The sequence below is a fragment of the Tachysurus fulvidraco genome, chromosome 10, assembly GCF_022655615.1.
Source record: "Tachysurus fulvidraco isolate hzauxx_2018 chromosome 10, HZAU_PFXX_2.0, whole genome shotgun sequence".
In the NCBI taxonomy this organism is placed as follows: Eukaryota; Metazoa; Chordata; class Actinopteri; order Siluriformes; family Bagridae; genus Tachysurus; species Tachysurus fulvidraco.
Genome location: NC_062527.1, coordinates 22,935,306 through 23,079,484, shown reverse-complemented (window position 1 = coordinate 23,079,484; position 144,179 = coordinate 22,935,306). Strand labels below are relative to the sequence as shown.

At 38.5% G+C, this 144,179-nt stretch overlaps 7 protein-coding genes and 3 long non-coding RNA genes across 19 annotated transcripts; 6 read left to right on the top strand and 4 right to left on the bottom strand.

Annotated features, from left to right (window-relative positions):
• The first annotated feature begins 8,688 nt into the window (after nucleotides 1–8,688).
• Nucleotides 8,689–14,039, top strand: LOC113647088. The gene is made up of 6 exons (XM_047819990.1): nucleotides 8,689–9,005; nucleotides 10,708–11,058; nucleotides 11,841–12,005; nucleotides 12,132–12,190; nucleotides 13,428–13,563; nucleotides 13,895–14,039. The coding sequence occupies exons 1-5, from the start codon at nucleotides 8,936–8,938 to the stop codon at nucleotides 13,551–13,553; spliced, it is 771 nt and encodes a 256-aa protein (XP_047675946.1). The 5' UTR covers nucleotides 8,689–8,935; the 3' UTR covers nucleotides 13,554–13,563; nucleotides 13,895–14,039.
• A 16,825-nt stretch (nucleotides 14,040–30,864) lies between these two features.
• Nucleotides 30,865–35,708, top strand: LOC125145774 (programmed cell death 1 ligand 1-like). Of its 4 annotated transcripts, none has more exons than XM_047820015.1 (5): nucleotides 30,865–31,248; nucleotides 32,879–32,948; nucleotides 33,040–33,336; nucleotides 34,082–34,108; nucleotides 34,621–35,708. In XM_047820015.1, exons 2-5 carry the CDS (start codon nucleotides 32,882–32,884, stop codon nucleotides 34,731–34,733), a joined length of 504 nt encoding a protein of 167 aa, XP_047675971.1. In that variant the 5' UTR covers nucleotides 30,865–31,248; nucleotides 32,879–32,881; the 3' UTR covers nucleotides 34,734–35,708. The 4 variants fall into 4 exon arrangements, with proteins under 4 accessions (XP_047675971.1, XP_047675972.1, XP_047675973.1 ...); XM_047820017.1 differs by having other exon boundaries at nucleotides 30,868–31,248; nucleotides 33,114–33,336; XM_047820016.1 differs by lacking the exon at nucleotides 34,082–34,108 and having other exon boundaries at nucleotides 30,866–31,248; nucleotides 34,621–35,707.
• A 233-nt stretch (nucleotides 35,709–35,941) lies between these two features.
• On the top strand, nucleotides 35,942–43,758 carry LOC113634393. Of its 6 annotated transcripts, none has more exons than XM_047820000.1 (6): nucleotides 37,435–37,469; nucleotides 37,718–37,778; nucleotides 40,783–40,850; nucleotides 40,927–41,310; nucleotides 41,763–41,807; nucleotides 42,150–43,758. In XM_047820000.1, the coding sequence occupies exons 1-6, from the start codon at nucleotides 37,451–37,453 to the stop codon at nucleotides 42,224–42,226; spliced, it is 654 nt and encodes a 217-aa protein (XP_047675956.1). In that variant the 5' UTR covers nucleotides 37,435–37,450; the 3' UTR covers nucleotides 42,227–43,758. The 6 variants fall into 6 exon arrangements, with proteins under 6 accessions (XP_047675959.1, XP_047675960.1, XP_047675961.1 ...); XM_047820002.1 differs by having other exon boundaries at nucleotides 37,436–37,469; nucleotides 40,999–41,310; XM_027133320.2 differs by having other exon boundaries at nucleotides 37,436–37,469; nucleotides 40,948–41,310.
• Nucleotides 43,759–48,771: 5,013 nt separating this feature from the next.
• LOC113638735 (programmed cell death 1 ligand 1-like) lies at nucleotides 48,772–52,089 on the bottom strand. Its single transcript, XM_027140189.2, has 6 exons — nucleotides 51,972–52,089; nucleotides 50,822–50,906; nucleotides 50,370–50,714; nucleotides 49,821–49,862; nucleotides 49,603–49,638; nucleotides 48,772–49,499 (listed from the first exon to the last, which is right to left on the bottom strand). The coding sequence occupies exons 1-6, from the start codon at nucleotides 51,984–51,986 to the stop codon at nucleotides 49,420–49,422; spliced, it is 603 nt and encodes a 200-aa protein (XP_026995990.2). The 5' UTR covers nucleotides 51,987–52,089; the 3' UTR covers nucleotides 48,772–49,419.
• A 1,261-nt stretch (nucleotides 52,090–53,350) lies between these two features.
• On the top strand, nucleotides 53,351–58,028 carry LOC125145780. Its single transcript, XR_007144215.1, has 3 exons — nucleotides 53,351–53,492; nucleotides 55,366–55,688; nucleotides 56,393–58,028. It is a non-coding gene; the product is annotated as an uncharacterized LOC125145780 (long non-coding RNA).
• A 15,851-nt stretch (nucleotides 58,029–73,879) lies between these two features.
• On the bottom strand, nucleotides 73,880–78,618 carry LOC125145767. The gene is made up of 8 exons (XM_047819957.1): nucleotides 78,267–78,618; nucleotides 77,431–77,514; nucleotides 76,973–77,311; nucleotides 76,233–76,544; nucleotides 75,278–75,430; nucleotides 75,089–75,120; nucleotides 74,148–74,250; nucleotides 73,880–74,022 (listed from the first exon to the last, which is right to left on the bottom strand). Exons 2-7 carry the CDS (start codon nucleotides 77,474–77,476, stop codon nucleotides 74,161–74,163), a joined length of 972 nt encoding a protein of 323 aa, XP_047675913.1. The 5' UTR covers nucleotides 77,477–77,514; nucleotides 78,267–78,618; the 3' UTR covers nucleotides 73,880–74,022; nucleotides 74,148–74,160.
• Nucleotides 78,619–90,032: 11,414 nt separating this feature from the next.
• On the bottom strand, nucleotides 90,033–94,365 carry LOC125145777. The gene is made up of 6 exons (XR_007144208.1): nucleotides 94,098–94,365; nucleotides 93,443–93,784; nucleotides 92,564–92,728; nucleotides 92,379–92,437; nucleotides 90,761–90,911; nucleotides 90,033–90,412 (listed from the first exon to the last, which is right to left on the bottom strand). It is a non-coding gene; the product is annotated as an uncharacterized LOC125145777 (long non-coding RNA).
• A 16,314-nt stretch (nucleotides 94,366–110,679) lies between these two features.
• On the top strand, nucleotides 110,680–111,382 carry LOC113634388. The gene is made up of 3 exons (XR_007144213.1): nucleotides 110,680–110,820; nucleotides 111,021–111,052; nucleotides 111,182–111,382. It is a non-coding gene; the product is annotated as an uncharacterized LOC113634388 (long non-coding RNA).
• A 5,973-nt stretch (nucleotides 111,383–117,355) lies between these two features.
• LOC125145768 lies at nucleotides 117,356–122,457 on the top strand. Of its 2 annotated transcripts, none has more exons than XR_007144205.1 (7): nucleotides 117,356–118,162; nucleotides 118,562–118,980; nucleotides 119,225–119,627; nucleotides 120,409–120,573; nucleotides 120,700–120,758; nucleotides 121,787–121,923; nucleotides 122,137–122,457. XR_007144205.1 is itself a non-coding variant. In XM_047819989.1 (7 exons), exons 2-6 carry the CDS (start codon nucleotides 118,911–118,913, stop codon nucleotides 121,913–121,915), a joined length of 774 nt encoding a protein of 257 aa, XP_047675945.1. In that variant the 5' UTR covers nucleotides 117,368–118,162; nucleotides 118,562–118,910; the 3' UTR covers nucleotides 121,916–121,923; nucleotides 122,137–122,457. The 2 variants fall into 2 exon arrangements, 1 of the variants encoding a protein (XP_047675945.1); XM_047819989.1 differs by having other exon boundaries at nucleotides 117,368–118,162; nucleotides 119,277–119,627.
• Nucleotides 122,458–139,220: 16,763 nt separating this feature from the next.
• Nucleotides 139,221–140,684, bottom strand: LOC113658031 (paraneoplastic antigen Ma1 homolog). The gene has a single exon (XM_027170193.2). It carries the CDS (start codon nucleotides 140,682–140,684, stop codon nucleotides 139,221–139,223), a length of 1,464 nt encoding a protein of 487 aa, XP_027025994.2.
• Nucleotides 140,685–144,179: the final 3,495 nt, after the last annotated feature.

Sequence of the window (144,179 nt, the reverse complement as noted above, 5' to 3'; positions counted from 1 at the left end):
ATCAGATTGAGACATCCCTGATATATATTATATATTTATATTAATCTTTATGTTGTTTAAATACTCATTAACACATGTAACCCTCTAGAGGCTCTTTAGTGAAATACACATATGTTGCATGTTTATCAGACATTTAAAATGGTGGAAAATATTTGATTCCACATTTTTATCATTTTTAGGAGAAGCCATGATCTTTGTGTAGACTAAAAGCAATCGCCTGTGCTACTGTATGTGTACAACATTCTCAGGGAGGAATTTTGTCTTGTCAATGTTACAGTGACCTGATCCTCACCCACAGACCCCCATGGCCCTGTCTCTTAACTCTTTCAGCTCTTCTACCTCTCCTTCTGCCTTGAGACCCTGGAAGAGAGAAGAGGCTTGTGTACTTAAGTGAATATGAATCCTATGTAATGAAGGAATTAATGTTCATAGAGGTGGTGAACAGACCTGGGGAGAAGTCTGGAATAGGTCTTGAGTAACTTATTATACTCTTATATTCTCTGCCCAGATAATAGTTATGGGGATCCATGGACCAAGTCTAGGGGTGTGTTCAGAGACACAGGTCTGGTGATTAGGGAACAAACCCTGATTTAAATCATAAAAAAACATCTTGGCTCACCACCATCATTGTCCTCTAAGAGAACAGACTCAATAACAGTCAGGTGACAAACATGTACATTACAGCTTTATATCTGACTGTGAAATGGTGACACTGGAGATTAAACTGTTTATGAAGATCATCCGTCATACAAGTCCCAAAGTCTAAGGGGTTGAAATATCTCACGTTTCACTTCTAATGTCTGTACATGTGTCTTATCTGGATGCATTGTATAGAAATATGTCTCTAAAGTGACAAGATGCCCTTTTCTGAAATCCTTCAAATTCACTCCATCCAGCAGGTGGCAGCAGAATCACACTGTACAAAAATTCCTGTTAGTTAAAATAAATCACGTGTGGAATTCAGGCGTAGAAAAAAACACGAGTTGATTAGTAGAAGAAGTTTGTCCCATTTTATTTCCATCAAAAGCAGACATTAGACAGCATTAATTATTTAGTACACAGCGTCTGTAATGTTGTAATCAGCTTGTAGGAGGTTCTCTGTTTGTGATCCTCATGCTCGTCCTTATCTGGGCCATCAGGAGACACTTGTGTAGGTCACAGAGGTCAAATCAGATGCTTCCAGCTCAGCTTCCTGCAGAGTGAAATGTAGGTTAAAATGAGCTTGAAATGACAACATGAGCTTTTTACTTTGCTTTAATAATGACATGATTTCAACTTTTTCTTTAAGCCACATTTCATCAGGAAGGTAGGTTTCTGGTACCTTATTGTTTGAGTCCTAGTAGAAAAACCCTCTGAAAAAAGAAACAAAAAACACATTTCAGAACACAGTTTTTCACAAACCTAATGTTTTTGTTACACACAGTCATTGTGTACGAGTGTATACAGGCTGCTGTGTGACCTGCCACAACATAGTATAATAAATACATTAAGGAACATGTGTGTGACAGGGTGAACTTTGTGAACGTTGGTCTTTAAGATGAAAGTTCTCACCCTTGGAACAGTACAGAGAGGAACAGATGACAGTTACAGAGACAGAAACTGCACACACACATGATAGGTTTATAGCAATAAGCCCACAGTGTGCAGGAAGTGCAGATTCTTGTGTGTCTGACTGATCAGTCTTATGATCATCTGAAACACAGAGAGAAACATAGATATCTGAAACTCAGAAACACCATAAAGTCAGCTCAAAAAGGTAAGTGTATCATGGTTGCTGTCTGTGCTGTAAAAAAAATTCTATATTTAAAATACAGTAGAAATGCTACAGTACAAATCTGTATGTCACAAAATAGGCAATAACTGTAGAATTTATGGGAAAAACATGTCAAATTTAAGCAAGTTATCAATTATTATCACATTAATCTTAATAGTTTCTTACGGGGAAAATGTGAATGTTTATTATCTGTACAGTGTAACTTAAATCTTGAATTTAAATCTTAATGTTATTAAATCTACAGCTAGTGTCATGAGATGATCCTGTCACAGAAAATGTTTAATGAATTTGTAATAGCTTTTTAGTAGTGTTGTAGTAGTAGTGTCGGTCTCGAGAACACTTTTTAAAGGTCTCGGTCTCGTCTCGGTCTCAGAGAAGAGGACTCGGGATTTCATTTCAAGACCGGTCAAGAACAAAACTGAGGGCATATCACGAAAATTATTTGTTAACATCGTTACTGTGATTGGACAATAAACTTCTGACCAAGAGCTCTAATTTTAAATGTTTTTAGTTTTTACTCCCCTCCCTGCTCCGCGCTGCGCTGTGCCGCACCACGCCGTCAACCCCCGACCCCCACATCAAGTATTGAAACACAGATAAGCAAATACTTTTGATGCGATCCATGATACAGATACTGACAGTGACAATGCACTCTCCTTCTGGGCCAAAAACCATGACAGATACCCTCAACTCCACAATCTGGCCATGAAGGTGCTGTTGGTCCCTGCCTCCTCTGCACCAGTGGAGAAGGTTTTTAGTAGGGGGGGCATTATAATGAGACCCCATCGTGCACGTTTGGGTCACAAAAAGTTGCAAGCTCTAATTTTTCTTAAATGTAACCAAATGCTACTTTAAACAAATTTCCCATTGATCATATTTGATTTTTTTTCCTCATTAACTACAGCTTTATGTTTATCCTTGGTGGCGAGCTTGTTAGGAGTGTTTTGCCACTGCAGTTCATTCAGGTTTGGCATATAATGTCATCAATGTTTAAGGTTTTCCCAATTACAATTTTTGTAATTTTATGGCTGAAACACCTGCATTGTGTTCAGTGGATGGCAAACCATGAAAAAGGAGTTCTGAATAAATGGTTAAGTTAATTTTAGCTCTTAAGTGTTTGTTCACATTTATTTGCTTATAGAATAAAAAGATAAATTCCCACATATCTGCAGTGCCTTTTGATTATCTTATCAAAACTTCTCTCTTACACACTCACACACATGAGAGAAGTGCCAATCGTGCATGTTCCACATTTTATCATAAGTGTGTAATGCAATGTGGGGACTTGCACTGGTCTTGGTCTTGACTTGGTCTCGACCCTTCAAAGTCTTGGTCTTGTCTTGGTCTCGGTTTAGGTGGTCTTGACTACAACACTACTCTTTAGAATAAAAAACATTGTTAACTGAATTTAACGTTTAACATGTTTTATTTCATGTTAATGGAAACTTTTAAACTTTAAATCAGACAGTTCTGAGCTGCAAAAACATGGTTATGAGCCGTAATTATTACAGTGTAAACCTTGAGGTTTGTCTGGTATAAACTATTTATAACAAAATAAACATGTAAATTAAACTGTTATAAACTGTAAAATATACAGCACATAACCAAAAACATTGGATGGTTACTAACTTCCCCCTGCTTAACTCTGACAGATAAAACTACTAGGACCTTGTACTTGTACTAGGGCCACATGAAGCCAGAAGTAAGCGTTCTGATTTCAGAGTAACTCTGGATGGTCTTTCTGTTTCATGTGCAACAGTAAAAGACTTTGGTCTGATTATTGACTCCGGTTTGTCATTTGAATCTCACATAGATAATATCACTAGAGTCGCTAGGGCAGCCTTATCAACTCTGAAATATTGCTAAGATAAGAAATATGATGTTACTAAATGATGCAGAAAAACTAGTTGATGCTTCTGTTACCTCAAGGTTAGATTGTTGTGATTAGATTAGATTAGATTAGATTAGTTTAGTTTAGATTAGATTAAACTTTATTGTCATTTCACATGTACAAGGCAATGAAATGCAGTTTGGCATCTAACCAGAAGTGCAATAAGCAGCAAGTGAAAGATGTAGAGTATTAACATTATGATTACAGTATTAACACTATGATTACAGTATTTTCAGTATGATTACAGTATTAACACTATGATTACAGTATTTACAGTATGATTACAGTATTTTCAGTATGATTACAGTATTTACAGTATGAACAGGATAATATACAGATGAATATGCTATAGATATATAAGATATGATGCCTTACTGTCTGGATGTTCCAGTAGGTGCCTGAACTTTGCACATAATGTTCTTCTTCTACTTCTTTTACCTTTGTCTTTTCCCGTTAGAGGGCCACTGTGAATCATCTGTTTCCACCTAACGCTATCATCATCATCCTCTACTCTCACACTAATTACTTTCATGCCTTCATTTAACACATCCATAAATCTCCTCTTTGTCCTTCCTCTTGACCTCTTTGTCCTTCCTCATGACCTCTTACCTGCAGCTCCATCTCCAACATCCTCCAATATAACCATCTCCCTCTTCTGTACATGTCCAAACCATCTCAATCTAGTCTCTCTGTCCCCAAAACAGCCAACCTGAGCTGTCCCGCTGATGTGCTCCTTCCTAATCCTGTCCATCCTCATCACTCCTAAAGAGAACCTCAACATACTCATCTCTGCTACCTCCATCTCTGCCTCATGTTACAGTCCTCACTGTTACAGTCTCACTGTTTCCTCACTGTTACAGTCTCTAACTGACACAGAAGAGCTGCTCTCACTACTGTCTTCTACACCTTTCCTTTCATTCTTGTTGACACTCTTCTGTCACACACACACAACACTCCTGACACTCTTCTGTCACACACACAACACTCCTGACACTCTTCTGTCACACACGACACTCCTGACACTCTTCTGTCACACACACACACAACACTCCTGACACTCTTCTGTCACACACACAACACTCCTGACACTCTTCTGTCACACACGACACTCCTGACACTCTTCTGTCACACACACACAACACTCCTGACACTCTTCTGTCACACACACACAACACTCCTGACACTCTTCTGTCACACACACACAACACTCCTGACACTCTTCTGTCACACACACACGACACTCCTGACACTCTTCTGTCACACACACACGACACTCCTGACACTCTTCTGTCACACACACACAACACTCCTGACACTCTTCTGTCACACACACACAACACTCCTGACACTCTTGTCACACACACACATGACACTCCTGACACTCTTCTGTCTCACACACACACACACAACACTCCTGACATTCTTCTGTCACACACACAACACTCCTGACACTCTTCTGTCACACACACAACACTCCTGTCACTCTTCTGTCACACACACAACACTCCTGACACTCTTCTCCACCCACTCCAACCTGCCTGCACCCACCTCTTCATCTCTTTTGTGGAATTCCCACTGACACAACACTGTCTATTTATCCAGGCTTGGGATGGAACAGAAGTCACTGGCTTACAACCCTTGTGGCTCGATTCTGGTTGGAGTCTCGACACCTGGTGGTGCTCATTGCTGCTGGATATGGCTTCATGTGGACAGCCTGGAGACCTGCAGGACTGCTGTGGATAGAACCACCTGGAGATTATGGTGCTGACTTTAAATTGCTGTTACAATGTTCTGTTTTGTGCTTGGCTCCATAACTGAACAACTGAAGCCTTTCGGCATGAAGGAATTAGTGTCATATTGATAATGATCTCAGAAATTATGCTGATTTATTAGTTGTTCAGGAGTTCTTGGTTACAAAGCCTCCTCAACTCTATACCACTGTAAAAAGAACATTATTTATAATCCCACACTCTGATGTCACCCAAATGAGGAAACGTTCCTTTTTGAATCTGGTTTCTCTCATGTTGTCTCAGGGAGTTTTTCCTTCCCACAGTTGTTCTTATTTATATATTTGTAAAGCTGCTTTGAGATAATGTCAATTTAATAGAATCTCTGCTGTAGAGACTGGAGGTGTTTATGTGGGAAATCACATCAGATGGATCTGTTATTTTCAGGCACAACACAATAAATAAATGAATAAATTAATTAATAAATTAATAAATAAATTATATCTGTGATCTCAGCTATTTTTCTTGTAGTTATTTAAGCTTTAGCATATCCTGCTTTACTGAGTATTATATATGAAAATACAAAAGTATCAGATCAGGACATCCCCTATATCTGTCAACCTTTTATATTTATCTTGGAAATTGAGCTTGAGAAAGATTGTTGTATACTTGTTAGTAGGTGTTTACTGTCCTACAGAGGCTTTAGTCACAACTGTGTAAAGTGATATCTAAATTTAGAGCCAAGGTAAAGTCTTTAGCAATACGGTTGGAAACTGTGGTCAACAAGCATGTTCACTGAGTTTATTAGTGCTGAAACCACAGGTGTTGATGAACAGGAAAAAATATCATGTTTATGAGTCACAATTCATGTTCTCAACATGAGGGTGTGTGTATCTGAGGCAAAAGCCACATTAATTATTAAGGCCTGAACACTTGCCCCCTAGGGTGAGGGGCACCAGTGGCTCTGGTACTCTAGTGTGCTGGTATGGATTTGCTCCAAACTACTTAGTGAAGTGTAACTGCAAAGCAATACACAGTTGATGAAACATTTCTGCTTCATGAGGGCAAACTGACTGGTTTGATAAGAATGAAATTAAAATAAAATCATATGATATGGACTTCACACCTAGCAGATGTCAACTGTACTGATATGTTAGACATGTCAAGTACCAAGCTGCATTGCAGCCATTTTCTATAAAGACAGATAAGGCAAAGCCACACCATTTATATATGTCATCAACAAAAATGTTCATCTTTAAATGTCCTCAATTACAAACTCTTTGTATTTTAAATTCCACTGAAACTGTTATAATTTCTTATGAATGCCAAATGATAATAACTGAAAATTTTCATAACTGAATTTTAATGCCTTGTGGTTCCACTTTATATCCTGTAGAGAGATCTGTGTGGAGTTTTCAGTTCAAATTCATTGTTTTTTATGTTGTTCTGATGGATTCCTACCGAACATGAGATAAAACACTCATATTAAAAACCAAACCAAACATGTATTAAGCTGATTTCTGCTGAGTGACACTCTAAAGCAGTGGCAAAGTGGTAGAGGTCATAGGAACAAGTGTATAAAATAAACACCAAATGGCACCATCAACTAGTGACATAACTAATTAACTGCTAAGTGAAAGTCACATGGGATTAGCAGTTTGTGGTTTATACTCATCATAGTTGGACTGCTGGCTAAATATCCAGCTATTTTATGTCATGAACAAGTATAAATAGAGAACCAGACTCATGGTTGAAACAATTTGCCCCATTTTTCAGCCTCACTCAACAGCATGATTAGATTTCTGTGATTTTTAACTAAATTTTAATACTCTGTCACACAAATACACACAGTATTATACACACAGTATTATACACACAGGTACACAGGAGACATAATTGTGAGGTCAAGAGATGGGACTATTGATTGTGCTGAACATACAGAGGATCAGAAGCTGCAAAAGGTGCTGACAGTTACGTAAAGTTTAATGATTAAAAAGTAGTCAAATTTATTTGTGTATTACATTTATATATATATATATATATATATATATATATATATATATATATATATATATATATATATATATACATGTATATATATATATATATATATATACATACATATATATATATATATACATGTATATATATATGTATGTATATATATATATATATATATATATATATATATATATATATATATATATATATATATATATATATATATATATACATACATACACTACTACAATTGCTAACTGCTACTAACACACACTTTGAGGTTAAAAACTGCCCAGTGTGTGTTTTTAACCATCTGTGTGCTGTTTCCTCTGCTGTGTCTGTGGTTTTAACAACAGCAGCATAAATAGAAAATGAAAAATGTGTCATTGTGGTTTTGGTGCTTGAACAAACTCCATCAGACCCTTTTACTAGACTTATGGTGTATAAACATAGAGCTTTTCTTAACCTTACTCTCTCTGTAACACTGGACATGTTATTAAATCCAATTTATTTATTGGATTAATGAGTGATGAAATTCTGCCTGAATGCAGCAGAGATGTGTGTGTTGTTTACACTGTAATGTGCTGAATCTGTCCATCATTTACTGATCATCAGCATCGTAACTTACCATGAAGCTGAAATGCTCCTAAACACCAGACTTTATTCATTACTGCTGTTTAAACTAATATGTTAGTGTGAAGGTGTCTGTAGAATCCTGCACTGTCCCACCTTCCTGCCTCAGTACTGACTGTATAATTAATAAAGCAGACCAGTGATCTTTATTAATAATGTAAATACCAAAACGCACACATTAACTAATCTTTAAGCAAGTGGACATTCAACACTAAACTAAAAGGGAAAATGCCATAAGATTTCTGAGAAAATATTAAGTACAATTTATATAAATTTTATTTATTCATCAAAACATGATTATATTGTAAATACAAATTTGAATTTAAAACATCTATTAGTTTGAACTGAATTATTTAAAGTGATTAATTCATATAATATTAATGTGAACCAGTTCCATTATAAAATAATCACAAAGATCACGAACATGGACAGGAAGAAATAAACGTCTCTGTCTCATGTGTTGCACAGTTGTTACAACAGCAGTGTCAGAAAACATTCAGTCACATAGAACGAACAAACACCTGAAGTAAAACCTGAGTATGATTTGATCTGTAAGTCCAACAAAGAGTTTCATGACAGCCGAGAAAACTGTTTGATAATAATGGATTTCCCTGTTTTAACTCGGCTCTGACTCTTTAATTCACTGTTATGTGTCTAAATTTACTTATTTATTCTCTATATTCATCCTTCATCTATTCATCTCAGCTCTAACAGTCAGGACAGTAGATTAAAGTAACTAATAAACTAATGAGTTATAAGAATAAATGTGAGAATATAAAATGAGATTTCAGAAGCTTATTGAACACCAGAACAGAACAGGAGACAGGATGTAGAGTCTCGTGGCTGAAGAAGTTAAACCGGAAAACAGCAGAAACACAAGACTTTTTATTCCACTGAGTGTCTGTTCACATGTTCAGTGGAGGATGTGTGTTAGACATGGCAGAGTTCCTGAGTGGGTTTAATCTACAGCTGATGATTGGTGAGTTCATTAATCAATTAATAAATTAATGAATTTTACATTTTGGACTTGATAACATTTTCTATCCACATGAGCTTTGAGAAGGGTTCAGAACATCTGCAGAGGGATCTGCATTCAGTTATCCTCTTCCACCCTAGTACTATTTTTCTGCCAGTTTTTTTGAAAACAACAAGCTCTAATTTAAATCTGTATATCTCAAAAACTGCAAAGTGTATTTGAATAATTATATATATATTACCAGATCAGAGTAAGAGAAAATGGAACACAGCAAATATGTAAAAATAAAAACTTCTGTCTGAAAAATATTACAATATTACACAGTAGATCTCTTTGAAGTCATGCAGTAAACTCCAGAAATCTCAACATTAACTGTTTCAAGATTTATTTATCTATTGTGTATCAGAGATATTAGAGGTTTTTGTAGAGGCACAATCTCCTATGCCAAGCTGGAGCATGTTGGAACACCGCTGTACAGTATCTGAGTTTTATCAGCTGCTGAACTACAAAACATAATTTAACTGATTTATAAGTCATTATAGGTGTTCAGTCCAACCAAATATAACTATTTATGGTTTGTATTGGAGTTCACCCAACACTACCTACAGTACAGAGACACGCATGACTATGAGCCATTCCAAACTAAATGAAAACAGCTAATATGGACAAAATAAACACAAATAATCTACAATAAACTCCTGGTTACATACCTTACAGACCTCAAAAAGCCACAGATTCACATATTTTAATCCAATAGTAAGGCAGTAAATTTAGTGCATCATATATTATCCATGAATGATGGTCAATGGACTTCTTGGATTTGTAAGTCTCTCACAGACACAAAAAGTAACAGAGACAATAAGTAGAAGTTTCTTGTAGTGGCAGACAGATGTCATTGTGTAATTCAACTGAATTTTTCTCTCTGAATTAGATTTTTAATCCTGAAACACCAAAGTTAGTGACATGGCTGCTCAGTTGTTTTGTGCTTTTTCCTAATTCTGTGAATATTGCCCACACAGTGGTGATCCATATACTGTTGAATTCTGTAGAATCACAGCTTTTTGCTATGTCATGTTAAAGTGGTTACAGGAGTCAAATTCGTATGTACGGCATTCTTACGAGGTTTTTCAGTCTGTCCATTTAACTGCTTGGTTTTGTAATTCTGCTATATTTCAGTGAAAATAGTGTTTCTAGTTGAACCGTTGAGTTTCTTCCCATTGCTTTGGTATGCTGTATGTGTAGATACAGATAGATTTATGTTTATGAACCTCATTAACATATTAAGCTCCTCCTCTCGGGTGGAAGAGGATTTATACCAGGAAGGTGAGCTGAAATGGATTTGGACAATTTAAATAAACAAAATAAATATAAATAAAATATTAAAATAGAAATATAACAGTTTTGTCTATGATATGTTAAATGTGGCTCCATGGATGTAATGCACTGTGATCATGTCCTGCACTGTCTTGTCTGTTTTGTCTGTCTTTTGTCTCACACTGTGTACACCAGTCCTTAGCTCTTTGCTTTTATGTAGCATCATGATTGTTGTCTCATTTCACTGTGTACTGCAACAGCTATTTATAGTTGTAATGACAATAAAATCTTCTTGACTTGACTTGACTCTGTGTGTTAGGTTCAGGTTTTTTCAGTAGTTTTCAGGTTTTGCTGATGAATCTTCTCTCTTCATGTGGTGTTGATCTTTCAGGTGTCATCAGTCTGAGTCTCCTTCAGAACATTTCAGCTGATCTGTTATCTGTTGATCCTGGAGAAAACGTCACTCTGTTCTGTAACATCACTGATTATTCAGAGATATCGTGGTATCACATAAACTCAGCAGGCGTGAGGCAGATTATATCGACCACACAAGGGAAAGTGGGCAAACACTTTTATATTGTATATAATGAGGATAAGAGTCACTTTGCTATAACAGAAAGCAGCAGTTCAGTCAGTTTAGTGATTATTGGAGTTAGAGACACAGATCTGGGATTTTATTACTGTGGAGGTCGAAACAAGGAACACAATCAGTTTGGGAAAGTCATCAGTCTGAACTTTACAGGTCAGTAACAACACTTTATTTACATTGGTTATTAATACTGAACTTTGTTTTTATATTTATTTATAGACTTTTAAAATGTATTTCATGTTATTACATATAATTATCTTGAGCATTTACTGAAATTATTATTTAGACATTAAACATGAATTTTTCCAATATTAAAACAGACAGTAAACATGAACATGGATTTATATAAAATCTGATTTTAAAATGATTAAACTAGAATTTTATTCTTTTTTGTAGGTCATTTTTGTCATTTTAAAGGTTGAAGACTAAACATGTTAATAATCGTGTAGAAGCTCTTTCACCAGGGACGCATGTCTAGCTCCAGACTCCTGTATGGTGGCATAGTCATCACTTTATCTATAAAAGTTTGCAGGTCCATTAATTTTACAGTTAAGTCCAAACAGAGATCACTGGTCAGTTTATACGTTGTTCTTTTTGTTTAATTGTTTGTTCTTTTTGTTTCACTAATCTTATGTCTTTATAGTTTAAAGCATCAGTTTAGATGTGAAATGAAGTCACTGATGTTCACATAATGCACTTTATAAACACATGATAGTCTGAATAACCAGAGAGTCACGTGTGAATTCACAGTTACACGTTTTAGTCTTATGTGTGGAATTACAGTTAAAAAAAAAACTTCTATTATTGATCAGACTTGAGACGTTTCCTGGATTTAACAATAATAATTATTATAGCTGCACAATACTGATTATTATTTAAGATATTTTCTTCCAGGACACTGTACTGATATCTCTGTGGTTCTGTGTGTATTTTAGGTGGCAGCAGAAATGAGACTCGTTCTTCATCAGAGGATTCAGATTCACAGCAGACTGGAGGAACTGAGAACATCTGGATTATACTTATGACCATAATGTGTGTGTGCTCCATCTCTGTCCTAATAAACATCATCTGCATGTGTGTGTTCTGCAGCAGGGTGGAAGGTAAAAGTGCTTTAACTTGTAGGTTAAACATTAAAGAATCAGACAGAAGTTTTGTGGTAATTATGTATTTATTGTGTCTAAATTTATTGTCTAATTTATATTAATGAACACAGAATTCTCTTTCAGGAAAATTATCATCATCATTATCATCATGCTGCAGTCACGACACCAGCTCCACTGAACAGGTATAAAAACATTCACATTAATGTTAAATAATGAGGAAGGAAAAAATATATTTTTTAAAGAAAAAAAATACTGCATTTATCAAAATAACATTTTTAGTATTGGAATTAATTTCTAGGTAAGTGATTAGAATTATTTCAGATATGAAGAAAAGGACAAAATAATGTAGACAAATTTGTTTATTTGTAGAAATATGGCAGTAAATAAAATGCATATTCACATTAAATGACAGTGTAATTAGATAAAAACTATAGTATAATTTATAAATAAAAAAAACACACAAAGGAATTTAATATTAAAGACAGAATAAAACATACAATGTTACAAACATATAAAACCTTTACAGTTATATAACATAACTGCAGACTGATGTATGTTATAAAACCTTTGAGGTTCTTCACAAATCTACTTTAGTTATATTGAGATCAGTGTTGTGGTTAAGCTTACTATTAAAAATACAAAAATAATCAAATGAATAAAATCCTGTGTTATTCACAGTAGATTCAATACTGAAACTGTGGTAAAGAAGAAACATTCATTTTTTCATGGATTGTTTTTTGATCACAAAGAATTACCTTAATGTTCAATTCAATTAAATTCAAGTTTATTTGTATAGAGCTTTAAACAATTGACATTGTCTCAAAACAGCTTTATAGAACAAACAAAGAAAAATATAACAATTAATAAAAATTAATACAAAATTTAATATTAGATATATTTAATATATATATTTAAGTGTGTATGTATTTATCCCCAATGAACCAGTCTGAGGTGACTCCGGTGACTGGGGAGTAAAAACTCCCTGTAGATTAGATAGTAAAGGAAGAAACCTTGAGAGGAACCAGACTCAAAGGGGAACCTTACCGCATCCTTGCTGACACTGGGGGTGTGATGTGATTAAATGTGATTATCTATATAATAATAATAATAATAATAATAATAATAATAATAATAATAATAATACTAATAATACTAATAATAATAATAATAATAATAATAATAATAATTAATAATAATAATAATATATATATGTATATATATATGTTGATAAATGTTGTAATGATGAGGTTGTTGTCCTCAAACACCACATGGAGTTGGCAACATGAGGAGATGGATGGAAGGGGCTCTGTGGAATTTCTGTAAATGACTGAAACGAGACAAAAAAAGTAGTTGGGGGAGGGTTTGGGAGGAGGTGTAATAAAAACTGTTAAGTGCTGGTTCATCTGAATCTCTCCACAGGACAAAAACCTTCATTATGCCAGTGTTCAGTACAAAAGGAAGACCAGAAAATCTTCTAAGAAAAACACATCAGATTTGGACAGTGTGACATACGCAACAGTCGCCTCACAACCACAGAGACACTGAACGCCACAAGGTGTCACCAATCATTTATTTATTTATTCTCTCTTATGAACATTTAACAAACATTTATCCATCTCTTTATATATGAAAAAAAGTTTTAAATGGATTTAAACAATTTACACAGTAGACACAAATTAGACTTCTATAAAAACTAAAGACTTATACTAGAAATTAAAGCATTAAAAGGTTATGAGTTTTTGTTTAGATTTGATCTTTGGCATTAATAAGATGGTATAAGGTTGTTTTTGTCACTAACATTATGTGTTCACATGTGTTTACAAACCACAACCATATGCTGATGACACTCACATTCTCCTCTCCTCTCCTCTCCTCTCCTCTCCCAGATGGTGTGCTCTGATCTCATGATGGATTTCAGATCATCTTAAACTTCATCCCTGAGCCACTGAGCTGATGTTCATCTCTGGAGCTTCATCACCATGTCAGGATCTTCTGATTTACTGCAGAACTCTCAGATCACACATCATGGACCATCAGTTACTATTCTATCTAACTTGACTTGGAAAGGTGTCAGAAACACAGTGTTTCACTGAAATCTATGTCAGAAATATTCACAAAATTCTTCCAATGAAACATTTTTGGGTTAAATTAAGAAATAAAATTGTTATACCAAGAGTATCATGTAAGTTGTAATGAAAAAAAAAAAGTTTTAAATGCCATAGATGGTAATTTGTTTAATCAAAGATCTGTCTTTGTCAATACCATAAAACATTATATTACTGTTGAATCATGGTCCTATCAATTTTAAAGACAGTAAGTGTAATACTACTTCATTGTCCTGCTGTATTGCAAAGCAAACAATACTGGAATAATATCTGAGAATATTAATTGGAAATTGGTTTGGACTTAATAAATAAAATTAGCAGGGTTAGAAATGTTTTAAAAAAAAAAAGACTATGGGCTTATGCAGCAATACCTTTCTGACTCAGCTCTATGTCTCTAGTAGACACTCAGCTACATAATGAAAAACAGAACATGTTAAGCAGTGCATCTGTGCAACAATACATTGACCACATATTACAAAGCAGTCCTAATACGTATATACAGATGGATCTGACGTACAGCAGCATCAGTCTATATCCCGCAAGCTAAAGTCATGTCAAAAAGAACTTCAGATAACATGTGTTTTTTCATCTGAGATATCAGCTATAGTGCTATAGCACTTCAGTGGATAGAGGATGTACAGCCTACTAGGTCAGTAATCTGTACAGATGTACTGTCAGTGTTAAGCAGCCTGTCCAATGGAACATCTACAGCAAGACAAGACTTTGTTGATGAAGCAATACAGAGTATATTTAGAACTAGTACAGACTTAGAGTGAACTTTCTCTGGGTCCCATCACATATAGGGGTGAAAGGAAATGAGGTGGTAGACACTCTGGCCAAGGAGGATGTGAAACACTCAAACTCATGTACATTTATCATCATTAAGCAAATATGAAGTAAGAGGGCAAAATACCTGTAAATAAGAAAGATGTGGCAGAAGGAGTGGGACACTGGAATAAAAGGAAGGCACTTACACCACATTCAAAAGAGACAGGAAACCACAGAATACTAAAAGCACCAAACTGGGAAATGGGTTAAATGAGGGCGAGAAGAGACAGAAAATAATGTGCTCATTAAATGTATTGCATACTGTATCAAAGAGAAAGATTTAATCTAATACAGGCTCTAAAGACACTGGGAGTAAACAATCTGTCCCTCCAGGTTTTGCTAGAGAACAAAGCAATCAAGAATTTCACAAACTACAAAATTATCCGTAAGAAATAAGATTGAATGACAGGATTTAGGATTGCCCCTACATTTCTCTCTCTCTCTCTTATATATGTCTGTGTGTGTGTGTGTGTGACGGAATGGTAAATGGAAAGAAAAAAATGTGCAAACCCTAAATTTATAAGTTAACAGACTACACCACCCTGGGACTTTCACCCAGGGAAATATAGATCACCTCACAACACTGCAAGGATCACAAGTTCGTTCTACCAATGTATGAATGAGCAGGAGACGTGGGTACAAAAATAAAATCTCATTTATTAATACAACAGAAAATAAATTTAATAAAATAAACAAAAAACATAAAACTCGTGCAGGGCTACAGCTGATCGGCACAAGACAGAATACACAAAACAAAACAAACAAACAAACAAACAAAAAAAAACACAATATATGCTAAACTAGCAATGCTCGAACTAAGAAAAACCGAACAAACAAAAAGAATGAAAGTTTACAAAGCTCGGAAAAAAAGGAAAATCAATCTAAGAACATATAAATTAAATGTCAAGACAGAACCAATAAATAAAGTAAAAAAAAAGATGAACTAGTTACCACTGACTTGAGCAGAAAGCTTCCTACCTCGAGGTAGGCCTTAAGGCACAATAACGTGTCAGAGAAAGGGTAACTATTGATATGACAACCAAGAAACAAATAAGAAAACAAAAAAATAAACAATTACAACAAATCAAAAGAGCAAAGCAATTTAACTTGAAACACAAATTTAAAGACGGAACAAAACAGCAGCGTTGTCCCGGGAACAGTGTGCAGCCTCAACTGCACATGCAGCAGAAATCCCCCGGAACCTAACAGAATGTCACGCACAGTGGATATATGCAATTTAAAAGATAAAATGCTATTGCATACCGGAGAACACAGCCGTCCGCCACACCAAATCACAAATGCAGTATTGGTTCGGTAATAACCCGGAGAGGGATGGACATCGGGTACGAAAGAATGCTGACAGGGGGGAATACAAAAACCAAAAACACTACACCACCTGACATTTACACTAGCATCCCATGGAAGATGGATAACAAACTCACATACCTGAAGGTAGACAGTCTGTCGCAAAAGAGTTTATTTAGACCCTTTTCTAGTTCCGTTGCAAAAAACATACGTGGCATTAGCCTATTGTATGACCACGACTAAACCGCATAGCCGTGCTGCTAACAGCCTGTTACCTCCCAGATAACCGAGTGACTGGAAACAAATCAAAACCTCCACGCCGCTAGCCGCACCAGTAACACCCAGCGCCTCTGTTGACACACGGAACTGGAAAAGCACCTCAAAATGACGCACTTCAATCACCATGAACGTGACACCCTCCTTTACACGCACCGGTGCTCTCCGATACGTTATTTTATTTGACGTCACAGCAATAACTATCCTGCCACACACACACTATTTTTATATCAGAATCAGCTTTATTGCCAGGCATGTTTTCACATGCGAGGAATTTGTTTTAATGACAATCTCAGTGTAACATAATGACATATATGGTATAGATTAAATTGTATGTACACATATACAGGTGTGAAATGTGCAATTAAAATAAACATGAAATATACATATGCAAATAAGTATACAATATATACAATTTGTATGTGCAATTGTGAAATGTGCAGTTGAAGTAAACATAACCATTCAGACAATATGTATGCATGTATGTACAGAGTGCAAGTATGAAATGTGCAAATTGAGGTATACATAGTGCAAATATTATGTGTTGTGTGTTCCATGGTGTTAATTGTTCATCAGGTGGATTGCTTGAGGGAAGAAACTGTTCCTATGTCTGGTCGTTCTGTAGCTCAGGGCTCTGTAGCGCCGACCAGATGGCAACAGTTCAAAGAGGGAGTGTGCTGGATGTGAGGGGTCCAGGGTGATTTTCTTTGCTCTTTTGCACACTCTGGAGGAGTACAGGTCTTGAAGAGTGGGGAGCGTTGTGCCAATGATTCGCTCAGCAGTCCGGACTACCCTCCGTAGTCTTCTGAGGTCGAATTTAGTGGCTGCGCTGAACCAAACTGTTATCGAGGTGCAGAGGATAGATTCGATGATGGCAGTGTAAAGCAAAATCCTGTGGCAGGTTGAACTTCTTCAGCTGACGAAGGAAGTACAACCTCTGCGGAGCCTTTTTCACAATGGAGTCAATGTGAATGGCCCACTTCAGGTCCTGGGAGATTGTGGTTCCCAGGAATCTGAATGACTCCACTGCTGTGACAATGCTGTCCATGATGGTTAGTGGGGGAAGAGCAGGGGGGTTTCTCCTGAAGTCCACTATCAACTCCACTGTCTTGAGCGTGTTCAGCTCCAGGTTGTTAAGGCTGCACCAGACAGCCAGCCGCTCAACCTCCAGTCTGTAAGCAGACTCGTCACCGTCCTGGATGAGGCCGATCGGTGTGGTGTCGTCTGCAAACTTCAGGAGCTTGACAGAGGGGTCATTAGAGGTGCAGTCATTCGTGTACAGGGAGAAGAGTAGTGGGGAGAGAACACAGCCCTGGGGGCACCAGTGCTGATGGTGCGGGTGCTTGATTTGAGTTTCCCCAGTCGCACTAGCTGCTGCCTGTCTGTCAGAAAGCTGTTGATCCACTGAGAGACAGAGAAGGGCACAGAGAGCTGGGTTAATTTGGGCTGTAAGAGTGATGGGATGATGGTGTTGAAAGCAGAGCTGAAGTCCACAAACAGGATCCTCACATAAGTCCCTGGTCTGTCCAGATGCTGCATAACATAATGCAGTCCCATATTCACTGCATCATTCACAGACCTGTTTGCTCTGTAGGCAAACTGCAGGGAGTCCAGTAAGGGTCCAGTGATGTCCTTCCGATAAGCCAAAACCAGTCTTTCAAATGATTTCATGACCACAGATGTTAGAGCCACAGGTCTGTAGTCATTAAGTCTGGTGATTTTGGGTTTCTTTGGAACGGGATGATGGTGGAGCTTTTGGAGCAAGAGGGTACTTCACACAGCTCCAGTGACGTGTGGAATATCCGCGTGAAGATGGGGGCCAGCTGATCAGCACAGGCTTTCAGACAGGCTGGTGAAACACTGTCTGGGCCTGGAGCCTTTCGTCTCTTGGTCTTCCTGAAAACCTGACACACATCATCTTCACTGAACTGGAGTGAAGGTGTGACTGCTCTGCTTCCTTGGTCCATCTTCTTACAGTCCTTGATACAGGTTTAGCTGTTTTTAGCTTCTACCTGTTGGTCGGTATCAGATGAACTAAGCATTTATCAGAGAGGTCTAAAGCTGCCTGTGGGACAGAGTGATATGCATCCTTTATTGTAGTGTAACAGTGCTCCAGTGTGTTACTGTCTCTGGTGGGACATGTAACATGCAGTCTGTATCTAGGCAATTCACGTGAGAGAATCGCTTTATTAAAGTCCCCAAGAATTATTACTACAGAGTCCGGGTGTTGTTGCTCACTCTCTGTGATCAGATCAGCGAGTGTCTGTAAGGCCGAGCTCACGTGCGCTTGCGTTGGAATGTAAACACTCACCAGAATGAACGAGCAAAACTCCCGCGGCGAGTAGAACGGTTTGCAGTTAATGAAGAGTGTTTCAAGATCTGGACAGCACATCTTCCTCAACACAGTTACATCAGAACACCACCTTTCATTGATTTCGCGATTTCCCCGTTGATTCCGCGTCGCGGGCCGCTCTGAAGAGCTGAAAGCCCGGCAGACTTAACGCGCTGTCCGGAACAGAGTCGTTCAGCCAGGTTTCCGTGAAACAGAGAGCAGCGGAGTTCGAAAAATCCTTATTTTTCCGGGTGAGCAGAAGGAGTTCGTCTGTTTTGTTGGATAGGTCAGATGGATGCTAGGCAGCGTTTCACTAGCGCGCCGACGCGCTTTCCCCGTCTGCGCGTCCTGAAACGCTTAAACAGCGCAGCCGCTCCTCCAACTACGATATTCACCAAATCGTCAGAATATTCAAAAACCGGAAAATATCTTGTGGTGTGTACTGCCGAATGCTCAGCAGTTCATCTCTGGTGAAATTGATCGGGTTTCACAGAGAACAGGAAAAACTAACAAAAGAACAAATACTGCGGAGCTAATCACTGAGGCTGCCGCCATTCGTGGTGCCAGCTTGGAGTCATATATATATATATATATATATATATATATATATATATATATATATATAATCTCCTTCCTCCACCTAACTTCACCATTACGTTGCAGTCTACACTTCAATCCAGTAGGTGGTGGTGGAGAAATGGCATAAGCACTGTTCGGACTGGACTAGTTTTACGTGGGGACGTGGGAGTAAAGTAATTATTACCAGAGCTTCTCGGTGATTTTAGTCCCGTCCGAATGTGCCATCTCGGTAATCATTACGGACAATGTCAGTAAAGATTACGGGGACTTTTACCTTCTGTAAAAAGGTCCGGAGAAATTACCTCAGGTAATACTAATCCCGTCCGCAAAGACCCGCTGTAAATATGTACGGAAAATTCAGTCATTTCCTATTTAAAAGTAGTTTTTGGCGCGTTTTGCAAGCATGGAGGCGCTTGAAACAGGAAGCAACGTCATACGCACATGACGACAAGGAGGTTACTGTTGTGCGTAAAGCGAGTGACCCCTCCCACTTCTGCTAGTTTTACTGAGATGTCTTGTCCCGTGCGAATTGGCCAATTAATATTACAGACGTCCTGAGGTAAAATTGCATTATTCCACGTCCCCACGTAAAACTAGTCCCGTCCGAATAGTGCTATAGACATACATTAGATGTCACCTTGGCTACAGCAGTTCATTGGAACGAATGCATCAATAGAGCCACCATCTTGGTACAGAGGTCCCCCTCCTCTTTAATGCATCAGCGTCAATGTAGACAAAGAAATAAAATCACCATAAATCATCATGAATGAATTTTCTAGTTTTTTTTTTGGTTCGTTCCAGCAGTCCAGCAGACATGTATTTATCATTAAGTCCAGAGAAAATTTAAGGTTTTGATATGAAGATAATCTACTTTTTCACAATATAATGCATAGTGCTAGTAGGTGTAAATGTATTACTTACATTCTTCCATCTGAGTAAACTTCAAATGAACAATCACTACTTACCTTATAAAATAATGTGACCAAAGGGATGTGTTAATTCAAGGTGTGTCCACTAATTAGCATTACAGGTGCTACAATCTTGTAATCAGCCAGTGGGCATGGTGTGTACCACACTCAACATGGACTAGAGGAAGCGAAGGAAAGAGTTGTCTCAGGAGATTAGAAAGAAAAGTATAGACAAGCATGATAAAGGTAAAGGCTAAAAGACCATCTCCAAGCAGCTAGATGTTCCTGTGACTACAGTTGCGCATTATTCACAAGCTTTGTGGCTTGTCAACATGTAGTTTGGCATATTCCAGTCTAGCTTTATGATGTGTCCTCCTTGGTCATCTCCCATGTAGTCCACTTTGGCTCAATGACAGATGGTGCAGTCTGACACTGATGTTCCTTGAGCATGAAGTTCACCTTGGATCTCTTTCTGGGCTCTTTTGTTACCGTTCGGATTATTCGTCTCTTTGACTTGTCATCAATTTTCCTCCTGTGGCCACGTCCAGGGAGGTTGGCTACAGTCCCATGGATCTTAAATTTCTGAATATGTGTAACTGTAGTCATGTGGAGATGGTTTTATAGCCTTTACCTTTCATCATGCTTGTCTATATATATATTTTTTTCTAATCTCCTGAGACAACTCTTTCCTTTGCTTCCTCTGGTCCATGTTGAGTGTGGTACACACCATGTCACCACAATATCTCACTAGGACAAGAAAGTATGACCATATAAGCCCAATTTTATCATCTCTACACTGGCTAACTTTTAAGTTTAGAATTGAATACAACCTGTTGCTACTTACATACAAGGCTCCTAATGGTTTAGCTCCCATGTATCTAACTAGTCTTCTAACACGTTACAATCCTTCATGCTCTCTGAGATCACAAAACTCAGGACTTCTGGTAGTTCCCAGAATATCTAAGTCTACTAAAGGCGGTAGAGCGTTTTCTTATTTAGCTCCCAAACTTTGGAATAGTCTTCCTGATAGTGTTCGGGGCTCAGACACACTTTCCCAGTTTAAATGTAGATTAAAAACTCATCTCTTTAGTCAGGCGTACACATAATACATCCCATAATACTGTGCACTATTATAACAGAATTGCAAATTTTATGAACAGCAGATATGTTAATCCCTCCCCAGTGCTTCTCTCTTCTACCCATCCTGAGACATCCAGAAATTATACCAGCCCTGATTGTCTTCCGTGCGATGAAGATTTTGGACCATTGAGATGAGGCCGACCCAGCGAATCCTGAGGCATCCAGAGATCTACCAGCTACACTTATATTCTGCTATACTAAAAAGATGTGAACTTCATGTGATCTTTTGCATCTATACAACATTTGTTAGACTGTATATTTATAATCACACCCTCCAGTGTCACCCATATGAGGATGGGTTCCCCTTGAGCCTGGTTCCTCTCAAGGTTTCTTCCTTAACATCTAAGGGAGTTTTTCCTTGCCACTATTCTATTAATCTTTATATTATTCTTATAATAACATTTTGTTCTATATTTATGTTCTATAAAGCTGCTTTGAGACAATGTCAAAAAACAATGTTGTAAAAATCGCTATACAAATAAACTTGAATTGAGTTGAATTAATGGATTGATTGTAGAAGACATGCTAGATTGGGGAGGATTAGTGTGTATCAATTATGGAAGCTATACAAGAGTTGATTTATCTCAAGGAAAATATTCAATAATAGACTTGACCCTAGTCTCTGAATGTTTAGCTGGAAAATGTGATTGGAAATTATTAAATCAAAGTACAGTTAGTGATCATTTCCCTATCAACAGTACAATCGGTTTAGATGTAGCACAAATTGTGGTGGAAAGAATGCCAAGTTGTAATTTAAATCAGCCAACTGGAACAAATTGACTGAGTTCAGTCAGGACTACTTCGTAAATTAAGGTTATAGCGAGCATACTGTTAGTGTTGGCGGGATGGTTCTGTTCTGGGAGAATTTTTCCCACGCCCCTGTCCGTGCGCATGCATGGCCGGGGCGGGGAGGCAGCGCTGGGGAATGAATAGACCCCCCATTGCAGCTCAGAATCAGAACCGAAATTGCGCTAGGTGCGAATTTTTACGTGAAGAATTTAATCCGCGCTGGCGACAGGATCTGGCTGGAGGAGTCGGGGACGAAGGAGGGTGTTGGTTCGCAGCAGCGCGATGCATAGGAGCGCTCAGAGGCGAGGATTTAAAGGAGGGAAATTACGGAAGTCGTGCTGGATTGGTGCGCCTTGTGGACAGCTGATTAGCAGCTGATGCAGCTTACTGCGTGGCCTGCCTGAAATAACGCGATGCTTGATTTGTGTTATAACAGAATGTCAGAAATCAGTAAGTCTATGGACGATGTAGAGGATTTTAATCATAAGATATGTGAAGTTTTTCAAAGTACTGCTATAGGTAAGAAGAATGCTGGTTCAGGAAGAAAGCCGTCCCATGGTGGAATGAGGAGTGTAGTGATGCAATTAGTAAAAGGAATAAAGCATTTAAGAGAGTTAGAAAATAATTTAATTATAATGAATTTATTAATTATAAAAAACACAGGCCATAGTGAGAAGAGTAATACAGACATCTAAGAGAAATTATTGGAGGGAATTTTGCAACAATATTGGGGAAGATATTGAAATTAATGAAGTTTGGAGTATGATAAGGAAAATGGGAGGAAAATAAAGAAATAGCAGCATTCCTGTTTTAGTATATAAAGATAAACTAGTCATATCAGACAGCGAAAAAGCGGAGGTTCTAGCAGAAACATTTACTAAAGTGCACAATAGTTCAAATTTGTCAGATAAAATGAGAAGGTATAGGGAACATATCCTGAATAAGTACCCTCAACTATTAGAAGGAAAAAGGACCATCTGGATGTACATTAGATTCAGAGTTTACTCTATATGAGCTGAAGAAAGCGCTTGCAGGAGTTAAACAAACTTCACCAGGACAAGATGATATTTGCTATGAGATGGTAAAACATCTATCAGAGACATCAAGTATAATCTTGTCTTTTTAATAAGGTGTGGGAGTCAGGGAAGTTACATGCTGACTGGAAGCATGGTGTTATAGTACCAATAGCAAAGCCAGGCAAAGAGCATGCACAACCAAATAATTACAGGCCCATTGCATTAACTTCAAACCTTTGCAAACTAATAGAACGTATGGTAATGAGCAGATTTCTTGTATATCATTGAGAAGAATAACATTTTCTCACCATATCAAAGTGGTTTTTGGAAAGGGCGAAACACAATGGACTCTGTGCTGTGTTTGAAAGCTGAAATAAGAAAGGCACAAGTAAACATGGAAGTGTTAGTAGGAGTATTTTTTGATGTTGAAAAAGCTTACGACATGATGTAGAAAGAGGGACTATTAATAAAATGATAAAAATGGAAATAAAATTAAGAATATATAATTGGATCAAGAATTTCTTGTTTAAAAGAACTATACAAGTTAGGGTGGGGTCTGAATTGTCTCAGATATATCAAATAGAGAATGGAACACCTCAAGGAAGTGTTAGCAGTCTCATTCTGTTTAAACTAATGATCAATGATATTTTTAATCAGATAGACATGAGGATAGGAAGATCTCTGTATGCAGATGATGGCGTGCTGTGGAAAAGGGGTGACAATGTGGGTCATGTGGAGAAGTGTATGCAGGACGCTGTTAAAAAAGTAGAAATTTGGGCTAATGAATGCAGTTTCCGTTTGAAGAATTGCTGGGAATATGAATATAAAAGACTATCAAGCTTTGGATGGACTGCAAATGAGGAAGCACAGAATTAGTGACATTAATATTGCTCCTTCTGTGGCAACTTCAACAATTCCTCCTTGGCTTTTCCCTATGCCAGTAGTTGACATTCAGTTATATAAAGAAATATGTTAACAAATAAAGCAGTGCAACAATACATCAAACAATCATATTATAGCATATTACAAATATACACAGATTTCCCCAAAAACCCTGAATCTGGAAGAAAAGCATCAGCAGTATATATTCCCCAAATCAAAGTCAAAATATGCAAATAAATTTCAGATCATGTATCTGTTTTTACTGCAGAGATAACAGCAATATTTCTAGTATTCCAGTGGATAGAAGATGTACAGCAAAAAAGCAGTAATTTGTACAGATTCCCTTTCAGTTTTAAACAGCTGATTAATTGAAATATCAACAGCAAGACAAAATATGATAATTGAAATGATGCAGAGTCTATTTACAATAAGACAATCTGAAAATATGGTAAATTTCCTGTGGATACCATCACATATGGGTGTGGAAGGAAATGAGGGGGTAGACCATCTGGATAAACAGGCTTTGAAGCATGCACAAATTGACATTAAAGTGTCAATGAGTAAAGCAGAAAAAAATGGTTAATTGTAAAAGAAACGAGAAAGAAATGGCAGAAGGAGTGGGATAGTGAAACAAAAGGTAGATGCTTTCATCATATTCAATAGAAAGTAGGGCTAGAAAGAAGAAAGTTTGGCAACAGAAAAGAAGATGTGTTAATGTCAAGAATGTGTCTTGGACATTGTGCATTAAATCAGGGTCTGTATAAAATGGGGAAACATGAAAATGGAAACTGTGATAATGTGGTCAAGCAGAATCAGTAGAGTACATACTTATAGAGTGTGATGCATATGAAGGAGCAAGAATTAAACTAATTCAAGCTTTAGATCGTTTAGTATAAATTATTTATCTCTTCAGGTTCTATTAGGAAATGAATCAAAACAGTCTAGGATATTCCAGGAATTAATTATTTTCTTAAAACAAACAGAACTGATCGATAGAATTTAACATGTAGTTGTATTATTTATTTATTTATTTATTTATTTATTTATTTATTTATTTATTTATCACACCTCCAGGGTTGGGGGTTCGATTCTCGCCTCCGCCTTGTGTGTGTGGAGTTTGCATGTTCCCCCCGTGCCTCGGGGGTTTCCTCCGGGTACTCCGGTTTCCTCCCCCGGTCCAAAGACATGCATGGTAGGTTGATTGGCATCTCTGGAAAATTGTCCGTAGTGTGTGTGTGTGTGAGTGAATGAGAGTGTGTGTGTGCCCTGTGATGGGTTGGCACTCCATCCAGGGTGTATCCTGCCTCGATGCCCGATGACGCCTGAGATAGGCACAGGCTCCCCGTGATAAGCGGTAGAAGATGAATGAATGAATGAATGAATGAATGAATGAACGAATGAATGACTATCTATCTATCTATCTATCTATCTATCTATCTATCTATCTATCTATCTATCTATCTATCTATCTATCTATCTATCTATCTATCTATCTATCTATCTATCTAACTAACTAACTAACTAACTAACTAAAACTTCCCAGCCATTATGCGCGTCACACTCCAGTCCAGTAGGTGGCGGTAAATACACTTTAAGTTGGTTTGCCTTCTGCCAATAAAAATCAAAAGAAGAAGAAGAGGAACACGGAAGAACACGGAAAAAGAAGAAGAAAAGTAAAGTATTTCCAGAAGCAGGAAATAATCTAATCTACACCAAACACTGTGGATTATTTACACCAACAAACGGAATCGGGACACTGAGAGGAGGAGGAAAATCAGTCATAACATTGTGTATATTATGTAGTTAGTGACTAGCTGTAATTACCAAACGTAATGAGAAACAGAAAGTAAAAGCTTCCTGCAGTCCGGGTGTTGCTGTAATATGTCACTGTTAATGACGAGGGACAAAAGCAGCTCATAAACTTTATCTACTTCACACTGAATCACAGGAAATGTTCTTCTGTCTCTGAGGTAAATCTGAGTTTTTAATTTTCTCCCTCAGCAGTTTTATTAAGAGCTGTGTGTGAAATCAGTCAGCTGTTCTGTAGCTTTTATTTATAACGTGTCTCTGTTTGTTTGTTTCAGAAAATCTGCCAACACTCCACAAGAGTCTTCCAGACATCATGTCCCTCCTTTATATTTCCATCTTATGGGTCTGTGCCTGTGTGGGTGAGTGAGCAGGTTCTACAACACCAACAAGACAGAAGTGTCCTTCTATTGAATCAAATATCACAACAATGTTTTGTCAAATGTTACAAATCCTGTAGATTGTAATGTTTCTCCCACAGACAGTGCAGAATCTCTGGTTACTGTATCAGCTCAAGTGGGTTCCACAGTCATCCTGCCGTGTAAACTGACTGAAGAGTTCAAACCAACATCATTTATTAGGTGGCAGTTCAATAAAGACATTGTGTTTGAGAGAAGCAGTGATGTTACATATTCAGGATCAGGATATGAAGGACGTGTGGATGTTCCTGTGGACGAGCTGCGTAAAGGAAACTGTTCCCTGGTGTTGAAGAACGTCAGATTTACTGATGACAAAACCTTTAAAATGGTACATACCGTCTTTATTAAGACTGGGGAAGCGAAAGAAATGAACAGTGTTAGACTCTCAGTTGATGGTGAGTAAACTGTTCAGTGTAAAATTTTGACTAATTATAGAAGTCACAGTGTCTCAGATAACAGAGCTGGAAATAAGGAACAATAACAACATCTATTATAGAGAGGAATCAATACTTTATTTAGAGTTAACAGATGATGTGTTAGAAAAATACACAAATACAGACATAAATAAGACACAGACAATATTTTATTTGTAGAAAGTTTGTCAGAAAGGTTCAGAGGTCATCTGGGTGAGTTTAGAGATGTTCATCAGGACTGAGATCCTGCAGCAACAATTAAAAAACTTTTACTTTCATGTGGACAAGAACAAGTGATCAGATATGAAGCTCACAGGACAACAAAAACAATCAGTTTCTATAAAAGAAATAAAAATATAAAGTTCCTAACATCAGATCATTTCCTAAAAGGTTTTTCTGTGTCTCTGAAGCTCTTCAGATATCAGCTCCAGTGGGTTCCACAGTTGTCCTGCCGTGTGATTGGAGTCATCTGTCCATCAAAACTCCTTACGTTCAGTGGTTTATTGATTTTGAGACTGTGTTTGAGCGAAAGGGGAAAGATTCATATGAGGGTGAAGGACATAAGGGTCGTGTGGACGTTCCTGAGGATGAGCTGCTTAAAGGAAACTGTTCCCTGGTGATGAAGAACATCAGTGTTAATGATACAGAAATCTACAGCAGCTCCATGTTAATTACAGACACACAGGAATCTGTCTTGGTCCAGAAGGTTAAACTGTCAGTTGTTGGTAAGTGGATTAATCTCAGACGATACTGAGTACGACACATATCAGTACACAAAGTTTAAAATGTCTGGAAAGTTACTGAGTGACTTGAGCAGCATGTTTCCTGTAGATGTCAGTGTTTTTCAGTCCTGGTTGAGAGAGAACTACACAGTTTAATGTTCCCACAGATCATTCTAAAGCTTTTCATGGCTGTGTTAGACTGAGTGAGGAGAACACACACCTCCTGTCCTGTATTTCACTACTGTTTCAGCACACACTCAGTCACTTCCTCTCAATAATCAACACTCAATCCTCATCTAAGAGCCTTGTGATCTGATAAAGTACTGAAATGGTTCTTAACCAATAACTCTGATCTGACATTGATAAAATATCTTCACTTTCCGTTTCCAGTTGATTAAAACATTATAAATGTAGAATAAATGAAAGTGACCCAGTGTTTGTGATCCTTTCACTCTGAACAGGGTTTCATGTGAAAAAGCAGTACATTAGGATGGAAAAAGGAACCTGGTTAGATTTTAATGACGTGACAAGGGGGTGTGTCTAAAGTACAGGGCTTTTCTTAATCTGGTGTGAGCTCCAGTTCAAAACATCTCTTATTGTTCCTGGATAAACTTTAATAAAACACTTCATATTATTATAGCAGCACAACACTGATTATTATTTAAGGATCAGTGATGACATCATCTGCATGTATGGCTGAAAAACACTGAACAATATCAGCAAATGTAGTCTGATGTTTGATAGATTTTCTTTGAGGACACGTTTTCCTCAGCACTGTACTGATATCTCTGTGTGGTTTAATGTGTATTTTAGAGGGCAGTGTTAATGAGGGAGGATCTTCATCAGAGGATTCAGACTCACACCAGACTGGAGGGAACAACTGGATTATTTTCCCTGTTGTGATTGTAATCGTCATCATCTGTGTGTCTGTGTACTACTGCTGTGTGAAAGGTAAAACTGGTTAAAATTGTAGATTTAATGTCTGAAAGAATCAGAGTGAATTTTTGTGGTAATTGTGTTTAACATGTGTCTAAATTTATTGTATAATATTATAATTTTTAAATATTTCTTATGTTTCTGGAAACGGAAAATCATCACCTATCATCAGGTTGCCGACGTGCCAGAATCTCCAATGATCAGGTACGAAAACATTTGAATAATTAAAAAAAAAGATAAATTAAATTGTAACCACTTTTTTGTTAAACAGAAGAATAAAATTGGGTTTTGGTTGTAGTTCAGGTGAGGAGTTTACAGAAACATGGCAACCCTCCCTGACTACTTTGGGTTACTGTTATTTTAAATGTACATTAGACAAAATTAGAAACTTTTGCCAGAAGAAGCATTTTTTTTAACTTTATACTTTCTAACATTTTTTACATGGTATAGAGTTGTTGTTTTTTTTCACCACCTTCTCCTCTCCTTTCAGATGGTCGTCTCTGTCACTCAGATTGACCTCGATGAATTCTTCTGATTTACTGCAGAACTCTCAGATCACACATCATGGACCATCAGTTACTCTTCTATCTAACCTGACTTGGTCTTGGTCATGTGATGTTACACTAAATAATGAACTGAGAACAGCAGGAATTTTTACATTTATATTTTTATTTGTTGTTTTATTTTGATGTGGTTTGTTGTGTTTACATTGCAGCAGTGGACACAGTATGTACAATGGCTGAAGTCATGTGTAGGAACTTTATAGTTGAGGAGGAACCTGGGTTCAGCTCCTCTCAGCATTTATTAATTTCCTACCGCTTATCTGAACTTCTCGGGTCACGGGGAGCCTCAGGCTTCATCAGGCATCGAGACAGGATACACCCTGGACGGAGTGCCAACCCATCACAGGGCACACACACGCTCTCATTCACTCACACATTCACACACTGCGGACAATTTTCCAGAGATGCCAATCAACCTACCATGCATATCTTTGGACCGGGGGAGGAAACCCCCGAGGCACGGGGGGAACATGCAAACTCCAAACACACAAGGCGGAGGAGGGAATCGAGCCACCAACCCTGGAGGTTTGAGGCGAACGTGCTAACTACTAAGCCACTGTGTCCCTCCTCCTCTCAGCAATATAAATTAATATAATGTACTGCTACTGAGGTTTTATTACAGAGGAGTTTCGTGTATGTATGCACATGTCTGTGTGTGTGCACATGTCTGTGTGTGTGCACATGTCTGTGTGTGTGCACATGTCTGTGTGTGCTGCATAGCAGATAGTATCTAACATAAATAAGATGATGCCTTTATTTCTTTATTTATTTTTGTCACATATACATTACAGCACAATGAAATTATTTCTTCATATATCACAACTTTGGAGGTTAAGATCAGAGCTCAGTGTCAGTCATGATACAGAGGCCCTGGAGCAGAGAGGGTTAAGGGCCTTACTCAGGGGCCCAACAGTGTTAGCTTGTCTGTATATATGCTTGTATTATGTACATTATATTGCCTTAAGCAGAGAATTGTGTGTGTTTTAATAACTACCTGTGTATTAAATCTTTATATTCTGTCATTATCAGACAGGGCAGAGCTCCACTGTGCCTCGTGTCTGTCTCTGTATGTCAGTCACTACACAGGGACTGAGAATAGCACCATGGGCTCGGATTATAGAGTCAATAAAGAGACAGAGGGAAGATTTCAGTGTGATTCATCTACACTGTGAACAAGTGTACAACTGTGAGGAGCAGGAGAACATTTCAGTTTAACTTCTCAGGGATTTTAATGAGATCTGGCAACACAGAAAGAGAGAAGATGATGATGTGTTTTATGCTGTATGTAGAAGTGATGACTGAAATGTTCAGTCCTTTAAATCTGGTGACTCTGTTTAGAGAGTAAGGAGAGCTACAGCTAATAACTTTAATGATAATGAACTTTAAACATGGGAACAGGTCACTGTGTGTGTGTGTGTGTGTGTGTGTGTGTGTGTGTGTGTGTGTGTGTGTGTGTGTGTGTGTGTGTGTGTGAGAGAGAGAGAGAGAGCGCAAACAGGTAAGAATAAAAGTGTGTGTGTGTGTGTGTGTGTGTGTGTGTGTGTGTGTGTGTGTGTGTGTGTGTGTGTGTGTGTGAGCAAACAGGTAAAAATAAAAATGATACCTAATTTGTGTGAGGTATAAAGCACATGGTCTTAACGGAAAGGTATATAGGGATCCGTGTTAAAGACATGTGCCCTCTAGTGGTGAATCATAAAACTGATTAAAGTAATAGACTTTGTGCTACATGGTTACTCAGGCCTTAAACCAGGACAGCACATAGAATGTGTCTATCTATCTATCTATCTATCTATCTATCTATCTATCTATCTATCTATCTATCTATCTATCTATCTATCTATCTATCTATCTGTCTGTCTGTCTGTCTGTCTGTCTGTCTGTCTGTCTGTCTGTCAACTGACCCACTGTAATATTCAGATGACCACAGTGCATGTGATCCCTGAAGGTCAGCTGTTCTTTCACAGCTATCACGTAGATGTCATGTGAGGTTTAACCGGGTTTCCAGTAGGGGGCAGTAATGTTCCTGTCATAATCAACAGAAAGCATCAAATAACAGATAAAGTAAAAGTGAATGCAGTGATACTGTGAGTCACAGCAGGTCCACTACCTAACTGAGGTGTTCAGTTGTTTACAGGAGAAACAGAGAGACTGGTGTGAGGAGATCTGATCTGTCCAAGACACGTTCACTGACAAAGCAGGATGTTTCACAGCTGCTGTTGGGGTAAGTAGGATTTACTGTAACTGTTATCCAGGGCAAAAGGGAATTCAGCTGGTCTGGAGTTTATCAGGACATGTATTAATAAACTGTGTGTTAAGTAACTGATATATTGTGTTAATGCAACTGGACAGTGGACAAAAATCAAACCCAACAGTTAATAAACTTCTGAACTTTGATTAGTTTAATATAATTTTAATAATCAAAATGTTTGTATATAATCAATATACAGTTTAGGCTAAAGAAATTTTTATCTGTAGTGTCTTTTCTTATTTGGCTTAATTATGTTTTAAAGTTTAAATATCACCATGAATGAGTTTATAATCTTGGATAGTCTGTAATTATTTTATTAGAGATTAAGACATTTATTTCCCTTGTTGTTGTGACTGTAGCATCAACTGTACAGTGTTTAGATTTTATTTTTGTACCTGTTAAGATGCACAAAGTTTAATTACTTATGGTCTAATTACATGTCTTAAAACATTCTAAATTTATTCTGCATTTCCCAGTGAACAATATTAAAGGTTCATTCTTAATAAAGAGCTTCTATTGGGTTCTATATAGAACCCTGAGGTTCTGAACTGGGCCAGTTAATATTCTTTTTTTGAAACACAAAAGGGGATTTATATTGAACCCTTAGAGAAAAATAAACCTTTTATATTAAAACTGTTCTAAAATTCAAAGAATGTGTAAAATGAAATGAATGGCATTACCTTTAGAGTTTTACCTCAATATAGATAACTCAGATGTTTTGTTCGATATAATTATGAATTAAATAATTAAGAAAATATCAAATTGTTCATTAAATTGGTGAAACAAATGAAACTGAAATGATAAACACTTCACTAAAGAGGTTTCTGTTATCAACACTATAGACAACTTAGAGCTCAGTGACTATAACTGTGACACACAGGATGCCAGCTTTACAACATATCATGTTTAGATGTGTTGAACTACTACTAGGGTTTGGAGGATGTCAGGAGAACTCAGAACCAACAGTAAAGTGTGCTGGAGGAGGTACAATGGTTTAGACAATCATGTGATTCTGTCATGTGCAGATGTTTAGGGAAGAACCGTTTCCTGTACCAGCAAAGCGATACCCCTGTGCACAAAACAGCTCCATGAAGACATTGTGTGGGATGTAGTAGCTCAGTGGTTAAGATGGTTGTGAGTTCAAATCCCAGGCCCAAGAGCTGCCACTGCTGGGGCCCTTGAGTAAGGCCCTTAAATCTCAATTGATCAGTTGTATAAAATTTAGATAAAAATGTAAGTCTGCATCTGTCAAAAGCTGCAAATATAAATATGTGGAGGTGAAGGTTGGAGTGAAGAACTGGAGTGTCCTGCACTGAGCCCTGACTGGAACTGGAGTCTCCTTAACATCCCAACATCAGAGTCTGATCTCACTGATGCTCTTGTAGCTGAATGATTCACACAAAACCCCACAGTTGTCTACATCTAGTGGAAAACCTTCCAGAAGAGAAAAGTGGAGCTGATTATAACACCAAAAGGCAGCAAATCCATTTTAATGTCCACATAAAGCACTTATTAGTGTGATAATGTGTCCTTATTCCTCGAACTCTGTAGTATAAATGTATAAACGACAGGTTTATTAACATTTAACTTTGTTTTGATGTAGAAAATGTGCAGAGACTGTTCTTCAAAACTTCTCTCCTTTCTACTCACGTCTTGGTTTGCTAACTGTGCAGGTAACGAACTTTAATAAAACATTATGAGAAATAAGAGAAAATTCCTGAAATGTTGCTAAATACTCGTTTTTTCATCTTCCTCTGTCTGCAGTTCCTCAGAATATATCTGCTAGAGAGGGATTCACTGTTGTCCTGCCATGTAAATTTAAGGTGATGTCTCTCCAGAGACTGTATGTCGGGTGGCGCACGGATCAAAAGGTGGTGTTTATGCGTCTGGATAACGACTCGTATCAGGGGGAGGGATACGAGGGTCGTGTGGACGTTCCTGAGGACGAGCTGCGTAAAGGGAACTGCTCTCTGGTGATGAAGAACATCAGTGTTACTGATGCAGGAATCTACAGGAGCTACCTGAAGAGGTTCACTCAGAGTGTAGAACTCTCAGTCGATGGTAAGCCTCCAGACAGGCATCAGAAATAAGGAACCGATAAAAACTCATTTTATTTCTTTCACAATTTATTTCTACTTATAATTTATGTTATTAAATTTCTTTATTATTTTATTAAATTTTTTACATATGACAAATTTTTTATATCATTTTTATACATCCAAGAAAGTCGCATTGTACTTTTTATCCATTCGTCATTACATTTTAATGTCCAGAAGACAAGATCTTCTCACTTACATTATAGCAGCTTGTCATGATACGTCTATAAGCCAAAAAACACACACAGCTTGTGATGTTACTGAGAAACTGAATGAAGAACTGTTTACACACACACACACACACACACACACACACACACACACACACACACACACACACACACACACACACACATTTCTCCACAAAGAAAACACCATCTCAATGATATAAAAAAAATCTGTAAGCTGTTGCTATAGAAACAATAAGGTACGAGAGCAAGTGCATTAATATAAAACAGCGCTACAGTCAGGGCTGCTGTTAGAGAGAATTAATCAACACCTTCTGACCAATCAGAGTCCAGAACTCAGCAGTGCTGTGGTTTAAAGGATTAGATTAGATTAGATTAGATTAGATTAGAACCGTCTTCACATGGCTGATGTTATCTTGGCCTGTAGACTTTATATATTTACATTACAGGGTTTAATTTCTTTTTTTTTCTTTTCTTTTCTTTTCTTTCTTTTTCTTCCTTCTATGATCTCTGCGCACAAAGAAACCCCAGAAAAGCCATCTGTCTCAGGTGAGAAGAGGAGATAATACACTGAAAACTGAAATGCTGCAGAACATTTAGCATAAAGCAGCTTTGAGTTTAAATCAACACCATGAGCTCAGTAGATTCTTATTAATCAACATTCTTTTATATTCTCCATTTAATTTAACATTTATTTTGATGGTTATTTTGTTTTACTTTTATTCAGTTGATTTTATTTTATTTTTACATTTTATTGCTTTATGTATGGCGTATTAAAAGTATTCCTTGTATGTATAGCAGTATATGTAGAATATTGTTCTGCATGTATACAGAATGCCAACATGAAGTATTTCTCTTTTTACTGTATAGAAATTAAATCACAGCACATCACAATTTTATATTTAAAATGCACAGAAATAAAATCCCATCTAATCTAAACAAATAAATAAATAATCAGTTTGGAGTGAAAACTTTTCTGGGGTCCTGTGTTTACAGTGTGGGAAAATAATTTCTTCAAACTTCTGCTTTTGAATCCCAACCATGAATTTGTCTCCTTCCAGGTGACGCAGGAGTGAACTCTCCTCATCCGCTGGTCATCATCACATCACTGCTCACCTTTTTACTCTTTCACGCCTGGAGTAAGGAGTTAAAGTCATCACAGCCTCCTGTGTAGTGAAGACTCAGATATACACTGTAAAAAACACCGTAAACTTTTCACCTGGAGGAAAATTCACCTTTCTGTTGAAAGTCTGCAGTGTTGAACCATTGTGTCATGATCTAACAAACCATCAAGATCAGGATCAGGATCAGACAGATAGCAGGAAAAACAGCTGATTTAGATATCAGAGGAAAAATCAGTGAACTATTTCTGATCCTGAAACAAATGTAAAAGTTTGGAATTGGAATTAGATTTTTAGATGCTGTAAATGTTTACATCTGTTTCTTTAGTTTATTCATATTGGATAGATTTGTTCGGCTTTATTATGTGTAAAGTTTATACTATTTACTGGTGTCATGTTTCTAGATTTTTATTGGTTCCAATATTTTTTAGGAAACATTTTAGCTTACACATTAGCTTAGAACTTTTTATGAAAAAACAAAAACAAAAAATAAACAGTACAGAATTTTTTCTGCTCCTCAAGGTTTCAGTAACGCTATAAAAAAAGATTAAAAGTTGTTTTGTGCCAAATCTAATAGGTATAAACCCACATGTGAAAAGAAAAATCACTGTAATGTCCTCTGGCCACATGTGTAACTCTGACTCACTTTCCAGCACTGAATGGGAAATGTTGCTGATTTATTATTATTATTATTGTTATTATTGTTATTATTATTATTATTATTAGTAGTAGTAGTAGTATGTTTTTTTATGTTCTACTTAAAAAAGAGAAAGAATTAGATGTTTTTGTAATTTTTTTAACATTTAGAACTTTTGTTTGCAAAAGGAAAAAAAAAGGAAAACCATCAGACCGTCACTGTGTCATTCACAACAGGTTCCTTTGAGGAAATACAGGCTTTATGAGCATGATGTTATATATTGAGCAGAATCTTCCATAATGTGAAGTTAATGGAGTTACTTGTAGCTTTTTTTTTGTAGAAGCACTCCACATTTTTTACATTGTAGTTATGTGAACAATCTGTGTAAAGATCTGTTATTTTTATTAAAGAAAATATATCATTTTAAATTGCACTTTGTGAATGTTATTTTTGATATTTAAAGTATGAAAGCCTTGTTATGAATGAAGCTTATTTAATTAACTTATTTTGTTTAAGTTATATGTTCATGAGTGTGTAACACTACGTCACCTTCAAAATTAGTTTGAAAGAGAAACACTTCGAGAGCACGGGCCCAAAAATGAAACTTCAAATCACTCAAGGTACAAAGATTTATTAAAATAGGACAGCAAATCATATACACAACAATCAAACACATAAAGACATGAAATGTTTTATGTAAATAACTCATCAAAAATTGGTCCAAGATGTTGACCGCCACCTCACAGTCTTACTATATTAGCTGGAAGACCCTTAAAGCGTAAGGAGACATCTCCTGCATCTAAATAAACAACACAATTTTCCCATAGCAAAATAAATCCCAATAAATAAACAAATTAAACAATATAAAATAACAACCACTCTGTCAACCTCATCTGGGGCAAATTCAAACACACCCAAATTAAGCAGCACTAAATCCCGCCTGCTTTTAAAACAAGGCTTACACATCGAGGCCTCTTCCCCAGCGCCTGTTTAAAAAGTCTTGGGATAATTAGCCAACCACACCCCCTACTGGTAGGCGCTTGCCTGGCTACAAGTACAAGTTTTCTAACATTAAGCCTTTCTTCTCTGTTCTGTTTAAAGACTTTATAAGAACATTTGAGAATTATTTTAGTTATTTAACTCAGTACCAACAGAAACGTTACTCTAACTGTTTAACTGTGGCAGAAGTAGAACGCGTTACTTACCGGATTGTGTAGAGCATCACGTGACAACCTGAACACCAGGAGCTCCTACACCAGCTTCTCAGCCTGGATTTCAACCATATTCTTTGTTACGGTTTTGTTTTTCGCTGAAACTTTCTATATTATTATTATGTGAAGTCACCGGAGTGTCTGTAGAATCATCAATGTGGTAGGTGTGCTGTGTTCAGGTCAAATCGTCTAATGTGTTCGGATTATAAAGTTAAAGATCTGTTGAATCTGTGCTGATGTCTGTGATCTCCAACGTTAAAAGTGGTGAACATTTAAAACCCGTCTTGTGTCTATCCAGTCTTAGTGTAGAGTAATGTGTTGAAGATCCACAGTGTTTCAGGTGATGGAGTGGGAATAAATGTAGAGCTCGTGGATTTTGGAAGATCTGCTGATTGTTTGTATTTAATGTAAATGCAGTGAGAAATGATGACAGTTCTGAGAATCTGAATTAAAGTTTTAAAGCTTTTATGAGTTCCCCCACCTATGGTGTGAGAGGAACACCCCATTCACTTCAACCAAACTAACATTTCTAGCAGAAGTAGACTTTCTGGTTCAGATCCAGTTGAAACCGATTTGTACTCAGACTACATCTATACTAATCCGGATTCATCTATTTTTGTCTAAAAAACAAACCACGCCCACATTACTGTATTCAATCATTTTCAAAAAGGTTTATCCTCCACACTGAAAAAGAATTAAAAATAAATAGCACTAGGTGTGGAATAGAAGAAATAGGCAGAAAGTAAGACAGTATGTGTAACAGAGTTAAAAAGAACATTAATACTAATTATATTCATTTTGTTGAATTACATGAAATTAGAGGATAAATTAAGTCAAATGGTGTTTTTGGCGCCCCTAGTGGTTAACACATTGTAGACCTTTATTATTTTGTCCTTGCGCGCCTGCCGTAGTTCAGCAGAAAATGGCTGACACTGCTGCGGGTACGTGTGTTTCTCCTTTCTGTTTATGGTACTTTCATAAAGGTGATAATAGCGTGTTTAATATGACTTTTTTCCAATGTAATCATTTGTAGTAATGTACAGGAGTTGAGTAATTATTGTGGTGCCTCGTGTCTCACTCGGATAAATGAATGTGCTGTGGCCGATAACTACAGATAGCTAAACGGAACACACACACAGTTGCCTTTAATGACAGCAAGTTTGTTTATTTTATGTTTTTCTTATTGCAGTGGTTTATGTCTGCAGTGGTTTATTTTCAACCAGTGTTTTACATTTTGATGTATTTCTCAGGTATGTGATTTGCATGTTTATTTTTGTTATTTTGTTAATATGGAATTGTTACAAGTTTGTATGAGTTCAGCAGAAAATGACTGACACTGCTGCGGTGGTTTGCTGTACGTCTGCAGTGTTTTCACCCAGTGTTCTACATTTTGATGTATTTCTCAGATACGATCACAAATGCTGCGGAGAATAAAAATAAAGAACAGACAACCAGAGTCTTGTGTACGTCGTGTATCTAAAGTTCGTGACGGTTGTGTGTCACACAACGGACAGCAATCGTTACATATGCAACTAGTGGTAAAAATAAATAAATAATAACTGAAAGTTTGTAAAATCTGTGTAAATAATGAGCTAAAGACAAATCAACATGACAGAGCTGTAAATAAACATGGCACCACAACAGAGTTCAAGAAAAAACTGTATGCTTCACTGAGTATTGATGAAACCTCTAACAAAGAGCTGGGAGAAAATTCTCAATGTCCTTGTTCACTTTTTGATGAGGATGAGGAGGAGAATGATGTTGGGACCAAAGCTACAATGGGACATTTATTTACTTTTGGTCCGGACCAAATGAACTGAACTATAGATGTGAAAGCACCCTTAAACTATACACAGGTCCAGTGACTTCAGAACAAAACAACCACAATACGTCGGGCTTTTGAGTTCAAAAGTCTCACCACTTCAGACACAATCACACTCTGTCTGGCCTCGAGTTCAACTACAGTAACACTCACAACTCAAACAATAACACACAACTACAACAACACTTACAAACAGTTTAAAATGTAACACTGTCGCTGTACGTTAGACAAAACCACACTATGTCTGTTTTTTTTTTTTTTTAAATATTTTAAAACGGTCTTCTCAGCCCCAGTATTTTGGACTTAAAACGTAAGTTTAAAACACACAGTACACTGACCAACAGCTTTTTGCCTAGAGCTGTAACCTTACACCTTACTCCCAGTGACTACCCACCCCTGTATATTATGTCTATAGCACCTGTATATTTGTCTATATAATATATTACACTGTATATTTCATGTCTATAGCACCAAACCTGTATATCTTTTATATCCACCATGGGTGCCGCTAGCAATTTTCGACCCTATGGCCGAAAATGAGACTGGGAACCTACCACACCCATTTCACACCAAACATACAAGCCAGCCTAGCTATCCAAATTATTTGTCTACAATTTAATAATACTGACCTATAACCTTTGCTATTGCTTTTGACCACTAGGTATCAGTATAGCGCTGTAATGTTCTTGTTGTTGTTTTTGTTGTTAATAGAATAGAACTGTAGTTTTGTGTAACTGTATTTGTGTATTTTGTATTTATTTCCCATCTCACAAAAAAATCACTCTCAGAATTTATTATTGCTTTAACTCATGTTAACATTTCCATATAAAAAATTATAGAAAATTAGAAAATTATAATATTATAATTATAAGTTGTTGTTTTTTTTTTTTTAAATGCACCGAAATATCTCCTGGTACAAAGCTATTGCCAGATCCATGGACGTTCAAGAACAATTATGTTAAACTTTTAAATTAAAACCAATTGTTCTTTTATTGTGAGCACAAATTACTTTGAACTGAATGGAGTAGGTTTTGATCATCTTCCAATTTGAAATGTTTAAATGATATGATTAAATAGTGCCCTGGTGCAATTACACCCCAAAGTTAATTAGAAAGGGTTCATCAGCCATAAAAGTCTAAATCACCCAAAAATCTGGATGAATGGATTCCTCTGTTATTGTCTGTTATTGGCTTTAACCCAGCTGAAGTCAGTCTTTGGTCACTCTGTTCTTGGTCCTTGAATATTTTACAGGATGATTTTATCTAAACAGTTCAGAATGTCCTGGATTATACCCACATAGGGCTTGTGAGTCAGTCATAGTCCTGTATGAAGCTTGCATTGATAAAATGTCTATAGTGTGTGAAGGTTTTACAGGGTTTTTCCTGGGTCAAAATTAGTCTTCGGTGGTGGCTGACCCACTTGGTCATCCACACACAGCAAAGAGTACCCTAGTACTCACATGATCCGGAAGCCCAATATTGACAATGAATTTTAAATTTAAAATAATACAAAAACAGTTTGATTTCTTTTTTCCTTTCTTTTTTCTTTTTTTTTTCCACGACTGGCTTTCATAGTTTTGAAAGATAAAATCCTTTTTTGATAGAACCTGTTAATTATTTTAGTATAATCATATCAATTAAAAAGTTGCATTAAAAACATAGCATTAAAAAGTGTAATAGTGTAATTTTTTACCATATAAAATTTATTAAAATTAGCAGCTAACTAGCAACAACTTGCTTTGTGCTTTGAACTAGTTTCATCTCACTCCAGTCTAATTAAACTAAATGGTTTTATAGGTAATTTACTACACATTGTCAAAGGCTTATACATAATGTGGGTTATTAAGGCTAAATTTTACTAAACACTCTTGCTAAATGGGGTAAACACTTACTTTCTCAGTTCAGATGTGTATGTTCTTCTAAGAAGTAATGATTTGTTATACGCCGATTCAAACACTGACGGGCAGACAAATTGCTTTAACCATTCATTATAATGAATCGTGCTCGTTTTCTCCATCAGTCCTAATAGCCTGCTTCGGTCACAAAAAAACAATTAATCAAATACAGCTTTTGCGGGACAAAAAAACGTTTTTGTGGCCACCAAAAAATTTTCAATGTAGGAAAAACCCTGTTTTATTTATTGTTTTAGGATGTGTGTGTTAAGATGAATGTGTTAAGATGAATGTGTTGATTGAAGCTGAACGTGTTGAAGCTGAACGTGTTTCTGTGACATGATTCTCCTCATGACTATTTATTTCATGCTGCTGAAGCTGATGGTGATTTACAGCGTTATACTGTATAAAACATTATACTGTATGATTAGATAAAATTTAAAATGGAACTGAAATTATTCACAGATTTAAATAAGTCTATTAACTAAGAAGTCTAATATCTAGATATATAATTTTGACACCTGACATTTGTTTGTTGTAGAACATCTGCACACATTGAGGGCATCATGACCTGGGCACTGGGTATTCTGTGCATCACTACTTTTTTGAGTAAGTAACTTTTTATTTTTTATAAAACGGACAAAACATAATGTTCTTAATAAGTTTCCTGTCTGGATTTATCTAGACTTTAAATTTCCCATCTCAGGTCCTCTGTCTGCAGCTGATATCCCTGTGTCTGGTTATGTGGGTTCTACAGCTGTCCTGCCGTGTGAACTGCAGACTGTAGACACTGAAACACCACATATTATGTGGACCATCGATACTGAGACTGTGTTTGAGCGACGGGGTAAGGAGACATATGAGGGTGAGGGATATGAGGGCCGTGTGGACGTTCCTGAGGAAGAGCTGAGGAAAGGGAACTGTTCCTTGGTGTTAAAACACCTGAAACTTAACGATACAGCTGACTACATGAGCTACGAGATGAGAGGCACCAGGAGATTAAACAGGGTAAAGAGATCTGAAACACCAAAAATAAAGCTGATCAGCAGTGTTCATCTCTCAGTCAATGGTGAGTGAGTTATTGTCAGTAGAACACACACTGATCATTACACACATCAGAAAACAAAGGAATGACTGGAAAATCTCACTATTTAACAAAAAATGTTAGACTCCATCTAATTTTAAATCACAATCATTTTCATTAAACAACCATTTATTTCCCTCAGCTGCAGGAACTGAAATGATTTTCTTGCTCATTTGCAGTTTATTTACCTTTTAATACAATTTCAGTGCTTTTAATTAAACACCATATTCATTTGGTTATTCTTAATTATCCCACACAGTGTATCTGTAAGTTAATAAAGTCTGTTCAAATCAGTAATGGAGTAAAAGTTAAAACTGGGAATTATATCAGAGACTTTGACTTACACATAACACACGCTGTAAATCTGTGAAGTAAGAAGTGCTCATACAGAGGATTTCTAAATGTACCAAGATATTAATAATGTTTATTTCTTTTAGAGCTCCCTCCTAAAGAAGACAGAAGTATTACTCCAGTTCCTTCAGGTGAGTCAATGCCAGCATTGTGTGTTAATCAGCTGTAAATCAGTTTTATTTTCTTCCCTAATAAATAGTTGTGTTATTTAGAATGAGGTGTAAGTAGCACTGTTATTTTTATGACATCTGGCACAGGCCTTCATCCAGAGTGTATATAAAAGTGCAGGGTCAGCTGTGATACAGTGATACAAGCAGATGCAGCTTCACAGTGCTGGGGTTTGATCCCCTGACCACCACAAGCTACCAAAATATCTTCTTAGGAGTAAATCAACAAATCACTGGAATTGTACATGAATAGTGTGTATGTGTGTGTGTGTGTGTGTGTGTGTGTGTGTGTGTTTCTCTCTCCAGCTGATCCAGGAATGAAGTGTCCTCATCTACTGGTCATGGTCTTGTCCTTCATCTGTTTACTCATCCAGCTCTTCTGACTAGAAGTTGTGATGCTCTCCAATCTGTCAGAAGATCACACAACAGGAGCTGACTGAGCTAAAATAGTACTTAAAAGCATTTTTGTCCGCAAAGGGGAAATTCTTTTCCACAACATTGCACTTGTTCGAAACACACAACATAAACGGTCATAATACACACATGTCAAGAAACATTCAAAATAACACACAGCGATGTCTATTGTTAAGGTACTTAATGACTGAGGGAATCAGGCTTCTTCCAAAGCGGGCCCTCCTGCTCCTCAGAGCCCTGAACCTACACCCTGAGGGCAGTGGGGTTAGATACTCATTTAGCGGATGTGTGGAATCTTGTTCTATTGAAATGGCAAAGCGTCCGATAGCTGTGTTATTGAGTTCTATAAGGTTAGGTGTTGGAAGACCGCTAACCACTAAACTAACACTTTGTTGATATGTTTTCTGTTAAAAAGGTCTTGCAAGAGGTTTTTTTTTATCCGTTTGAGAAGCATCTGCCATACAAGTCCTCTCTATCACACTCTAAAAAAAAAAAATACGCTGGCTCGAGTTAAAAAAAAATTAAGGTAACAATTTGCATGCTTCTTTTTAAGTAATTTTAACTCAGTCACTCATAAGTAGATATCATGATCCTTTTATAGTTAGACTAAAACAATTCGTTTAGTACAACCAACATGTTTTGACTTAATATGACCAAAAATTTGAAGAGGTTAGAGGTTAAGTGGTCAAATGACATAATTTAAGTTATTCTAACTTCATTTTGATTCCATTCTACTTAGACATGACCATGCAAATTGTTACCTTTTTTTTTGAGTATAAGTAACTTATTTCACTTCAATCAGAAGAAATAACACAGCAATTCCAGTTTTATGATGAAACTGGTTTATTATAAAACCAATATCAACTTATGTCCAAAAAGTTAATTATCCAGGTCTGTAAATGGAACAGTTTTAACAAATCAGATAGCTATCAGATCAGACAAAACACATGAAGTGACCAGGTGTAAAAAGTCCCTGAGTGAGTGAGTGAGTTTCTCACCAGTCACCAACCTCACTACATATCAGTAAGCACTGGTGTCTCCTTGCATTCATGTGACTGTGAAGAGTGAATGAATGGTTTCTATGGAAACAGTATTCTATTATATAGATTTTGAGAATTCAAAAGGTTTTTATCCAAACTTTTGATCAATAATTCTTGTGCACTTATGCAACTTAGCTTAAACAGAAAAATGGAAACGTTAACTTTGCTGGGAACTGTCCTTATCCTCCTTGACCTTTCAGCAACTTATGCAACTTAGCTTAAACAGAAAAATGGAAACGTTAACTTTGTTGGGAACTGTCCTTATCCTCCTTGACCTTTCAGCAACTTATGCAACTTAGCTTAAACAGAAAAATGGAAACGTTAACTTTGTTGGAAACCGTCCTTATCCTCCTTGACCTTTCAGCAGCGTTTGATACGGTCAACCATAAGACTCTCTTATCCTCCCTCAAGAGTCTTGGGATTTGCGGATCAGCTTGGGAATGGTTTGCCTCCTACCTGGAAGGACACTCATATCAAGTAACATGGAGGGGAGTGACATCTGCTCCACGCAGACTCTCCACTGGCGTCCCACAGGGCTCAGTACTTGGTCCTCTTCTTTTCTCCTTGTATACTCACTGTCCTGGTGAAGTTATTTCATCACATGGGTTCTGTTACCACTGCTATGCTGATGATACACAACTTATCTTCTCTTTCCCACCCTCAGATGCCACAGTTTCTGACCGGATCTCAGCATGTCTGGCAGAAATTTCATGAATTTCATGAATTCCAGAAACATCATGGATGACTGCTCATCAGTTTAAGCTCAATCCTAGCAAAACTGAACTGCTGATCATCAGGTGATTCATCCCCAGGTCATGATCTTGCTATATCCTTGCACAACGATCTGATCTCCCCTTCAGCCACAGCTCGCAACCTTGGGGTAACCATGGATAATCAACTGTCCTTTTCCTCTCATGTTGCAAATGTGACTCGCTCATGTCGGTTTCTTCTCTACAACATTAGAAGGATTCGGCCATTTTTGTCCACACAGACTGCTCAGGTACTTATTCAGTCTCTTGTCATTTCTAGACTGGATTACTGCAATGCACTGCTGGCAGTTCTACCTATGAAGCAATCCGTCCTCTGCAAATGATCCAAAATGCAGCTGCCCGGCTTGTTTTCAACCTGCCCAAGTTCTCGCATACCACCCCGCTGCTGCGATCCCTCCACTGGCTTCCGGTAGCTGCACGCATCAGATTCAAAACACTGATGCTGGCCTACAAAGCCAAAAATGGACCAGCTCCCTCTTACCTCAAAGCCCTCATTATTCCTCGCACTGCACCCCGCAACCTCCGATCTACCAGCACTGCTCGACTGGTTCCACCATCTCTCAGGGTAAGAGGCAAGTATACTACAAGACTCTTCTCTGTTCTGGCACCAAGGTGGTGGAATGAACTTCCCCTAGAGGACAGCTGAGTCACTGGATATTTTCAAGCGGCGGTTGAAGACCTACTTATTCAGGAAACACTTCAACTAGCACTTCTTTCCTTATCTTTTGCATTTAAAAAAAAAAAAACCTGACACTTTTTCATTGTAACTTTGAACAAATGTTTTAAACTCATGGTATCTTAAGTATGTAACCTAGTGAGCAGCATTAGTGTATTCAGTGTTAGAGATTTAAGCACTTATGTACGTCACTCTGGATAAGGGCGTCTGCTAAATGCTGTAAATGTAACTGAATATTAGATGCATTACAATGTGGATATGAATGTAACAAAGGCAGAACTGACTGGTCTTTTATACATAAGCACTTACTATCTACAGTAAGTACATTTGCACTGCCAGACATCAGTACGATATTTGTGGACTGTTTCTTATGTTTTGTATGAGAGCTGCTTACGAATCCTTTATCTGTAACATGTTGAACAGTCTTTTCTATTTTTCAGAATATATTGACAACCAAAAGCATTATTGCTGTAGGAGCGCTGCTAGTACACAATTGTACATTTTTGTAGGAAAGCTCTAAAAGATAAAAATATTTTCTTTATTTGTCTGAGGGATTTTATTCTCATAAGTGTTTGATTTTTTTATTATTTGTGCATAAAGGCAGTATTTATTTTCTACAAATACGCTGTGTATTTATGCTGTGTAAAATTCATGTGCCTTAGGAAATGTGTGAGACTAATTTATTTTGTATATAAATAATAAATTATGTAATAAAATGAAATAAACTTCTTTCAATAAACATCTGTGATGCTTCTTCTGAAGGACACAAACCTGGAGGGACACGAGAGGTAGAATAATTTTAATGTGTTTGCAATTCCATTACCACCATTACAGTACTTACCGAAATCATATTCAGAAATACAGCCACATTTTGTTCAACAAATTTATAAATAATAAAAAATTAATTTGAAGTAAATGCATGTACCATGAGTTTATATCTTTAGCTTCTTATATCTTTAGCATTCTATTTCTAATATTTAATAAATGTAATGATGTTTATTACAGTACAGTAAAATTCTTTTCCTCCAAGTGTGTTAGGATGTTGGGGTCAGAGCGCAGGGTTAGTTATGAAGTGGCCCCAGGGAGTCCACTCCCTGGGGCCACTTCATAACTTCATAACTAACCCTACAAATTCTTATTTGTTAAAAATACTGTTATTTAATGTTATTATTAAATCACATTTCACACAAAGTCAAATCTACCTACAGGAGAACAGGTTCACATTTCACTTTAATTATCTACATGCATCTGAATATTAAGCAGTGTGTTTAACGAGGTTATAAAATGATCTGAATCTCCTTCCAGATGATTCAGGAATCAACTCTCCTCACAGCCTGACAATTGAATCTCTCATCTTAACTGATATCTGATGTAGTTTATGATATTTTTCTCTATTTTTCAGTATTTTGTTAGGATATGTGAAAAAAATAATTTTACTGTGTTGTGATTTATATGTGAAAAAAAAAAAAACTCCTTCCTTCTCTGTGCTCTCTACTGAAGTTCTGTTCACTTGAAGCTCTGTGACATTATATTAAAAGGTGACTCATCTGGATTATACAGTCATGGCCAAAATTGTTGGCACCCCTGAAATTTTTCCAGAAAATGAAGTATTTCCCACAGAAAAGTATTGCAATTAAACAGGTTTTGCTATACACATGTTTTTTCCTTTGTGTGTATTGAAACAACACAAAAAATTTCACACAAATCTCCAAAAATGGGCTGGACAAAATTATTGGCACCTTTAACTTAATATTTGGTTGCACACCCTTTGGAAAAAATAACTGAAATCAATTGCTTCCTATAACCATCAATAAGCTTCTTACATCGCTCACCTGGAATTTTGGACCAATCTTCCTTTACAAACTGCTCCAGGGCTCTCGTATTGGAAGGGCGGCTTTTCCCCACAGCAATTTTAAGATCTCTCTGTGTTTTCAATGGGATTTAGATCTGGACTCATTGTTGGCCACTTCAGAACTCTCCAGCGCTTTGTTGCCATCCATGTCTGGGTGCTTTTTGAAGCATGTTTAGGGTCATTGTCCTGCTGGAAGACCAATTGCCTTAGACTTTCTGTCACTGGGCACTACATTGTGACCCAAAATCCTTTGCTAATCCTCAGATTTCATGATGCCTCGCACACAGTCGTGGCACCCAGTGCCCGAGGCACCAAAACAACCCCAAAACATCTTTGAACCTCCATCATATTTGACTGAAGGTACTGTGTTCTTTTCATTCCATTTTCAACAGTAGAATGATGTACTTTACCAAAAAGCTCTATCTTGGTCTCATCTGTCCACAAGACATTTTCCCAGAAGGATTTTGACTTATTCACGTACATTTTGGCAAACTGAAATCTTGCTTTTTTATGTCTCTGTGTCAGCAGTGGAGTCCTGCTGGGTCTCCTGCCACAGCGTTTCATTTCATTCAAACATTGACGGATAGTTTGTGCTGACACTGATACACTCTGAGCCTGCAGGACTGCTTGAATTTCTTTGGAACTCGTTTGGGGCTGATTAGCCACTATCCTGTGTCGCAACCTTTCATCAATTTTTCTCTTCCGTCCACGTCCAGGGAGATTAGCGACAGGGCCATGGGTTGCAAACTTCTTGATCATGTGGCGCACTGTGGACAAAGGAAAATCTAGATCTCTGGAGATTGTTGATATTTTTACACAATTTTTGTTCTCAAGTCCTCAGACAGTTCTCCTCCTTTTTTCTCCTGTTCTTCATGCTTAGTGTGGCACACACAGACACACAATGCAAAGACTGAGTCAACCTCTCTCCTTTTTGTCTGCTTTTGTAATGACGAGTCATAAGACTGAGGATCCATTTGCAGCTTTAATAGACAATCTCGTAAACAACAGGCAGAGTTCAGTGCCGGTAAATACGACAGTGTAGGCAAGGCAAAAACGTGGTCAGAATAACAGGCAAAAGGTCGGGGCAGGCAGAAAACAGTCATGAAGCAAAATACAGAAACAGGAATAACTAGAGAACGCTCAGCATGACAGCCGTAGCCAATCAAGACTTCTCACTGGAGTCAAGTTCAAGTTTGCCTTAAATAGGCGCTGGGTAATTGGCCGCAGGTGGCGGTGCAATCAGTCCCGGCATGTGGCTTATGGGAAATGTAGTCCGGAAGTGTTAATACCCCGGGGACGGTTCCCTCTGTTGGCGATCGGAGGATGAGACAGGTGCTTCCATCATGACAGCTTTCAGGTGTGATTATTATATTGCCCACAACTGTTACTTGCCCCAGGTGAGTTTAAAGGAGCATCACATGCTTGAAACATACTTATTTATCCACAATTTTGAAAGTGTGCCAATAATTTTGTCCGGCCCATTTTTGTAGTTGTGTGTGAAATTATGTCACATTTGCTTTTTCCTCTATTTTTTTCGTGTTGTTTCAATACACACAAAGGAAATGTACATGTGTATAGCAAAACGTGTGTAATTGCAACACTTTTCTGTGAGAAATAACATAAGATAAGCAGCAAAGAGAAAGAAATGCAAATATAATATAATAGAGACATAAAATAATATACAGTATAAACACAACACAATGTATAAATACAAAGAAGAAAAAAGAAACCACGAGTAAGTAGTTACACTAACAGACATATTGCACACAGGTAAAATTGCATGTTTTTTTTTTTTTAAAATTTCTTTTAGTGCACATATTGTTTAAAATACTTTGTTATTGTTTATTATTGCAGTTAAACAGTAATAACAGTGTGTAATTATGGTGACTGGTTCACTGGTTCATGACTGTATACACAAATGTACAGTTCTACTTATTTAATGTGTATATACTCTTTTTTTTATTTTATATATACTTGTATATTAAGTGATATCTATAAAATACAACAAAAAATCACTGACTCTTCTTAATTCATGAGAATTTGTATAGAAATCATATGATATGAGTCTCATGGTGTTGGGTAATAAAGTGTGAAGATGGATTATTAACATAAATTTTAACAGAAGATGAAAAGTAAAGTAAATATGATTATATTATTAACAAAAATGAAAAAGAGATAGAAAAAGTTTTTTAATAAATACAAATAAAATTAAACACTTTATTCATTTCATTTGTAATATGTTTTTGTCTCATTGTTTACACCACATTGCTCAGATATACTTTGTGTGTAGAACTTAAGTTCATAACTCTGTGTTTGTTCTATTTAACTCCATTATCCTGTAGAACATTGTCTCATTTCACTGTCTAGTGCAACAGAGTTCAAATGATGAACTTCTTATACTATAGCTTCGAAACTGGTGTTTTCTTTTTCTTTTCTTTTCTTTTTCTTTTTTTTTTACTTTAAACAACAGTGTTTAAAAGGAAGCATATGAGGTATTTGTTGTAGTGTATAATCATATTTTTCCATTACCCTAAATTACAGAAGCTCCAAATTCGGATAATATTTAAAAACTATATAAATTTGTATCACAGAGATAATTAAAGTGCTCATTCTTATAAATATTGTTTCTATAGTTCATTATATTTTACATTCATCTGTGTGGAAGGAGTCTCCAGTCTCCAGTGCCAGTTTACGCTCCGTTTATCATCAGTAAGCAGCAACGTTAGCTGAAATTTGTATAAAGTAATAATAAAAATGATAAATTATATTAGTTTATATAATATTAGATTTTAACTATTAATGTCCAGGTTTCTGTAAATTCTACTCAGAAGTGAAGGACACATAAACATGCAAGAAGCGAAAGGAGGATGATCTGAGGTCCAGGATGAGTCACTCCTGCATCATCTTGAGAGAGAAAAAGAAAAAGAAAAGTAATTACAGTCCATTATTGTGTATTTCCATTGGAATATCTGAGAGGTTTCTGTAGTTTTCTAAACTCAGCACTTACCAGTCATCCATGCATTTAAATCTTCCTCAGGTGTTTCTTAGGAGGAAAAGAAAACGAACGTTAAACACTGTGTCATAGATCTAATGATGCTCCACACTTAACACGTTAAACCTAGTCTAGCAGTGTGTGAGGAAGGAACTGAACATTACTGCAGAGAGCAGAACAAAATCTTTGGTTTAATCTTTCTGAATAAAATGTACTAAAATAAAGTCACTCACCTCTGGCAGATAGAGTGTGATGTACAGTCTCCTCTGGTGTTTCTATGGTTGGGAAAAGAAGGAAAAACAAATGTAAACATTCCACTGTTTAACACCATTAATCACCTTCATTAACTTGGTGTTCATCTCCTGAGTTTCACTAATGTTCTCTGTTTCTTAACTTTGGAGCTGAAACACATCACAGCAGCTATAAACCCTCGTTCATTCACCAGCCTCGCTTAATTCTCTCTCATCAATTTAATAAGACAAAAATTTTGTCGTGTTACTGAGAAACCACCAATAAGTGTAAACTCCATCGTCCTGAAGATGCTGCAGCACTTAAAGTTCCAGTTTCACCTCTGACTGGTACACAGCACTGACACTGGAGACTCCTTCACCACATTATACAGAAATATCTCCTTACACACATCTTTTATTCCGTTTCCTGTGAGTGGGCTGTTACTATGGTAACGATAACGTATCAGAGCGAGTACAATGATATAAACCTGTCAGACATCGATATAGACCAATCAGAGTCCAGAACTCTGTGGGTTTCTGATATCTACGTACCATCGACTGAGAGCTTGAGCCACTGGACTAAAACCCATTTCGTAGAGCTGGATCTCTTCATGCGCCTCACAGATAGGTAGCTCTCGTAGACGCCTGCATCTGTGAGTGTGACGTTCTTCAGCACCAGAGAACAGTTTCCTTTAAGCAGCTTGTCTTGAGGAACGTCCACACGGCCCTGATATCCCTCACCCACGTACATCTCCACACCCTTTCTCTCAAACACCGTCTCAGAAACTGTGTTCCACTGAACATGAGGTATCTGGAGATGGACATCTCTCCACTCACACGGCAGGATAACTGTGGAACCCACTCGAGCTGATATCTCAGAGTCTGCTGTGAGGAAGCCTGTGGGAACATTTTAAATACAATAACGTCATTTTAGCAACTTAAAGTTAATTTGTTCATGTTTGGAGACTTATGTTGTCTGTAATTCAACAAAAGTGGACACCTACCTATACTCACGAACCATATGATGCAATATGAAGTAGTGAGACCATGATGTTTAATAGAGATCATGGAGTTTTGTGTGAGAATTTTCTAAAATTAAAAAAAAAAACAAAAACAGACTTTAGATTATTAGTACATAGTAAGAAATTAACCAGTTTTTCACAATTCAAGAAAACAAATAGCACAGTTCTCATTTCACAGCAATGAAATAAATACAAAAAAACCCCAGTATGTTAATGCAGAAAAATAGCTGTAATTGTCTATTACAGGTTCTGTCCCAATGTGGTACTTTCCCTTTAAATACTTTCCCTTAAGATTATCTTTCACTTTCTGTTTGTGTATGTCATTTACTGTCATTTCCTCTTTACTGTAAAGAGCTAAACTTTCTGCGAACCCAAACACACACACACACACACACACACACACACACACACACACACACACACACACACACACACACACACAGACAGATAAATTCTACATATAAATTAAAGCATGATATTAATGGCCTCTCCTCCTGTCACACTAGTGTGTGTTTTACTCCCTGTATAAAAATAAAAATACTTTCACTTTCATATTAAGCAGCAATAATTTATAAGGATGCGGAGAATAAGAACCCAGTTCCAAGTGTACATGTTAAAATATCTAAACAAGTTTTATCACAAAGGGTTTAAATGCATATTAATTGAACAAAACAGTCAGTTTTAAGAGGCTAAAGATTGATTCAATGTACAGATATTTCAGATATTTTTGAATTGCTATAAATCATCAGTCTTTTTTTAAACTCTTATACAGTCTACATTAGCAACATGAAGCTGATCTCATCTCCAAAACTCAATAAAACACCCGAGCTGCAGTAATAATTATAAAACCCCCAACAACATGTAGAGAATAAACTCAGTGTGTTCAGTACTGTGAATGAGCTCCTCACACACACACACACACACACACACACACACACACACACACACACACACACACACACAGCATCAGAGGAGATGTTTAAATAAACGCTCATTCTAATAAAACCACGAATCCTTGATAAAAAATCATCACATCTTAACTGCAGCTTAAACTCTGATCATTTCTCCCTTTTTAATCCTTCCTAAAAAAGCCTTCTGAAAGTTTCTCTGAAGCAATAACATTCATACTCACTGTAACAAATGACATGATTGAGTCTTATCCTGCAGGCAGACAGAGAGAGAGAGAGAGAGAGAGAGAGAGAGAGAGCGTGTGTTTGTGCGTGCCGCATTTTATTAAAGTAACATCATTCAGTTTCGCTTTCTTTATTATTCAGGGTTTCCCCTTTTACTTCTTCGTATTTTCCCTCTTTATTTATTTACATGATCATATTTTCCCGTGAATCAGTTAGATTTATTATTGTATTTAATGAAAGGACATTTAAACCAACCCAGTCTAAATTCGTCTCCAGAACACGAATCAAACAGATTACATTTCGTGACCTCTGTCACGAACTGCCTTGAGACTGGGTTGTTTAAACAACACACACACACACACACACACACACACACACACACACACACACACACACACACACACACACACACACACACACACACACACACACACACAAACCTGAAACCAGACCACTAATGATAATGTAAAGAGAGCAAACCAAACTGGTAGTATTTCAGACAGCATGTAAAGGGAGCCACTGAACTGCCCTCTCCTGTCTCAGGTCTTATTTGCCTGATCATTATCACTTGATGGAAGAGGAAGAAAACTTGAGAGGAACCAGACTCAAAAGTTCAATTCAATTCAATTCAAGTTTATTTGTATAGCGCTTTAAACAATTGACATTGTCTCAGAGCAGCTTTACAGAACATAAACTTAGAAAAAAAAGGGTAATATAAAGAATAATATAAACATTAATAGAATACAAAATTCAAGATTAATATTTTACTTTTTAAAGCTTACATTGTGTACATTGTTTCTAGAGACAAGATCAAGTTTTCCTTCCTTAGACTTGGCTACGTTACAGTCTTTACTCTGTAAATAACTCCATAAATAAAAAATATAAATTGGTTCTCAAATCTCTTGGATTTGTTCAGTTCACTGCACGCACTGAATCGTCCATTTATTCCATTGAATATTCCATTTAGTTCAGACGAGTGCTTGCAAAAATATACGTTATTGCATTTTTAAGAAGAGAAAGTGAAAATCCTGTACTGTGTGTTCAGATGTTCAAAAGTTCCAAAGTTTCTAAGCATTTTAATGTACCTTATAACACACACACACACACACACACACACACACACACACACACACACACACACACACACACACACACAGTATGTACAGGTATACAGCATAAGAGTCACTCACCAGTTCAGTCGGTGACGTAATTACATCAGGACAAGCAGAAGGGTTTTTTTTTTTATAGCACAAACAGAAGAACTGTTTGATTGAACAATGACTCTAGAGAGTGCACAAAGTGGGGTGTGTGTGTGTGTGTGTGTGTGTGTGTGTTTGATTGAACAATGAACCTAGTGATTCTCTAGTTGTGGCTTGTGCTTCTCAGAGACAGGGGAGCTGAGAGACATCCGTTTTGAGAAATTCAGACATATATTAAATCAGTCCAGACTGGGATCAGTGAACACATGGTCATTTTACTCTGACTGGCAGTCAACATGTTGCAGATCCTCGGCCCAGGAAGTGAGTTAACTTTATTAAACTCTATAATATAAATAGAATTAACTTTAGTTAAACATGTATAGAGTGTATTCAGTATGGAGTTGCTTGAATCTTGTGCTCGGTTCTGAATCAGAGTATATAATATTTATGCACACAGGATACTGTAAGAAAATCAAAATAATCCAAACAACAAGCAAACCAAAAGAATCAATTAATGGGTGTGAAAAAGACCTTAATGAAGCTTATATATTTTATTACATGCCACTGATTAACTTCAGCAAGATTTAACATGTTTCATTATGCTTTAGATTGTAGATCTTTTTTTTTTTTTGTCTATTTAAATCCACAAGATTCAAGCAACTCCATATAGTTTATACATATGAGGAAAACTCTGGTCTGATATATTGTTTATTTCAGCAGTTCACTAATGATCTGATCCGGCAAACCGCAGCTGAATATTAAACTGTACAGTAAGTTTCTGAGGTCATGTGGTAAAGATCGAAAAGAGAAAGAGAAGAGAGCTGGATAGAGAGACAGGAGTGCACAGAGTGGTGTGTGTGTGTGTGTGTGTGTGTGTGTGTGTGTGTGTGTGTATAGAAGCAGTGAAAAGTTAAAGTAATAATAAAAGTGAGTGCTGATCATTGGCATCATCATTAGGTTTCATTACAACTCACAGCTTAGATTTCAGAAACTTTCCAGATCATTATGAACAGTACAAATTAATTTAAACTAATGTGTAGTGTTTATTACACGCTCAGATGTTCGGGAAACATGAGAATTTTCCCACAACAGAATTGCAAAAGTGTTTTATTCCTCTTCTTTTAGACCACACCAATTTGCTAAATTCAGATTTCATTTATTTATTTACCAAAGAAAAAAAAAATGACGTTAAAATGCAGGACATGTCGTCGATGGGAAAGAAAATTATTTATCAGTTTGATACAAGAGCGATTTTTTTTTTACTTTGCTTTTACACGCGTGTTGTAGTCTTTCAAAAGTGTGTCTTCAGCTGTCTGCTTTATCTGAATAGAGAAACACAGGTACTTGCAAATGAATATAAATGACTTTTGTAGTAGTTTATACATCGGCAATGTTAATCTTGAAACAAACGTGTAGCAATAATATTATAAGAAATGCCCTCTGTTTTGTTTCTTTCCCTGCAGCAAGGTTTTTTTTGGTCTTCCATACTTGGCAATATACTGTATACTGGGATAAAACATGGAAAATACTGAACAAGTTTTGTGTCAATAATAAAATTAAGGAGGTGTCTTACAAAATTCTACATATGATTTATCCTGTTAAACTTGTTTTTGGAAAGATTTAAGCTTAATATTTATTATGCTTGCAAATTTTGTGGTCAGGAGAAAGAAACAATTTTGCATTTGTTTTATCATTGTATCTACTCAAGACTTTTTTGGAAAGATATGGAAAATTATATTAGTAGAAAATTGTGTTATGTGGTAGAAATTCGATGTGTTTTTTTATTTTTATTTTGAGGGAGATAATTTGGGAAATAATGAACAATATATTACACGACTATTCATTGTATTAGGAAAGTACCATATACACAAAACAAAGTGGGCCCTTTGTAAACCAAATCTGTCCCATTTTATAAATGATTTCAAGTTATACAGTAATCTTTTGGAAAAAGTAAAAAAAAAAAAAAAAAAGCTCAGAAAACGTGTTATTTTACAAGAATTATTTTTTTTATAATTATTTTTTTCCTTTTCCTTTCTTTTCTGGTAACCTATGTGACTGATACCTCTTGTTTGTCTTCGTGTGGCATTGAACAAAATGTGTATGTTGTGTTTGTCGTTTTGCAATAAAAAAAGATGAAATCCTAGAACCGCCCCTGTACTCAACCATGTTTTTTATGTTTTCTTCCTCTGCACAGGTTCTCAGGTTGTATCTGCTCGGCTGTCCTGCTTTGTGTGTTTAATGTCACATCAATCACGTCTACAATCCCACATATTCAGTGGCTCTTTGCTAATGAGACAGTGTTCGAGAGGGTTGGGTCGCGCTTTTATGAGGGTGTGGGATATGAAGGACGTGTGGACGTTCCTGAGGGTGAGCTGAGGAAAGGAAACTGTTCTCTGGTGTTGATGAATGTCAGTATTGATGATGCAGGAACCTAAAGCAGCTACCTGTTAGTGAGCCGTAAGGCAGTCCGCTCTCCTGACTGGGCTTTGATCCGACATTGTGAACTCTCAATTAAAGGTGAGCCTGTGTCTAGAGCTGCAGCAACGATTAGTCAAAAATCATAGACAAAATCATCTCGTTTATTTTCGCCATTAATTTTAAATATTTGGAAATAAAGTAGTAGTAAATTTTGTGCAGCAATTTTATAGTTTATTTGTTTTAAAAAAAAGAAATATTTGTTGTAACATTTGTCCTCACATTATATCAAGGTTTTTTCTGTGATTAATGTAATGGATTAACTTTACACTAACTTCTCACTGGATTTCTGTAACTCATCACGATGGACAGATTAATACTAATCTTAAATAGATTAAAGTTTGTTCTTTTACAGTTCTGGGTGTGTGTTTTTCACCCGATACGAATGTACAGCTAACAAACACAAAATAAATGAGGTGTTTAATTAAAAGATGGATATTAGCTTGCTAACTTCCTCACAGCTCGCTGACTGATTAGTACTGAGATGTTTTACTTACCCTGTACTGTGCACAGTTTAATTTAATGTTTTAATGAATTTGTTCTCCATCTCAGTGCCCAATAAATCAGTAACACCGCCACCTGCCACAGGTAAACACACATTACACCTCAGACTGGTTGGTGTGTTTATGGTAGGTTTTAGAAATCCAGCAGAACTTCACTGATCTCACAATTAAACTGTTAACAGCTCACAACCCTGAGAAATGAGAAGCAGGTTTACTTACAGCCATGAATGTGTCTCCTTCTAGATGATGCAGGAAGAAACTCTCCTGTCCTGCTGACGATGTTCCTGTCCCTCCTCTGGTTGTTACATGTAACGTGTAACACACATTACAACCAGGAAGTGTCGTGTATCATGAAGTATTAGGATGTGAAACTAAGCTTACAGTCACACAACATTTAAAATCATTTATATTAGTAACAACAGCCACATTTTAAACACGACTGCTCATGCTTTACATTTCACCTTGTGTTAATATCAGTCTGTTTAAGTTTTTCAAACTTGATATAAACTCTAGGCTGATACATTTACATCATTTAGCTGAAGCCCTTATCCAGAGCGGCTTACATTTTATCTTGCTTTTATACATCTGAGCAATTGAGGGTTAAGGCCTTGCTCAGGGGCCCAGCAGTGGCAGCTTGGTGGACGAAGGAATCAAACTCACAAACTTCCGATTGGTAGCCCAACACCTTAACCTCTAGGCTACCACATCCCTGTGTTTATTCCAGCAGTTCACTAATGATCTGATCCAACAAGCCCCAGCTGGATAAGAAACTGTACAGTGTGTATTAAATGTAATGAAATGAGTCAGTTCCTGTTCTCACTTAAGTGGCTGTAAAAGGTATTTAGTTTTAGTTTCATTGTGTGTAAGAGTTCGGAAGAAGTAATGGTTGAGTCAGGAAGTGTTGGAAAATGTGGGGGAAAATATGTTTGTAGAATGAGTTTATAGGAGCTCAAGCCAAAAAGGACACACTTACTACTGAAAACATAATTAATAAACAAAAATAAATAAAGTTATTATATCTGAATACATAACATATGTAAAATGATGGCATGACGTTAAGGAAATTATTCATAAGAGAAATGATTGAAAACTCGTAATAAATTGAATGAAAACTGACGTCATTAATGATGACACATTGGTGATTGTGTGTGAGCGAGTGTAAGACTTTTTATTTATTAAGTCACCATTCATTTTTATGATGTGACTTGCATAAATAAAGTGTTGTAAAGGTAAAAGTCAAAAAAGTCTCTCTCTCTCTCCCTCTCATATCAGTAGAGGTGGAGAGAAACAAGCTTACACACTTCAGTACATTGTGTAGCAACCCGAATGCCCAGGGAACTCAGGTGCATACAAAGAAAATCCACCACAGTAAGCATAAAATAGAAAACACATTAAACTTTATTTAACAGAACATAAAAATAATTTGGGTCGTTCACCCTGACCGGACACAGTCCCCCAGAGCAGCCTCCTTCAGATGGTATACTCAGCAGACAAAAGATAATAGAGCTTCCTACAGGGAAGAGTAGTTTCACTGCAACCTGTATGAGCACAGCAATCTCCGCCCCATAAACCCACCACAAATCATTAATAATGCACCCTCAATATCAATACATCACACAATTAAGCACACAAAACCTGTTGGGGCTCTATCAATCCCCATCTCTGATTCCCCACAAATTGGTGGGAAGCTACCCAAGGGGTATACCCAAAGGGTACAGGAAGACACAGAAAATCAAATGTACTTAAAAAGAGAAAGGAAAAATAAAAATAAAAACAAAATCCCCTAGCCAACCATTAAACCAAATTACACAAACTTAATAATACGAAAAGAAACAAAACACCAGCTGGCTAGGGAATTAACATACATTCACCACAGGGAGCAGTCAATTTTACAAAAAAGAAAACCCAAAAGAGAACAGCGACTAGTCACCATCATCCAACAACCTATAACAAAATAGGCCATTTAATTATTACCAGTCACACTCAAATAAACAAACCAAATAAAAATTAAACATACCTTAACGAAACGAAACCAACCAGCCAACTGCACGGTGGTCCCGAACATCAAACCCACATTCTAAATAAATTAAATCATTTGCATACATCACTTATAACCAAACACACAAACAAAACAAACAACAAAAACATACCTTGGCAAAACAAATCCACAATGATCCTGAGTTTCAAACTATCACATGCTAAAAACAGTAAAATACTTATACCGGGGGAAATATACCGGGACTAATGGTCCCACACAGCTACAAGCCGCGCACCGGGCAATTGCTAACAGGACCCCAACCGCCCTTCGCTTTCGCCTATCCTTTAAATAGGGTTAGAGACCCCGCCCCTCTTTGTTACCTTGCTACAATCCACCCCCTGGAATTCTTGTCATTGCCCCCCAATTAAAAAAAAAAAAAAAAAAAAAAAAAAAAAAAAAAGGAAAAAACAAAAACTGTTATTCACTATTAATTGACTGCTCTGCAACCACAGAACGTGGCAATCTGTAAGGGTTAGAATGACAACCAGCAGAAGTCCTACTAGACCGCCGCAAGGGACCCGGACTCATCTAGGTGATCAACATCGTCTACCTGATCTTCCACCATTACAAGAGGCCCCCAAAATGTCTCCTCCTCATCCACTGAGGAACTCAAAGCTAAATCTCCAGTACCCGGTCCAATTGGCAAATCAGATGCATCAATACTTGATTTTTGTATAGCACTCCTCAATTCTGACCGATGCACTGTCCTAACTGGGCCCTCCCCTGATACCGGTCTTACGGAGTACACGGCCTCGTGTCCACAAGGACCTCTGACCACCCTGTAAACACATGGGTCCCAAAAATCCTGAATTTTATTCCTTCCCCTAACATGATTCCTCAGATACACAAGCTGTCCCTCTTGTAATCCCTTATCATTTACTCTCTCATTGTGTGGTTTATTCCGCTTCTCTGCTTTAACTTGCAACTGTTGCCTTACATGACTATGTGCTACCCTTAAACTCTCTTGATGACCCTGCACCCAGTCCTCAATGGTACCAAAACTATCCTCCATAACACCCTTCCCTAAAAGGAAATCCACTGGGAGTCTAGGGTCACATCCAAACATCAGATAGTAAGGAGTCATGCCAGTCACATGATGGGCGGTGGTATTATATGCATAAACAACCTGCGAAAGATGACGGGGCCAGTGTCTCTTTTGTGCTGGTGGCGGAGTCCGCAACAGATCATGGAGGGTGCGATTAAATCTTTCGCACTGCCCGTTTCCCTGAGGGTGGTAGGGAGTGGACCTACTCTTTTGGACACCATACATTTTACACAACTGCTGAATCACCATACTCTCGAAATTTCTCCCTTGGTCCGAATGAATTCGACTTGGTGGTCCGAAACGATGAAACCACTGCTGCACCAACATCTGAGCAACAGTACTAGCTCTCTGATCTCTGGTCGCAATAGCTTGAGTATACTTGGAGAAAACATATGTAAAAACCAGTATATTTTCTCGACCATCACTTGCTGGCTCCAAAACTGTGAAGTCTATTGCCAAGACCTCATGCGGACCAGAGGCCTGAAGCGTACCCTGAAATGACCGAATCTTTGGTTGGACTGCCTTACTTAAAATGCATCTTTCACATTTTTGACATCACTGTTCTACTGTTTTTGTCATACCTGGCCAAAAGCACCGACTACGAACCAGCTGGAAAGTACGATCAATGCCTTGATGCCCATGGCCATCATGCACACTTTGAAGCACCTCATCCTGCAAACATTGGGGAAGCACAACCTGGAAGGTCTCTTTACACTCTCCTGGCAGTCGTATTACACGATGCAGCGCGCCTCCTTTCTCCCTTAACCGATCCCAGTGCCGCAACAACTCCTTACTCCCTGCTGACATCACATTTTGCTCTTCTGATCTAGGCTGACACCCAGAACGAAAAAACTTTAACACTGGACCAATCACTGGATCAATTTCCTGAAGCAAAGAAAGGTCCTCAACCGTCCGCCCGGCCAAGGCAACAACTTCCCTACACTCCACCTCCCTCCATGCTTCTCTGGACGGAGACTCCCCCAAAACGGGCGGAATGTCAGTCCCGGAAGCAAACCTCTCTAAATATTGCCTCGACAGGGCATCTGCATTACCATTACTACGACCTGGGCGATATCTTAGTGAAATTAAAAGACGCCAATTGAGAAGCCCATCTCTGTTCCACCGCACCCAATTTTGCAGTCTGGAGATAACTTAGTGGATTGTAGTCAGTAAAAATAGTAAAGCTACTCCCTAACAAATATTCTCGAAACTTTTCGGTTACTGCCCTTTTCACTGCCAAAAGTTCGAGCTTCATGGAGCTATAATTATCCATGTTTTTTTCGGTGGGCCTCAGCCCCCGACTAGCATACGCAATAGGACAAAGTTTTCCATTATGCTCCTGAGAAAGTACAGCTCCCAGCCCTCCATAGCTGGCATCTACCTCCAACACAGAAGACTTAGTGAAGTCAGCATAGGCCAGGACTGGGGCAGTAATCAAACGCAATTTCAGGGATTCAAAAGCATTCTCACACACTTCATTCCACTCTGACCCTAGTGGAAGCTTTGGGGTTTTACCCTTCCGTTTGGGCCCACTCATCCGATTCACCAGCTGATGCAATGGAGCAGCTAGAGAAGGAAAACCCTTAACAAAGCGACGGTAATAACTGGCAAATCCAAGAAACGATCGTAATTCAGCCAATTGTATAGGACGTTTCCACTCCCGTACCACCCTTACCTTATCGGGATCAGTTGCCACTCCCTGAGCAGACACCACGTGTCCTAGGTACTTAACCTGTTTCTGAAAAAAATTACACTTTGACAACTTAATCTTCAATCCTTGTCGTTCAAGTCTGGAAAACACCTCTTCCAACCGTTTCAGATGCTGACTAATAGAAGAGGAAAACACAATCACGTCGTCAAGGTAGAGCAACACTGAATGGTACCGCTGATCACCAAACACGCGCTCCATCAAGCGCTGAAAGGTGCCCGGTGCATTACAGAGGCCAAATGGCATACAATTAAATTCAAATAAGCCAAAAGGTGTACAAAAAGCTGTTTTGAACTTATCTTTCTCCGCCACTGGTACCTGGTTATAGCCACTGGCCAAATCAAGATTGGAAAACCACTTCGCACCTGACAATGCATCTAGTGACTCCTCAATTCTAGGAAGTGGATAGGCATCCTTATGGGTTTTTGCATTTAGTTGCCTATAATCAACACACAACCTGATAGTTCCATCTTTCTTAGTCACTACTACAATAGGGGAAGAGTAGGGACTACTACTTTCCCTAACAACTTGACTATCCAACAGTTGTTTAATGTGTTTCTTTACTAAATCATACTGTGATGGAGGAAGGCAACGATAGGGCTGGCGAACAGGAATATCATCCTGTAACGGAATCTCATGAACAATCAGCTCAGTACACCCTATATCTCCCTCATCTTTAGAAAACAAACGAGAGTACTTAAGAAGAAGAGACTTTGCTTGCATGGCTTGTTCTTCAGTTAACCCTTCGAATGAAGGAAACTCCAAACGTTCTACAGTGTGGTCCATCAAGACCTGTTGAGTGGCTATAAAAGCCACACGCTCTGAGGCAGTCTGGCTGACTGAAAAGGCCACAGGGGCGGGGGCCTCCACTTCCACTGATGCCACCTGCACTGTACCGACCACTCTCCATGGAAAAAGCCAAACGTCCAAAGAACCAACATTCGTAATAGGAGCATATAATGTACCGTACTCTGCTTGTAGGAGTGCTGGGGAGACAAGTAACCCCTCAGGGAGGGTACCTTCTTCTGGGCCCAAAGGCTCCAACAAAAATTCTGCTAAAGGAAACTGGGGACATGTCACAGGTACCATAGAAAGAGTTCCAGCAGCGATACAAACAGGCTGATCTCCTAACACCTTTACCTTAAATGCAGTTGTTGAATTAAGAACGGCCTCAGTTTTCTCACACTGCCTAAGTGCATGCCGAAACCCCGGAGTGGCTGATTGTATTAGCGGGGTCTGGAATAACCCAGCCCCATATTGATCCAAAAGACTCTGATAACATTCCCTCAGAACATTCATCCCCAAGATACCTGGGGTGATGGTCTTACGAGTTTGTAATGCTGTATGTATAGGATCTTTTACAATCAAAATACCACGCCTTGGAATGCACTGATTTAAAACATTCACGTCTAATTCCATATAACCTATATAAGGAATATCAAGCCCATTAGCAGCTTTTAAACCAAGCCACTCACACTCTTGCTTTTTTACATGAGAAAGATACTTATTAAAGAAACTCTCGGTCACAGTCGTGACCATAGAACCCGTTTCCACTAAACATGGAACATTCACATTATCCATCTTTACACCTAAAGCAGGACATTGTCCTACTAACCGATCATAAACTGAAGAATCTGCACAGGAGCCCTCTACCGTTCCTCCCAGCGTATGGCTCAATACGCTGGGGGTCACTAGTTTTCCGACAGCCCAGAGGGTTCTCTAACCGGTTCCCCCCCATGAGTATCCAGACCAGTATCACAGTACCGAGCAATATGCCCAGGTCGGTTACATTTAATACAAATTGGTCTACCATCCGGTGCACGCTTAAATCGATTGTTCTGACCAGAAGGTTTACTAATAGCAGGAGCGAGGTGCTTTACCAACAAGTCCAACTGTGCCTGTTGTTTCAGGACTATATTCTTAAGTTCTATCAACTCTGTAGAAGACTGAACACAAAGAGCCTCACATCTAGGTGTAACATGTGTCTCGTAAGTATATGGGGTAGAGCGTACCTGCTTGTCTCTGTTAGGTTGCCCTTTGCCAACCCACTGGACAGCCTCCCGTCGTACTTCTAAGAGTGACAGTCTCTCTACTTCGTACCAACCTTTTCAGCTCCCTGCGAAGCATAGAGTCACGCACATTTTCACAAAACTGATCTCTAACAACAGTCTCGGTATTGGGTATAGCACCTGGCTTGCACTGCTCTACCCGTTCCATTAGAGCCAACAGGGCATGTGAAAACTCGTATAATGATTCCCCATCCCTCTGCTTTCGATCAAAAAACCTTTGCTGCCAATAAACATATGATTTTGAACATCCATACACTTCTTTTAAAACCTCAAATTTGTTCAGAATTTTCCCTCACTCCCTGAGGCCGATATTTAATTTCATTATGGGCCTCTCCTTCTAAATGATCCAAAAGAAAGAGAGCTTTGTCCCATTCAGACATATACCTTGACCTAATACAACTCTGAGTCTCCTCTATCCATTCTTCCACAGACAATGCCCCAACAGCTGAAAATCCAGAAAACTTTGAGCATTTACGTTCTCTGGGAAAATACACAGCTTGTTCTCTGCGTGATGAAGAAACATCCCCCCCACTAGCTTGTCCTTCCCCCACATTCCCACCTTGACTTGGCCCCAAGAGTCTTTGATTTTCCGACGTAAGCTGCTCCACTTGAGCACGTAGTCGTTGCAGCTCCTCTTCCATTTTGAAGGCTTGCCGAGCGACCAGACGGTGATGCAGAAGAGGAGGCTGATCTTTCTAGCCGCTGTTCTCTAGCTTATAAAAAAAAAAATGTAAAAAACAAAACAACTGAACTGCTCCCAAAAACACAAATCTGCAAAATAATCGCAGCCCTGCTCACAGCGCCAAAATGTAGCAACCCGAATGCCCAGGGAACTCAGGTGCATACAAAGAAAATCCACCACAGTAAGCATAAAATAGAACACATTAAACTTTATTTAACAGAACATAAAAATAATTTGGGTCGTTCACCCTGACCAGACACAGTCCCCCAGAGCAGCCTCCTTCAGATGGTATACTCAGCAGACAAAAGATAATAGAGCTTCCTACAGGGAAGAGTAGTTTCACTGCAAACTGTATGAGCACAGCAATCTCCACCCCATAAACCCACCACAAATCATTAATAATGCACCCTCAATATCAATACATCACACAATTAAGCACACAAAACCTGTTGGGGCTCTATCAATCCCCATCTCTGATTCCCCACAAATTGGTGGGAAGCTACCCAAGGGGTATACCCAAAGGGTACAGGAAGACACAGAAAATCAAATGTACTTAAAAAGAGAAAGGAAAAATAAAAATAAAAACAAAATCCCCTAGCCAACCATTAAACCAAATTACACAAACTTAATAATTCGAAAAGAAACAAAACACCAGCTGGCTAGGGATTTAACATACATTCACCACAGGGAGCAGTCAATTTTACAAAAAAGAAAACCCAAAAGAGAACAGCGACTAGTCACCAATAGGCCATTTAATTATTACCAGTCACACTCAAATAAACAAATAAAATAAAAATTAAACATACCTTAACGAAACGAAACCAACCAGCCAACTGCACGGTGGTCCCGAACATCAAACCCACATTCTAAATAAATTAAATCATTTGCATACATCACTTATAACCAAACACACAAACAAAACAAATAAAAACAACAAAACATACCTTGGCAAAACAAATCCACAATGATCCTGAGTTTCAAACTATCACATGCTAAAAACAGTAAAATACTTATACCGGGGGAAATATACCGGGACTAATGGTCCCACACAGCTACAAGCCGCGCACCGGGCAATTGCTAACAGGACCCCAGCAGCCCTTCGCTTTCGCCTGTCCTTTAAATAAGTGTGGCTTATTGGCAATCTGTAATGGGGTTAGAGACCCCGCCCCTCTTTGTTACCTTGCTACAAGTAACATTACCAGATACATAGTTTAATAACATTAAACACTGACACTGTAAAACTAGTTACCTCATATTAGCTAAACAGTTAAAGACTTACACACAGACACTGCACTGTATACGTGTGTATCTAGCACAAATGTCAACATCATGTATATTATGGCTAAACTGGGGAACGAACCGATCTCTCTTGTCTGATTAATCTGTTAATAGCGTCTAACATCAATTTATATAGCGACGTAACTTTTGAAATATTTTTCTGGAAAACTAAATCCTGATGTTTAATCTCATAACTTACCAAAATTTGTTGTTTTGGTATTAGACTGTTAAAGTATTCTTCTCTACCTCTCAACTCTTTCTTGTCATTGATTGATGGATAGCAAATAAAAATTCGGGATGGCACCTGGGGTGGCCAATCAGATGTCAGGGGTATTCAGTGCCACCCCAGACACCCCTCTGGCTCTGCCACTGTCTCTGTGAGAGTCACATTGTAACACTTTCCCTCTTAAAGTTATGCTGGGGTGCCAGACAGATAAGAGTTGATAAGATAACAGTGCACCAATTTCATCACACCACATAACACAATTAATTAGCAATAAACACCAGCATAAACAAAAATAAACAAAAATCCATTTTATCCGATTACTCCCCCCTCCTTGAACCGCCACCTTATTGTGGTGGAGGGGTTTGCGTGCCTGAATGATCCTAGGAGCTATGTTGTCTGGGGCTTTCTGCCCCTGGTAGGGTCTCCCAAGGCAAACAGGTCCTAGGTGACAGGCCAGACAAAGAGTGGTTCGAAAACCCTTTATGAAGAAAATAATAACAAGGTCCGTGACGTCGCCCGGTATGGCGCAACCGGGGCCCCACCCTGGAGCCAGGCCCGGGGTTGGGGCTCGCATGCGAGCGCCTGGTGGCCGGGTCTTACCCCACGGGGCCCGGCCGGGCTCAGCCCGAAGGAGCGACGTGGGGCCAATCTCCTGTGGGCCCACCACCTGCAGGAGAAACCGTAAGGGGCTGGTGCAATGTGGATTGGGTGGCAGTCGAAGGCGGGAGCCTCGGCGACCCAATCTCCGGACATGGAATCTGACTCTAGGGACATGGAATGTCACCTCACTGGGGGGGAAGGAGCCTGAGCTGGTGCGGGAGGTTGAGAGATACCGACTAGAGATAGTTGGGCTCGCCTCCACGCACAGCTTGGGCTCTGGAACCCAACTCCTCGAGAGAGGCTGGACTCTCTACTACTCTGGAGTTGCCCGCGGTGAGAGGCGGCGGGCTGGTGTGGGCTTGCTCATAGCCCCCCAGCTCAGCAGCCATGTGTTGGAGTTCACCCCGGTGAACGAGAGGGTCGTTTCCCTGCGCCTTCGGGTCGGGGAGAGGTCTCTCACTGTTATTTGTGCTTATGGGCCAAATGGCAGTGTAGAGTACCCGACCTTCTTGGCGTCTCTGGAAGGGGTGCTAGAAAGTGCCCCGACTGGGGACTCCGTCGTTCTACTGGGGGACTTCAACGCTCACGTGGGCAGCGACAGTGACACCTGGAGGGGCGTGATAGGGAGGAACGGCCCCCCCGAACTGAACCCGAGTGGTGTTCTGTTATTGGACTTCTGTGCTAGTCACAGTTTATCCATAACAAACACCATGTTCAAGCATAAGGGTGTCCATCAGTACACATGGCACCAGGACACCCTAGGTCGGAAGTCGATGATCGACTTTGTGGTTGTTTCATCTGACCTCCGGCCGTATGTCTTGGACACTCGGGTAAAGAGAGGGGCGGAGCTGTCAACTGATCACCACCTGGTGGTGAGTTGGGTCCGATGGCAGGGGAGGAAGTTGGACAGACTTGGCAGACCCAAACGTACTGTGAGGGTCCGTTGGGAACGTTTGGCAGAGTCTCCTGTCAGAGAGATCTTCAACTCTCACCTCCGGCAGAGCTTCAACCAGATCCCGAGGGAGGTTGGAGACATTGAGTCCGAGTGGACCATGTTCTCCACCTCCATTGTTGATGCAGCCGCACGGAGCTGTGGCCGTAAGGCCTCCGGTGCCTGTCGTGGTGGCAATCCCCGAACCCGGTGGTGGACCCCGGAAGTAAGGGATGCCGTCAAGCTGAAGAAGGAGTCCTATCGAGCCTGGTTGGCTCGGGGGACTCCGGAGGCAGCTGATAGTTACCAGAGGGCCAAGCGAGCTTCAGCCCGGGTGGTTGCAGAGGCAAAAACTCGGGTCTGGGAGGAGTTCGGTGAGGCCATGGAGAAGGACTATCGGTTGGCCTCGAAGAAATTCTGGCAAACCGTCCGGCGTCTCAGGAGGGGGAAGCAGTGCCCTGCTCACACTGTTTACAGTGGGAGTGGGAATCTGCTGACTTCGACTGGTGACATCCTCGGACGGTGGAAGGAGTACTTCGAGGATCTCCTCAACCCCACCAACATGTCTTCCATTGAGGAAGCAGAGGTGGAGGGCTCGGTTGTGGACTCGTCGATCCCCCAAGCTGAGGTCACTGAGGTAGTTGAGAAGCTCCTCAGTGGCAAGGCACCGGGGGTGGATGAGATCCGCCCTGAGTACCTTAAGTCTCTGGATGTTGTGGGGCTGTCTTGGCTGACACGCCTCTGCAACATCGCGTGGCGGTTGGGGACAGTGCCTCTGGACTGGCAGACTGGGGTGGTGGTCCCTCTGTTTAAGAAGGGGGACCGGAGGGTGTGTTCCAACTATAGGGGGATCACACTCCTCAGCCTCCCCGGAAAAGTCTATGCCAGGGTACTGGAGAGGAGAATTCGGCCGATAGTCGAACCTTGGATTCAGGAGGAACAATGCGGGTTTCGTCCTGGTCGTGGAACACTGGACCATCTCTATACCCTCACCAGGTTGCTGGAGGGTTCATGGGAGTTTGCCCAACCAGTCCACATGTGTTTTGTGGATCTGGAGAAGGCATTTGACTGTGTCCCTCGTGATGGCCTGTGGGGGGTGCTCTGGGAGTATGGGGTCCGGGGCCCTCTGTTAAGGGCTGTCCGGTCCCTATATGACCGGAGCAGGAGTTTGGTTCGCATTGCCGGGTGTAAGTCAGACTTGTTCCCGGTGCATGTTGGACTCCGGCAGGGCTGCCCTTTGTCACCGGTCCTGTTCATTATTTATAGGACAGGATTTCTAGGCGCAGTCGGGGGCCGGAGGGAGTCAGGTTTGGGGACCACAGGATTTCGTCTCTGCTTTTTGCAGATGATGTTGTCCTGTTGGCTTCTTCAAATCAGGACCTTCAGCATGCACTGGGACGGTTTGCAGCCGAGTGTGAAGCGGTGGGGATGAGAATCAGCACCTCCAAGTCCGAGGCCATGGTTCTCAGCCGGAAAAGGGTGGCTTGCCCTCTTCAGGTTGGTGGAGAGTTCCTGCCTCAAGTGGAGGAGTTTAAGTATCTTGGGGTCCTGTTCACGAGTGAGGGAAGGATGGAGCGGGAGGTCGACAGGCGGATCGGTGTATCTTCTGCAGTGATGCGGTCGATATACCGATCTGTTGTGGTGAAGAAAGAGCTGAGCCGCAAGGCGAAGCTCTCTATTTACCAGTCGATCTACGTTCCTACCCTCACCTATGGCCATGAGCTTTGGGTCATGACCGAAAGGACAAGATCCCGGATACAGGCGGCCGAAATGAGTTTCCTCCGCAGAGTGGCTGGGCGCACCCTTAGAGATAGGGTGAGGAGCTCAGTCACTCGGGAGGAGCTCAGAGTAGAGCCGCTGCTCCTCCACATTGAGAGGGGTCAGCTGAGGTGGCTCGGGCATCTGTTTCGGATGCCTCCTGGACGCCTCCCTGGGGAGGTGTTCCGGGCATGTCCAACCGGGAGGAGGCCCCGGGGAAGACCTAGGACACGCTGGAGGGACTATGTCTCTCGGCTGGCCTGGGAACGCCTCGGTATTCCCCCGGAAGAGCTGGAGGAAGTGTCTGGGGAGAGGGAAGTCTGGGCATCCCTGCTTAGACTGCTGCCCCCGCGACCCGGCCCCGGATAAGCGGTAGAAAATGGATGGATGGATGGTTTTATTAAAGTTCGTTACCTGCACAGTTAGCAAACCAAGACGTGAGTAGAAAGGAGAGAAGTTTTGAAGAACAGTCTCTGCACATTTTCTACATCAAAACAAAGATAAATGTTAATAAACCTGTCGTTTATACATTTATACTACAGGGTTAGAGGAATAAGGACACATTATCACACTAATAAGTGCTTTATGTGGACATTAAAATGGATTTGCTGCCTTTTGCTGTTATAATCAGCTCCACTTTTCTCTTCTGGAAGGTTTTAGACTAGATGTAGACAACTGTGGGGTTTTGTGTGAATCATTCAGCTACAAGAGCATCAGTGAGATCAGACTCTGATGTTGGGATGTTAAGGAGACTCCAGTTCCAGTCAGGGCTCAGTGCAGGACACTCCAGTTCTTCACTCCAACCTTCACCTCCACACATTACATTTGTAGCTTTTGACAGAAACAGAATTAAGGAGTTAAGGCCGAGTCACTGGCTATTTTCAAGCGGCGGTTGAAGACCTACTTATTCAGGAAGCACTTCAACTAGCACTTCTTTCCTTATCCTTTGCATTTAAAAAAAAAAAAAAAAAAACCTTTGACACTTTTTCATTGTAACTTTGACCAAATGTTTTAAACTCATGGTATCTTAAGTATGTAACCTAGTGAACCAGCATTAATGTATTCAGTGTTAGAGATTTAAGCACTTATGTATGTCGCTCTGGATAAGGGCGTCTGCCAAATGCTGTAAATGTAAATGTAAATGTTAAGGGCCTTACTCAAGGGCCCCAGCAGTGGCATCTCGTGAGCCTGGGATTTGAACTCACAACCATCTTAACCACTGAGCTACCACATCTCACAGAATGTCTTCATGGAGCTGCTTTGTGCACAGGGGTATCGCTTTGCTGGAACAGGAAATGGTTCTTCCCTAAACATCTGCACATGATAGAATCACATGATTGTCTAAACCATTATCTCTCCTTCAGCACACTTTACTGTTGGTTCTGAGTTCAAACCCTAGTAGTAGTTCAACTCATCTAAACATGATATGTTGTAAAGCTGGCATCCTGTGTGTCACAGTTATAGTCACTGAGCTCTTCAGCATGATCGTATACTGGACTTCATTCAGCTGTTTTTAATGAGTGATGATTAAATAGATGAACCTCATGATTAGACAGGGTTTGTCCACATACCCAGAGTGTCCAGGAAAAAACACACGACCATCAACACATACTGCTGCTGCTTCTTTAACACACGTAGAACAAAAGCTTCTCACGCTTTGTCTCACACGAGTGAAGACACTTTATTTACTTGCTTTTTAACTAAAAGTGTAGGAGACGGATATTTTTAAAATTGCACAATGAAGTTCATGCTCCTTTGACTTGATACGACTCTTATGACACTCTGTAATGTCTGTGTTCCTACTGACTTTATAAAGACTGAGGAAAAAGGTCCCTGTGTCTGTCCTTATAGCAGGGAAACAACACAAACAACAACACGGAGTTACGGGAAAATTGTCTATAGTGTTGAAACTTTGTGCATCTCAACAGGTAATGTTACAAAAATAAAATCTAAACACTGTACAGTTGATGCTACACTCACAACAACAAGGAAAATAACGTCTTCATCTCTAATAAAATAATTACAGACCACCAGTGTTTAATTTTGATTATTTAAATTATATTAAACTAATCAAAGTGCAGAAGTTTATTAAATGTTGGGTTTGATTTTTGTTCACTGTCCAGTTGCATTAACACAATAATATCAGTTACTTAACACACAGTTTATTAATACATGTCCTGATAAACTCCAGACCAGCTGTATGCCCTTTTGCCCTGGATAACAGTTACAGTAAATCCTACTTACCCCAACAGCAGCTGTGAAACATCCTGCTTTGTCAGTGAACGTGTCTTGGACAGATCAGATCTCCTCACACCAGTCTCTCTGTTTCTCCTGTAAACAACTGAACACCTCAGTTAGGTAGTGGACCTGCTGTGACTCACAGTATCACTGCATTCACTTTTACTTTATTTGTTATTTGATGCTTTCTGTTGATTATGACAGGAACATTACTGCCCCCTACTGGACACCCGGTTAAACCTCACATGACATCTGCGTGATAGCTGTGAAAGAACAGCTGACCTTCAGGGATCACATGCACTGTGGTCATCTGAATATTACAGTGGGTCAGCTGACATACGGACAGACAGAGAGACAGAGAGACAGACAGACAGACAGACAGATAGACAGATAGATAGATAGATAGATAGATAGATAGATAGATAGATAGATAGATAGATAGATAGATAGATAGATAGATAGATTCTATGTGCTGTCCTGGTTTAGGGCCTGAGTGACCATGTAGCACAAAGTCTATCCCTTTAATCACAGTTTTATGATTCAACACTAGATGGCACGTGTCTTTAACACGGACCCAGAAGCTGTCCAATCCGGACCCGGACCTACAGCCAAAACAAAGGTTCTGATTTAAAACTTGACGAAGTGCTTCTATTTTGACCGCCGCAGCTTTTGCAATCTTTACGGTAGTGATAGTTTAAACGCAAAGACCAATTGCATGCGAGTTAAGCCATTCCACGTGATACTACTCAGCCAATCAAATCTGTGCATTCCTGAAGTAAACACTGCGACACAACAGTGCAAGACAGACGAGAGAGAATTAGAGTAAAGTTACACAGTAAAGAAAGATAGCGATACATGTAGAAAACAAAGGGAGAGAAACAGACGAGTGAGACGGAGAAAGGGAGAGAAACAGACGAGTGAGACGGAGAAAGGGAGAGAAACAGACGAGTGAGACGGAGAATAAAGAACATATGACGCTCTCCAAAAAGAAAGGAAAAGTGGACAGAGAAAACATTTAATCCAGAAAGGACAGACTCATTTCTGTTCACACTTCCCACTAAACCAGTGTGTGTCATATGTACAGAAACTGTGGCACTTATTAAAAGTGACAATGTGAAACGCCATTATGGGACAAAACGTAAAGGTTTTGAACAAACATATAAACTCAAATCTGAAGACAGCGTCCCTGAGACAGCTTTCCCAGGTCTGAGGAAAGTAGCCCTAAACATCCTGACCATGTTTGGCTCTACATACAACTGCGAGGCAGCTTTCACTACAATGAACATAATCTAATCTAAATATGGTTCCAGACTCACTAATGAGCACCACCACGTCTGTATGAGAACGGCCCTGACTCCATTCAAGCCCAGGTTTAACATCCTGCCAGACAAGCTAGAGCTCAGTTCTCTCACTGAGATATAAAAGGGAAAGTTGAGCACTTTATTTAAACATACACAATTTTCACATTTTATTTATTTTCTCTTATTTTGAAGTTTTATTTATTTTCTACTTTTATTTATTTAATGAGAGAACGTAATACACATCTACAATCATACATATGTTCAGTTCTATACAGTGGTGTAGTCTAGTTTTTTGTAGTGAGTATACTGTGATTTATTTCCCCCTCCCAGCCTCATACACACCATCCTAGAGCGACACCACATAGGCACCACCACACCACTAATGCATTAAATATGCATCTACATGTAATTTAGAGCATTATTAAAGACTGCTTATGTGTTATCAACATTCCCATTTATTATAAGCAACAATCAGACAGCTGATAAAACCTGTGCTCCAGGTCCCATACTCATATAACATTTAAGACTAAATGTAACTCTTAACGGTAAAGTTCACCCAGAAATGAAAATTGTGTTATTTCCTCACCCTCAATTTGTTCCAAAACTGTATGAGTTTCTTTCTTCTGTTTAACACAAAAGATATTTTGAAAAAATGTTGGTAATCAGACAGTGTGCAGCACCCACTGACTTTCACTGTAGGAGAAAAATATAGACTATGAAAGTCAGTGTGCTGCCAACTGTCTGGCATAATACACATTAAAGTTAGTAGCTGTAACTCTCCTTGCTCTTTAAACAGAGTCACCAGATTTAAAGGACTGAACATTTCAGAGTCATAACTTCTACATACAGCATAAAACACATCATATGTAATTGTGTGTTTCCAGCTTTAAGGGCACAGTTTGAGGAATAAACACATTTTATTGTCAGGTGTAATTATGGGCTGAGGATCTTCATGTACGTTTGAAACAGATGATAAATATCATGGAATTCTGACTGGCTTCCACACTGCTTTACTTTCTTTTCCTCATCCGGTAGGATCTTCTCTCTTCTCTCTTTCTGTGATGCCAGATCTCATTAAAAATCCCTGAGAAGTTAAACTGAAATGTTCTCCTGCTCCTCACAGTTGTACACTTGTTCACAGTGTAGATGAAAAACACTGAAACCTTCCCTTTCTTTTTATTGACTCTATATGCCGAGCCCATGATGTTATTCTCAGTCCCTGTGTAATGACTGACATACAGAGACAGACACGAGGCACAGTGGAGCTCTGCCCTGTCTGGTAATGACAGAATATAAAGATTTAATACACAGGTAGTTATTAAAACACACACAATTGTCTGCTTAAGGAAATATAATGTACATAATACATGTATATATACAGACAAGCTAACACTGTTGGTCCCCTGAGTAAGGCCCTTGACCCTCTCTGCTCCAGGGGCTCTGTATCATGACTGACACTGAGCTCTGATCTTAACCTCCAAAGTTGTGATATATGAAGAAATAATTTAATTGTGCTGTAATGTATATGTGACAAAAATAAAGGTTTCGTCTTATACATCTGTTAGCTACTACCACATATCTCCTATGCAGCACACACACACACACACACACACACACACACACACACACACACACACACACACACACATTATGATATTAATTTATATTACTATAAAGTTCCTACACATGACTTCAGCCATTGTACATACTGTGTCCACTGCTGCAATGGAAAAACAACAAAACACATCAAAATAAAACAACAAATAAAAATGTAAAAATTCCGGTTGTTCTCAGTTCATTATTTAGTGTAACATGACAAAGACCAAGTCAGGTTAGATAGAAGAGTAACTGATGGTCCATGATGTGTGATCTGAGAGTTCTGCAGTAAATCAGAAGATCCTGACATGGTGATGAAGCTCCAGAGATGAACATCAGCTCAGTGGTGCAGGGACGTAGTTTAAGATGATCTGAAATCCATGATGAGATCAGAGCAGACCATCTGAGAGAGGAAAGGAGAGGAGAAGGTGGTGAAAAAACAACTTTATACCATGTAAAAAATGCCAAAGTTCATCTCTAAAGAAAAGAGATATAAAAATAAATAAATAAATAAATAATTGGTGCCACCTTGTGTTGGTCATTAACTCTGTGTTTGTGTGTTGACTGTTGTGTACGTCACACTGTCGGATGTTGTGTTGTACTGAACACTGTGATGATGTCTGTTTCCATCCTGTAGAGAGATTCAGATTCAGATGATGAAGAAACACTGAACAGTTTTTTCCTGTTTATTGTCTAAACTTTGACATTAACTGCACTGTTCTGTTTACTGAATTCTGTTCACTTACATTTATTACAATATTTCACACTTTTCTTGTCACATTTCTAATTTAATCCCCTTAAACACTTGGCTTATTATTGTGGCTTCATATTAGATTAATAACTGATAATAATTCCTATAAATAAATAATATTAGTGTAAGAGTCAGAACACTTCAGACTGAGTGTGTGATGGTGACTGAAAAAAACAGGACAATGTTTTTACTTTAATGTAAAAGTCCAGTTTTTTCTCTTTGTTCCTAACACATAGAACCTGGAAAATAGTGAATAAATAATATTGATGTAAGTCATGACCTCAACACGAGTGTATTATGTGACTGAAACAGGTTTGTTTGTGTTTGAACCTCGTCTCAGTCATTTATAGAAATCCCACAGAGCCCCTTCCCTCCATCTCAGTCTGAACTTTCACCTGCACATCAAGATCATTCTCTGTGCTAAAAAAACTGCTCCATGAAAAGGAAATAGAAATAACACAGAAAATAAAGTACCACAGAATGTCCAGAAGTATAAAGTTTAAAAAAAAACTTTGAGGCTTCTTCTGACCAAAGTTTCTGATATTGTCTAATGTTCCTTTAAAGATGACACTGACCCAAAGTAGGCAGGGAGGGTTGCCATGCTTCTGTAAACTCCCCACCTGAACTACAACCAAAATCTAAATGATGTTTTTTGCTTAACAACAAAAAAGTGGTTAAAATTTTATTTAATATATTTTTTATTTGAATGGTTTCACACCTGTTCAGTGGAGTCAGTGGCACATCTGAGACCTGATGATAGGTGATGATATTTTTGTTTTCAGAAAGATAAGAGAAATATTTAAAAATTATAATTAGACAATAAATTTAGACACATGTTAAACACAATTACTACAAAGATTACTCTGATTCTTTCAGACAATAAATTTACAAATTTAACCAGTTTTACCTTTCACACAGCAGTAGTGCACAAACACAAAAATGCAGTTGATGAAGATGATGAAGCTTATGATCCCAACAAATAAAATAATCCAGTTGTTCCCTCCAGTCTGGTGTGAGTCTGAATCCTCTGATGAAGATCCTCTCTCATTAACACTGTGGTCTAAACCACACATTAAACCACACAGAGTACAGTGCTGAGGAAAACGTGTCCTCAAAGAAAATCTATCAAACATCAGACTACATTTACTGATATTGTTCAGTGTTTTTCAGCCATACATGCAGATGATGTCATCACTGATCCTTAAATAATAATCAGTGTTGTGCTGCTATAATAATATGAAGTGTTTTATTAAAGTTTATCCAGGAACAATAAGAGATGTTTTGAACTGGAGCTCACACCAGATGAAGAAAAGCCCTGTACTTTAGACACACCCCCTTGTCATGTCATTAAAATCTAACCAGGTTCCTTTTTCCATCCTAATGTACTGCTTTTTCCACGAAACCCTGTTCAGAGTGAAAGGATCACAAACACTGGATCACTTTCATTTATTCTACATTTATAATGTTTTAATCAACTGGAAATGGAAAGTGAAGATATTTTATCAATGTCAGATCAGAGTTATTGGTTAAGAACCATTTCAGTACTTTATCAGATCACAAGGCTCTTAGATGAGGATTGAGTGTTGATTATTGAGAGGAAGTGACTGAGTGTGTGCTGAAACAGTAGTGAAATACAGGACAGGAGGTGTGTGTTCTCCTCAGTCAGTCTAACACAGCCATGAAAAGCTTCAGAATGATCTGTGGGAACATTAAACTGTGTAGTTCTCTCTCAACCAGGACTGAAAAACACTGACATCTACAGGAAACATGCTGCTCAAGTCACTCAGTAACTTTCCAGACATTTTAAACTTTGTGTACTGATATGTGTCGTACTCAGTATCGTCTGAGATTAATCCACTTACCAACTGTCAGTTTAACCTTCTGGACCAAGACAGGTTCCTGTGTGTCTGTAATTAACATGGAGCTGCTGTAGATTCCTGTATCACTAAATCTGATGTTCTTCATCACCAGGGAACATTTTCCTTTAAGCAGCTCGTCCTCAGGAACGTCCACACGACCCTCATATCCTTCACCCTGATATGAATCTTTACCCTTTCGCTCAAACACAGTCTCAAAATCAATAAACCACTGAACGTAAGGAGTTTTGATGTACAGATGACTCCAATCACACGGCAGGACAACTGTGGAACCCACTGGAGCTGATATCTGAAGAGCTTCAGAGACACAGAAAAACCTTTTAGGAAATGATCTGATGTTAGGAACTTTATATTTTTATTTCTTTTATAGAAACTGATTGTTTTTGTTGTCCTGTAAGCTTCATATCTGATCACTTGTTCTTGTCCACATGAAAGTAAAAGTTTTTTAATTGTTGCAGCAGGATCTCAGTCCTGATGAACATCTCTAATCTCACCCAGATGACCTCTGAACCTTTCTGACAAACTTTCTACAAATAAAATATTGCCTGTGTTTTATTTATGTCTGTATTTGTGTATTTTTCTAACACATCATCTGTTAACTCTAAATAAAGTATTGATTCCTCTCTATAATAGATGTTGTTATTGTTCCTTATTTCCAGCTCTGTTATCTGAGACACTGTGACTTCTATAATTAGTCAATATTTTACACTGAACAGTTTACTCACCATCAACTGAGAGATAAACTCTGTTAACTTCTTTCCATTCCATAGTCCACACATATTCCATTATAAAGGATTTGTATAAACCTTCATCAGTAAATCTGATGTTCTTCAACACCAGGGAACAGTTTCCTTTACGTAGCTCGTCCACAGGAACATCCACACGTCCTTCATATACTGAACTTGATGTCATAAAATCAAAGAAAATGTCTCTCTCAATCACAATGTCATTATTGAGCTGCCACCTAATAACTGATGTTGGTTTTAACTCTTCAGTCAGTTTACACGGCAGGATGACTGTGGAACCCACTGGAGCTGATACAGTAACCAGAGATTCTGCACTGTCTGTGGGAGAAACATTACAATCTACAGGATTTGTAACATTTGACAAAACATTGTTGTGATATTAGATTCAATAGAAGGACACTTCTGTCTTGTTGGTGTTGTAGAACCTGGTCACTCACCCACACAGGCACAGACCCATAAGATGGAAATATAAAGGAGGGACATGATGTCTGGAGGACTCTTGTGGAGTGTTGGCAGATTTTCTGAAACAAACAAACAGAGACACGTTATAAATAAAAGCTACAGAACAGCTGACTGATTTCTCTCTCACACACACACACACACACACACACACACACACACACACACACACACACACACACACACACACACACTTCCTGTGATTCAGTGTGAATTAAATAAAGTTTATGAGTTCGTTTGGTATCACAACACCTGACTGCAGAAAGCTTTTACTTTCTGGTTCTCATTAGGTTTGGTAATTACAGCTTGTTCATATCATCAATTTTAACTCACAGTAAATTCTGCTAGGAAAAAGTAACACAACAAAACACGCTCCAATACCGTAAACTTTATAATACATCCCCACCACACCCCAATACAGTACAGGGACATGTTACTGTCATCAAAAAATCGACAATAAGTTCACAAATATACTAATAACTGTAGTGTAGATGAGGACACACAAGTCAACAGTGTGGTAATTACAGCTAGTCACTAACTACACAATATACACAATGTTATGACTGATTTTCCTCCTCCTAATAATCCCAGTGTCCCGATTCCGTTTGTTGGTGTAAATAATCCACAGTGTTTGGTGTAGATTAGATTATTTCTTGCTCCTGATCCAGTCGGACTTTTTCCTGATTGTAAATTAAACTTGTTAATGTTTCTGATTATCGAGACTCGGGTTAGGGTTAGACACAATCACAACCAGAGTGAGTTTCACTAGAAGAATGTTTTCCCAAAGGAACAAAACCAGACACAAATAAAGCACCTATATTCTTCTCAGCCAAGATTTAACCCAGATTCTGTTTCTCCTTTTCTGCTTTTCGTGCTCCATATTTGTTTTCATCTTTAGTCTCGTTTCATCACTTGGATTCTGTCAAGTTTCTTGTCTGTAGAATCTCCAACAACTGGTGTGAACATTCGGAGGATTATAAAGTTATGAATATATTAAATCTGTTCTTATGTCGGTGATCGTCCAGGTTTGTAAAACTGCAGTAAATCCAGCTGTAAACACACTTTATTCACTAATACATGTTATTTATCCAGATGTCCTTTACAGAAGTTAAAGTATCGGCAGTTTATCGAGAGAAACATGATACTGTCTGGAGGGGAGGGGGGGCTGAGAGAGAAAAGTTTTGGAGAAGTGGGGAAAGGGAAAGAGGAAATAAATGTTTTTTTTTTCACTTTTCTAATTGTTTTTACTAAAACAAATGAATGAGAGATCAACACACAGATCTATTGCACACTTTATTCACTAATACATGTTATTTAATCCAGATGTTCTTTCCGGAAACACAGTTAAAGTATCAGCACTTTATTTGAGTGGGCTGCTTTTACAGACTAGACGGTAAAAATCTCTAAAGGAGGCAATGAGCGTCATACAGAACAACAGACAGGCGGTGTTTACGGCAGTGTGTTGATTTGTCCACAAAATGTCGCTATAACGGTTTGACGTACCGTAGTGTTGAGTCTTTTCTTCAGTTCGTGTTATCAGTGCTATACTGTGTGTGTGTGTGTGTGTGTGTGTGTGTGTGTGTGTGTGTGTGTGTGTGTGTGTGTGTGTGTGTGTGTGTGTGTGTGTGTGTGTGTGTGTGTGTGTGTGAGAGAGAGAGAGAGAGAGAGAGAGAGACTTTTTTTTTTACTTTTTCAGAATCTTATAAAATATTAAACTCAATAAATAAATAAATACATATTAAAATAATTTCAATAAATTAGAATAAATATAAGTAATTAGTTTATCTCTGATGAAAAGCAGTGTTCTCCTTCTGTGACCGAGCACAGAGCATTGTCACAACGCCACACTTCTTTAAACATGTTTAAGTTGTTCATACTTTTGTTAAAAAAAAAAATAGAATAAAAAAAAATAGAATCATTAAATATTCTTGATTTAATCAATCTGTTCAAAATTCTTTTGGCATCAATGTCAGTGTTTTGTGCAATCTTGTTTTTCGGCTCAGGTGTATTGCCATTTTTGCCTGACCAAAGATAAAATTGATCAGTTGGCACCTGAACCTGTTTCTCCTGACATTTAAAAGCAAGAATAAAACAATGAAAAGTAAAATAAACATTAAAAGACTTTAAAATGCTCCATAAAAACACAAAGAAGGACTGTAACCTGGAACAGTGAATACAGTATTTCACTGTTGCTAAATTTCAACAATTGCTAAAACACATTTCTTGAAACCTTCACCCATATTCTCAATACTTTATACACAAAACCCAGTCTTTAAACTACATTCACAAAACCCCTGACTCTTCTGGCAAAATCAAACACTTGCCTCAAAACCATTAGATCTGTGCTCAAAATCAAACAAAGCTTTCAAAACATAAACACAGCCAGTCAATATAGAAACACTCATCAGCAGTCATTATTCATTAGACACTACATCAAAAAATTGAGAACACAGCGTCCAGATCATGTAGTTACAGAGAAAAAATGTTGATTGCATTTATTAAACAATTTTGCCATAAATAAAAGTAAATCATTCACAAGTCAGTACAGCAAATATATTGCATACTGTAAGTACTGTGAGTAATACAGTATTGAATTTCTGTATTTTCAGCATAAAAATAAAGTAAGCCAAAGAACAAACACTACTCAAAATGAAAAGCATACTACAAAAAATATTGTGCAATTGCAAAATCAAAGTCAATGAGAGACTCATTCTGCCTCAGCGTCCCGTCTTTGTGCTGGGTCCGGCCAGAGGACTTCGTCCAAATCACATGCAAATCACATGCAATGTTGTCCCTTCCTAGGCAACAGGGGAAGAACCCTCTCGTGTGCCGGATCCAGCCTTGACACTCCACACCTATGTCATCACATGCCAATTCCGTTGCCTGTAAAAGTTTTACCATGGGTTACGGTCCATCGCCACGCAGAGAAAAACTCTTCTATTGGGTTGAGGAAAGGGCTGTATGGTGGAAGGCAAACATTCACGAATCACTGGTTGATGTTGAACCACTCACGTACAGTATTCTGACACTATGGTGAAAGCTGACATTGTCCCAAACCACAACATAGACAGGATGCACTGCCTGCTGATGATCCTGCTGCTCACGTTCAAACAAAACATCCCAAAGACCATCCAGAAATGTAAGAAATGTAAAAACATGGTCAGGGAGGAGGTGCAACAACTAACTGCCTGGTGTAGAGCCAACAACCTTTCTCTGAATGTGGATAAAACTAAAAAGATTGTTGTGGACTTCAGGAGAGCACAGAGCGACCACTCTCACTGAACATCGACGGATCATCCGTAGAGATCATCAAGAGCACCAAATTTCTTGCTGTTCATCTAGCGGAGAACCTCACCTGGTAACTCAACACCAGCGCCATCAGCAAGAAAGCCCAGCAGCGTCTCTACTTCCTACGAAGGCTGAGAAAGGCACATCTCCCTCCCCCCATCCTGACCATGTTCTACAGAGGGACCATTGAGAGCATCTTGAGCAGCTGCATCACTGTCTGGTTTGGGAACTGTACAATCTCGGATTGCAAAACCCTGAAGCGGATAGTGAGGACAGCGGAGAAGATCATTGGGGTCTCTCTTCTCTCTATCATTGACACTTACACCACACGCTACATCTACAAAGCCAACAGCATTGTGGATGACCCCACACACCCCTCACAGACACTCTTCACCCTCCTGCCGTCTGGAAAAAGGTACTGAAGCATTCGGGCCCTTACGACCAGACTGTGTAACAGTTTCTTCCCACAAGCCATCAGACTTCTCAATAACTGAACTGAACTGTACTGAGCACAACATACACACACACACACACATCATCTGTATGGACTGCACAGACCCTCACAAAACACACACACTGACACATCATACTGTTTACATGCTGCTTACAATCCAACAAACTGTTTACATGCTGTTTTGCACACCTTTCTGCTGTTTTTGCACAAACTGTCCAGCATTTCAGCTGTTTTTGCACATATTGTACAATATCTCAGCCATTTCGCACATACTATACAATATTTCAGTCATTTGCAGTTTTTTTTGCACAATTCTATATATTATCCCAATGACCTGCTGCTAAGATACTGTTTTCATTCTAAAGTTATTGCACAAAATATTGTTTGAACATACAGTATTCACATACAGTATATACACTGGTCGGTCGGCGCTGTTCTGTTACTGTTTATTGTCTTTTGTGTATTGTATTTTTTGTACTTTTTGTATTGTCTTGTAACTTTGTGTCTGCACTGTCTTTTGTCCTGCACTGTCTTTTGTCCTGCACTGTCTTTTGTTCTGCACTGTCTTTTGTTCTGCACTGTCTTGTCTGCCTTGTTTGACTTGTCCTGCACTGTTTGCACCAGGTTGCACAGTTGCACTTTATGTGGCTAAGACTACTTACATGTCCTTAGCCCTGTCTTTGTTTTATGTAGCACCACGATCCTGGAGAAACATTGTCTCATTTCACTGTGTACTGTAACAGCTATATATGGTTGTAATGACAATAAAAGCTTCTTGACTTGACTTGAGTATTATATGGCCCCAGGGTTGCATGACGGTGGAGAACCCCCCCATTGCTTATGGCTGCACATAGGGTGACATTGCCACCACGCTGGCCAGGGATTTCCACAATGGCACATTGGCCAATTATGTTCCAGCCTTCTCCTCTTCGCCAGATTGAACCCCGCTTCATATACAAAAATATATTCATGGGGCCTTTCCATGGAATCCATTTAAAACATCCTCTAAATAAATAGTTTTGTAAGTGTTACAGAAAGACATACTTCTGCAAAAGTGTATGTATATGCATTCCTGATTTACATACACTACAATATAGTGCAGTTACTGTAACAGTATAGGACAACAACTGTAGGCTACAAACTTGTACTGTAAGCATCAGTGCTGAAATTGTACACTTACTTGCACATACTCATATCGTAGATCTTTGTCCCTTTCTGAATTGCACTCAGAGGGTACTCTGAAAACTTGCTTCATGCTTACCCTGTTGCGATGGAGGACACGGGAAATGGTAGAAAGGCTGACACTGTTGATACCTTCAAAGTTTACATTGTCTTCTACAAGTCTTTGCTGTATTTCATGCAGTCGGATGACATTGTTTTGACGGATCATATGAACAATGAGAGCCTCTTGCTGTTGGGAGAACAAAGGAGTCCTTCCACCCTTATTTGGTAGTCTTGCAATTTTACAAAATGGAAAATGCTCTTACAAATGTATACAGTACATACAGAAACAGTAGTAATGGGCATCAGATTCATATGTAAAATGTATTGTAAACATTTTTTTCTTTTTTCCCCACTCCCTTTTCTATTGAGAAAGTGATGTTCTATATCAAATGTATACAGTAAACTTTCAGTCACACAAATTAGAAAAGCAATACATTTACCTGTTCTCTTTTCTGAATGTCCTGATTATGGTGGCCACAGAGAATCTGGACAAATTGGGTTGTACTCTTTGTCCTGCTTCCCTCATTGTCATTCCATGAACAAGAACATGGTCTATCACAGTTGCCCGAATTTGATCTGAAATAACTATTCTTGTTATCCTTGTACTCTTCCTCCTCTTCCTCCTCTGCCTCTCACGTTGTTTCCATCCATTGTGGTATCACTCAACATACCTGGGCCACCTGTGTACTCTGAACTGGCTTATATTCTAGACAACTGATTTGATCACATCATTAGAAACAAGTATGAATAATTTTGAGTTGTTGTGTGTAAATGATGACAGCTGTGTTGTAGTTGTGTTTAACTTTTGCCACATGTATTTACCCCAACACAGTGCAAAATGTGTTTTAGTAAGAATGTGTTTAGAGTTTTGCCAAAAGAGTGGATGAGATTTGCAAACAGTGTCTTAACTACCTGAACTTGTTTAAGGTTTTGCCTTTCAAAGTGACTGATTCGATTGTTTTAGCAATTGTGAAATGCTGTAAATTGTGAGCGGACCAGCGCTACCTGTGCTGTGATGTCTAACAGGTCATTCATTTAGGCTTTTTACTCTTGAGTATGCCCTCAATTTCCTGTGGCCTCCAAACGCCGGAGTTCAACAATTTCTATCTCCATAGCTTTCAGAGATCTTACAATGTCTCTTGTGAAATTGAGAGTGTACTGTTGACAAAAACCACTGCTGTAATGAGCTGTAATGAGCAAAAGCTGCCTTCTGAGATTTAAAACAATTCCATAAAAAAATAAAAGACTCTCTAAAATAAGCATCCTCTATTAGTGCAGTGTTAAAATGCCAGTAGGCACTCTTAGGCTTTACATTCTTTTTACTGATTGTACAGTGTACCATACTATAGTCAGAGATGCCTACTGGAACAATAAAACACTTTGTAAAAAGTTGATGCTTAAAAAAATAAAAACGATCTAATCTTGCCAGGGAGAGTGTGTTATCAATAGCATGGGCCCACGTGTACTGTCTCTGTTTTTTATTGAAAGCTCTCCATGTATCATCTAACTCATAGGCCTCCATAATCTCCAACAGGCGTTTACGGGATGCTGCATGAGGTTCTCTGTGGTTCTGATCTAAAATATCTGCAGTGCAGTTAAAATCACCAGCCAGAATTAAAATGTCAGCAGTGTTGCAGCTAGCAGTCACGTTGCCAAGCTTATCTAAAAAAACATCCTCTCCACTGCATTGGTGGGAGCATACACACAGATAAAAACTAAAACCTCATTCTCATAAAAAGTTTTCACTTTTAAAAGCCTCCCATTAAAAATCTCAACTGAATAAGAACAATTAATAAAATTGCGATTAAAAGCAAAGCAACCCCACCACTGAGTGTTGTGTTATGACTTAAAATCGCCAACCCATCCCACTCCATCACCCAATCAGCAGCATTGCTGACATCACTGTGGGTTTCCTGAAACCATGACAACATGAAATGCACTTCTGTTTTTCTGTTCTTGCTCCATTTATATTTAGACTCACAACATGGATTCCAGTCATTAAGAAAAATAAAATTGATAAAACACAATAGAGGGTAAGAACCTCTCTAGTATAAAAAACACCACACATTCTGTTAGTCATCATCAGTTTTCCCCTGGTCACTTTAGTGATCAGTTCCTTTAAACGAAAGATTTCTGCATCAGTAAAAGCTCCTTCCATTCTAAAATGTTTGAAATCATTTAGAAACTGTTTACAATCAGGGTAAAACTCCTCTATTGCTACATTCTTCTTCCAGTTAGTGTTTTTAAAAAAAATCTTTAATGTCCTCAGTGCTGTAAACAACAGATAAAAGTTCCTTTTGGGAATCAACATTTAAGACAGAGTCTGACACATGGTCATCACTATCTGATTCTCTTTGCTTTGCCTTTGTATCTTTTTTGCCTGTTTCTTTTCTTGTCCCTTAGCTTTCTTTTTCCTTTTTGTTGGTACTTTAAACGTGGACTCATCCACCATCTACACGTCTCCCCCATTCCCCTACACTGGTGTAGTGGCCAGGGTTAGGGTTAGGGTTAGGGTTATTTTGAGTATGTATGATGTTTTGCTTTTACATGTCTTCTTTGTTTGAGTTCTGTCTATAAAATCTTGATGTAATCAATGATAGCGGACCTTCCTCTCTCATGCTATATGTGGAGTGTTGGGTCCTGCTGCACAGCTGAACAGAATAAATTGTGAAACCTTTTTTACTCAGGACCAACAAACCCCAAGGGAAACCACAGGCTCAGCAGAGCGGCCCTGGGGTAAGATGTCTTTCGCCGCGACTGGGCTCGGAAGCCTCCTATACCCGCTCCCTATGTTCCGAAACGAAAGCGGCCGACCTGATGTTCGGCCTCTGGGGGTCTTCAGTCCGCATTCATGGGCACCCGTTCTACCCTCCAGGTTCACCTGTCCAAAAGACGGAGGTTCTCCTTCGGTGAGGTCAGCCCCCCCTCGCTGGCGAGGGTCATCCTTTGTTCCGCACAGGACTCACCGTTCCCCGTGTCGCCCAGAATGCGTTCCCTGGTTCCAGTGGGGACGGTCGTGGGATTGAGTGCAGAAGCAGTGTCACCAAACACCCCCCTTCACACTCCTCTCACATGTTCAATAAAGGCTACGGCCCCAGTTTTCCACAAAAAAATGATAAAGACTTCTCTGGTTTGGCCACTGGATGGTCCCGTCACGCCATCAGTGAACCAGCTCCCGGCATTCTGCCTACTCATGTGGGGCTGCTCGGGAGTCACGTGACAGCCTGGCTGTCTGTCTCGGCCCCCGATTGGGTGATTCACACAGTCACGAGGGGTTACAGACTTCAGTTTGTCCAATCACCCCCGCGGTTCAACGGAGTGGTCTGGTCCCAAACGGACCAGGGCTATGCCTACATTCTGAAAGACGAGAGCTCATCTTTTCTCGAGAAGGGAGCGATTCGAGTTGTACCCTCGCATCTAAGCAATCAGGGGTTTTATTCTCTTTATTTCCTTGTCCCGAAAAAGAATGGATCTCTCCGTCCTATTCTGGATCTCAGAGTGTTGAACAAACATTTCACAATTCAGAATGTTAACACACGGCTCTCTCATACGTTCGATAAAGCGGAACGATTGGTTTTGCTTGATCGATCTGGGCGATGCTTTTTTCCACATAAGCATCTATCCTCCACACACGAATCCGAGGACGTTCTGTCTGTGTGTGGAGTTGGGGCTTGCGCCGCTGACTTACATAGACGACTGGCTTATTATAGCCGATTCGAGAGAGAATGTGATTCAAAACTCTGCCCGTGTGCTCTCACACATCACTGCGCTCAGTTTCAGAGTCAATGTGTTAAAGCGCAATTTCATTCCCGCTCAGGAGGTCATATTCTTGGGTCTGGAGCTGAATTCCGTCACGATGCGCGTGCGCCTCACGCGGGGGCGCGTCTCTTCTTTCATGAACTGTCTATCGCGGTTCAGGGAAGGGGCGCGGATACAGAATCACACATGTCTCAGATTACAGGGTCTTATGGCTTTGGCTGTCCATGTCTTGAATCTAGGTCTTCTGAGAATGAGGGATTTCATGAAGTGAATTTTGTCCCTACTCACTGTGTTGAAAGCTCTAAAGCATTTCTTCCCCCGCCTGCGGGGACATCATGTGCTGGTACACTGCGACAATAGGACAGCTGTAGCATATATCAACCATCAAGGTGGCATGTGCTCCTCCAAGCTTCACGCTTTGGCTCACAAGCTGTTGGTGTGGAGCACGCAGCATTTCTTGTCGTTACGGGCGACCCACGTCCCGGGCCTTTTGAACAGGGGTGCAGACCTTCTGTTGAGGGGGAACCCTCTGTACAGAGAGTGGAGGCTCCACCCCCAGATAGAGGGGCTGCTTTGGGAGAGGTTCAGCCAGGCAGCCATCGATCTCTTTGCCTCACGTGAAAACACCCACTTTCCTATGTTCTTCTCGCTTCGGGACGAGGACGCCCCACTCGGCTTGGACGCTCTGGCTCATTCATGGCCGAGCATGCTGCTCTATGCTTTCCCTCCGCTCTGCCTGATATCCCTGACCCTGGCCAGGGTCGCGGTGCAGGGTTTATCTCTGATCCTCATAGCTCCCAGGTGGCCCAAGGCACCTTGGTTTGCGGAGTTAATTCCTCTTCTGTATGCGGAGCCGTGGCCCCTACCATTGCGTATGGATCTCCTGGCCCAAGCGAACGGGGAGATCTTTCATCCTCACTCGGACAGGGTGGTACTCTGGGCCTGGCCCGTGAGAGGGCGAATTTGAGCACGCTGGGGCTTACCCCCCGTGTTATCGTCACAATTCAGAATGCCAGGGCCTCTTCCTTATCCATAGATTTATGAAAGGCACGCGCCGCTCCCTGCCGGTCACCAGAAGTGTGGTCCCAGATTGGGATCTCTCCATGGTGCTGGAGGTGCTGGCCCAACAGCCTTTTGAGCCCCTGGGGGATATCTCCCTCAATCTGCTGTCCTTCAAGGTGGCGCTGCTGTTGGCTTTGGCTTCCGCTAAACGTGTCAGTGATTTGCATGTGCTCTCAGTTCATTCCTCGTGCACCAAATTCTCGCTCAGTGGGGATAAGGTTTGGCTTAGGCCTAACCCGGCCTTCGTGCCTAAGTACCTTCCGGCTTTCACTGATGGTGTGATTGAGCTCTCTGTTTTTCACCCTCCTCCTTTTTCCTCTGCGGAGGACCGGAGGTTGAATGCTTTGTGCCCTGTGCGTTCCCTACAGGCGTACATGGACAGGACGAACTCTTTTCGGGGGAGTGATCAGCTCTTCATCTCTTGGGCCCCGCTGAACACGGGAAAACCCATCTCTAAGTAACGCCTCTCTTGCTGGATTGTAGAAGCCATCTCCTTAGCGTATGAGTCTAGGGGAGGGCAGCCTCCAGGTGGCCTCAGGGCTCACTCCACTAGAGGCTTGGCTGCTTCTTGGGCTCTGTTTGGGGGAGTTCCCTTGCAGGACATTTGTGCCGCGGTGAGCTGGTCCTCTCCGAACACCTTTGTCAGACACTACCGGCTTGATGTTACCCATACCATGGTGGCTCATGCAGTGTTAAGTGTGGGCCCTTCGTAGCCACGTGCTATGAGGCCCGCATTCCTTTCAGCCCTGTCTGCCTGGCCTGGCTGTGCATGTTTCAGGCATATGGTCTTCTCCCTTCCGAACGCCCTGGTTGGTCCATTCACATGTTTATATACATGTTCTTTTTCTGCAGATGGCCCACTTGTTGAACATCAGTGGGGTTCTAACCTGCATGTTGCCACATGTTGTGTTTCTCTTTGGATGAGCTTTGTACCCCACGCAGTATGTTATGTCTGCTGCTTTGTGACATGCCGAGCACCGCCTTTTTGACCATCCTCTGGCTTACAGGGCCTCACTGTGAGTGTATTGGGCAACCAGGGAGTTGTCTATATCTCCCATAGTTGGATCTCGAACACAAGATGATAAAAGAGAACATTAGCTTACATTCGTAACCCCGGTTCTCTGAAACATCGAGTGGAGAGATCCACCAAGTTTGCCCCGCTTGCTAGGTAGGTAGCACATGCAGGTGCATTACGCACTCGGGTAAGGGGTGTTAACTTACCTGCCTTTGGCACGCGCCCCTGTCTGTCAAGCCAGACTTGGTGCAAATGGATGCTTCTGTAGAGGTGCAATTGGATGCTTCTGTGAAACATCGATCTCTCCACTCGATGTTTCAGAGAACTGGGGTTACGAAAGTAACCTAATGGCTTTCTGGCACTGATTTGATTTGATTTTCTCGAAAAGAAACAAGCTCCACAAGGTACATATGCAAAGTACAGTTCAGATGCCTATAAGCACATGCCAATACAGGAGATTCTGGTGCAGGAAACTCTGTGATCAAAATAAATAAGTTGAGTAAGATTCCAAAAATGAGTGGTAGATCCCTGAATTCAGTAGGAGCGTCTGGGATTAATGTGAAAGAAAAATTTACGGCACCCTTAAGGTGTTTTGGAAATAACCAACAATTTTCATTTCTGCTGTCTGAATGCCGCTCAATTCTGGATTTGATTTGCAAATTGGGAATAAACCTAATTAGCACCCCAAATGGATTAAAAGTGTATACAAAGCACACACACAGGACCAGATGTAGCTTATGAACAAGAGTGTAGCTTATGAACAAGAGTGGTTTGAAAAGCAGAAAGAAGCTGATGTGTTGTTGTTGAAGAATTTGTATTGGGATGATCACAGATATACTGCAGAATTGAGTCTGTCTACAATACATGTAAAGCCGGAGAAGGCCCACCGGTTCACTAAAAGTCGGTAGAAGTGTGTAGAAGTCGGTGCCCACAGTGTTGTACAGTGATAAAACTAAAGCTCATTGTATGTCCTTGAATTAGATAGCTTTGGCTAGCAGAACAGTTGAAATAATGCCACAGGCAGATACAGATGTATTGAAAACATTGTGGCAGATGACACACATTTCTGGGGAAACCCCCGATTAAAAGCAGTTCCTAGAGTTTTTAATATTTCCTCCTCAAAGTCACCATATCTGGCCATATAATTACACTATAATTGCACATTTAATCCATTATAAAATAAACATTTTAAAATGTTAGTTGATAAACCCATCTCAGATCACTTCAGCATGACCTTCTCTATGCTCACAATAAATATCAGACAAATTAACTCCAGAGTAGTGGTTTGCATTGGAAGAGACGGCACCAGAATGCACCGTGGGAAGGAGAGCTGATGGAGGTGGTGTAATGATCTGCAATGTTCTGATGGGAAATCTTGGGTCATGGAGTTAATGTGGATGTTAATTTGACCCATAATACCTACATAAACACTACTGCAGACCAACTAGACCCAATGGTATCACTACTGGCAGTGTCCTCTTTCAGCATGATAATGTTTCCTGCTACACTGCAAACAGTGTTCAGGAACTGTTTGAGGAAAGTTTGATCTCAACTGAATTAGGCATGTACTGGAGCAATATGTCTAATCTATGGAGACCCCACGTCATCTTACAGGACTTTAAGGATCTGTTGCTGTCTTAGTACCAGCAATCTGTTTTGTCAACAGAAGAAGAACCTAAAGAACATCAGGCAGGAGGTGTTTAATGTGATGGTTGGTGTATAGTTTATTGATGTAAAATAGACAAAGACAGAGATCTTTGATTAAACAAAGTACCATCTATGGAATTATTATTATTATTATTATTATTATTATTATTATTATTATTATTATTATTATTATTATTATTATTATTATTATTATTCACATGATACTCCTGGTATAATAATATTCTTTCTACCTTTAAACCCAAAATGTTTCATGTTTCAGTGGAAGAATTTTGTGAATATTTCTGACAGAGATTTCAGTGAAACCTTTTCAGCACTGTGTGTCCTGACACCTTAGGATAGACAGAAGAGTAAATGATGGTCCATGATGTGTGATCTGAGAGTTCTGCAGTAAATCAGAAGATCCTGACATGGTGATGAAGCTCCAGAGATGAACATCAGCTCAGTGGTTCAGGGATGAAGTTTAAGATGATCTGAAATCAGAGCAGACCATCTGTGAGAGGAAAGGAGAGGAGAAGGTGAGTGTCATCAGCATATGGTTGTGGTTTGTAAACACATGTGAACACAATGTTAGGGACAAAACAACCTTATACTATCTTAATAATGCCAAAGATCAAATCTAAACAAAAACTCATAACCTTTTAATGCTTTCATTTCTAGTATAAGTCTTTAGTTTTTATAGAAGTCTATATTTGTGTCTACTGTGTAAATTGTTTAAATCCATTTCAAACAATTTTTCCCTATATAAAGAGATGGATAAATGTTTGTTAAATGTTCATAAGAGAGAATAAACAAACAAACAAACAAAGAAACAAATAAATAAATAAAGGATTGGTGACACCTTGTGTTGTTCAGTGTCTCTGTGGCTGTGAGGCGACTGTTGCGTAGGTCACCCTGTCCAGATCTGATGTTGTGTTGTTCTTGTTCCTTGATGTTGAAGATTTCATATTCTTTCTTTTGTACTGAACATGGGCATAATGAAGGTTTTCATCCTGTAGAGAGATTCAGGTGATGAACCTGCACTTAATTTTTTGTTTTTCTTTTTTCCTCCTTGATAAATTTGGCTTTATTTGCACTGTTCTGTTTTTTATAAGTTTATTACACACACATTTCTTGCAGTGTTTCATGATTGTCTGGTTTCTTATTCTAGAAACATTTATAAAATCTTAACCCCAATCATCTCATTTAAGCCTGAACATTTGATTGATAATGCATCATATTAAATGAGTAAGTACAGGATTTGAACACTAGGTGGAGTTTTTGTTTTTCCTTCCCCTTTCTTGCACCAGAAAATCTTGTACAGTAGTATATAAACTGGAAAATATGTAGAACATAAGAAATAATACTGATGTAAGTCATGACCTCAACACAAGTGTATTATGTGACTGAAACAGGTTTGTTTGTGTTTGAACCTTGTCTCAGTCATTTATAGAAATCCCACGGAGCCCCTTCCCTCCATCTCAGTCTGAACTTTCACCTGCACATCAAGATCATTCTCTGTGCTAAAAAAACTGCTCCATGAAAAGGAAATAAGTGAAATGCTTCAAGAAACTTAAATACAAATAAGATTAGTTTAACCAGAAGTATAAAGTAAAAGAACCTTTAGAGACCTCTTCTCAATAAAGATTAAAACAGACATAAGATTTAAATTTAAAGTTATTCAGAAAGACATTTAAAAATATAATAATTTGTTGGTAATGAATGTTTCTTCTTTACCACAGTTTCAGTATTGAATCTACTGTGAATAACAAAGGATTTTATTCATTTGATTATTTTCATGTTACAGTGTATTTTTAATAGTAAACTTAACCACATAACACTGATCTCAATATAACTAAAGTAGATTAGTGAAGGACATGGAGAAGAGTCTGTGACGTCACAGTAAGAATGAGGAATATCTTTAAGCACACAGGTTCATTTATGCTTCATGGTAATGTAGACAATTCTGTACTACATCAACTCTACAGGAATAGAACATCAAAGGGTTTATAACATACATCAGTCTGTAGTTACTAACTCCATAAATATATAATAATAAAGCAGGTCATATAACTGTAAAGGTTTTATGTGTTTGTAACATCATATATTTTATTCTGTCTTTAATATTAAATTCCATTATGTTTGTGTTTTTTGATATTTTATTTATAAATTCCACTATAGTTTTTATCTAAAAAAAAATCTAAAAAAAAAATCTAAAAACACTGTCGTTTAATGTGAATATGCATTTTATTTACTGCCGTATTTCTACAAATAAACAAATATTTGTCACATCTGTAGTCCTCTTTTTTCATATCTGAAATAATTATCAACTTTGGAATTAATTCTAATCAATTACCTAGAGATTGATTCCAATACTAAAAATGTTACTGTGATAAATGCAGTAAAATTTGTTTCTGGAGGAAAATGTTAATAGATTTTTGCTTCGTCTGTATTTGATAGCAATGTGAATGTTTTTATACCTGTTCAGTGGAGCTGGTGTCGTGACTGCAGCATGATGATAATGATGATGATAATTTTCCTGAAAGAGAATTCTGTGTTCATTAATATAAATTAGACAATAAATTTAGACACAATAAATACATAATTACCACAAAACTTCTGTCTGATTCTTTAATGTTTAACCTACAAGTTAAAGCACTTTTACCTTCCACCCTGCTGCAGAACACACACATGCAGATGATGTTTATTAGGACAGAGATGGAGCACACACACATTATGGTCATAAGTATAATCCAGATGTTCTCAGTTCCTCCAGTCTGGTGTGAGTCTGAATCCTCTGATGAAGAACGAGTCTCATTTCTGCTGCCACCTAAAATACACACAGAACCACAGAGATATCAGTACATATACTTATATAAGCTATAATTATTATTATTGTTAAATCCAGGAAACGTCTCAAGTCTGATCAATAATAGATGTTTTGTTGAACTGTAATTCCACACATAAGACTAAAACGTGTAACTCTGAATTCACACGTGACTCTCTGGTTATTCAGACTATCATGTGTTTATAAAGTGCATCATGTGAACATCAGTGACTTCATTTCACATCTAAACTGATGCTTTAAACTATAAAGACATAAGATTAGTGAAAGAAAAAAAAACAGACAATTAAACAAAAAGAACAAAGTATAAACTGACCAGTGATCTCTGTTTGGACTTAACTGAAAAATTAATGGACCTGCAAACTTTTATAGATAAAGTGATGACTATGACACCATACAGGAGTCTGGAGCTAGACATGCGTCCCTGGTGAAAGAGCTTCTACACGATTATTAACACGTTTAGTCTTGAACCTTTAAAAGGACAAAAAAGACCTATAAAAAGAATAAAATTCTAGTTTAATCATTTTAAAATCACATTTTATATAAATCCATGTTCATGTTTACTGTCTAAATAATAATTTCAGTAAATTCTCAAGATAATAATAATAATAATATGAAATAAATCTTAAATAAGTCCATAAATAAATATAAAAAAACAAAGTACAGTATTAATAACCAATGTAAAGTGTTGTTACTGACCTGTAAAGTTCAGACTGATGACTTTCCCAAACTGAATGTGTCCCTTATTTCGACCTCCACAGTAATAAAATCCCAGATCTGTGTCTCTAACTCCAATAATCACTAAACTACTGATTTCTGTTACAGCAAAGTGACTCTTATCCTCATTATGAACAATTTGAAATAGTTTGTCCAGTTTCCTTTGTGTGGTCGATATAATCTGCCTCACGCCTTATAAGTTCATGTGATACCACGATATCTCTGAATAATTAGTGATGTTACAGAACAGAGTGATGTTTTCTCCAGGATCAACAGATAACAGATCAGCTGAAATGTTCTGAAGGAGACTCAGACTGATGACACCTGAAAGATCAACATCACATGAAGAGAGAAGATTCATCAGCACTCTGTAAACCCAACACACAGATCACAGTACATTGCATCCATGGAGCCGCACTTAACATATAGACAATACTGTTATATTTATATTTTAATATTTTATTTATATTTATTTTGTTTATTTAAATTGTCCAAAAACTGCATTTTAATTCAGCTTCCTGTTATATCTAAATCCATTAATCTCTCTTCAGCTAATGTGGACAGTCTAAAATGTAAAAAAGAAAAAAAAAAAGATAAATAATAATAACAAAAAAACAATATTGATTAATGAACTCACCAATCATCAGCTGTAGATTAAACCCACTCAGGAACTCTGCCATGTCTAACACACATCCTCCACTGAACATGTGAACAGACACTTAGTGGAATAAAAAGTCTTCTGTTTCTGCTGTTTTCCGGTTTAACTTCGTCAGCCACGAGACTCTACATCCTGTCTCCTGTTCTGTTCTGGTGTTCAATAAGCTTCTGAAATCTCATTTTATATTCTCACATTTATTCTTATAACTCATTAGTTTATTAGTTACTTTAATCTACTTACCTGACTGTTAGAGATTAAATGAATACTGTAGATGAAGGATGAATATAGAGAATAAATAAGTAAATTTAGACACATAAAAAGTCAGAGCCGAGTTACAACGGGGAAATCCATCATTTTAGAACTGTGTTCTTGGCTGTCATGAAACTCTTTGTTAGGACTTACATATCAAATCATACTCAGGTTTTACTTCATGTGTGTTTGTTTGTTCTGTGTGAATGAATTTGTTTTCACGCAGCCAAACCCAGGACACTGCTGTTGTGAGACAGTGATGTTCCCCACAGTCACAATGTGCAACACATGAATTAGAGAATATTATTTACTACAGTAATTATTTCTTCCTGTATTTATCAGTTTAACTTCCTTAAAGATTAGCTAATTTGTGTTATTTATAGTTAATTCTGTTAATTATACAATCAGTACTGAGGCAGGAAGGTGGAACAATGCAAGATTCTATAGACACCTGCACACTAACATATTAGTTTAAACAGCAGTAATGAATAAAGTCTGGTGTTTAGGAGCATTTCAGCTTCATGGTAAGTTACGATGCTGATGATCAGTAAATGATGGACAGATTCAGCACATTACAGTGTAAACAACACACACATCTCTGCTGCATTCAGGCAGAATTTCATCACTCATTTACTCCAATAAATAAATCAGAAGTTTATACAGTAGCTGCAGATATGAGACTGTACTCGTTAGTGGAGAACACAGGATTTAATAACATGTCCAGTGTTACAGAGAGAGTAAGATTAAGAAAATCTCTATGTTTGTACACCATAAGTGCAGTACATGCAGAAGGGTCTGATGGGGCTTTAGGTAGACAGACCTGCATGAAACCACAAAGTCAAGCTCATTTTTCATTTTCTATTTCTGTGCTGGAGGTTTAACCACACAACAGAGGAAACAGCACAATGTTGGATACAAAAACACACCCTGGGCAGTCTTTAACCTCAAAGTATTAGTAGAAGCATGTAGATGTAGAATCTCTTAAATAAATAATACATTTTAGACTCATGAACATTAATTTATTAAAACCAGACCTGATCCTCACAACTATTTCTCTTCTCCTCTGCACCTGTGTGTTCTGTATAACAACTAACACAAAACAGAATATTAACATCTAGTTAAAAATCACAGAAATCTAATCATGATGTTTCTCTGTTGCTTAGAAAGAGCTGTTTTAGAAGATCAAGCTCTGAAATAAAAGAAGAGAAGAACCTCCTGCATCTGTTGTTGGTGGTTATAACCACAGATTGTGTAATTCACTCACTCACTCTCTCACTCATTTTCTACCGCTTATCCGAACTACCTCCGGTCACGGAGACCCTGTGTTTATCTCAGGCGTCATCGGGCATCGAGGCAGGATACACCCTGGACGGAGTGCCAACCCATTACAGGGCACACACATGCTCTCATTCACTCACACACTCCGGACAATTTTCCAGAGATGCCAATCAACCTACCATGCATGTCTTTGGACCGGGGGAGGAAAAAGGAGTACCCAGAGGAAACCCTCGAGGCACGGGGAGAACATGCAAACTCCGCACACACAAGGTGGAGGTAGGACTCGAACCCCCAACCCTGGAGGTGTGAGGCGAATGTGCTAACCACTAAGCCATCGTGCCCCTTGTGTAATTCAATTCAATTCAATTCAACTTTATTTGTATAGTGCTTTTTACAATTGGCATTGTCTCAAAGTGGCTTTACAGAACATAAACATAGAACAAAGGTTAATATAAAGAATAATATAAAGATCAATAGAATACCAAATTCAAGATTAAATATTAGATATATTTAAATGTGTATTTATTTTTCCCCAATGAGCAAGTCTGAGGTGACTCAGGTGACTGTGGGAAGGAAAAACTCCCTAGAATGGAAGGAAGAAACCTTGAGAGGAACCAGATGCAAAGGGAAACCTCATCCTCATCTGGGTGACACTGGAAGGTGTGATTATAAACATACAGTCTGACAAATGTATTGACGTAAAAGACCACATGAAGTTCACATCTCCTCTTTTCACGGAGTCACCAGGTCCTTCACTCACTCACCAGCATTCACATTCCCCCGAGTACTAATCAGCACCACCTGCTCCGCATTAACCAACCAACACACACCCTATATAAGCCGCTCTCAGTCAATCAGTTGTTGTCTGGTCTCGTATGTTCTAACGTGATTTTCCCCCCGCAGTCATTAAAGCTCCAGACTCCCGTTTGCTTCTCAACAATCAGCTCTCTTTCCTTCTCCCTCGCCTTCGGGGCTACAGGATTGTCTTCCCGCCTATAATCGCTCCAGTCTAGGATCCTGTCTCTCCTTTCCCTGTGTTCTCCCCAGTGTGTGTGTTTGTGTGTGCGTGCTACAACCTGGTGGTGCTTCGTACAGCTCAAGTATGATACATCTGTTCACGGACTTTAATAAACTTCACTTTGTTTTTGCTTACCCTAGCTCGTGGTGTGTGTATCATTACACCTCTTTAGTATCACAGAGGCCAACTGGAGCTGGTACATCTCTAGATGCCTCAGGATCCTCACAGAGTTGACCTTATCACACAGGCCCAAAATTTTTGTTGCACGGAAGACAGTCGGAGCGAAAGAGAGAAGCAGTGGAGAGGAATTAACATAACTACTGTTCATAAAATGTGTAAGCCAGATGTAATAGTGCACAATAATATGATGTATTAGGTGTACACCTGACTAACGAGATGGAAAGTGTGTCTGAGCCCCAAGCACTATCAGGAAGACTATTCCAAAGTTTGGGAGCTAAATAGGAAAACGCTCTACCGCCTTTAGTAGATTTAGATATTCTGGGAACCACCAGAAGGCTTGAGTTTTGTGATCTCAGAGAGAGTGAAGGATTGTAACGTGTTAGAAGACTAGTTAGATACATGGGAGCTAAACCATTAAGAGCCTTGTATGTAAGTAGCAGCAGTTTGTAATCGATTCTAAACTTAACAGGTCTTTTCAAAGATCCTCGAGGGACCCCATAATTAACTGGCAATAAACTGGAGGATTCAAGTTCAAGTTCACTTTATTTATATAGCACATTTAAAACAGCCATAGGACTGACCAAAGTGCTGTACAATAAAAGAGTGTTAGTAAAAATACACAGAAGAAAAATGATACTAAGACAAGAGATAATGAAAGTAAATAGAATTAAACAATATAATAATACAATACAGTAATCCCTCGCCACTTCACAGTTCAAGTTTCACGGTTCAAGTTTCGCGGCCTCAGTGCATTGGTGATTTTTTAAAGATTATTCATCGAAAAATAAAAATAACAACGGTTTCTCAGGATGCCAGACAAAGAGAGAAACTCTCTCAGAGGCTTTGTACATACCCATGGGCATTCAGACAAGGCATATGATTGGCTCCCGGCACAAGATCTGAGTTGATTGGCTGTGCATCATCACATCCTCTCCCAGCTTCTTCCCTTGTTGTACTGTATCTCGCTACTCTCGTTCACGCTGTCAACTGTGTCTCGTGTATTGTGTTCTCATTAAGCCCTTACAATGCCTCCTAAGCACTTGAAAAAGATTCCACTAGTGAGCCCAAGAGGGAGAGGAAGATTATGACCTGTATGAAGTGTATTAAGGTTTTATAGTTAAATAGATTTAAGTAAATATATATATATATATATATATATATATATATATATATATATATATATATATATATATATATATATATATATATATAAAGTATAAATATATATAAGTATAAATATACATATTTTAAACATTTTGGTACCCACACACATACTGAAATTCCTAGGAGGGGCACTCCTACTTCGCGGATTTTCACCTATCGCGAGGGGTTCCTGTCCCCATTAACTGCGATAAACGAGTGATCACTGTATAAGACACTAAAATAAGCAATAATAACAAATGTAGGATTAAACCTAATTAAAATGAAAGGGAAAACTATTGATATGCCATGAAAAACAGATACGTTTTTAAAGGGACTTAAAATGGACAGAGAGGGTGCTAATCTTAACTTTATGCGCAAATCATTCCAAAACTGTGGCCCAATCACGAAAAAGCTTGATCCCCTCTACACTCAAGTCTTGAAATGGCAACAGTGATTAGGTTCTGGTTTCCTGATCTTAGGCTTCTGGAAGGAGAGTAAGGATGTAATAATTCAGATAAATAAATAGGAGCTTGATTATGCAGGGACTTAAAAACAAAGAAAAAGTATTTTAAAATGAATTCTGTATTCAATAGGCAACCAGTGAAGAATCCTCAGAAGGACTGCAAGATGTGGAAACCAAGGCATCAGAAGCTATCCACTCTCTCCACTGGGGGTCAAGCTGGGGAGCTGATAGTTCCACTCCTGCTTTGTGCTATAGTCCACTATCAACTCCTCAGTTTCGAGAGGAGATACAGTACCAGTTCCCCATGTGTCTAATCTCCTCTAGGTAGTCTGTCTTATCATGGTTGGTCAATCAGGGCTATCACAATGTGGTGGAGATGGAAGTAGCTGCGCAGTCATAGGTGCAGAGTGAGTACAGCAGGGGGCTCAGGACACACATAAGGATTACTGACTGTGTTCTTAAGAGGTTAAATGTCTCAGTGAAAACAGATGCTACTTGGATGCCATCTGGTCCTGCCACTTCCTGGTGTCCACTTTTATGATGGATTCACTTTTTCTCATGCCATGCTCCAAAATTATGAACACAGCATCCAAGCTCGCACAAGCAGAATGGACACATGCAGCATCAACACGAGGCTAGCATCTGCTCATTAATTTGGTGTTTGGTGTTTTATAGTCTATTATTGTCCTTCATCACTGCCAGAGGCTTCTAGAGTTACTCTGTCACTTTGTCTCCTTCGACTGACTGATTTGTGTGTGTGCGATACTAAATTTGTAAGTGTGAGCACTAGTCAGAATTTTCCATATGTAAACATTACAATCTTGAGTTATAAATGTTTCATTTGTGACAGTCAATACTCAATTGCTTCAATTTGCAAAGAATAAGCAAACTAGCGAATCGAATTATGAACTACTGTATATGATTAACTAAAATTCATTTTAGTAGACTTTTAACAACACTAAAAGCATTGCTGCAGGGCAGGCTAACAAGGTAAAAACATTTAAAAATACCGTCTATAACTGTCTTTGCGGCTTTCCACCGATTGTTATAGATAAACGCCTCCAGCTCTGACTGACTCTGTGCTTCTCCATTCACATAAAGCAGACAGCTGATGACGCACTTTTGAAAGACTACAACGCACGTGTGTAAAAGCAAAGTTAAAAAAAATCGCTCTTGGATCAAACTGATAAATAATTTTCTATCCCATCGACGAAATGTCCTGCATTGTAATGTAATTTTTATTTTTTATTTTTGAAAGTAAAAATTATACTTATAGTTTTAGGGTGGCTGAGATCACAGGCAGGGGGCCTGGAGACACCCTAAAAAAGGGCTAGAACTGCCCCTGATGGATGGTGTGTGAATTGTAAACCAATAGAAATAAAAGTGTCTCTCCCATATCCAATTGTAGCCTGTCAATAAATTTCAGAGGTTTCGTTACCACAACGTAAAGTGGGCATGTTTTTGGAGGTCTTGGAAAACGCCCTCTTTCATAAAAAAGGGCATACCTATGATGGATAATGAAGGACAAAACAGTCATACAGGTGGATTTTATATTTTATATATATTAAGCTTTATTATCTTACAGTTAAGCTGTTTTTGAAAACAAATAAACAATCAAAAACTACGGTTGGGTTTAGGGTTAGTTTTTCAAATAGGCCATGTCTGTCCAATGACGCACTATCTGTTCTGTTCGGAAATCCCTCGAAATAAGTGCATCCCAGTGCAGGAATGTACTGTTTAGCCAGTACAGACAATAATATGTTACACACCAGCTAGTTTTCTAAAAAATCCCAGTGAAATCAGTATGCAGACAGTGGTAAGAAATGGTAGATTTATTGCAAGATAGAAAGCTCAAGATTGCAGCACATTTTGCGGAATGTTCCAGAAGCCAGTGGGACTGAGACACCACCAAAGGTGAACCCTACAGAAAAAAACAGTTAGAATTCATGAAAAACTCTAGAAAATTCCATTCACTTCAATGCTGAGACCAAACCAATTAAGATAGAAATGTTTCATTAAATGTGTTTTATTTAGCAGTTACACTTCCATTCTAAAAAGATAAGTGGAGCCAATGGTCATTAATGGCCTTACAATTAATGTGGCCTCAGATCCCCTCACCCTCACAACAACAGGATGAAGTATGACTCACTAATGAGATCACTTTTTCCACATCGCCGTACAGAAGCACTTGTGGTTTCTGCACTGATATACTCACTTAAAATGCTTTTTGACCACAGTTTCCAATCCTACTGCCAAAGCTAATTTTATATATATATATATATATATATATATATATATATATATATATATATATATATATATATATATATATATATATATATATATATATGTATATATACACACACACACACACACACACACGTATATATACATATATATACACATACGAATATATATACACACACGTATATATATATATATATATATATATATATATATATATATATATATATATATATAAATTAAGGTATAGTTTTAAGCAGAAATGAGTGACGTCTCTGTACACAGTACTGAAACCCCTTTTAAAGTCACCTTTCTCTTCTTGTCATCTTCATCCAATGTGAGATTATATTTATACTTATAAATATTTTTTACTCATAAAATAAACAATCACTAATATTTAAGTTTTTACTAATATTTTAATTTAATTTCTAAAGAAGCAGGTTTTTCCATCAATTTTACTGTAATTCACTCATAACATAAATAATTAATTAACAACTCAGCCTAACAGTTTGTTTGTAAAGAACATTAAACAGACAAAGTGAGAAACAAATAATTCAGTGGTAAATAAAATAAAAAAAACAGATGTAGCTGTAGATAGAGTTGGGATTTAAATCTTATCATGGCTCTCAGTCTTTTATAAGAACTGGAGTATTGTGGTGATTTGTTTTAGGTTTAACACTTGTATCTACATCTGGGTTTGCAATAAAAATATTTTGTTATCTTTTAAAATATAAATGCCAAATAGGCAAAAGCTATGATTTCACTTGTGTTGGTGCTAATGGGATTCAAATTTCAGGCCAAAGTCAGGCCAAAGTGGATGCTCACAGAAATGGGGAAAGACTCTTGTATAAACAGGCCAAATACACACTGGAAAGGGAGATCAAAGTGGCAAAGAGGAATTATTCTGAAAAGCTACGAATTCAGTTTTGCTCTAATGACTCAGCTTCAGTGTGGAAAAGTCTGAAAGCCATCACTATTCACTGTGGTGAATCAACAAGTGGCAGACGACCTGAAAGAGTTCTATTGCAGGTTTGAAAAAGCCCAATTCACACCTCCTGTAACCCCCGACTAAACCACACCTAAAATTCAGTTCAGAGAGGATGATGTGTCTTCAGGAACATCAAGAGAAGAAAGGCACCCGGCCCAGACAGTGTTTCACCAGCCTGTCTGAAAACCTGTGCTGATCAGCTGATCTTCACACTGATCTTCAACAAACCACTGGAGCTGTGTGAAGTGCCCTTATGCTTCAAAAGCTCCACCATCATCCCCGTCCCAAAGAAACCCAAAATTAACGGACTTAATGACTACAGACCTTGAAGTAATTATACTGACGTACTTGTCCCTTAGTGACACATGTTTTCGGATTGCGTAGGATACCCTTCCGCTCCCCTACTAAGGAATGTGTCTTAATTGGTACGGGTTAGTGTTGAAAACACAAGATCAACTATCAAAGTTGGTCTTACCTTGAACGCAGGTGTCCTTCAAAGTCCCCTCAGTCTACTAACAAAGGATTCTCTCCAAGTTCTTCTACTTAAACTATTGTTTGAATCTTTACATGCAGGAGGCAGACTTAGACCTTTTTGTCATTTCAGGATCCTCACAATGCGAGGCCTTGTTTTTATTAAAATTAATGTAATACAAATAGGTGTGCGTAATATATGTAAAATAAAACTAAAATTACAAATAAAAATTCCGTTCAAATAATGTAACAGTATTAGAATAAGTAAAAGGTGTTAAGATGCAAAGATTATAACAAAAACCAAGAAACACTCTTCAAGTGTAAACTTGCGTTTGTTCCATGATGCACCTAAAGTTGGACATGCCCTAAGGCTGTCTAAAATAGAATGCATGCAAAATGTGATTCAAGGCAGGCTTTTATACATTTTTACTGTGGCCAGTTGTATTTGGCTGTCAGGTTTGGATTGATTCGTGCCTTTTAGACGGCTACCATCTTATTTCAGACACACATCTCGGTTCCCAAACATATCTTGCCGTCGACTCTCAAGTCTAACCTCAAGGTTAACACTTCCATACAGTATATGGTCATATGGCTGCAGTTAACTTCCTGTAACTTGTCAAGCTGTGATTATATAGGACTAAAGCTTTCTTTCGCTGTGGAATTCAACAGCAAGCTATAAAACACTGCACGTGCAAGTTACTTATAATAACTTATAAGCTTTCACTACAAGAAAGTTTACAGTAAAATAAACAATATTAATCTAATCAACTCTATTACATGATTTTAAGAATAAAGAAAAGCATTTCAGAATTTCCTTGAATATTCTGAAAATAAAACATAATAACACATAATGCATTATAATCTTATTTTCTTTTGTAATCTTCTTCCAGCTGTCTAGGTACAGTGTCTGATCCCTTGTTGTCTTCTTCTAAACACTCATATTCAAATCTTTCCACTCTTCAACCTTTTGTATTTTTACATAAATTTCTTACGTTTCACTTTTCTTTCCCTATTTCTCCTTCTCTTTGTATTATCTATGTCCGTCTGTCTACTGATGGATAAGTTAATAATTGGTTGTGGTGTACCTTGATATTTATTATTATTTATTTGCTGAGAACCAGTATTAAGAGAACCAGTAGCAGGACATAGGTAGAGACCTGCAACTCCATCCCGTGCATGCCACTGGCTCACGACAACCTGTGGCTCTGTCTGTGGTAGTGAAATCATTTGAAAGATTTTGGTCATTTGATTTTGGCATATCTGAAGGACATCACTGGACCCTTACTGGACCCTCTGCAAACAGGTCTGATGCAGTGAATGTGGGACTGCATCATGTTCTGCAGCAACTGGACAGACCAGGGACTTATGTGAGGATCCTGTTTGTGGACTTCAGCTCTGCCTTTAACACCATCATCCCATCACTCCTCCAGCCCAAATTAACCCAGCTCTTTGTGCCCTCCTCTGTCTGTTAGTGGATCACCAGCTTTCTGACAGACAGGCAGCAGCTAGTCCGACTGGGAAAACTCAAATCCAGCACCCACACCATCAGCACTGGTGCCCCTCAGGGTTGTGTACTCTCCCCACTGCTCTTCTCCCTGTACACAAACGACTGCACCTCTAATGACGTGTCGTGACATACAGCTAAGTATGGTGACCCATACTCAGAGACCCATGCTCTGCATTTAACCCATCCAAAGTGCACACACACAGCAGTGAACACACACCCAGAGCAGTGGACAGCCATTTATTCTGTGGTGCCCAGGGAGCAATTGGGGGGATTCGGTGCCTTGCTCAAGGGCACATCAGTCGTGGCAGGTCCGAGACTCGAACCCACAACCGTTGGGTTAGGAGTCAGAATCTCTAACCATTAGGCCATGACTGTCAAGCTCCTGAAGTTTGCAGACGACACCACACTGATTGGCCTTATCCAGGAGGATGACGAGTCTGCTTACAGACAAGAGGTTGAACAGCTGGCTGTCTGGTGCAGTCTTAACAACCTGAATCTGAACACGCTCAAGACAGTGGAGGAAATCGTGGACTTCAGGAGAATCCCTCCTGCTCTCCTGACCTCAGAAGACTACAGAGGGTAGTCCGGACTGCTGAGCGAACCATTGGCACAACACTCCCCACTCTCCAAGATCTGTACTTCTCCAGAGTGAACAAAAGGTCTGGTCGACGCTACAGAGCCCTGAGCACCAGAATGACCAGACATAGGAACAGTTTCTTCCCTCGGGCAATCCATCTGATGAACACTTGATATACACAGAACACTCAATACTATTCTTACATTATTTACTTAAAACACATACTTACATATTTATATTTCAATTTGCACATTTTTCCACTGTACATACAAACTGTCTATATTATATATGTATTTGTGTCTTGTCAATGTCATTCTGTTACACTGTGGGGCTTCGGTACTATGACAAATTCCTCAAATGTGAAAACATACCTGGCAATAAAGCTCTATCTGATTCTGATTCTGAAATTTGTCACATCAACTCTGTCTTTGAAATCTTTTTTCCCAGAACACACTGCAGCCTATTTGCCATAAACAAAACCAAAACCTATTTGCTATAAACAATCCCCAGCTCCATGCACCGGCAGTAGCACGCAGCGGGCACTCCGAATTCAATATGGTGCTATTTTTATTTTCTAATATGGACAATATGGTGACAACCAATGTGCACAGAGTTTATAAACTGCTGCTTCCTTGTTTTCATTGAGACATGGCTCAAGGTCAGAGTTCCGGACGCTGCAGCTTGATGGGCTCACCTCGTTTTGCACCTCGCTACTAAGACCACATCTCTGTTATGCTAATTCCAGCATAAAAAACACTCGTCAGATGCAGTAAACCGGTTCTAGAGACCTAGACTTCAGAACAGGGGACAGTGTGGCCCTAAGAACAGCAAGGGCCAAACTGTCCCGAGCCATTAGTGTAGCAAAGTGCCGACATGCCCAGACAATCCACAGCCACTTTCAGGACAGCGGGGACACCCAGCGCATGTGGCAGGATATACAGGCGATCACGAACTACAAGACAGCTTCACCTGCCTCTGACAGTGATGCCTCCCTCCCAGATGTGCTGAATGACTTCTTTTGAGGTGCAAAACAATGTAACAGCAAGGAAGATCATCCCTCCCCCCAATGACCAGGTAAATCCCCCAGCAGCTGATTGGGAAGCTGAGCCTGCTGGGACTAAACACCTCCCTCTGCAACTAGATCCTGGACTTCCTGACTGGGAGGCCTCAGTCAGTCTGGATTGAGAACATCATCTCTAGCACCACCACACTGAGCACTGGAGCCACTCAGGGCTGCATGCTCAGTCCACTGCCGCAATGCACAGATCGAAACATTTAAATCAAGTTCGCAGATGACACAACCGTGGTGGGACTCATCAACAAGAATGATGAGTCAGCATACAGAGAGGAGGTGCAACAGCTAACTGGCTGTTGTAGAGCCAACAACCTGTCTCTGAATGTTGATAAAACCAAAGATATGGTTGTTGACTTCCGAAGAACACAGAGCGACCACTCTCTGCTGAACATTTAGTAGCTCTACATTTTGCTCTATGACTTCGGCAGCACGCACCATAGATATCCCTTCAGTGTATTAAGACCTTCATTATGTCTTCTAAAGTCAAAGCCACTGATTTAGCCCTACACTGTCTTTATATTTGTGCCATCAAGCTGCATAAAACCTATAACTGTGTGTCATCAGTATAACAATGGAAGCTAATTCCACAATTTTACCCAGAGGTAGTAAACATAATAAGAAAAACAGTGGGAATAAAGCAGAACTTTGTGGAACACAGAACATAACCGCAGTATGCATAGAGAAGTCACCATTTAAGTCTACAAATTGTTAACAGTCAAATAAGACCTAAGCCAATACAGTGCTGTTGCCTACATGTTTTATCCTATCAATTGGAATAATATGATCAGTGGTGTCAAAAGCTGCACTAAGATCAATCAACACCAATAAGAAGACCCAAGATGGGGTGGCGAGTCATAGCCGGCCCGAGACTCAATCCCACAACCTTAGGGTTAGGATTCAAACTCTCTAACCATTAGACCATGACTTCCCCCATATTATGTCAACAGTACCTGTATATTTGTCAATATAATATGTAACACCATGTATATTTCATGTCTATAGCACCCAACCTATATACCGTATCTTGTATATCCAGTCCAATATAACCATAGCATATTCATCTATTCATCTGCATCTTTATACTGTAATCATAGTGTTAATACTGTACAGCTTGCACTTGCTGCTTATTTCACTTCTGGTTAGATGCCAAACTGCATTTTGTTGCCTTGTGCTTGTACATGTGTAATGAAAATAAAGTTTAATTTAATATTAGATGCCAAACTGCATTCATCTGATTTTTATTTATTAATGTACAGAAAAAGAACATAAAGCTACATAAACTGTTTTTGAAAACACAGCAAAACTCTTAATGGTTTTTCTGAGACCAATCGAGAGAATTTATATAGAAGAATGCTGTAGTATTCTGTGCCATCTATGAGCAACATCGATAAACAAAAGATTGTGGGCAGAAAGTGATGTGTTGGTTAACACATTTACGGATGGTTTAATGAGCTTATTATGGAGTGTCATAGACAAGGTTGTACTGTATATGAGGTCATAAACAAATAGTATAACATGGTCAGCAAAGAGCACACAGTCAGCCCAGGACAGAGAATGTCATAGATATATTCCGAATATATGAGGGCCCTCTTACAACAGAACCTGTGCACTCTCTTAAGGAGCATCAAAGACAGTTTTACTGATCAATAGTCCATCCCACAGCCCTAACCTCACATGATAGTCACCCTTCAAGGCCACACATGTCAAGAGGTCAGAGGGTGGTCCTATCACGAAAGAAGCAAGACCTACTTTGTTGTGTTGAGTGAAACTGCTACATGAGTGTCACTGACTACATCATGTACATATTGCCTGAAAAACACTGAAAGATACACAGTGACAACAAAAAGGCCTAAACGATGATCACTACTTAACATTATGAATGAAAAACACTGGACAAATGGTACAAGTACTGCTAGACCCAACACCACACAGGGAGATCATCGCAGGTACTGTATAAGGCAACCATGGATCTTCAGCTTAACTGGAAAGAAAAAATCGTTTCTCTGCTCAATAGAGGAGCCTCCAAACTCCCAGGAGACCATGCTGTCAGCCTCAGCAGGGATCAGGGTTTGGGCTTTGTAGGCTGCCACATCATAGGCTGTCCTGTCATAGTAGCTGGTGAATGTTCAAACCCACTCATGCAGTAGAACTGGGAAGTGGACATGAAGCTAATTTCTTTTTCCACCATCTCTTAAAAGATATAGTCAAGACCACATGTGTTTGTGTTTAGTGTGGAAAGGTGCTGTTGTTCCCCCTTTAAACCATCTAAAGCATGTAAACCTACGTTAGCAAAAATGTATTAAATATATTAAATGTATTAAATGAATCATGTAAGAATCACATTGGTCCAAATTAAAGAGTCAAAAGTCTCCTGTTATTGTGTTTGACACATTTATTTAAAAAAAACTCTTCTAATTAAACATTTTTAATACTTTAAGATTAGAAGGAAAACATTAAAACAGGATTATCATGAAAATTATCATGTGCTCTGTTTAATCAAAGATTTTTAACTTTTAAAACCATTCAATCCTGTATCTCAACTACTCCTCATTTACACCATAATATTTAACTTACTGTTTAATTTAGGTCTTATTTTATACAGAGAAATATTGCATTTACTGCAAATGTTCCATAATATGGATCACTTTATGGGGTTACAACACCTCAGTGTGTAAGGTGACCATGTGTGTGTGAGACTGAATAAAGCAGCACAATGTTTTTACTTTAATGTCAAGTTTTAGAGATAGAGTTTTTAGAGATAGAGAAATTTAAATGCAGGAAACATTACCAAGAAACATAAGGTAAAAAAAACAAAAAAAAAAAACAAGTTTAAATTCTTGATTAATTTACATTTAAATGACAATCACTCTAAATATATGGACAGGGTTGCCAGCTAAACTCAACTAGAATCCGTTGCTGCTTTAAACAGTAGTTAGTTGCTTACTCAGTCACATCTAGCCTCAAGTGGATCTCATTTTATAGACTGTGTTGTGTTCTTGTGACAGTGAACAACATATTTACAGTGTAATTACAACACTAAGCTTAACCACATAACACTGATCAACAAGATAAATAAACTAAAGTAGTTTTGAAGCCAGATTGAGAATAAAGACTTTCTTTAATCACAGAGGTTTATTTATTTTTTATGGCAGTCATGTGACATGTAGGCAGTTCTGCAATACATACAACTCTACTGATATATAATAATTCTATTATAATTTACACAATAAACATCACTCTACAGTTACCAAAGTATAAATAATAAAGCATCAGGTAATGATATAATAATGGACAAGTTTTATATAATAGTACATTCACACTCACACACACACACACACACACACACACACACACACACACACACACACACACACACAGACACACACACACACACACACACACACACACACACACACACGCGCATAATATCTAGAAGTTTACAAGTTTAGTTTAGTCGAACACCAAACATTATAGATTCTTTAATGTTTAACCTACAAGTTAAAGCACTTTTACCTTCCACCCTGCTGCAGAACACACACATGCAGATGATGATTATTAGGACAGAGATGGAGCACACACACATTATGATCACATGTATAATCCAGATGTTCTCAGTTCCTCCAGTCTGGTGTGAATCTGAATCCTCTGATGAAGAACGAGTCTCATTTCTGCTGCCACCTAAAATACACACAGAACCACAGAGATATCAGTACAGTGTCCTGGAAGAAAATATCTTAAATAATAATCAGTATTGTGCAGCTATAATTATTATTATTGTTAAAGCCAGTTGAACCTTTATAATGACAAAAATGACCTACATAAAAGAATTAAATTCTAGTTTAACCATTTTATATAAATCCTGTTTACTGTTTGTTTTAATGTTGGAAAAAAACATGTTTAATGTCTAAATAATAAATTCATTTTCAATTCTCATAATAATAATAATAATAATAATAATAATAATAATAATAATAATAATAAATAATAATAACATGAAATAAATCTTAAAAAGTCTATAAATAAATATAAAAAAAACAAAGTACAGTATTAATAAACAACATAAATAAAGTGTTGTTACTGGCCTGTAAAGTTCAGACTGAGCTCAGATACACACACCTTGTTGAGAATCTTGTTGAGAACATGAGGTGTGACTCATAAACCTGATATTTTTTCCTGTTCATCAACACCTGTGGTTTCAGCACTAATAAACTCAGTGAACACGCTTGTTGACCACAGTTTCCAACCGTATTGCTAAAGACTTTACCTTGGTTCTAAATTTAGATATCACTTTACACACTTGTGACTGAAGCCCCTGTAGGACAATAAAGAGGGACATCATATATTGTATATCTATAGCATATTCATCTGAATTTTATCCTGTTCATACTGAAAATACTGTAAACATAGTGTTAATAATGTACATCTTGCACTTGCTGCTTATTGCACTTCTGGTTAGATGCCAAACTGCATTTTGTTACCTTGTACTTGTACATGTGTAATGACAAAGTTTAATCTAATCTCTGCATCATTTAGTGACATCATATTTCTTATCTAAGCAAAAAGAGTTGATAAGGCTGCCCTAGTGACCCTAGTGATATTATCTACATGAGATTCAAATGACAAACCGGAGTCAATAATCACACCAAAGTCTTTTACTGTTGCACATGAAACAGAAAGACTTCCAGAGTTACTCTGAAATCAGAACGCTTACTTCTGGCTTCATGTGGCCCTAGTACAAGTACAAGGTCCTAGTAGTTTTATCTGTCAGAGTTAAGCAGGAGGAAGTTAGTAACCATCCAATATTTTTGGTTATGTGCTGTATATTTTACAGTTTATAACAGTTTAATTTACATGTTTATTTTGTTATAAATAGTTTATACCAGACAAACCTCAAGGTTTACACTGTAATAATTACGGCTCATAACCATGTTTTTGCAGCTCAGAACTGTCTGATTTAAAGTTTAAAAGTTTCCATTAACATGAAATAAAACATGTTAAATATGTTAAATTCAGTTAACAATGTTTTTTTATTCTAAAGAGCTATTACAAATTCATTAAACAATTTCTGTGATAGGATCATCTCATCAAACTAGCTGTATATTTAAGAAATATAAGTTACACTGTACAGATAATAAACATTCACATTTTTCCTGTAAGAAAATATTTAAGATTAATGTTATAATTGATAACTTGCTTAAATTTTACATGTTTTTCCCATAAATTCTACAGTTATTGCCTATTTTGCGACTTACAGATTTGTACAGATTTGTACACATTTTTTACAGCATAGACAGCAACCATGATAAACTTTCCTTTTTGAGATGACTTTATGGTGTTTCTGAGTTTCAGATATGTGTTTCAGATGATCATAAGACTGATCAATCAGACACACAAGAATCTGCACTTCCTGCACACTGTGGGCTTATTACTATAAACCTATCATGTGTGTGTGCAGTTTCTGTCTCTGTAACTGTCATCTGTTCCTCTCTGTACTGTTCCAAGCTACAGGGTGAGAACTTTCATCTTAAAGACCAACGTTCACAACATTCACCCTGTCACACACATGTTCCTTAATGTATTTATTATACTATGTTATGGCAGGTCATACAGCAGCCTGTATACACTCGTACACAATGACTGTGTGTAACAAAAACATTAGGTATTGTGAAAAACTGTGTTCTGAAATGTGTTTTTTGTTTCTTTTTTCAGAGGGTTTTTCTACCTGGGACTCAAACAATAAGGTAGCATAAACCTACATGATGAAATGTAGCTTAAAGAAAATTAAAGTTGAGATCATGTCATTATTAAAGCAAAGTAAAAAGCTCCTGTTGTCATTTCAAGCTCATTTTAACCTACATTTCACTCTGCAGGCAGCTGAGCTGGAACCATCTGATTTGACCTCTGTGACCTACACAAGTGTCTCCTGATGGCCCAGATAAGGACAAGCATGAGGATCACAAACAGAGAACCTCCTACAAGCTGATTACAACATTACAGACGCTGTGTACTAAATAATTAATGCTGTCTAATGTCTGCTTTTGATGGAAATAAAATGGGACAAACTTCTTCTACTAATCAACTCGTGTTTTTTTCTACACCTGAATTCCATACGTGATTTATTTTAACTAACAGGAATTTTTGTACAGTGTGATTCTGCTGCCACCTGCTGGATGGAGTGAATTTGAAGGATTTCAGAAAAGGACATCTTGTCACTTTAGAGACATATTTCTATACAATGCATCCAGATAAGACACATGTACAAACATTAGAAGTGAAACGTGAGATATTTCAACCCCTTAGACATTGAGACTTGTATGACGGATGATCTTCATAAACAGTTCCATTATCATAGGCGGAGGTCCATAAGAAGTTCTGCCTCTCTACAGAGGCCTACAGAGGCCAAACAGGGCCATGAACTGTGGGTGGTGACACTTCATTCCTGAAGCACCTGGAAAGAAGTGTCTGCACCCACAGTTCATGGCCCTGTTTCTTCTATCAGTTACTCTTTCACTTCTTCTTGAAAACACCTGACTTTCATCTAGAGCTGTGCACAGGGTTGTGTATTTACTCCTCTATTTTTTCTAGTGGAGGTGTTGTGTCTGTTTTTGTGTTGTTCTGTTCACCCTTCGTAGACTGGGACCTTGACGTGGTGATGGGGCTTGTGTACTTCAGTGAACCTCACAGTTATGTCATCGGGTAACAAAAGTCCCTATTAGGGCCACCCATGTTGAACAGACCTGAGCAGTGGAGTCAGACAAAATTCAGTCATAATGATTTAAACAAATTACAGGAAAGACAGAAAAGAAATGCCCTCTGAATACTTTAGAGGAATCAGATTAGAAAATGTTCCCATATAATCAACAGATTAATACAAAATGCTGATTTGCAGGTGATTTACTGTCCTGATCAAATATAATCAAGAATTCAACAAAGTAAGTGATATACAAGACATGGCAACAACAAATATATGCTGTTTTCAAGTAGGCAAATGATTAATAATAAAAGAAAACAGTAGTTTACTGCCCTCATTGTAGACCAGTTTAAGGGAGAATGATAGGGAGATGATAGGGAGCATGATCGTGAAGGACTGACGAGCGTGTTCACTTCTTCCAGGAATTCTAATAGAGGCTTTTGAAACTGCATGAAATTGAATAGAATTTAAAGGTAAAATGAGACAAGGTCAGACAGTAGACCTTTATCTACATCCCTCTAGTGGTGATTGAGAGAAAGTATAGACAGAGGATAGAGCAGCTAGTGTAGCAGTGTTCTGTGTGGATATCGAGTCTCAGTTACAGCCAGAAAATCAGAGGAGTAGTGGGAGGTTAAAACCAGCTTCCCTCCGCAATACCAGTCTGCCCTGTTCTGTCTATCCATACATCCATTTTCTACCGCTTATCTGGGGCTGGGTCGTGGGGCAGCAGTCTAAGCAGGGACACCCAGACTTCCCTCTCCCCAGATACTTCCTCCAGCACTTCCAGGGGAATACCGAGGCGTTCCCAGGCCAGCCGAGAGACATAGTCCCTCCAGCGTGTCCTAGGTCTTCCCCGGGGCCTCCTCCCGGTTGGACATGCCCAGAACACCTCCCCAGGGAGGCGTCCAGGAGGCATCCGGAACAGATGCCTGAGCCACCTCAGCTGACTCCTCTCGATGTGGAGGAGCAGTGGCTCTTCTCTGAGCTCCTTCCGAGTGACCGAGCTCCTCACTCTATCTCTAAGGGAGCGCCCAGCCACCCTGCGGAGGAAACTCATTTTGGCCGCCTGTATCCAGGATCTTGTCCTGCTGGTCATGACCCAAAGCTCTGTTGTTTTCCTAAATCATATTTTAATATCTTGCAGACTGGAACAGTCCTTCACGATCTCTCTCCCTATACTAACTAAAACTTCCAGCATCTCCCCTTCAAACTCTAAATAACCCTTCTGTATTCTATTTTCCAGTTGCTGCTCTCCCCGCTCTGTCCATGCATGCTTGGATTCATGCCTAGAACAGAACCATACCGACACTAACTGTATGCATATCATCTAATAATGCTCTTGTGACAAGTGGTCCTGACAGAGGTCCAGCTGCTGAATTTTGAACCAACCGTAATCAAGAGAGAGATGATTGGGAAACACCATAATAAAGAAAGTGGCAGCAGTATAGACGTGATGTAACGACTGCATGGATCAATGTTTGGAAATCACTTTGGGATAAAAATGATTTTACTTTGGAAAGCTGTCGGCTGTCGGAGATGAAAAAAGCTGGATTTTACTACAGCATTAATCTGTTTGCCGAATTTAAGGTTGTGGTCAAAAAGAACACCCAAGTTCCTAATGCAGAGGGTTTCATGAGGAGTGAGAGAGCCACAGTCAATCTTTACAATACAGTTTTCCGTAAAAAACATTTTAGAACAGTCCCACAAATGCCCACAGCTTTCTCTAAGCACACAAGGAGTATCTCATTATCAACTAAATCAAAGGCAGAGCTAAGATCTAATAAAACTAAGGCCACAGATCTTCCAGTGTCAGTTTCCATAAAAATGTCACTTGAAACTCTCAACAGAGCAGATTCAGTACTGTGTAATGCTTTAAAAACAGACTGGGATGTTTCTTGTATAGAGTTCATGTTTTGATAAATTTGCAGTTGAGTTAATACATTTTTTCAAGTATCTTGGAAATAAAAGGCAAATTTGAAATGAGATGAACATTTGAAAATACAGCAGAATCAAGATTATGTTTCTTTAGATAAGGTGTTACCACAGCATTTTTGAGATCTTTTGGAAAAGAGCCAGTAGACAAGCATTTATTAATAAACATTAAGAGACCTGGACCAACAGTGTCAATAATTTGTCTGAAAAAGAGGAGAAAATACAAAGTATCAGATCAGGACATTTATATCAATCTTTTATATTTATCTTGTCAATTGAGCTTGAAAAAATTGTTGTATACTTGTTAGTAGGTGTTTACTGTCCTACAGGGGCTTCAGTCACAACTGTGTAAAGTGATATCTAAATATAGATCCAAGGTAAAGTCTTTAGCAATACGGGTGTAAACTGTGGTCTACAAGCGTGTTCACTGAGTTTATTATTGCTCTAACCACAGGTGTTGATGAACAGGAAAAAATATCTTGGATATTTTTGTGTGTATCTGACGCAAAAGCCACAGTAATTATTAAGGTCTTGCCCCCTAGGGTGAGGGGCACCAGTGGCTCTGTTACTCTAGTGTGCTGGTATGGATTTGCTCCAAACTACTTATTTAAGTGTAACTGCAAAGCAATGCAAAGTTGATGAAACATTCCTGTTTCACGGGGGCAAACTGACTGGTTTGATAAAAATGAAATTAAAATAAAATCATAAGATATGGACTTCACACCTAGCAGATGTCAACTGTACTGACATTTTTGACATGTTAAGTACCAAGCTGCGTTGAAGCCCTTTTGGTGGGTTGTGGTGTCCCTAACAGTGGTGGTTTGTCAATAAAGGCAGATAAGGCAAAGCAACACCATTTATATATGACATCACAAAAATGTTCATCTGTAAATGTCCTCAAACTCAAAGCAGTGGCAAAGTGGTAGAGGTCATGGGAACAAGTGTATAAAATACACACCTAAGGCACCATTAAACAGTGAGATGATATAACTAATTTAACTGAACGTCACATGGGATTAGCAGTTTGTGGTTTATACTCATCTACTTGTACAGTCTAACATATTAGTACAGTCAATATTTGGACTGCTGGCTACACATCCAGTCATTTTATGTCAAAAACAAGTATAAGTAGAAAGCCAGACTCTTGGATGAAAACAGTTTGCCCCCTTTTTCAGCCCCACTCAGCCACGGCTGAACCACAAACACCTCTTATCCTTTCCAGCCAAACCAGTAGACTGAAACATTTATGTGTTAACTATTAGTGTCTATTGTTGACTTAAACTAAACCACTACACTCCATAGACTTATTCCTGCATCTACTGTAGAGATCAAAAATGGGACCTGATGAAACTGTGAGTCAAGCAGGAGGAAGTCTCTGTAGCAGATCTAAGCAGGTGATCTTAGGGAGGAAGAGGGTGAGAAACGAATTCTATTGCTGTGAGCTGGGGCCTAGTGTAGGTGTTAGTCAGTTTAATAAAAGCTAATTAGATGGGGAAGCGTGGTTATGGGCCATGTGGAGTGTTTGGAGAACCAATCGGTTCAGTAAAAAAGTTACCTATTTGAAACATGTATATAATATTTGTATAAGTCTCAAATTAATGTAAATCTCTGTGTGTTATGTTCATATATTTTGCTTTATGTCAAATTATCTAAATGTTTGCTTTACAGAAACTACACAATTCCTTTTTATTACAAACTGACAGGCTAACAATCTGCCTGTATCTTTTCACTGCTACACAAGAACAGCTACCACTAAATCAAACTGTAGCACAAAGAGAGCTCCACACTAGCAGCACAGTACACACACAAACTCTCTAAAATAATAATAATAAGTTTAGGTTTACAAAGTCTGTATCCAAGCTTTAGCAAATGTAAATGTAAAAATTTGTCATGCTAATAAAGCAACATTTGCAGCTTTTAAGCTATGGAAAGAGAGAAAAGAGGAAAAAAAAGAAAGAAATAAAACATGCAGAGTATGGGGGGGGGGGGTCTCGTATGTTTTGGCCTCAGGGACATTTTTGTGTATTTTTTGCCTGTGGTGGAGGACTTTTATCACTCTCCCCCCTCTCTGGTTTTCTGGACTTGTGTCGGGGTTACGCTCGGCCCCTCAGCTTGGCTGTGGACATCGCTCGGCCCTTCAGCTTGGCTGTGGACGTCGCTCGGCCCTTCAGCTTGGCTGTGGACGTCGCTCGGCCCTTCAGCTTGGCTGTGGACGTCGCTCGGCCCTTCAGCTTGGCTGTGGACGTCGCTCGGCCCTTCAGCTTGGCTGTGGACGTCGCTCGGCCCTTCAGCTTGGCTGTGGACGTCGCTCGGCCCTTCAGCTTGGCTGTGGACGTCGCTCGGCCCTTCAGCTTGGCTGTGGACGTCGCTCGGCCCTTCAGCTTGGCTGTGGACGTCGCTCGGCCCTTCAGCTCGGCTGTGGACGTTGCTCGGCCCTCTCTGGCTACATCAACATGATGTAAGGGATTGTGATCAGTTATATAAAACAAGACCTGATATAAGGTTTAAAATGTAAATAATTTAAATCAGACTTTATTTACATGAAGTCATCAGATTTTAATGGATTTTAATGTAAAAGTTTTACACACTGAAGTCAGTGAGAGTTGAATAGAGTTTGAGTAAAGAGCAGATCTCACAGTTTAGACACTTGTGTGTTTCTGTTCTCTACACAATCTGTGGTTATTACCACCAACAACAGAACAGAAGCCTCTTCTCCTCTTTTATTTCAGAGCTTGATCTAAAACAGCTCTTTCTAAGCAGCAGAGAAACATCATGATCAGATTCCTGTGATTTTTAACTAAATGTTAATACTCTGTCAGAGGATTGTGTGTTAGTTGTTATACAGTATATACACACAGTATTATACACACAGGTACACAGGAGAAGAGACATAACTGTGAGGTCAAGAGATGGGACTATTGATTGTGCTGAACATACAGAGGATCAGAAGCAGGTCTGGATTTAATAAATGAATGTTCATGAGTCTGAATAAGGAACTAAAAATACCAGAAGTTCATCATCTGACTGTTCATTACACAGACTATAATGACTAAAACATCTATAATCAGATATTAACAATAGGAAACACCTCCAGTTGGTAAAATATTAACTCTTTTATAAAATTGTAATTCTTTTACAGTGATGTGATATGACATAATTTATCTCTAAACTGATCATCATACCTTATGCTGAGAGATACGTAAAGTTTAATTTAATACGTAAAGTTTAGTTTTATTTATTTATTTATTTATTTATTTATTTATTTGCTAACTGCTACTAACACACACTTTGAGGTTAAAAACCGCCCAGTGTGTGTTTTTATCCACCTGTGTGCTGTTTCCTCTGCTGTGTGTGTGGTTTTAACATCAGCAGCATAAATAGAAAATGAAAAATGTGTCGTTGTGGTTTTGGTGCTTGAACAAACCCCATCAGACCCTTTTACTGGACTTATGGTGTATAAACATAGAGCTTTTCTTAATCTTACTCTCTCTGTAACACTGGACATGTTATTAATCCTGTGTTCTCCACTAATGAGTACAGTCTCATATCTGCAGCTATAAACTTCAGATTTATTTATTGGAGTAAATGAGTGATGAAATTCTGCCTGAATGCAGCAGAGATGTGTGTGTTGTTTACACTGTAATGTGCTGAATCTGTCCATCATTTACTGATCATCAGCATCGTAACTTACCATGAAGCTGAAATGCTCCTAAACACCAGACTTTATTCATTACTGCTGTTTAAACTAATATGTTAGTGTACAGGTGTCTTAGTTCATGAAAACAGGAAGTCTGAGAATTGTATAAAATAGATGTTTACTTTCTTTTGCAGTTACACAACACTGAATTTAGATATTCAGATGTTTTATATTAAGAGCACTGAGCTGAACATTATTACAAGTTTACACTCTTTTCTGGGCTTTAACATGTGTTCAGTTGTGTTTTGTTAACGTTGGTCACTTGTGTGTTACATGTTCTGTCTCAGAGAGAACTGTTTGTTTGATTTAAGTAATTTTTGTAATTGTTGTTGTTCTGTTGGTTTTATTAAATTGTTGTGTACTTCACAGCTTCCATATCTTACAGACAAGTGATTAAATCCAGATCTGGTGACTCGAACAGGAAGATGCAGTTATGATGGAATACTGAAATAATGTCCTTCATCATCACAAGAACTTTATCCTGACCATCGTTCTGCTGGATGAGAAGACTTTTATATCATGAACACTGAGGTACACAATGCACACACACACACACACACACACACACACACACACACACACACACACACACACACACACACATTCAATTACAGGTAAATACACACAAACACAAACATACACACAAACACACACACATACACACAATGCCGCACCAATACAGATTATAATTAATAAAGCAGATCAATGAGCTTCATTTATAATGTAAACAACAGATATCACACACATTTACTAATTTACTGTCCTGGGTTTAATCCTGGGATCTGGTAACTGTACAGTGTTTGATTTTATTCCAGATCTGATCTAATCATGTTGGTTGTGTGGAACCTAATTGTGTTAATATAAAACAATACATTCATAGAGACCTGACAAACACGTTTGTAGTAAATAAATACAATAAACTTTTTTCAGTGTGCAGAATCTAATTTAATCTGTGTGACCAACACAAGAATCTCCTGACAGCCGAGAAAACAGTTCCACAATGATGGATTTCCTCGTTTTAACTCTGTTCTGACTGGTAACTTCTCTATATTCATCCTTCATCTATTCATTTCAGCTCTAACACTCAGGACAGTAGATTAAAGTCACTAATAAACTAATGAGTTATAAGAATAAATGTGAGAATATAAAATGAGATTTCAGAAGCTTATTGAACACCAGAACAGAACAGGAGACAGGATGTAGAGTCTCGTGGCTGACGAAGTTAAACCGGAAAACAGCAGAAACACAAGACTTTTTATTCCACTAAGTGTCTGTTCACATGTTCAGTGGAGGATGTGTGTTAGACATGGCAGAGTTCCTGAGTGGGTTTAATCTACAGCTGATGATTGGTGAGTTCATTAATCAATTAATTAATTTATTTATTTTACTTTTTGGACTTCATAACATTTTCTATCCACATGAGCTGTGAGAAGAGTTCAGAACATCTGCAGAGGGATTAATGCATTCAGTTGTAACAGGAAGCTGAATTGAAATGAAGTTAAATAAATAAAATATTAAAATATAAATATGACAGTATTGTCTATATGTTAAGTGCGGCTCCATGGATGTAATGTACTGTGATCTGTGTGTTAGGTTTACAGAGTGCTGATGAATCTTCTCTCTTCATGTGGTGTTGATCTTTCAGGTGTCATCAGTCTGAGTCTCCTTCAGAACATTTCAGCTGATCTGTTATGTGTTGATCCTGGAGAAAACGTCACTCTGTTCTGTAACATCACTAATTATTCAGAGATATCGTGGTATCACATGAACTCAGCAGACGTGAGGCAGATTATATCGACCTCACAAGGGAATGTGGACAAACACTTTTATATTGTATATAATGAGGATAAGAGTCACTTTACTATAACAGAAAGCAGCAGTTCAGTCAGTTTAGTGATTATTGGAGTTAGAGACACAGATCTGGGATTTTATTACTGTGGAGGTCGAAACAAGGAACACAATCAGTTTGGGAAAGTCATCAGTCTGAACTTTACAGGTCAGTAACAACACTTTATTTACATTGTTTATTAATACTGTACTTTGTTTTTTTATATTTATTTATAGACTTTTTAAGATTTATTTCATATTATTATTATTATTATCTTGAGAATTTACTGAAATTATTATTTAGACATTAAACATGATTTTTTTTCCAACATTAAAACAGACAGTAAACATGAACATGGATTTATATAAAATGTGATTTTAAAATGATTAAACTAGAATTTTATTCTTTTTTGTAGGTCATTTTTGTCATTTTAAAGGTTGAAGACTAAATATGTTAATAATTGTGTAGAAACTCTTTCACCAGGGACACATGTCTAGCTCCAGACTCCTGTATGGTGTCATAGTCATCACTTTATCTATAAAAGTTTGCAGGTCCATTAATTTTACAGTTAAGTCCAAACAGAGATCACTGGTCAGTTTATACTTTGTTCTTTTTGTTTAATTGTCTGTTCTTTTTGTTTCACTAATCTTATGTTTTTATAGTTTAAAGCATCAGTTTAGATGTGAAATGAAGTCACTGATGTTCATATAATGCATATAAACACATGATAGTCTGAATAACCAGAGAGTCACGTGTGAATTCAGAGTTACATGTTTTAGTCTTATGTGTGGAATTACAGTTCAACAAAACATCTATTATTGATCAGACTTGAGACGTTTCCTGGATTTAACAATAATAATTATTATAGCTGCACAATACTGATTATTATTTAAGATATTTTCTTCCAGGACACTGTACTGATATCTCTGTGGTTCTGTGTGTATTTTAGGTGGCAGCAGAAATGAGACTCGTTCTTCATCAGAGGATTCAGACTCACACCAGACTGGAGGAACTGAGAACATCTGGATTATACATATGATCATAATGTGTGTGTGCTCCATCTCTGTCCTAATAAACATCATCTGCATGTGTGTGTTCTGCAGCAGGGTGGAAGGTAAAAGTGCTTTAACTTGTAGGTTAAACATTAAAGAATCAGACAGAAGTTTTGTGGTAATTATGTATTTATTGTGTCTAAATTTATTGTCTAATTTATATTAATGAACACAGAATTCTCTTTCAGGAAAATTATCATCATCATTATCATCATGCTGCAGTCACGACACCAGCTCTACTGAACAGGTATAAATACATTCACATTAATGTCAAATACTGAGGAAGGAAAAAAAAAGATTATTTTGCTCCCAGAAACAATTTTTATTGCATGAAATAAATATTTCAATATTTTTGTGTAAATACTGTAATTATAATAGAGTTATTATATAACTGTAGAGTTGTATGTAGTACAGAACCGCCTACATGTCACATGACTGCCATAAAACATAAATAAACCTCTGTGATTAAAGATAGTCTTTATTCTCAATCTGGCTTCAAAACTACTTTAGTTTATTTATCTTGTTGGTCAGTGTTATGTGGTTAAGCTTAGTGTTGTAATTACACTGTAAATATGTTGTTCACTGTCACAAGAACACAACACAGTCTATAAAATGAGATCCACTTGAGGCTAGATGTGACTGAGTAAGCAACTAACTACGGTTTAAAGCAGCAACGGATTCTAGTTGAGTTCAGCTGGGAAATTTACTGAAACCTGGCAACCCTGTCCATATATTTAGAGTGATTGTCATTTAAATGTAAATTAAGCAAGAATTTAAACTTGTTTTTTTTTACCTTTTTTATTTTCTATCTCTAAAAACTCTTTAAAACTTGACATTAAAGTAAAAACATAGTGCTGCTTTATTCAGTCACACACACACACACACACACACACACACACACACACACACACACACACACACACACACACACACACACACACAAACACACACACGGTCACCTTACACACACCTATTCTGAAAGAAAACACTAAACCTCCACCTACTGTTCAAATGCTTTAATCTTATTTATTTAGTATGAAACATTATCAGTTATCAATCCTGTGTGAAGCCACAATAATAAGGTTATATAAGTGTTTATAATAAATAAGAAGTGTTTAAGGGTTAAAATGAGAAATGTGACCAGTGTGAAAGAACACAATAAATATATGTGGAACACAATACAGTAAACAGAACAGTGCAGTTCATGTCAAAGTTTCCACAATAAACAGTAAAAATAGTGTTTAGTGCTGCTTCATCATCTGAATCTCTCTACAGGATGAAAAGATTCATCATGACAGTTTGCTGTATGACAGAAAGTTCACAGGATCTGTTAAGAACAACAAAGCTTCAGATTTGGACTGTGTGACTTACGTAACCTTCACCTCACAGCCACAGATACACTGACCTACAGTGTGTCTATTATTATTATTATTATTATTATTATTATTATTATTATTATTATTATTATTGTTATTATTATTATTATTATTATTATTGTTATTATTATTATTATTATTATTATTATTATTATTATTATTATTATTATTATTATTATTATTATTATTATAATGAGCAACAGAATATTCTCTCTCTCTCTCTCTCTCTCTCTCTCTCTCTCATTCCAGCAGGACTGATATGATGAAAATCCCTGGAGATCCATCCTCATGTCATGATCTTGAGATTAATCTGGAGAACTCTCAGATCACATGGACTCATGTACTAGATCAGACTTACTTTTCTAACTAACCTAATAAAATGTATTGTCAGTGTGTGGTTATTTATAATTATATACAAATGTTGATAATAAAATTTTGCCACATAAAGTGATCCATATTACTGTAGGTAACATTTGCAGTAAACACAATATTTCTCTGTATAAATTAAGACCTAAATTAAACAGTGAGATAATTATTATGGTGTAAATGAGGAGTAGGTGCAACACAGGATTAAATGGTTTTAATAAATAAAATCTTTGACTAAACAGAACATAATCTATGTTTTTTTTTATTTTCATGATAATCCTGTTTTAATGTTTTCCTTCTTATCTTAAAGTATTAAAAATGTTTCATTAGAAGATTGTTTTAAATAAATGTTACAAAGGCACTTGACTTTCATTTTGGACCAAAATTATTCTTACATGATTCATTTAATATATTAACATGTAGGTTTACATGGTTTCGATGGTTTAAATGGGGAACATCAGACCCTTTCACCACTAAACACAAACACGTGTTCTTGACTATAGCTTTTTAAGGGTTGGTGGAAGAAGAGATGAGCTCCATGACCACATCCCAGTTCTACTGCATGAGTGGGTTTGAACACTCACCAGCTACTATGACATGATGCCATCATTGTGTGCAGATGTTCTACAACAAACACGTGTCAGGTGTCAAAATAATATATCTTAATATCTACAGTTAATAGACTTCTTTAAATCTGTGAATAATTTCAGTTCCATTTTAAATGTTTTCTAATCATACAGTATAATGTTTTATTTAAACAACACAAAAGTCATGACACTGTAAATCACCATCAGCTTCAGGAGCACGAAGTAAATAGTCATGAGGAGAATCATGTCACAGAAACACGTTTAGCTTCAACACGTTCAGCTACAACACACTCAGCTTTAAAACATTTAGTTTTAACACATTCAGCTTCAACAAAACCAAAATCTATCCATAAAACCTTCACTCACTAGACATTTTATCAAAGCAAGCTTCATACAGGACTATGACTGATTCACAAGCTCTATGTGGGTATAATCCAGGACATTCTGAACTGTTTTCATAAAATCATCCTGTAAAATATTCAAGGACCAGGAACAGAGTTACCAAAGACTGACTTTAGCTGGGTTAAAGCCAATAACAGACAATAACAGAGGAATCCATTCACCCAGATGTATTCCCTGATTTAAACAGTAGGACAGAAGCACAGACTTTCAAATTAACCTTGGGGTGTAATTGCACCAGGACACTAGTTAATCATATCATTTAAACATTTCAAATATGAAGATGATTAAAACTCAATTCAGTTCAAAGTAATTTGTGCTCACAATAAAAGAACAATTGGTTTTAATTTAAAAGTTTAACATAATTGTTCTTGAACGTCCATGGATCTGGCAATAGCTTTGTACCAGGAGATATTTCGGTGCATTTAAAAAAAAAAAAAAAAAACTTTTGCCATTATAATTTTCTCTCTGTAAATAATGTAACTTTTTAAATGGAAATGTTAACATGAGTTAAAGCAATAATAAATTCTGAGAATGAACCTTTTTGTGAGGTGGGAAATAAATACAAAATAGAAAATACACAAATGAAGTTACACAAAACTACAGTTCTATTCTATTACCAACAAAAACAAATACAAGAACATTACAGTGCTCCAAGAACTGTTAAGCTGAGCTTAGTGATCTATTTCTTCTCTGATTGGGTTTCAGAACTCGTCTTTAACACAGAGGCAGTTGAGGATGCTGGTGCAGAAGAAACTCTGGGGAAAAAAATCTCTCTCAATATCATAATATACATCAGAGCAGAAATCTTCATCTTCTGAGCTGAACGGACTCATGAGTGCCCTGAAAGCATCGGACACCATATGGACATCTGGTCCCAACATCATCCTCCTCATCATCAACATCAACATCAAGTGAACAAGGACATTGAGAATTTTGTCCCTGCTCTTTGTTAGAGGTTTCATCAATACTCAGTGAAGCATACAGTGAACATGCACACGTGTATGTATCAGTTATTACTATTATTTATTTATTTTTACCACTAGTTGCATACTTGCTCTACTTTCTGCCTATTTCTTCTATTCCACACCATTTATTATTATATTTTATATTTATATATAATATATATTATATATATATATATATATTATATATTATTATATTATATATTATATATTATTATTCCACACTTCTATTCCAGTGCCATTTATTTTTAATTCCTTTTCAGTGTAGAAGATAAACTTTTTTAGATGAAAACAACTTTGTCAGATTCTCAGAACTGTCATTGACAAGACATGCCCCTTTCTGCTAATGTCAGACATGCACACTGAACACTCTGTCAAGATTCAAGATTTTTTATTTGTAACAATTATATAGAGTATATATAACTAGCATTGTAATGTGAATCAAGTCCGCTCCATGGACGGTGCAATTGTTACTCTTACTGATAAGTGAATATTAAGTGGAGACATGTAGATGTTAAGAGGCTGTTTTTTTGGCCTGGGGGAAGAAACTCCTAAGTCTCTCGGTTTTTGCCATCAGGGTACGGAAGCGCTTACCAGAAGCTATCTCCACCGCATATTGTTATTTGGCCCGACTCAGTTTTCTGAAGCATTTTGAAACATGAGTGGACCCCACCTTTAATGTGTAATATGTAACATATTACATATTATATGTTTACTACCAAAGTAACTCAAAAACTACTGTAATTAGCCCCAGGCTTCAGACTTCAGTGTTTCTTTTAAATGTTCTCTTTTATGACTCAGAAAATAGTTCATTATAACCACATAACAGTAAAGGCATTTGTACCACACTAAAATAAATCTCAAGTTACATAACAGGCCTTCTTGTACCAGTCTCTTTCTTTACATAAGCATCACAGGAGATTATACTGCATAAACAATAAAACAAACATTTATTAACTCAAACAAATGTAAACAAAACAAAAAAACCCACAAAAGAAATATTACCAGCTGGGATTTAAGTATCTCGTTTTACTCTTAAATTTAATTACATTTACCATGGTAGGTCTCTTACTAAATACTGATACCTAGTGGTCAAAAACAATAGCAAGAGTTATAGGTCAGTATTATTAAATAGTAGACAAATAATTTGGATAGCTAGGCTGGCTTGTATGTTTGATAGGCTGGCTTGTATGAATGAGTGTGGTAGGTTCCCAGTCTCATTTTCTTTCATAGGGCCCAACATTGCTAGTGGCACCCATGGTGGATATACAATTTTGGTGCTATAGACATGAAATATACACAGTGTATATTATATAGACAAATATACAGGTGCTATAGACATAATATACAGGGGTGGGTGGTCACTGGGAGTAAGGTGTAAGGTTACAACTCTAGACAAAAAGCTGTTGGTCAGTCTACTGTGTACTGTGACAGTGTTTTAATCTTACGTTTTAAGTCCAAAATTCTAAGAAGACTAAGAAGACCGTTTTAAAATATATTTATATATAAAAAAAACAGATATAGTGTGGTATTGTCTTAAATACTGTGACAGTGTTACATTTTAAGTTGTGAGTTGTGAGTGTTATTAGCTGTGTGTTACTGTTTGTGAGTTGTGAGTGTTATTAGTTGTGTTTTTTTGTTTGTGAGTTGTGTGTGTTATTGGCTGTGTGTTATTGTTTGTGAGTTGTGAGTGTTATTGGCTGTGTGTTATTGTTTGTGAGTTGTGTGTGTTATTGGCTGTGTGTTATTGTTTGTGAGTTGTGTGTGTTATTGGCTGTGTGTTATTGTTTGTGAGTTGTGAGTGTTATTGGCTGTGTGTTATTGTTTGTGAGTTGTGTGTGTTATTGGCTGTGTGTTATTGTTTGTGAGTTGTGTGTGTTATTGGCTGTGTGTTATTGTTTGTGAGTTGTGTGTGTTATTGGCTGTGTGTTATTGTTTGTGAGTTGTGAGTGTTATTGGCTGTGTGTTATTGTTTGTGAGTTGTGAGTGTTATTGTTTGTGAGTTGTCAGTGTTATTAGCTGTGTGATTTTTGTGAGTTGTGACAGTGTTGCATTTTAAGTTGTGAGTTGTGAGTGTTATTAGCTGTGTTTTACTGTTTGTGAGTTGTGAGTGTTATTAGTTGTGTTTTTTTGTTTGTGAGTTGTGTGTCTTATTGGTTGTGTGTTATTGTTTGTGGGTTGTGTGTTATTGTTTGTGAGTTGTGAGTGTTATTGGTTGTGAGTTATTGTTTGTGAGTTGTGTGTGTTATTAGCTATGTGTTATTGTTTGTGAGTTGTGTGTGTTATTGGCTGTGTGTTATTGTTTGTGAGTTGTGAGTGTTATTGGCTGTGTGTTATTGTTTGTGAGTTGTGAGTGTTATTGGCTGTGTGTTACTGTTTGTGAGTTGTGTGTTATTGGCTGTCTGTTATTGTTTGTGAGTTGTGAGTGTTATTAGCTGTGTGTTACTGTTTGTGAGTTGTGAGTGTTATTAGCTGTGTGTTATTGTTTGTGAGTTGTGTGTGTTATTCGCTGTGTGTTATTGTTTGTGAGTTGTGAGTGTTATTGTTTGTGAGTTGTGAGTGTTATTAGCTGTGTGTTACTGTTTGTGAGTTGTGTGTGTTATTAGCTGTGTGTTACTGTTTGTGAGTTGTGTGTGTTATTAGCTGTGTGTTACTGTTTGTGAGTTGTGTGTGTTATTAGCTGTGTGTTACTGTTTGTGAGTTGTGAGTGATATTGTTTGTGAGTTGTGAGTGTTATTAGCTGTGTGCTATTATTTGTGAGTTGTGTGTGTTATTAGCTGTGTGTTACTGTTTGTGAGTTGTGTGTTATTGGCTGTGTGATACTGTTTGTGAGTTGTGAGTGTTATTAGCTGTGTGCTATTATTTGTGAGTTGTGTGTTATTGGCTGTGTGTTATTGTTTGTGAGTTGTGAGTGTTATTAGCTGTGTGTTATTGTTTGTGAGTTGTGAGTGTTATTGTTTGTGAGTTGTGAGTGTTATTAGCTGTGTGCTATTATTTGTGAGTTGTGTGTTATTGGCTGTGTGTTACTGTTTGTGAGTTGTGTGTGTTATTAGCTGTGTGTTATTGTTTGAGAGTTGTGTGTCTTATTGGCTGTGTGTTATTGTTTGTGAGTTGTGAGTGTTATTGTTTGTGAGTTGTGAGTGTTATTAGCTGTGTGTTACTGTTTGTGAGTTGTGAGTGTTACTGTTTGTGAGTTGTGAGTGTTATTAGCTGTGTGTTACTGTTTGTGAGTTGTGTGTGTTATTAGCTGTGTGTTACTGTTTGTGAGTTGTGTGTTATTGGCTGTGTGTTACTGTTTGTGAGTTGTGTGTTATTGGCTGTGTGTTACTGTTTGTGAGTTGTGTGTGTTATTAGCTGTGTGTTACTGTTTGTGAGTTGTGTGTGTTATTAGCTGTGTGTTACTGTTTGTGAGTTGTGTGTGTTATTAGCTGTGTGTTACTTGTGTGTGTTATTAGCTGTGTGTTACTGTTTGTGAGTTGTGTGTGTTATTGTTTGTGAGTTGTGAGTGTTATTAGCTGTGTGCTATTATTTGTGAGTTGTGTGTGTTATTAGCTGTGTGTTACTGTTTGTGAGTTGTGTGTGTTATTAGCTGTGTGTTACTGTTTGTGAGTTGTGTGTGTTATTAGCTGTGTGTTACTGTTTGTGAGTTGTGTGTGTTATTGGCTGTGTGATACTGTTTGTGAGTTGTGTGTGTTATTAGCTGTGTGTTACTGTTTGTGAGTTGTGAGTGTTATTAGCTGTGTGCTATTATTTGTGAGTTGCGAAACGGTCAACAGAAAGTGAGTGTCCCAGCTACTCACCCCCTTTCCACCATCATCCACACGCAAACTCCCAGATTATTAGTGATGGCCAGTTCGTGAACGAATCGTTCTTTTGAACCGGTTCTTTTGAGTGAACTGGATGAACCGGTTCACCAAATCGGACTGATTCGTTCTAAACAGTTCGCGTCTTGAGTCAGCGCTGATCCACAAGTTACTAAAGTTACTCACTTTCAGTCATGTCTGACAGTCTGTCCGACTCTAAATAAACTAATATCCCGGAGTTATATGTAACTCCTGTACACTGAACTGGCATGTTGTGCTGAGAGAACTGTGAGCGCGAGCTGTTGATACTGCGCATGCGTGAATTACTGAACCGATACAGCGAATCATCAATACACTGAACTGAGAACTGTTTCTTTCGGACGCGTCCGACATACTGTTGATGCTGCGCATGCGTAAACCTTCAGAGCAAATTATACATATTGGGATATGCATAGTAACTAGTTATAGGCTATCAAACATTTTTATTAAAAAAAAAATCAATATATATCACTCAATATATGTCAGTTAATTTTACTATTGACTATTGTGCAGGTTAGTCTGTATTTTTATATGCCGCTTTTTGTAAATTGATGAAGATTAGTTTATTAACTTTATATCTTTAAGACACGTAAAACATCCATGTTTGCACATAAATGACTGTACTGCGTGTTTTAGTTTCAAAACTTAAATGTAAGAAACGTATTCAACTAAAGTTATGATTACAAATAACTTTTCGAATGTGTTAAATTGATTGTATTAATATCTGCCGGCAGCGGGATAATGGAATTTGCGTCATACGTCATTGTGAATGACGTCATTACGTCAGGACGTAAAAGATCTGGTGAACTTAATTTTTGAACTGGTTCATTAAATCGAACTGTCCGAAAGAACCGGTTCGCGGAAAAGAACCGAACTTCCCATCACTACAGATTATATGCACCTGTGGACACCAAGCGACGTAACAAACGAAAAGTCGCAATTTCAAAATAAAAGACATCAAAACCTTACCGGGCACTTACAGAACACACAACACATAATATTTGCACTATGTATACCTCAATTGCACATTTCATACTTGCACTCTGTACATACATACATACATACATACATACATACATACATACATACATACATACATACATATTGTCTGAATGTTACTTCAACTGCACATTTCACAATTGCACATGTGTACATACAAATTGTATATATTTTATACTTATTTGCATATGTATATTTCATATGTTTATTTAAACTGCACATTTCACACCTGTAAATGTGTACATACAATTTCTTCTATACTGCATATGACATCCTGCTACACTGTGGAGATCATGTCACTAAAACAAATTCCTCGCATGTGTAAACATGCCTGGCAATAAAGCTGATTCTGATTCTGATTCTGATCTAGTGATGGCCAGTTCATGAACGAATCGTTCTTTTGAACCGGTTCTTTTTAGTGAACTGGATGAACCGGTTCACCAAATCGGACTGAACAGTTCGCGACTTGAGTCAGCGCTGATCCACAAGTTACTAAAGTTACTCACTTCCGGTCATGCCTGACAGTCGGTCCGACTCTAAATAAACTAATATGTAGCGATTTTGGCTCGCGAAGCAAGGTAAATATTTATAAGTAACTATAACGTGTTATAGTGACTTCTAAATATTTTAACCTAAGTTGAAATTAACGGTACTGGAATTAAGGTTACGCTTATTTGGTCTGTTCGTCCGGCGAACAGGCCGTGTACCTTTATTAATTCTATGAAGGCGGTATCTTCCCGGCCAAGAAAGATTCGCTTTCCTTTTACTGTTTACTGTAATTTAAATGAAGTTAACTCAATAGAGCATGTAGTTCAGACCCGATGTTGCAGGTACCTTAATTTGTGAGCGAGACTCAGAGACAAATCACCTGTGGCTCAAAATTATGACATTTAATGAATGAGACAAACAACATAAAACTAACTACACAAACAAACGAAAGAAAATAGGGAAAACGGAAATGAAAATAAAATAAAACAAAAGAAATTAAAATTGGGGAAAGGGAGGAAGAGACTGGAAAGAAGAAACTAGAGAAAGGAAGGAAAGGGATGGCAAGCTTAGACTTCAAAATTAAATCACACCCTAACTGGGAAATCGTCACAGAAACTTAAATTCACCTTAAGATTCAATGAAAGATTCCTACTTAAAATTACGCATCTAAATTGGTTGGTAGAGGAAACGGTTACTTGCATTGGCTTACTGCACAAGAGTCCGGATGCAACAGAGAAATCTCTGAAAAGTCAGTTAGGGTGGGGTCAGACGTTCTTCCAAGTTCTCCTGAAGGTCAGAGCAGTTGTCGTTCTTGGAAGTGAAGCTTGCTGGAACTTCTTTGAAGGAAGATGGAGTCGTCTTGAAGCTGTTCCTGAAGTCTGACCACGGATTAGTGGTGTTTCTGACAATTTGAAGGTCCTGAACTCCACCCATCTTTGGGAAGATGACAAGATGGCAGATGTCAGGAACATTGAAAAAATGCTAGAAAAATGCAGACCTTTGCACAAGACGCAGAGGTAACAACTTAAGACATGTATCATTTACCTGGTGTAGTCTATCTAGAGTAGTCATGTTTTCTGCTGCTGTACAGAGGGCTCCCTTTGTTTCAGGTGTTTCAGAACTCCCTTTGTTTCAGGTGTCTGTGGGCGTGGTTTAGCTATCAAACTTTTAGATGACTTTAAAGTTTGATCCAGGGTGTATTAAGATGGTATGGCGCCTTTCGTGCTCAAATAAAATACACCAGTGCTTGAAAAATGAGTAACCGATAATTTTGTGGTCATTTGGATACTAAACATGAAGGGTAATGACGGTATGAAGGCAGCGGTACATTACATACATAGATCATTAATCAAGGCAAAGATAAAGGCAAAGAAACAAAAATGAAACATAAACAAGATGCACTTTCATTAGGGAAGTAAAAAGAAAACGATAGCTTCGTATACATTCTGACATCAGACCTTAAAGGGGCATACGACATTAGAACAGGTATACATTAACATGCCATGATCAGTAAGATATGATGATAGAGTATAACGGATTTTAAAATACAATGTTTTCTGACACATGAATAAAATACACCCTTGTCAGGAAATTAAGGAGCAACTAATTTTAAGTCAGGCAAGCCTTAAAAGAAGAAACACATTACAAAAAGGGTTATAAGAATGAGAACCTTAGAGTACCTTATCTTGGGTTTTATTAGTAAACGGAATGTCTCATTGTGTTGTGTGTGTGTGTGTGTGTGTGTGTGTGTGTGTGTGTGTGTGTGTGTGTGTGTGTGTGTGTGTGTGTGTGTGTGTGTGTGTGTGTGTGTGTGAGAGAGTTCTGTTTGCAGGCCCCAATGAGCCGCATGGGGTTATCTGGTCTTTGTGGAGACTCCAGACATTCTGGAGCCAGGTGTGGGTGTAAAACTGGGTTGCTCATCGGTTAATTGAGGAGTAGATGTTGAAATTTAGGGTGTCTGGGACATGAAATCTAAAATGACTGGTGCACGACGCTACAAATATCACGGAGTATATGTAACTCCTGTACACTGAACTGAGACATGTGCTGAGAGAACTGTGAGCTCGAGCTGTTGATACTGCGCATGCGTGAATTACTGAACCGATACAGCAAATCATCAGTACACTGAACTGAGAACTGCTTGTTTCGGACGCGTCCGAGAGCCGATGAACTGGTACAGCGAATCATCAGTACACTGAACTGAGCAAAACTGATTTATTCAACTGATTTATTCATAAATTAATTTGTTCCCTCCCTCCCTCACGGAAAATAATAATAAATAAATAAATAAATAAATAAATAAATAAATAAATAAATAAATAAATAAACAAACAAATAAATAAATAAATGCCCTCAAAAGGGTCATATGCTATGAATTCCCTGTGGCAAAGGATGACTTTATGTTTATTTTCCAATGTCAAGCGGACATGGAAACCTTTTTGTCCTACTGCATTGATGAAAAAGGCTTGAAGGTCAATGCCATGTTCCGTGAGGGAGGGAGGGAGGGAACCAGTGGTGTAGTCTAGTTTTTTGTAGTGAGTAATCTGTTACACCCCCCCCCTTCATACGCACCCATCCTAGAGCGACACACCATAATCCCCACATTGGGGCTAATTACACCGCCACCTGCTGCCAATTACCCGTTTCCTATAAAACATGAACTTGAACTTGACTCCAGTGCGAAGTCTTGATTTGCCTCTGCTATCGGTCTAAGCGTTTGTTTCCTGTGTCTTCCTGCTTTTTGAGTTTGTTCTGTTTTTGCTCTGTCTTTACAATTGTCTGCTGCCTGTCCTGACCTTCTGCCCGTGTTAATGATTCTGATCTCTGCCTTACCTACGTTGTTGTGTTTGCTGATTCTGACCTAAGCCTGTTGTACCACAAGCGTCATAATAAAGCGTGCAAATGGATCCTCCGTCTCACAATGTATTATTACAGATGTATTAAGAGGAGGGGGTCCCCTGTACCAAGATGGCAGCTCAGTTGATGCATTCTTTCCAAGGTACTGCCGTATACAAGGCGACATCTAGTGTATATAGCTATGATGTGTCTTATTGTTTCCTCTATTTATCTCAAAACGTGCTGTCATCTTGATTTTCCATTGGCAACAACTCTACAAACTTTCCATGTACTGGGGGTTCAATACCCGCCGATTTTAAAGTTATGGCAAAACAAATATGGCCACAATTTGGCCCATATCTGTATAGCCATGCCACATCTAGGCCATATGTGCCAGATAATACCCACATGTGGCCCAAACGTAATTGCTATCTGGGATAACGTAAATCTGAGGTGATTATTAATATAAACTGTTAGTGAGGTAACATAAACCTGTGAGGTAACATAAACCTGGGGTGATTATTAATGTAAAACAAAGTTAGTGAGGTAATGTAAATCTGAGGGTTTATTAATATAAACTGTTAGAGATGATGTAAATCAGAGGTGATTATTACTGACTCTTCTCCATGCCTTTCACAAATCTAGTTTAGTTATTTTGAGATCGGTGTTATGTGGTTAAGCTTAATATTAAAAATACACTGTAACTTATGTAGCCCTCTCTCCAATAAATGTGGCTCAAATGTGAGAATTAAGTCTAGGGAAATTTACAAATCAACAATAACCTGGTGAGAGACACATTTCTAAATTATACTATTCCTATTAATCACGACACCCAGATCTCAGATATTCACTTGATGTTTGTGTTTACCTCCAAATTGGAAATGACAAATATTCAAAGAAAGAAAAATGAACTCAACAAATGTATTTATTTTTTTCCTCAGACCTATTTTGTCTCTGTGTATTTTTTTCTTTTTGTGTGTTCCTTTAAATAATCAAATAATTAAATTTGCAAAGTCACTCACCACAACAGTAGATCTCAAAAAACGTAACCCCAAAAGAAATGAAGAAAGAAAAAAACAATTGTCACTGTACTCTCAAATTTTACCCAGCTGGGATTTTCAATACACAGATGCCGCGCTAGTTGGAGCTCTTTTTATGCAAGGCCGATGTACTCACGAAACAGAGGAAAAATGAAATTCCAATTTCAGAATGACCACCTCCAATTCTCACATTCAGACGAGATGATAAACAGCATCCGGGACATTTTCCATGACAACGACGAAAGGAATCGCGATGAACTCCTCCCTCCTTGAACGGGTTTGATGCATCCGCGAGATTCAACACAGAACTCCCGATTTTGACTCGTCGAATTCAATTTCTTAAGCACACTAAGCACGCATTTGACAAACTCCACACACCACTGTAGTACCTTTGAACTGAATTATTAAATTAAACATGGGTATAATCTTCCGGTTGAAATATGAAAAATGAAATATAGCTAGAAACTATAACACTGAACTGAAAAAACAAACACGGGAATATTCTTCCGGACAATTTGTAGATCTGAATCTAACAAAACAAATAAATATATGAGAGTATCTCACGTGCAGATCCTCGTGCTAGCTTTCTTCCGTAGCTCTGACTCATGAGTTGAAATGCACGCAGCCTGTCGCCGAAATCTCTCGAACACCAAAAGTTACACCCACAACTCTTCACAGATAAACTGTCACTCAGAATGTCCGTGAGCCTTGACTAATATCAGTTTTTCTCCAAACCGACCAATTTTCCATGTCAAACTCAACTTTTTCCCACGCAATATCCTCACTTCCCGTGTTAACAAAAACTGCACACCCCCGTGTCCGTTTTCCTCTAACCCCTCCCCTTGAACTTGAGAGGTCAAAATCCAGATCTCTCATAGGACAGAAAAGAAATGATGTTTTCAGAAAACGCAATAATGCAGTTTTTTTTCAATATCTTACATACACACACATTTGAAAATTCCTTTAGAAATATGACTTAGAAAAATAAATAAATAAATAAATAAAATAAATAAAAACATTTGTCAGCGTATGTGTGCCTTATGTCAGACCCAAAACACACACACACAAAATAAAACAGTTAAAGATTCAGAAATCCAAAGATTTCGTCAGGGTTCTACATTCTCCCCCCACCAAGAATCGTTATGTCCTCATAACGAGGGAAAAACATAAAACAAAACATCCCCATTTGAACAATAATGATATTTGTATCACCATAAGGTTACAAATCAATGAATTAAACCAACACATATTTCCAAAAGTAAATAAGCAAGATAGGATCACTTCTGTATCAACCCTTGAACAGCAATGGCTTAATTTACGGTCTTGGGCTTAAAGTAACTGCACAGGTACTCAACCTTCTTGAGGGCACATTCATCCACAAGTATGCAGTAGAACAATACTTAACAGGGTTCACAGCTTTTGTTTGAGCGAGAACATGCTCGAATCTAGGCACCCCAAGAGTATCATATGTAAACCTCTTGGGCACAGTTCTTTCTCTTCGAGACCTCCTACCAGTTTCAGGTACATTATCAGAGATAGTTTGCGTTGCTTCACTCTGATCAACACTCACTAGGTCCCGCACAGGACTTGTAACAGCATCACAAAGATCTGACACTTGGCTCACATTTTGCAAATTGACAGAATCATTCTCTGATAGACATCTTGAATCAGACTCTATAGATTCATCCGGTTCAACTCTTGGAGGAATCTCAAAGTTTGCACCAGAGTCTTCCAAATTCTCTGTGACATTCTCAGAAACCACTACATCCTTCTGAGAGGTTTCTTTTCTCTTAGGAGTCAACTGCCGGTTTGCAGGTAAGGGAAACCACACTCCATACATTTCATCCTCACTGTCAGAACTCTCATCAGCATTTTGATCAACCCTGTCTTCTGCTGCCTGCATTACAGGTGCATCCTTCACTCCCTGTCTTGGACTCAGTTCACTATTCTTCCTCCGTCTCAGCACTCTTTTCCTGGGTTTCGGGACACTATTAGGAACCTGCCGCTGTCTCAACCCTTGTCCAATAGGAAGAATGTGATTCCTGTGCAGAATCTTGACAGGACCAGTTCCACTCTCTGGCTTAAGACGAAACACAGGTAAGTTCGGCATTTGACTCTGGACAATGTAGGGCTCAGCACTCCATCTGTCCGCCAACTTATTCTTCCCTTGCAATCCAAGATTCCTAATTAGGACTCTATCTCCAGGAACAAGTTGTGAGTAATGCAGTCTTTGATCATACCTTCTCTTATTTCCTGCGTTTTTCTTTCCAGCTTTTTCCTCTGCTAACTCATATGCAGACTTTAGTTCCTGCTGCATGGTCTTAACAAAGCGCTGGTAAGACTTGATGGACGTTCCATCACTAGACACTCCAAAACTCAGATCTATGGGCAATCTGGCTTCCCTTCCAAACATAAGGAAGTAAGGTGAGTATCCTGTGGCTTCATTCAGGCTGCTATTGTATACATGTACAAGATGTCCAATGTGACGGCTCCACTGCTGTTTCTGCCTTGGATCCAGGGTTCCCAACATGTCCAAGAGTGTCCGGTTGAACCACCGGTTGTGGATCACCCTGGGGATGGTACAGTATTGTTCGGGATTTCTCCACTCCTAACAGGTCAAACAACTCATGGATGAGCCGGCTCTCGAAATCCCGTCCCTGGTCCGAGTGCATCCGTCTAGGCAGACCGTAGTGAATAAAGTATTTTTCCCACAGAACCTTGGCGACTGTGGACGCCTTTTGGTCCTTAGTCGGAAATGCCTGTGCATACCTCGAAATGCCTGTGCATACCTAGTGATCTGTGATGACAAGGACATTACAGATGTTCTGAGAATCTGGCTCTATGGATAAAAAATCCATACACACAAGATCCATAGGTCCATCACTGGATAAGTGTGACAGTGGGGCTACTCTCTTTGGCAGAGTCTTCCTCTGAACACATCTGGCACATGTCTGGCAGTACTTCTCCACCTCAACCTTCATTCTTGGCCAGTAGAATCTCTCTCTTACTAATCCATAAGTCTTATCAAAACCCAGATGTCCAGAATCATCATGAAGCGACCTGAGAACTACTTCATGGAACTTCCTGGGCAAGCACAACTGCTTACGATGTCTGTCTGGGACTTGAGCGCATCGAAACATCACGCCGTTTTCCATTACTAATTTATCCCACTCCCTCATGATCAAGAAAAGGTCCTTGTGAGCGTCCTTCTTGATCTTGGACAAATCTCCTCTTTTAAGAACTCTCCACATCTCTCCAAGACAATGATCATCCTGCTGAGCTTGTGACAGATCCGCAGAACTTAGTTTTGGAATCATGGAAGTATCCAAAGTGGCTAAATTACAGTAAGCTCTGGGGACTGATGTAGGAGATCCTCCCAAGGACGTGACAACTCTGCTGCCAGTTGCGATGTAATTGGACTTGTCCTGCCCTGGCAGCTTACACAGAGATCTCACTCCAGATGATGTTATATTAGTCCATTCCTGGTCTTTCACTCTCCTCTGCGGACGACGAGACAAAGCATCAGCATCGATATTTTGTCTCCCAGGCCTGTACTTGAGACTGAAATCATATGCTGAAAGGGCTGCCAACCACCTATGTCCTGCAGCATCCAGCTTGGCTGTAGTCAGAACATAAGTTAGTGGGTTGTTGTCTGTCTGAACCTCAAACTTAGCTCCGTACAGGTAGTCGTGTAGCTTGTCAACAACTGCCCACTTTAACGCCAAGAACTCAAGTTTATGGACTGGATAGTTCTTCTCAGAAGGCGTTAAACTTCTGCTGACAAAAGCCACAGGCTTTAACCCTTGTCCTTGGTCCTGGTACAGAACGCCTCCCAATCCTTCACAGCAGGCATCAACATGTAGGACATACGGAAGCTGAGGATTGGCAAAAACCAACACAGGAGCCTGGGTAAGCCTCACTTTCAACTCCTTAAAAGCAGCTTCACAAGCATCGGACCATCTACGTCCAAATGGATCAGAGGCTTTGTAAACCACTCGTTCTGGGTTGGGTCCTGCTTTGATCTTCTTCAAACTTGCGGCAGGTAGACACCCTTGCAACAACTGATTTAAAGGGTAGGACACTTTTGAATAATCTTTCATAAATCTTCTGTAATATCCACAGAAGCCCAAGAAAGAACGAAGCTCTGACACGTTTTGCGGACGAGGCCAAGACCTTACAGCTTCTATTTTCGAGGGGTCTGTTGAGACACCATCTTGAGACACAATGTGTCCAACATAGCTGACAGACGTCTGACAGAAAGTGCACTTGTCCAAAGATAGCTTCAATCCTTCGCTCTGCAACCGATCCAACACCTTGAGTAACCTCTCCTCGTGCTCCTCTAAAGTCCGTCCAAAGATAATGAGGTCATCCAAGTAGACCAACACCTCCAACAGGTTCATGTCTCCCACCGTCTTTTCCATCACTCGCTGGAAGGTCGAGGGAGCCCCACAGATTCCTTGTGGCATCCGCTGGAATTGGTAAAACCCCACTGGGCAAATGAAAGCGGTCTTTTCTTGGTCTTCTTCACTCAGGGGGATCTGATAATATCCACTCCTAAGGTCCAATACGCTGAACCACTGACTTCCGTTTAAGCAGGCCAGAGCATCTTCAATGCGTGGAACGGTGTATTGGTCAGGGATTGTGCGACGATTTAGCGTTCTGTAGTCCACACACATCCTTATCTGCCCATTCTTTTTACGGACTACAACAATCGGTGAAGCGTAAGGACTTCTGGAGTCTGCAATAATTCCTGCCTCCTTCAACTTCTCCAAGTGCTGCCTAACATCCTCGATGTCAGCGGGTGGAAGCCGTCGGGACCTCTCACGGAAGGGTTTATCTTCCGTCAGTCTGATGTGGTGTTGGGTACTCTTCGAACATCCCACATCGAATTCATCACATGAAAAGACATGCTTCCTCTCCAACATCTTTTTGGTCAGCCGCTGTTTCCACACTTCAGAGACAGGGGAATCACCAAAGTTAAATGAGTGTTCGTTCAGTTTAGTCGGACCACTATTCTCTTTGGGTTTAGGGACTGTAGACATGACCTCAACTGGAAACACATGTGCAATGGGCATTCCTCGTTTAATCACCACTGGACGAGAGGAGACATTTCTGATTGTAACTCCAATCCTTTTTGACTGGACGACAGTGGTAGACTGCACCTCCGCTGCTACTAGCAGTTCCTCAGGAAAACATGATTCCTCTGGCTTGTCTATTAACAGGGTCTTACTAAAAGGAGCAGTAGGATATTTCAGCATGCCATAAACCCTAGCACTCTCCCCTGGAGGCAATTTCACCAGTTTAGAGCGAAGATACCATACCGTCCCTCTACTATCATCATTGTCACGCTCTTCCACGGCAATGATCTGTGCATAAGCATTTCTTATCTCAGGATGGACAGCCAAGGTGTGAAGAAAATCATGTCCCACTCTCTCTCTGCATGCTTCTACCAGTTTCTTTACCACAGATGTATTTGTTCCCACCAGAATGTTTACATCTCCTTTCATGACAGGGTCGGGACAGACCAGCACAAGTGCATCTATGGATTCCGCCACTCCTGCCACAGATCCTGGAAACTCCAGCCTTAAAGACAAACAGCCATCATATGGGTACCGCTGCATGCTCAATCCCCATACCTCCAAATTTTCGATTGGTGTTAATGGCAGATGCTTCAAGTACTTCTCATAGAACGATCTGTATAGCAGAGTGACTTGCGATCCACTATCCAGCAAAGCTTTAGCATAAATCCCTTCCACCTGGATAGGAAGAACAGAGCTAGGTCCCACTAACCCACTCGGAAGAACTGCTGGCTCAGCTTTGACTCTTTTGCACTTTGTGGAACGTGTCTTTCTCGGAGCTGCAGGCCGTTCCTCTACTGAGCCCCAGAGAAGTTTTGATGAGTCGCTGGTTAACTCTCCTGAGATTTTCATCCTTTGTACAGTCATGTTTCATATGCCCATCTTCTCCGCATCGGTAACAAAAGACATTGACTTTATTAACTGGTCGGGTTGGTGTTTTACTCTCTGCCATCGCAGCTAGACTCTGCAGGGCAGGGCGTTCAGGCATTATGGGTTCCTTTGCTGCTGCTGACAAACGTAACACCTTGTTCTTAAGTCCTCTTATCTCCCTCTTTAGCTTTTCTACCTCTGAATCGCCTATGTGGGTGTTAGCGGATGACCCACTCATTAAAGGGGATACGACAGAGACGGCTACATTGGACTGTGCTGAACTCCTGTTTTTCAACAGAGTTTCTTCTTCTCGAACTTCCTTCATTAGCTCATTGAAGGAAGGAGGGGCACACAGCTTATGGGTCATTCTCAGGCACATTGCCACTAGATCACTGGGAAGAGCACCTCTGACTATTTGTTGCATTCGAAGATGATTCATGGCAGAATACTCAATGCCTTTCTTCCTCAGCATACTATGCAGCATCCTGTCCAACCTCAGTATGTAGGCTGACAGCTTTTCTCCCTCACTCTGGTAAGTGCTCCGAAACTTTAGCATTAAATCTGAAGCATCCTCAGTAGTGCCAAACGCAGACTCTAGTGCACTAAGATAGTCACTGAAAGAAGCAGATGGGTTACCAGTCTTCTCAAACCTTACAATGTCTGCTGCAGGACCTCTGAGACACTCTACTAATCTCTGCTTTTTGACATTATCAGAATACTGCCATTCTTCCAGGATGTGAGTCGTCTGCTCTACCCAGACCTCATACTCATCTTCCCCAGGAGGAGTTGGGATAAATCCTGAAAATGGACGTAGCTTTCTATATCCGACCCTCTCCTCAGATGAAGCCACATGACAGGTCTGAACAAGTGAATTTATGGCATCAACAAGCTGAGTGTTAAGATCAGGTGCAGGGGAAGCCAAACTTGGAATGTCAGCTAACGATTTACCTTCTTTTTGAAGAAAAGAGATCAGCTTAAACTGGAACTCATCTTCCTTATTCTGCTTCGGAGCTTCAGCTGCAACATGGACAACCTGTGTATACCAGCAGCCTACTTCAGGTCCTCCAAGTTCTGCAGGGATAGACATCTTGGAAATGCTATCAGCTGTTTCAAGCAAGACAAACTGCAGTCGCTTAGTTTTATCAGAACAGCGATCGAGCACTTTGCATTTCCCTATTCCCAGAGCAGCATCGACCACACTATAAATTACTCGGTCTTCACAATCTGCAGGTACATTGCTCAGAATAAGGACTCTATCCAATGCAACATCTTTCTCTCCACACCAAGCAATAATCTCGCTAACCTCCATTTTGTTCACTTGTGTCATTGACAATGTGTGCTCAGAAAAACAGGTAATGGCTATTAAGGGTTAAAATCTCAAAGAAACACAGTATGCAAATAATTCACTCTTAGAAGTTTTTTTTTTCTTTTAAAACACAATCTGAATCATCTGAAACATCCCGGACGAGCCCCCACACAAATGTAGCCCTCTCTCCAATAAATGTGGCTCAAATGTGAGAATTAAGTCTAGGGAAATTTACAAATCAACAATAACCTGGTGAGAGACACATTTCTAAATTATACTATTCCTATTAATCACGACACCCAGATCTCAGATATTCACTTGATGTTTGTGTTTACCTCCAAATTGGAAATGACAAATATTCAAAGAAAGAAAAATGAACTCAACAAATGTATTTATTTTTTTCCTCAGACCTATTTTGTCTCTGTGTATTTTTTTCTTTTTGTGTGTTCCTTTAAATAATCAAATAATTAAATTTGCAAAGTCACTCACCACAACAGTAGATCTCAAAAAACGTAACCCCAAAAGAAATGAAGAAAGAAAAAAACAATTGTCACTGTACTCTCAAATTTTACCCAGCTGGGATTTTCAATACACAGATGCCGCGCTAGTTGGAGCTCTTTTTATGCAAGGCCGATGTACTCACGAAACAGAGGAAAAATGAAATTCCAATTTCAGAATGACCACCTCCAATTCTCACATTCAGACGAGATGATAAACAGCATCCCGGACATTTTCCATGACAACGATGAAAGGAACCGCGATGAACTCCTCCCTCCTTGAACGGGTTTGTTGCAACCGCGAGATTCAACACAGAACTCCCGATTTTGACTCGTCAAATTCAATTTCTTAAGCACACTAAGCACGCATTTGACAAACTCCACACACCACTGTAGTACCTTTGAACTTAATTATTAAATTAAACATGGGTATAATCTTCCGGTTTACGAATGAAATATAACTAGAAACTGTAACACTGAACTGAAAAAACAAACACGGGAATATTCTTCCGGACAATTTGTAGATCTGTATCTAACAAAACAAATAAATATATGAGAGTATCTCACGTGCAGATCCTCGTGCTAGCTTTCTTCCGTAGCTCTGACTCACGAGTTGAAATGCACGCAGCCTGTCGCCGAAATCTCTCGAACTCCAAAAGTTACACCCACAACTCTTCACAGATAAACTGTCACTCAGAATGTCCGTGAGCCTTGACTAATATCAGTTTTTCTCCAAACCGACCAATTTTCCATGTCAAACTCAACTTTTTCCCGCGCAATATCCTCACTTCCCATGTTAACAAAAACTGCACACCCCCGTGTCCGTTTTCCTCTAACCCCTCCCCTTGAACTTGAGAGGTCAAAATCCAGATATCTCATAGGACAGAAAAGAAATTATGTTTTCAGAAAACGCAATAATGCAGTTTTTTTTCAATATCTTACATACACACACATTTGAAAATTCCTTTAGAAATATGACTTAGAAAAATAAATAAATAAATAAAATAAATAAAAACATTTGTCAGCGTATGTGTGCCTTATGTCAGACCCAAAACACACACACAAAATAAAACAGGTAAAGATTCAGAAATCCAAAGATTTGTTCAGGGTTCTACACTTATGAAAATAATCAAATGAATAAAATCCTTTGTTATTCACAGTAGGTTCAATACTGAAACTGTGATAAAGAAGAAACATTCATTAGCAATGAATTATTTTATTTTGAATTATTTGGCAATTAATATTTAAAAGTCTTTCTGAATAACTTTCTTCTTTCATATGGACAAATCTCTCTGATTCCGTTAGTGAGCTGATGTAAATCTGAGGTGAATATTAATATAAAATAAGATAGTGAGGTAACATAAATCTGAGGTGATTATTAATTTAAACTAAGTTAGTGAGTTAACGTAAATCTGAGGTTATTATTAATATAAACAAATATAGTGAGATAATGTAAATCTGAGGTGATTATTAATATAAACTAAGCTATTGAAGCAACGTAAATCTGAAGTGATTATAAATATAAATTACATTAGTCAGGTAACATAAAGGTGAGTATTAATATAAACTAAGTTAGTGATGTAACGTAAATCTGAGGTTATTATTAATATAAAAAAATATAGTGAGATAATGTAAATCTGAGGTGAATATTAATATAAACTAAGCTATTGAGGTAACGTAAATCTGAAGTGATTATTAATATAAATTATGTTAGTGAGGTAACATAAACCTGTGAGGTAACATAAACCTGAGGTGATTAATAATATAAACAAAGTTAGTAAGGTAACGTAAATCTGAGGTGATTATTAATATAAACTAAGTTAGTGAGGTAACGTAAATCTGAGGGGATAATTAATTTAAACTAAGTTATTGAGGTAACGTAAATCTGAGGTGATTTTTAATATAATCTAAGATAGTGAGGTAACGTAAATCTAAGGTGATTATTAATATAAACTATTAGTGAGGTAATGTAAATCTGAGATTATTATTAATATAAACTGTTATCGAGGTAACGTAAATCTGAAGTGATTATTAATATAAACAAAGTTAATGAGGTAACGTAAAACTGAGATGATTATTAATATAAACTAAGTGAGTTAACATAAATCTGAGGTGAATATTAATATAAACTAAGTTAGTGAGGTAACATAAACCTGTGAGGTAACATAAACCTGAGGTGATTATTAATGTAAACAACGTTAGTGAGGTAACGTAAAGCTGAGGTGATTATTAATATAAACTAAGTTAGTGAGGTAACGTAAATCTGAGGTTATTATTAATTTAAACAAATATACTGAGATAATGTAAATCTGACACCTGAGATAGGCACAGGCTCCCCGTGACCCGAGAAGTTCGGATAAGCAGTAGAAAATGAATGAATGAATGTAAATCTGAGGTGATTATTAATATAAACTAAGCTATTGAGGTGACGTAAATCTGAAGTGATTTTTAATATAAACAAAGTTAGTGAGGTAACGTAAATCTGAGGTGATAATTAATTTAAACAAAGTTAGTGAGGTAACGTAAACCTGAGGTGATTATTAATATAAACTAAGTTAGTGAGGTAACGTAAATCTGAGGTGATTATTAATATAAACTAAGCTATTGAGGTGACGTAAATCTGAAGTGATTATTAATATAAACAAAGTTAGTGAGGTAACGTAAACCTGAGGTGATTATTAATATAAACTAAATTAGTGAGGTAACGTAAATCTGAGGTGATTATTAATATAAATTAAGTTATTGATGTAAAGTAAATCTGAGGTGATTATTAATATAAACTAATTTAGTGAGGTAACATAAGCCTGTGAGGTAACATAAACCTGAGGTGATTATTAGTATGAACTAATATGGTGAGGTAATGTAAATCTGAGGGTTTATTAATATAAACTGTTAGAGATGATGTAAATCAGAGATGATTATTACAGACTCTTCTCCATGCCTTTCACAAATCTAGTTTAGTTATTTTGAGATCAGTGTTATGTTTTTAAGCTTAATATTAAAAATACACTGTAACTTA

Coding starts and splice junctions, on each gene's coding strand:
- LOC113647088 (XM_047819990.1), top strand. CDS start 8,936: ATGTTCAGTGGAGGATGTGTGTTAGACATGGCAGAGTTCCTGAGTGGG. Junction 9,006..10,707: donor TAATCTACAGCTGATGATTG/GTGAGTTCATTA, acceptor TTGATCTTTCAG/GTGTCATCAGTCTGAGTCTC. Junction 12,191..13,427: donor ACACCAGCTCCACTGAACAG/GTATAAAAACAT, acceptor ATCTCTCCACAG/GACAAAAACCTTCATTATGC.
- LOC125145774 (XM_047820015.1), top strand. CDS start 32,882: ATGTGCAGAGACTGTTCTTCAAAACTTCTCTCCTTTCTACTCACGTCT. Junction 33,337..34,081: donor TGTAGAACTCTCAGTCGATG/GTAAGCCTCCAG, acceptor CTGCGCACAAAG/AAACCCCAGAAAAGCCATCT. Junction 34,109..34,620: donor AGAAAAGCCATCTGTCTCAG/GTGAGAAGAGGA, acceptor GTCTCCTTCCAG/GTGACGCAGGAGTGAACTCT.
- LOC113634393 (XM_047820000.1), top strand. Junction 41,311..41,762: donor TGTTCATCTCTCAGTCAATG/GTGAGTGAGTTA, acceptor TATTTCTTTTAG/AGCTCCCTCCTAAAGAAGAC. Junction 41,808..42,149: donor TATTACTCCAGTTCCTTCAG/GTGAGTCAATGC, acceptor TTCTCTCTCCAG/CTGATCCAGGAATGAAGTGT.
- LOC113638735 (XM_027140189.2), bottom strand. Junction 50,715..50,821: donor CATATGGTTCGTGAGTATAG/GTAGGTGTCCAC, acceptor ATGTTCCCACAG/GCTTCCTCACAGCAGACTCT. Junction 49,639..49,820: donor TCACACTCTATCTGCCAGAG/GTGAGTGACTTT, acceptor TTTCCTCCTAAG/AAACACCTGAGGAAGATTTA.
- LOC125145767 (XM_047819957.1), bottom strand. CDS start 77,476: ATGTCCCTCCTTTATATTTCCATCTTATGGGTCTGTGCCTGTGTGG. Junction 76,545..76,972: donor AGTTTATCTCTCAGTTGATG/GTGAGTAAACTG, acceptor GTGTCTCTGAAG/CTCTTCAGATATCAGCTCCA. Junction 75,121..75,277: donor GCACTACTGCTGTGTGAAAG/GTAAAACTGGTT, acceptor ACCTATCATCAG/GTCTCAGATGTGCCACTGAC.
- LOC125145768 (XM_047819989.1), top strand. CDS start 118,911: ATGTTCAGTGGAGGATGTGTGTTAGACATGGCAGAGTTCCTGAGTGGG. Junction 120,574..120,699: donor GTTCTGCAGCAGGGTGGAAG/GTAAAAGTGCTT, acceptor ATTCTCTTTCAG/GAAAATTATCATCATCATTA. Junction 120,759..121,786: donor ACACCAGCTCTACTGAACAG/GTATAAATACAT, acceptor ATCTCTCTACAG/GATGAAAAGATTCATCATGA.
- LOC113658031 (XM_027170193.2), bottom strand. CDS start 140,684: ATGACACAAGTGAACAAAATGGAGGTTAGCGAGATTATTGCTTGGTGT.